The sequence below is a fragment of the Rhinolophus hipposideros genome (genome assembly GCF_964194185.1).
Source record: "Rhinolophus hipposideros genome assembly, chromosome: 10".
NCBI lineage: Eukaryota > Metazoa > Chordata > Mammalia > Chiroptera > Rhinolophidae > Rhinolophus > Rhinolophus hipposideros.
Window position 1 is genome coordinate 75,598,296 of NC_138056.1, and position 144,179 is coordinate 75,742,474.

Genomic DNA, 144,179 nt, shown 5'->3' on the forward strand with positions numbered 1-144,179 from the left:
TTAATTTTGTTTTACTTTTCGTATTGCTGTTATAACCACAAGTCACCATGAAGCAGTTTTAATCCCCATGGTATGCCAGAAACTAATTTTTGATAATGGCTGTCTTACTAGTTCATTGTACATGGTCATAACTCTGTGAAATGGTCTGATCTTAGAGTCAAGGAAAAATGCTTTAAGAGGACAAACAGAAGATGATACAACTCTTGGAATGGCTGGCAATTGCCAACAGCATCTGACCAGATGGAAAGATGCTCAAATGACTTTAAGGCCATCATGTCTCGACAGCAGTGCCGGAAACAGTTATCACTAGGAAAAATAATGGATGTGCAGTGTGATAAAGACCGTGGGTCAAAGGATTAGGCTTCTCAGTCCGTTACATATAACATGATCACCAGTCACATTGTTTTTTAAAAGATTTTTTTGGTAAGAGCTTTATTGACATATAATTCACATACCATGTAATTCACCAGTTTAAGATGTATAAGTAAATGATTCTTCATTTTTTTGTATACTCAGTCTAGTGCAACCATTACCACAATCTGTTTTAAAACATTTTTGTTGCCTCGAAATGAAATCCCCATACTCTTTAGCTATCATTCCCAACACCCCTCCCCACTCCACACCACCCGAGTCCTAAACAACCTTTAGGAGACACAATCTTTTTTGTGTCTCCATATTTGTCTATTATACCAGACATTTCATTAAGTGGAATCATATAATAAGCAGTCTTTTTTGACTAGTTTCTTTCATTTAGTATAATGCTTTTAAAGTAGTACCATCATTTTAATAGAAGTGTCCCCATTATGTAATAAATACTAACTCATTGTACAAAATTCAAAACAAAAAGATGAGGGGGAAATTACCATTAGACCCATCACCTGAAAACAACTATTTTAATATTTAGTATGTTTCCTCCTAGTAGTAATACAACCATGTTATAAAAAGAAAAAAATAGCAATGAAGTAGAAAATGAAAGCCTCCTTTTACCCTCCTCACTTCCATTTTCCTCCAAGAGAAAAATCACTGTTCATATATATATATATATATATATATATATATATATATATATATATTCCCTCATGTCTTCTTCCTGTGTATTTATACATATAATATATATATAATGAAGGAAGAACCACATAAATGAGATCAGTTTATAATATTCTGTAACGTGCTTTTTGGACTAATAGGGCCTTGGAAATCTCTTCCATATTGATATATAATGATTTTCTTTTGACAGCTTTATAAAGTACTGTCATATAGAGGTAAATATCATTTATTTAGCCATTTTTAATAATAAACATTCAGATTGTTTCCAATTTTTTGCTACTATACAATGTTACAATGAACATTAGTGAACATATTTTTGGACAAATGTGTAAGTAATTTTGTATGATGGATTCCTAGGTCAAAGGATATTACACATTTTTCAGTAGTTATCACCAAATTTCCTTTAAAAGGAGTAAGTCAATAATATTCACAAAGAGTTTATAAGAACATTTGTTTCTCTCAGATCCTCATTAATACTAAAAGCAAAATTTTGACATGTCAACAAATGATGGACAAAAATATTCTTATTTTAATTTGCAATTTTTCTGAGGCTGAGCAACTTTCACAAATTTACTGATCATTGGTATTTTGAATTGTCTACATCTTTTTCCAATTTTCAATTGGATCATTAGAATTTTTCTTACTGATTTTTTTAGTAACACTTTCTATAGTATAGACAGAAGTGCTTTGTTTCATATGTTGAAATTATTTTCTTCTAGCCAGTTATAGCTTGTTTATGTTATCTTTTATTGTAAAGTTTTCCTTTTCCTTCCTGTCTTTTAGGATTTGTGTCTTGATTGGGGTCTTCTTCCCTAGCCAAAAATTATAAAATACGCTCTTATGTTTTCTTTTTATATTTAACCTTTTATATGTCAGAACATATTTGTACATCGTAAGACATAGGGATGTTTTTATGAATAAATAAACCATTGTTTCAATGTCATTTCTTCCTTTCTCCACATATTTGAATTGCCATCTTTATCACACAAGATTTGCATATCTATATCTTAGCTCTGTCTCTACCTATACAGAATCTGTTTCCAGAGTTCAGTTCCATTGATTATTAGTCTATTGATGTTATGCTAATACCACACTTTCCTTTACTGAAGTTTTAAAATATGGTGTCACAAGGACTAACCCAGTTGCTATAAGTCCCTCCCATGCCCACCAGCACCCAGACTGTGGTCTCTATATACTATTTCACACTAAAAGGAACCAGGGCTCTTTGGTAAAATGTCTGATTCTTGGTCTGAGGCAAGAAATGAAAAATTGAACCTGGACGTCTTATCACACCAGAAAGTAAGGAAGTTATCAAAGAACACTACAGACATACCAGAAGTAAACCTGAAGAGGCCAAAACTGGGACTACATGAGCATCAAAATGAATAAGTGAAGAAAAATAACATTAGATATATTTAAAACTATGAGTTCAAAATGATAGTAAGAAAAACTCATTGTATAATGAAAGGAGCTACTCATACTTCTAGTCCATGATTCCCAGACCCATGTATTTCAGGCTATAGGGGAAACTGTAGTATACAACCACCTCTGATTCAAAGCGTATACCATATTTTATAAGACAGAACCCCACCCTTTCAGATCTGTCTCCTAAATCGTTCTGTAACTGAGTCTTCAGTAAGCTGTTTTACCTTTCAGTTAGGCCAGCTGCTTCTGGGTGAGGAGGTATGTGGTCAGACCACATAATTGCATTAGCATGAGCCCACTACTGTACTTTCTTTGCTATGAAAGTGAGTTTCTTAATCGGACACAATGCTGTGAGGGATGCCATCACCTGGATAAGGCATCCTACAAGTTCAAGGATAGTAGTGCAGACAAAAGCATTGCAGGCAGTGAAGGTAAAATCATATCCAGAATACGCTGACTTTTGGTCCAAGCAGCAGGGCCACTTGCACAACAATCTGGACCCCTGCCTTTTTTGGAAACCTGGTATATGGGTCAGCACAGTATCACCTGTTGTGGACTAAGTTGTCTTCAGAACCCAAGAGGTCTACCATTCACTCTTCCTTCTTCATGGTAAGAGTAGTAAGATACAATAATTTGTTCTTTACTTTAGATAGAATATCTCAGCATGTATCTGATCACTTGACCCTTAAAAAAATCTACACTTGTGGCAGGTTCCTGAATCTTTATAGGGTCTATTTCCCACCTCTGAGGCACATGTGTGTTACAAAGGCTTCTAGCATAATAGCCAGTCATTTATCATGAATGATGTCATTTATCAATGAAACGATGTTAAAATAGTCCAGATCTCCTTGGACTATAGTATATATGACAAAGGACAGGAGAGTTAACAGAGCCCTATGGCAAAACTATAAATTTTTACTGTTGTCCATGACATGTACAAACTGTTTGTGATCCTCTTTCTGATGTAGATAGGAAAGAATGTATTCACAAAATCAAAAAACATATGCCATGTGCCTAGGACCATGTTAATCTTCTCCAGCAAAGAGCATATCTGGGACAATGCTACAAGTGGTATTTTTAATGCTGCAGTTGGTTGAGTTTGGTAGTCTATTGTCATTCCCCAAAGTCTGTCTGGAAGTTTCAAGGACAAGAGTGGTGAATTAAATGGAGGCGTGATGAGAATTGCCAACCCTGAATTCTAAAATCTTTGAGTAGCCTTAATTTCCACCATCTCCCTCAGGGTATAACATTTATTCCCTTGTCCAGGGCAGATGTGTTCGTTCTGAGCCTACAACTTGTCCTTCCCCACTGTGCTAGCTTTTACCCCACAGGCTAATGACCCAATGCAGTGTTGTACCAGGTATGGGTTTCCCAGGCTTAGCAGGTTCAGGGGGAATCTAGAGATTCAAGATCTTTTAGGTTATCAGACTAAATGTCCTCACTCTATATGTCAGTTCCCATTCTTTCTCAATTAGGACCCTGACCTTGGCATAGAAGACCTGTCTTGTAGTGAGTTTAACTCTCTTTGGAGCTTGGCTACTCTGATGATTAAGTTTTGGCCCTGGTCCTTGGCTTTCTCTACCCTCCCACTGTAGGAGATGAAAACCTCTTTGGAGGCTATCAGGGAGACCGCCTGGATTTCATACTTCGTTTCTAACTGGTAATTAATGCTCTCAGGTTTTTGTTATCTTTTTCTTGTGCTTAGTGATAACCACCCAATATCATTGTCTTTAGATGTACTATAGTTCCCTCCTCCCCACATAGTTAGTTTACAATCTTCAAATGCCTTATGTAGCTCACCAGCTAATGCATTCCCTTCCACCACGTATCAAAAAATTCACCCCTGGAGAAAGTTTTAGCAATCTGTGATCTGTCCTTATCATACTAGTAAGAAGGGATGCATTTCCAAAATTTCATTTTATAACTGCTCCTTTACTGAAACCCTCCTGGTAACAACTGTCACAGGATGGATTTTCCAGGAAGCTAACTCTGCGACAGAGTTTGGCTGAGATGGCCAGGCCTTTATTCCTTTCTGTTGATAAAAGTTTTTGGAGATGGGACTTCCAGAAGAAGTGTGGCATTAGGTGAGGTGGCTCTCAGCTGCAGACACAATCCCTGAAGCAACCGACAGCTGAATGTAGACTGCAGACAGCAGAGATGGCATAAGTCATTCATACAAGCGGACTCAGCATGGGTATGTCATTGCCCACCAGGTATACACCTGTTTCAGGTATACACCATAGTTATTCAACATAGTTATTCAACATTTATATACCTAAAGAAGTGATCACCATGATAAGTCCAGCAACCATCTGACACCATACTACACTAAGAGAATATTATTAACTATATTCCCTATACTGTACATTACATCCTCATGACTTATTTGTTTTAAACCTGGAAATTTGAACTTCTTATTCCCCTTTACCTTTCCCCCTCCCTTTCTTAATCTTTCAATTACAGTTGACATTCATTATTATTTTATATTAATTTCAACTATACAGCATAGTGGTTACACATTTATATAATTTAGGAAGTGCTCCTCCTGAATAGTCTAGTACCCACCTGGAACTATAGTTATCACCATATTATTGACTATATTCCTTATGCCTTGCTTTAAATCCCCATGACTATTTTGTAAATACCAATTTGTACTTCTGAATCCCTTCACCTTTTGGACTCTGCCCCCCAACTATCAGATACCCCTCCCATCTATCACCCCAATAAATATAGAATCCATCTGACACCACACATAGTTATTCAATATTATTGACTATATTCCTTATGCTATACCTTACATCCCCATGACTATTGTGTAACAACCAATTTGTACTTCTTAATCCCTTCCTCTTTTACACCTACCACAACCCCCATCCCATCTGACAATCATCAAAATATTCTCTGTATCTATGAGTGTGTCTCTGTTTTGTTTGTTTGTTTTGCTCTTCAGATTCCACATATAAGTGAAATCACATTGCATCTGTCCTTCTCTGTCTGACATACTCCACTCAGCACAGTACCCGCCAGGTCCATTCATGCCACCCCAGATGGAGAGAACCCACTCCCTTCCATGGCCGAGCAATATTCCATTGTATATATGTACCACCCCCTCTTTATTTATTCATCCATGGATGGACACCCAGGCTGCCTCCACATCTTAGCCATTGTGACAATGCTGCAGTGAACATATGGATGCACAGGTCCCCTCAAAATAGCGTTTTGGGTTTCTTCAGATAAATACCCAGAAGTGGGATAACTGGGTCCTTTTTCGTCTCTTCTTATAGCTTTTGTTTTAAAGTCTGTTTTGTCTGGCTAAGTATTTCTACCCCACTTTTTTTTTTTCAATTCCATTTTCATGAAATATCTTTTTTTATCCCTTTACTTTCAGTCTGTATGTGTCTTTTGATCTGGTGTGTCCCTTGTAGACAGCATATGTAAGGGTCTTGTTTTCTTATCTATTCAGCCATACTGTGTCTTTTGATTGGAGCATTTAATCCATTTACATTGAAAGTAATTGTTGATAGATATGTAGTTATTATCATTTTATTATTCACATTTTTGACCTTTTTTCCAACTTAAAGGCATCCCTCTAACATTCCTTGTATCCTGGTTTGGTGATAATGAACTCCTTTAGATGATTCTTGTCTGGGAAGCCCTTTATCTGTCCTTCAATTTTAAATGATAGCTTTGCTGTGTAGAGTAGTCTTAGTTGTAGGTCCTTGCTTTTCATCACTTTGAATATTATGGGAGCTCCCTTTTAGGTAACTAACTGCTTTTCTCTTGCTGCTTTTAAGATTCTTTCTTTGTCTTTAACCTTTGGCATTTTAATTATATGTATTTTCAAGTGGGCCTCTTTGGATTCATCTTATTTGGGACTCTCAGTGCTTCCTGGGCTTGTATGTCTATTTTCTTTGCCAGGTTAAGGAAGTTCTCCATCCTATTTCTTCAAATAGGTTTTCAATTTCTTGTTCTCTCTATTCTTTTTCATAAGGTACCCTTATGTTGTGAATGTTTGTACACTTCGTGTTGTCTCAGACACCCCTAAACTATCCTCCTTTTTTTGATTTTTTTTTTCCTTTTGCTGTTCTGACTGGCTGGTTTCTACAACCTTATCTTCTAAATCAGTGATTTGATCAGTGGCTGCCTTCATGTCCAGAATCGATTCAAAACATTTACTTTTCATGGTCATTTTGACTTTGGGGAAGAGCCAGAATTCACACAGTGACTTATTCGGTGAATAAGGTGGATAAGGACACACCATAATGTTTTTATTTGACAGAAATTGCCATACCAGAAGTGATGTGTGACACAGAGCCTTTTTGTTGTGATAAAAAAATATATATCTATGGTGGATGCTGCTCTTGAGTGTCATCCAACAGAAAGGCAGGGATCTTCAGTATGGAAAATGGCGTGTCAAACCTTAGTAACAGTGTGTGACAAGTTTCAACTTGCTTGGTGCACTCAGTCAGGTGTGAGCTAAGGTTGAGAAAAAGTGTGTTTTAAAGTGTACCGGAAATCATCCTCCATCATGACAATGCTCCGTGTCACACATCGCTTCTGGTACAGCAATTTCTGTTAAGTAAAAACATTACGGTGTGTCCTCATCCACCTTATTCACCGGATCTGGCACCATGTGACTTCTGGCTTCTCCCCAAAGTCAAAATGACTCAGGATATTGAAGCCATGACAGCACAACTAAAGACACTCACAAAAGAGGACTTCAAGAACTGCTTCAGAATGTGGCAAGAATGACAGAATAAGTGTGTTTGAAGCAGGGGAGAGTATTTTGAAGGGGGATTGATGGCAATGTGTCTTTTGCTGTAATAAATTTTTTAAAGTTTAAATATTCACCGTATTTTTTGATCATACCTCATATTGTTCATTTCAGTTACTGTATTCTTCATTTCTAACTGGTTATTTTTTATGTTTTATATCTCCATTTTTACATTTCCAATCATTTTCTTGAAGTTCTCCCTGAGGTCATTGAGATCCTTATAACCAATGTTTGGAACTCTGCTTCTGGTAGATCGCTTGTCTCCATTTCGTTTCATTCTATTTCTGGAGCTTTGTTCTGTTCTTTTATTTGGGACATGTCTCTGTGTCTCCCCCATTTTGGCTGCCTCCCTGTGTTTGTTTCTCTGGTCTAGGTAAGGGTGTTATGCTTCTTGGTCTTAATAGCATGTCCTTGTGTAGTAGGTGTCCTGGGGGGCCCAGTGGCACAATCTACCTGGTCACCAGAGCCGAGTGCTCCAGTTGTGTCCTTTGTGTGGGTTTTGTGTGCCCTCCTGTTGTAGCTGAGCCTTAGTTGCTATTTGCACTCAGTGGGAGGGATTGACCCATGGGCTAATTGGTTGTGAGGACTGGCTGTGACAATAGTAAAAGAGCTGTTGTGCAAGGGCTGACCCTATGGAACAGGATCTGCTTTAGCAGGGCTCTTGTGCCTGCCAAGTCTGCCCTTTGGGTGTGTCATCCTTGGAGGCAGCTGGATGGTGCTACAGCCATGTCTGAAGTTGGCTACCAGGAGTGCCAGCACTGGGAACCTTCTTAGAGGGTCCCTACCACAGGTCAAGTTCAGCCACAGCCTGTGCCCTGCCCAGAGCCACCTAGCATGAGCCACAAAGCAATCCATAGATGGCCTCCTCCTGTGCCATGCTTGTAGGTCCCTCTAGGGGCCAGGCCATGAACTGAGGCTGGCTGCCACTAGTGACAAGCTTAGGGCAGTTCAATAAACTATATGGGGCATGCCAAACTTGTTTGGGATTTGTGAACCTTTGAGAGATTTTAGGAAAGTTCACAGCATGAACCAAAACAGGCCATTTGTATAGAAAAGCCACTGGAAGCATCTTGGGTGGGCCCACATGTTGGGTAGGGTGGGGCTTCGGGGAATCACCAGGGAGGGGAAAATGAATGGTGTTAGCTAGATTGATGGAAACTCAGATATGGTGCCTGCCAGGTGTGGAGAGGGCTCAACAAAGAAGCAATGGATTCTGCCAGCACTTCTGTCTGGGAGAAGCTGCCCCACCAGTCCTTGCTCTGAAGCCAGATAATTCAGTTCCTCCCTGTATGTCCCTGATGCCTTTGAAGCTGATGTCCCAGCATTGGAGCTCAGAGCAAGTGAGTCTGTCAGTGAGTAAGTCCATGTGCGGACCCTTTAAGGAAAACACCTGGGATTCTAGCTGCCCTTCGTGTCACCCAGCTACAATCGCTGCTGGTTTTCACTGCCAGACATTATGGGTAATTCTCTTCCTAGTATTGGAACCCTGGAAGGGGAACCTGGTATGGGGCTGGGACCTCTGTATCTGAGGTATCCCTCCTGAATTTTCAGTCACAAACAGGTATGGAACTAGCCCATACCACGTCTCAACTCCTCCTACCAGCCTCAGGTGGCTCCTTCTGCATGTCCTTAATTGTAGGACTTCTGTTCACCTGGACTTTGGCTAGACTCAGTGATGGTTATTCTGTAGTTTAGTTGTAATTTTGATGTGGTCATGAGAGGAGGCAAGCACAGATGACTCTGCCATCTTGACCAGAAATCTATAGTCATGATTTTTAAATGAGCTGTTACCTTTTAGCGATACATACTAAAATGTTTTTGGATGAAATGATAGGCTTTCTTAGATTTGCTTCAAAGTAACAGGTTGGAAGCAAGTTAGAGTGTACATGGGACAAGAGTAACTATGAGTTGTTAGTATGGATAGAAAACAAGATAATGTCCCACTCCCCAAAGATGTCCATGTCTAATCTCTAGAATACATCATGTTACATTGCAAAAAGGATTTTGCAGGTGTAATTAAATTAAGCATCTTCAGATGGTAAGACTATCCTGGATTATCCCCAGAAATCATGAGTCCTAATAAGAGGGAAGCAAGTAAAAAAAAAAAAAAAAAAAGTCCAAAAAAGGAGAAGACCATGTGAGAGTGGAAGCAGAAGGAAGCCAAATCAAAGAATGAAGATGGCATGTTGCTGGCTTGGAAGATGGAGAAAGGAGCCACCAGCCAAGGAATGCATGCAGCCACTAGAAGATGGAATAGGTAAGGAACATTATTTCCCAAAACCTTCAAAAGAAATGCAGCTTTGCCAACACTCTGATTTTAGACTTCTAATTCCAGTACTGTAAGAGAATAAATTTGTATTGTTTAAGCCACTAAATTTATGGTAATTTATTACAGCAGCAATAGAAATTTAATACAGTAGACATATGAGAATTTCATTGTACTATGTTTTCTACTTTTGTGAAATTTTCTATAATAAAACTTTTTTTTTAAAAGAAAACCAGAATTGAAAAAAATACATAGTTGGGCAAGTCCTCGTTTTGCTTTCTTTTAAAATTATTTTTTGCTGCTCTTCCACATTTTATCTCCCAAACACACTTTTATTTGGCTTGTCAAGTTTCTGTAAAAAAATCACATATTTTATCAGAATTTTATTGAACATACATACAAATTAATTTGGGGAAATCATATCAAAGATAAATGTAATAGGATGTCCCTGCTAGTCTGTGCTGATTCTTGTGTTTGTCTAGTGGGTAGATTCCAGCCTATAGTCACGTCTATAGTCCCTCCTTGCAGGAGTTGAAGAAGGACTGTGTTTCTCCAGCTGCCCCATCTATCATTTAGTAGGCAAGTTCTATTCAGAGAGAAGAGAGAAAAAATGACACTCAGATTAAGTGTCACTTTCAGGACGCATTCTCCAGGATAGCTGTATTACTATAATATAAATATTCTGAGCCTTGTTTGTTCCCTTATGTTTGTTCCTAATTGGCTCATAGTCATCCTATCTAATTATATTCTCTGAAATTACCAATACATCATTGATAGCCAACTAAATGATGGACCTGAATGGAACTGAAGAATACAAAGAGAATTGATCCTGAGTATTTTGAGGCATGCCCTGGAAACTAACAAAACAAAACAAAACAAGTGAAGGGGAAAAAGTAGAGGCTGGTGGAAGAAGCGGCAAAATTTAAGTATTAATATTGATGTGACTCATTGTCTACATTTGTGAAGCCTGGGGATAGTTTAATTTTATACGCAGTAAGTAATTCACTAGGCAAAAATATAGCAGAACATATCTTTTGTGCTGCAACTACTAGATTGCTTTGGTACAGCAAAAATACTCTGACAATTTACTTCAGATTTAATCAATTAAGAAATTGAGTTTCATCTAAAAATACCCTAAATTCTATTACTAAAATATTATTTTCATAGTCCATCCTTATCTTGTAAACTGTCTAAACTGAGAGAACTTAAAAATAAATTAGATAAGGTTTTTATATGATAGTGGCTTGAATAAAAAGTATTAAAAATTTAAGGGGGGCCGGATGGCTCAGTTGGTCAGAGCGCGAGCTCTTAACAACAGGGTTGCGGGTTCAATTCCCACATGGGATGGTGGGCTGCGCCCCCTGCAACTAAGATTGAAAACTGCGTCTGGACTTGGAGCTGAGCTGCAACTAGATTGAAGGACAATGACTTGGAGCTGCTGGGTTCTGGAGAAACACACTGTTCCCCAATATTCCCCAATTTTTTTAAAAAAGTATTATAGAATTTAAGGTAAAATTTTAATCAGATTAAGTCTCCAAGTGGTAGCATGAATAAAAATGTTATAATTGGCCAACAACTGCTGGTTTTTGGTTTCTTCTACTTAACTTATTAGGCAAGATAAAGTTATTTGTTTTCTCTGGTATTGGGAAAGTGAATAAGTATTTGTGTAATTATAGATAATGAATCAAGTAACAAGTATTGAGAGAGAGAGAGAGAGAGAGAGAGAGAGAGAGAGAGAGAGAGAGAGAGAGAGAGAGAGAGAGAGAGAGAGAGAGAGAGAGAGAGAGAGAGAGAGAGAGAGAGAGAGAGAGACTGTGTGTGTGTTTCTTTCCAGGTCTTTGAAATCCTCCTTAACCCAAACAAGTCAACGCGATCTCGAATGGCAGCTCCTACCACTGTAGTTAACTGTTGCACCACTGGGCGGAGCTAGTGAGATAGAGTTTTGACCGCCCTATCCCAGCGGCTGCATTCCCAGCAGTGGTCACTTAGAGGGTACCAGAATGCAAGGCTAAGGAGCCTCGAGTTAAACCTCTGACTCTTCTCTCCATGGAGGAAAGTTACTAGGTGCTGGCGAATCCATTTGGCAAGTAAGGGAGAAAGGGAGTGCTTGACTTGGGCCTTGGCGCAAACAGGTCCAGAGGATGTGCAAACAGGTGCAGCAAAGGTCAGAAAACTTGGCACCATCTCAGGTTTAACTACTACTCTCCTATATGTAGAGAATTATGGGACAATGTGAGAGTAAGGCACTAGAGATCCACACCTGTGGACTAAGGGTGAAGAGGAACTAGAGCCTGAGTCTTCTGTGAGGCAGCCTCGGAGGATACAAGTATCAGGTCCAGAAGTGAAGGTTCTGCCTTACAGGACAAGCGAACTATTACTTGAGCTTTTTGTCTATTGCTTTGATGCTTTTCTCTGAAACTATCCTTCACACGAGGGTATTAAATCACAAATCGGAGGACTTGGATCCAGTCCCAGTTCTGTCAATTGACCCCAAGCAAATTCATAGGCTGCAAGTTGGTCAACCCAACAAATTGGTTAAAGTATCTATTTGTTCCAGAAATCATATACCTAATCACTGTTTTTTCAAGAATTGATGATTCTAGAGCCTCACAGTGTTGTTTTGCAATATTTTAAAATCTTTAGACACTTTTCCTATTTTTCAGGGGCGTATTTTGCATTATAGACTTACAGGTAATATAATAAGTCCCATATTTGTTAATCCATCCTTGTCTAGAAAACATAATTGAGGTGTAACCTTCAGGCATTGTTTAACAATTGGTAAGAATAATAGTGAATAAGTGAACAGGTGTCTATTAACCTGTTGTTTTTGACAAGACTAGTCCCAAACTAGTTATTAAACATCATTCCCCAGAATTCTCTGTGTTGCAGATAAGCCTATGTCTCTCCCTGGGTTTCCTGCCTCCTCCTATAAGGGTCAAGGGAATTCCCAAGAACTCTGTGCATTTGAAGGGGGTAGGAACGCCCCTCCCCAGCTTCTACACTTTCAACTGCAGCAGAGAAGAGGAAATCCTAGAGGTCTGTGAGTTTCTGGCAAGATCCCCACCCCTACCTAGTCATGACACACCCCCACTATCTACCCTTCCACCATTAAAACCAATATCATTATTCCTTTAGCTTTATGTCAGTCTCTGCAAGAAGCCCCTATACCTAGGTCACCCCTCATCTGGGTACACTTCATCACTTACCCCTTTCTGATTTCATTTCCCCTTGATCTCTGGACAAGCAGTGAAATCCTCCGTATCCTCAAACTCTTCTCTTAATGGTTCCTTTACTTCCTTATTCTAAGTGGAACTTGATTCTTTCCTGAAGTCACTGCTTTTCCTGCATCTCTCTCTTGAGATGGCTAATGTACCAGTGGGCCTGGAGGTCATGTGATGGTCTTCTTTGTTCCCCACTGCCACTTCTAAATCATCCTTCTCTCCTCTTCCCTAGAAGCACTCAGCTTGGAGTCTGGTGTCAATGGACCATACATCTATTAACTCTCCTTGCCATAATCATGTACTGACCCCCCCCCCCAGGTCATACTCCCTCATTCCTTAATTAATTTAGATACCGACTCACTATCATTCTCTCCAACATGACTCCTGTTATAATTCTTAGTGATTTCAATATTCACACAGAAGATTTTTAATACCCTGGTGTTTTAGTAAGGTTTCTCCTGAAAGTAGATCCTGAAACATGGACTTGGGTTACAAATGGTTTAGTTGGGAGATAACCCAGTAAGCAGGAACCAGGGAGCAAGAAGAATAAGATAAGGAAGGAGGAAAGTCCTCTGTAAAGGTGTGGCATTAAGGTCACTACCATGAACGAAAGAAACTTGAGCCCACTGAGACCTCTGTGAAGCATCCTGAGTGCCCCACAAAATTGTTTGCATGAGGCCCAGAGACTGAGGCACTTATTCACTGGCTTCTGACCTACTAGTTAAGCGTTGTTCTCAAGAGCTTTACCTTCCCCATACTTTGCTGTACTTTCCTGTGAACATAGCAGGCTGCTGGGCCTTCAGAGAAGACCTTGAGGTGAAAGAAGAAAGGAGAGGTGCCCTTTTCGGGTGGAAAGCTGTCAGGGGAGTCTGAAATGTCCATCACAGCTGCTACTGAAATCAGAAGTAGGCCAAGGGGATGTGACTAGGATACTATCTGGAATGCCTGGCGTCTCAGTTCCCTGGCCTTGTCTTTCCCTGTGATCCTGTTCTCCACCCTACCTCACTACTTAGCCCTTGTCATTACCAGTAATTGCAACCGATAATAGCCTAAGCTCAATGTCACCCTCCAGCCACCTGCTCCTATCTTCCCAACTTACTCCCTCTGGTATCTTCATTCCAATAGTCCTTCATCTCTCACCCATACAGTACTTTAATCCTACTATATTTTCAGTTTTTCACCCTCCAGATTCAATTTTAACTCCATAGTCAATCATCATACTCTTACATATCTGCTCAACTCACTGCAACATCCTCTGTCAACAAAACCCTAGCCTGAATTAGAGCCTAGTTTGTATCAATTCAGTGCCTGCACCTGAGTGTCTGAATGTGGCTTTAGAACGAAACAGGTCCTGCTACTCAAGAGCAGTGAGACCTGAGGCGTCTTACTTAACCCTGCTGTCTTAGTTTCCTTAGCTATGCCAAGTAGTCTCAACTAAAATTCAGGGCCACTACTCGCAATTGGGTCCTTGGGACTGCCGAGGAATCAGAATGCATTTCCTCTATCTCTTCACTCTCCCTTCTATATTCTTTACTCATTTCTTCTTAAACTTCAGAATATCTGTTGTTTAAGACATTTGTAAGAAAATGATTATGTATATAAATGATTATGTAATGACTCGTATGTATAAATTGGTCTGTGAGAGTTTCACTCTGGACGTGGTCCCATGGAAGTCTTAAGATGGTTCTGTTCAGTTTCATAGTTGCTAGTGGGGTTTTCACTTCCTTGTCCAGGGCCCCACTTTCTAGAAGGGAGAGTGGAGCATAGACGTGTTTTGGACCATGGAGGGGGGCGGTTATTCAAACAGTAGATTCATGGGCTGAGCGCAGACTTAAAGCACAGGTGACTGTCTTACAGGCAATATAGAGAAAGCTGCCTCCGAGATACACATCTCTCAAGAAAGACAACTAACACACCTCTCAGCTCAGGCAATGTGTGGCATTTCCTGGCACAGCAAAGAAGGATCTTCTGGTTTAGGAATAAGGATAGAAATTGACATAGGGATATGGTTAGATTCCGGTTAGGGTTAGGCTTAGGATTGGCTCCCATGGGTCTTCCTGGGTAGTCTTTTGAGACAGACTCTTTTTCTCCATGTGGTATACAGAGATCTGGGAGACCCCAACAATCATTCTCCTCCCTCTCTTGGGGCTGTTTCTGTCCTTCCTCTTCCACTCCAAAATCTTGTAAACCCTTGGTGCCCCATCTAGTTTTTCACCAGTTCTCTAATCAATATATAGTATATTGATTAAACTTTATATACTATCTTTACATGTAAAAAAGCTTTTTGTTTTTTTGCTTTGCTTTTTACAAATCAAAAGCTTTGTTTTATAGCTGTTGTATTTAAAATAGACTTCCAGAACCTATTGTGGAAGTAATAATCCCAAACATCCTGGACGCAAAGGATGCATTAGGGCCTGCTGGTAATTGTTTGCATTTCTACAAGAAAGTGTGAAAAAAATAAGCACAAACATACTTTTCAGTAATTTATATCATACAGCTGAGTGAAAATAAAGATGTGTGGGAGTCCTGCCTTCAATTTGTAAAAATGCAACAAGTGTGAAGTGGAATAAAGTGAAGAACAATGAAATTGAAGTATGCCTGTAGTGGGTACTCAAACAAGTATTAAATACTTAATTGGATTCTTTAAGTAGGGTCATTGATTAATTGATTTATTCAATTATTACATCATACTGTCATCGGACTTTTTTTAGAGTACATACAACTGATTATAATTTAATCAAGAGTCTTGCATTTTAAATTAAGCAGTAGAGTTGGACTACAGTTGAAGATAACCCAGTTTCACAGGAAAAGGGAACCATGATTATATAAAGTTTATTCTGGACTAGGCCTTTTTCTCTGACCCAGTTGCGTGACTTTGGCAGGATAACCTCTCTGAGCCTCACTTTCCTCATCTGTAGAACAAAGATGACCTCTATGGTAAGAGTCATCCCTGTGTTAACATTATGCATAGTGGCTCTGAATCCTTGTCCTACCATTTACTACCAATACGTATCCTACCAATACGTTTAATAGTGTATTGCTCTCTACTAAGTCATTTGTAAAATGGAGACACCCAGATGGCATGATTGTTATGTTGATTTCGTGAAGTATTACACAAGCTTTCCAAATTACCGTTCTGCTTCTATTCACTACACAGCAGTGAGAGTTAAAATGGGAGTTTGATCATGCCATTCCTGTGTTCAAAAGCCTGCAATGATTCCCTATCTCACTCAGGTAAAAGCCAGTCTTTATGGTGGTCTACAAGGCCCTATATAATCTTCTGATCTCCTTATTCTGTGTCCTGAACACGCCAACCTTCTCACTGTTTCTCAGACACTCTTGGCAACCTACTCTGTGTTCTTCCCCTGTCTGGGATACTCTTCTCCCACAAATGACCTGGCCTCTTCCTTACCTCTTTCAAGTCTTTGCTCAAATGCCATCTTCTCAGTGAGGACTACTTGAATCACTGTATTTAAAATTTCCAACTTCATTCCTCCCTTCCGTTTCATTTTGCTACATAGCTCTTATTTATTTCCAACATATTATGAACGCTAGTAAAAATGTATAATACAATACCAAGTGTATTGCAGGTTGCACATATCAATTATATTCTCTTCCTTTGGCCAGTCCCTTGTGATCTGAAGGGAGAATGCTTGGGGGCTTGTGGTTTAGGATCTTCTAGGACAACGTCTTCAGGAAATCCAAGGTTAATGTTCATTGCCCAAACAACGCCTTCAGGAAATCCAAGGTTAATGTTCATTGCCCAAACAATCTTTTATAGATTATTTTAGTGCGAGACACTCTTGAATAGAAATATTAATAGTTAAGGCCCTTTCTGCCATGTAAGATCTCTGCAACTTAAAAGAGGGCCGTCATCCAACCATGCTGGCATTCTGACCTCAGACTTCCAGCCCTCCATAACAGAGAAATCAGTTTCTGTTGTCCATTAAAAAAACAATTCATAGTTAACATTTCATTCATTCACGTATTCATTCAACACATATTTATGGGGCGGTTTCTATGGCCAGTTCTTATGGAAGACAGCTGTTTCCAGCATTTCATTCGGGGTAAGATACCTCCCGTAACACCCAAGGCGCGGGATTTGGGGCGGGGAATAAAGGGAGATGCCGGGTCTCGCCAGCAGAGGGCGGGATCCCACCCTCCGCGGCCTCGCGGCCCGCCGAGGCTTCCAGGCTCCCACGCTCGCTCCCGAGCGCGCCCCCGCCCGCCGCGTCACGTGACGCGGCTGGGGAACCTGAGCTGCCGGGCCTAAGCCGAGCTAAATTCGTTGCCGGTGGCCGCTGCGGGTGCAACCACAAAGGCTAATCCGAAGGAGTGGGGAGGGTCGTGGAGTCGATGCTTCCTCTTCCAATTCAGGTCGGCTCCCGTTACCTTCTCACCATTCACCGTCGCCGTCTCCCTGAGCGTTTGCATGAGCTCTTTCGTGCGGGGAAGCTCCGGTGACCATGTAGGGGGAGAGAGTGAGGAAGCCTGGGACGAAGTCCGCGCCGCCTGCACGCCGCCCGGCGCCCTCCACACCCCCGGTGCGGGCCGGTGGGCCCGTCGGCCCTGGGGGGACAACTCCGGCCTCCGGCGGTGGCCTGGCCCGGGGCGCCGCGAAATCTCGCTACGTCTCGCGAGAACCGAAGTTGAAGGAACATGGCGACGTCTCATCTGTTAAAGGTAAGACCCTCAGGCTAGCTTGGCTTTTACTTGGCGACCGCTGGCTTCAGCTCTTGGGGAAAGGCTCCGATCGGGTTTAGGGGCGAATTGTAGGAGTGTGCAGGGGTTGTCTGCAGGAAGGGAGGCCGGGGGAGCTGCCGCCCGGGCCCGGAACGCGGGTCCCTGGCCTGGGGGTCGAGAGGCTCTGCGTGTCCCTCGGGCCGGCTGACCGGCGTGCGGAAGGCCCCGCCGGGGGCTGGCGGGTAGCGATGCTTCCGGTGGACCCGCTCTGGCCTCGGACGGGAGGTGAACGGTGGTGCTCTGCCGTGACCGGTCGGGCGGTTAGTACGCTTCGCGTCTCGGTTTGTGCCGAAGCGAGAGTCTAAGACGTCTAAAAGGAAAAGCCGAGAAAACGCTGCCCGACGTCGGCGTCAGTGACTGCCCCACCGCCTTCGTTTCTGCTCTGATTCTCTGTGCACGGAATTCTAAGTCCGACCGCACGCCCTGCCGCCCCCTCCGCCGCCCGCCTCCCGTCCTGCACGCGGTGCTTTCCCTCCTGCCCTCCCGTTCCGGAGTTCATGTTTTACCCTTTTCTCCTTAGGAAACCGCTCCTCAGCCCCACCACAGCACACAGCCAGATGACTACGGTACTGAGGAAGTGCTGCCATCGCTTTAGGGCTTAGGACAGTTACCTTGTCAAAGAAAACGGTCAGTTAGTTTTATATCTTTGGGATAGCAAGGGAGCTCGAGAGTCCGAGGAGCAGATTCTCTGCTGTCAATTGAGACGTTTGGAGGAAAATGAGGAAAGGCACTCATCTGTTTATTCTGTGCTCGTGTGTCGAGCAGGAACGTTTTGCCTTAAAAGTATTTACTGAGTTGCTCTGATGGGCTCAGGGAGCATAAATACAAAGGATGAAGTTACCCCCCTGGAACCGCACATCCAGGCGGTGAGGATGGATAGTGGAAAATAATTGCATAGAAAGTATGTTAAAATATACCGGAACCTCACTCATGCCTTTTTTTTAGACTACTGATGTTAGCTGCCTGATAGATGGGACTGCCCTATAAAATGTAGAACTATTTTAACTCACTTAGGAGGCAATCATAGATCTTCGTGTAATTGGGGGAGGGGCCCAGAACTAGGCTGAATTCCGGCCACTCAGAAGCTGTGTGACTTCCGGCGAGTTTCTTAGTCGCTGCCGAGGTTTCCTCATCAATGAAATGGAACTATTAATAGAACCTGTTTCCTAGGAGCGTTTTGAAGATTTGAGTTACTGCATATAAAATGCTTACAACCGTGACTGGGACTTAATTAGTACACAATACACCTAAATTACTAGAATCACTACTCTCGTTTCTCTAAGAAAACTAAATGGTGGGAATTGAGTAACGCCTCCTACTCGACTCTTCTTTTGTAACATTATTGCAAATTTTAATATATTAGTTCAGAAAGAAAACTTGTTTAATTTCTGAAGACTCCTATTAATGTGTCTGCATGATTACATAAGCAATAGCGTATGCTATTCATTGAAATCATGTAAAAAATAATTGGGTTCCTGATTCTTTGAATTTTTGACTTGATTACGTGCATATATAGCAGTCTTTCCGCACTCCCCCCCCCCCCATTATCTCAGAAAAGAGCCTTTTCATTCTACCCCATACAAAGCTTTGCAAAGGATTGTTTGGAGGAGATACAAGTCTGAAGTTATATCAGTCAACTCTACTAAATGGTTACTTAGTAGAGATTATGAATCTATATCTACAGCACACATCTATAGAATAAAAAAGCTGCCTGAATATATAGAAAATGGACACTTAGTGTTTAGGTTAAAAGGATAACAAGAATTCAGAAGTTCTGTAATTCAAACAACTTTCATAAATAAAAGGAAGGTGGCAGTGCTTTGAAAAAACTGATAAATTAGTCATTCTAGTGAACATGAAAACAGATGCCAAAGATGCACTGGGAAAATTTCAATAAAATTGTTTTATGAAATGTTGAACGGGGGAAAAAGAATTTTAAAATATTATTTTATATCAATTTTAAATATGTACAACTAAGGGAATATAATGGACAATATAAATACACGTTTAATTCTTTTATCTATATCACCAAAAGTTTACATATTTAAATTGGCCAGGAATCTTTTCTTCTCTCCTTATTGGGGGGAAAGGGGACTGCCCTAAATTCTTATATCTAGAATTAACTAATTAAAAACTGGGAAGTTTGTCTTGGGGAAATGTAATGTGACCTTGCCAGGGTAGAGCCATAACATAAGTCATAGGGTCATTTATATTCAAGGCTAGTGCTACGTTGAACAGAGACAGGGCTGGCTAGGAAGTGGCCAGGTTAGCCTCATTTCCTTTCTTGACAGAATTCATAGACTGGTTCCTTAGAAAAATGCCTGAGATATTGTGTAATTAGATTTCACCACAGCATGTTTGACAGAATTATCATGTCCTATGGCCAAAATGGAGATATGTGGGCGAGGTGAGAATACAATTAGAATTTGATTCATTATCAGTTAAACAACTGTACCTGAAGGGAGGTCTTTACTGTCCTGCTGAAAGAAAATGTCCTCTACCTGTTTAGCAGTAACTTGGATTAGGTTAAGTTCCTTGAATTTGTGGATGACAGAGTTCAGAGGAATGTGTCATGAAAGATAACAAGAAGCTAATATGAAAGCCAGTATGTTATGAAAGATAACAAGATTCAAAACTTTGATGTGGAACTTATAAGTCAGAACCCAATGTAATAAAAACCACCTACTTTTTTATTTTGGAATTTGTAATAATTGTATTCTCCATTTAAAGCAAGTGGACTATTGCTGGATTTTGGGAATCTTTTGGATATACAAAGATTAGTGTTGTACATTTTGACAAATACAATTATCAGTTGCTTGGGGGATTTAGATCTCCAAAAACTGTTTAGTAGTACTACTTTAACTTTTTGTTTTAACATATAGTTCCACTTGTTTCTTTACTTTTGCAGTTATCATCTAAGCCCTCAGTGCTCATTTTCTTTATTTCCAACTGAATATTCTTTTCCAAATAACAATTGTTTAAATTTTATTTTTCTGAGCATTACCCCCGTTTAATTCTTAGCACATTATTTTTTCCAGCTGTTTGGAGTGTCCTTAACTTCCTGGGTCAATACCACAAATTTTTCTAGTTTCCCCTATGTTCTCCTCTTTTCCAAGGCACCTGTTTTATTGCCCCTTTCCACTTGTTCTGCCTTCATTCACCACCAGGTCTTGGCAGCATGCCTCCTGTTATTTTTATTTCAGTCTCCTTTATGCTCACTTCGGTGGGGATAAACGTTCATGTAACTCCTCATATAAACTTGTGCTCTGCTTTGGCCTCAAACTTTTGCCCTTTTCTCTCTTTCCATTCATAATCACAGTTCTTAGAAAAGCAGTACCCACTTGTTGCCTTTATAATTCTTTACCTTTTTTAACTTACTGTGACTTTGTTCTCCCCCCACACACAGTATTGAAGCTGTTAGTCTTAAGAGCTCTGGCAATTTCCTGATTGCCAAATGAGATTATTCTCTGATACACTTATCCTCCCTTCTGATATTGTTGATTACTACCTCTACTTCCCTTTTGGTTTATGACATTCTCTCCTTGGTCTCATATCTCACAAATCACCTGTATATTTCATTGACCTCCCTTCTCTCCTTCCCAGTATAATTATTTCTCAGGATTTAATTTTCAGCCCTTTTCTTTGTACTTTTTTTTTTCTGGGACAGTCGTGATTCCCATGATTTCACTATTTTTATCTCTTAACTGTGATCTGAGCTCTAGACCAAAACAGTGCTAACCATATCACTTTCTTGCTGAGATACCTTTGATGGTTCAAATTCTTTGAGATCCTTCCAAGCTGGGTCTTCTCCCTAATAACACATTTATATTCATATTCCCTCCCACCCCGGACCTCTCTCTACCTGGCTGGTTATTTGTTGGTTCACTAGCATACCAGAGTCTTCAAGACTCTTTATATGTTTGCTATTTCTTCTGTCAGGAACGCCCCCTCCCCTGTTAAAATCTTATGTATTCTCCTTTCTTCTGAGTGCTCTTATTTGGAATTAATTGTTGCGTACTCTGCACGCACAACCGTAGCATTGCATCAGTCTCTTCTAGCACTTTCCTGTTGCCTTGTGTGTTAGTTACAGTATCTGTCTACATAGTTAACTCCTTTTCTGGATTGTAAGCCCCATTAGTGCTGGGATTTCATTAATCTCTTGATGCCTTAACTCTCTAGTGTGGTGATCACTCATGGTACGTGCTCCGGAAATGAGTGATGATTAGTTGGAAAGAGAAGTATGGTGCAGTACCTGTGTACTGGAGATGCTCAGTAAGTGAGTTTTGATTGGTTAAAAGAAGGACTTTCTGGTTTTATTTATTAATTTTTAATTATAGGTGTAGAGAGAGGGAGCAAGAAGGGGGTAGAGGTATAAAACCAATCCAGAAGAAAATCCACACTTTAAACTGAAATATGAAGAAGCTCACTGCTTTCTTTGGTGAAAACATTTCTATTCCTTGAGTGGAAAGAAAATAGAAATACAAAGGAGTGATTTAGAGTGTGTGTAGAATTTATTCGTTATTAAAATAGTTGTATTGGGCACAGGTGCAAGATATCGTGAAGAATACCAAACTGTGAAAAACAATGTCCAGCCTGTTTAGGAATTTACCGTAGACTGAAGGAGATTAAAAAGTACTGATGATTTGCTCTACGGCAAGAACTTCAGGAGTGTTACCACATCCTGTGTGGTCCCTCACAGACGAGGAGATCAGGGAAAGTTTAATGGAGAAGGCATTGGAGCTGGATTTTGAAGAATGGGAAGACTTTTTGCAGGTGGAGATTAGCAGAAAATTTGTGAGGAATGGAGACTAGATGAGTATGGCTGAAGTGTGAGGACTGCATGCTTTGTTGCCTTGTGTATGAATGGTGCTCCTTGGCATGTGCACCATAGGAGCCCAGAATATGGGCAACAGTAGGAGACAGCACTACAAAGGAAAGTCAGGGTCAGATTGTAAAAGGTCTTCAGTGCTGAACAAAGAAGTTTGAAATAAAGTTCCATAGATGATGAATATTTGAAAAATATGCGAGCAGATATATTGTTAAGCCTTCAGTGTTTTCTTGGCTCACACATAAAACCTGTTATCATTACCACACATCTGTTTTGTGTGTATTCAAACTGATTTGTGGGGTGGCCACGAATGAGGGGCTTTTGTGTAATGTAACTGTGTTCATTGAAACCGTAACAGGGGTCACCAAGTCTGGAAAGTAAATTCATTCAACAAGTATTTAGCATTCTCTAATTCCAACTAGATAATGGTGATCTAGGCAAATTTCTGCCCTTAATGTAACTTACATTTTTGTGGGGGAGAGAAGCAATGAACGTATATGTAAATACCGCATTTCGCGAAAAATAAGATCTAGCCAAACCATCAGCTCTAATGCATCTTTTGGAGCAAAAATTAATATAAGACCTTGTATTATAGTACCCGGTCTTACATTAAAGTAATACTGGGTCTTATAGTGATTTTTGTTCCCAAAGATGCATCAGAACTGATGATCTGGCTAGGTCTTATTCTTGGGAAAACATGGTAAAGATGTACTATAAGGTCAGTTTGTGATAAATGTTATGAAGAAAAATAATCAGGGCTAAAGATAGTGAGTGATAGGTGTTATTTTTGATAGGATGATCAGGGAAGGCCTCTAAGGAGATGACATTTGAGGCGAGACCTGAATGAAGCAAGGAAAAAAGCCATGTGCCTAGTTAGGAGAAGCGTTTCAGGTGGAGGGAACAGAACAGCCAGTGCAAAGGCATAGAGTCAGGAACATGCTTGGCACGGAATATGGATGTGATACCAAGATTTGAATGTTGCCAATGTAGTTAAGACACACAATTGGATAATTCTTTCTAATGTTTATTTAAACATAAATGAGAGACTCATTTATTTAGAACCTTACTTGCCAATTTTCACTGGGTGGAAGGAACTTGCCCTTTTGACTGGGCATCTAAAAGGGCTGTGATACTTAGGGCTGCCTTCCCTCACTCCCTGTCCTGTCCTAGAGACATAGCTACATTTGACACTCACAATCTAGGGAGAAAACAAATTCAGGGGTATGTACGTTGACCGTGGGTAGGGGTGAGAGTGGGAATAATGGATTAAATCACTTCCTATAAAACTGTGATAAATATAAATGTGAGAATTTTTCATGGTCTGTGAAAATATATGAGTGAATAGTTACCATAATCTGGAGGTGATGTATGTTAATTAAAGCTACTAACAGGAAGTGACAGTTAAAGATAAACGTAGAAGAGGAGAATTTTAGACTGCAGGAGGGTATCAAAAGGACACTAGGCATCTATCTGGTGGACAAAGAAAGGTGGAGCAGAGGTAGATAAAGACAGGCGTTTCTTATTAGATATTTTGCTAGGGTCCTGGTGAACCCAGCGTGTCACAGAAAGTCATCTGTCTCTTTCCTCCGTGTAGTAGGTAGACTAAATTGGTGCTTGATAGGCTCTGTAACAAGTAAACAAGTTACAGCTCAAGTTAAAACATCGGTCATAATACATGGAGCACATACAGGTAATACCAGGATATTTGAGCTGTATAACTGGGGTTTGTTCATTCCACAAATATGTGAACATCTGCTCTGTGCTGGGTACTATTCTAAGTGTCAGTGGTACAGTAGTGAGTATGACAGACAAGGTCCCTCGTCTTTGGAGCTTATATTCTAATGTATAAATACTGATACCAAAGAAATAAGTAACAACACATTGGGTCGTTTTTGTAATAATGAGGGCTATGATGAAAACAGTGTCATCAAGAGTATTCAGAAGATGGGGCACTATTTTACTTACTTACAATGGAAAATTATTTTTAAATAATTGCTTTCAACTATGTTTTTGGTTTTGGTTTTTTTATTTCATAGAAAGTATTTATCATCAGAACAGTATGGTTTCCTATGTTTAAGATCTATTTAAACAACTATGTTTTGTTGAATTTTCCTTCCCTGGCACTTAATGACATTTCAGCCAGATCCCCAAACTTTCTGGTCTTCTTAAAAAGTACTGTTTAGTCTGAATTAAAATTTCAGTCTCATAGCAAATCAAAGCAACTCTTCCACCAGCTCAAGACTTTGGCTCTGGATATGCAGAGAAGAAAGGGCGAAGAGCATTTTTCTTAGATTGGTTTGGGAAGGCCTCTCCGAGGTGACACTGATGCTGAGACCTGAGTGAGCTGCATTTTAAGCAAAGGTCTTGAGGTGCAGTGGTGAGCCTGGCATATGAGAGAAACAGCCTTTAAAATGGTGGTGTGGCTGGAACATAGTGAGAGTTGCCAGTATTTAAATATATACTGTAGTTTGTGGTTCTTTTGGTTAATGGCGATTGCAAGTGTGGTTTTAAAATCACATAACTGGGAGCACTGGTGGTTCATAGACAATATGGGAACCCACACATTCAAATAGCTAACCTCATAATTTATATGAGAGACCTAAAATATACAAATTGGACTCTTTCGGTAAATCATTCAGATGCCATCAGTGGATGTAATCCATAATCAATAGATCAGGAACTTCAAAGAGGGAACAAATACCAATCTTAAAACAACTAAAATCTTTGTGTTGTTGTCATGTTATGGGCATAAAAGCATACAAGTGATAAAGAATAATTGTCATCAGTTGTATGGATGTTATTATTTCTTGTCCTGCCTTTAACTTGGCCTTTTACCTTAACTCTTCTTACACTGTTGTCATCGTGAAGAAGATATAGCAAGATGTACTGCAATAATAACTACATCCTTTATTTTCTCTTAAATGCAACATTTGACATCATTGTAAAAGTAATGCTACTCCTACTATTTGATGGGTTGTGTTTTGTCCCATATGTTATATAGGGATTTCTGGAGATTTTCAGGTGAACCAATAAGTCAGTATTTGTATTCTTGCTGCAAAGTAAGTGAGTCATTTTAAAATGATTCTGTTACTTTTAAAAGATTTCGCAAGCCAGTTGACTTTTCTTTTTTTGTTTACTTTTATGTGTTTATTTAAATATTCTTATTTTTTAACGTGATACCGAATTTTATATTTGCACAAAAGCAATTATCTGTCTACTCTTTTTCTTGGGATTAATACGGAATTATTGTAGATGAACTCATTGCTTGAACAAACACTCATGAATTTCTTTTTTTTTTAATGTATTGGGGTGAAAATGGTTAGTAAAATTACATATGTTTCAAGTGTGCATTTCTTTAATACATCATCTATATATCACATTGTGTGTTCACCACCCAGAGTCAGTTCTTCTTCTATCACCATATATTTGACCCTGTTTTACCATCCCTCCTCCCCTTGTCCTCTAGTAACCACTAACCTATTGTCTATGTCTATGGGTTTTTGTTTTTTTGTCTTGTTCCTTTGTTGCTTTCAGTTTCACATCCCACGTAGGAGTGAAGTCATATGGTTCTCAACTTTTTCTGCCTTATTTCGTTTAGCATAACAATCTCAAAATCCATTCATGTTGTCGCAATGGCTGTATTTTATCTTTTCTTACCGCCAAATAGTATTCCATTGTGTATATGTACCACAACTTCTTTATCCATTCATCAATCGCAGGACATTTTGGTTGTTTCCATGTCTTGGCCAACATAAATAATGCTGAATATTGGAGTACATATATCTTACATATCTCTTTATGGATAAACGTTTTCAGATTTTGGGGTACATATCCAAGAGAGGGATTGCTAGGTCATATGGTAATTCTATTCTGCATTTTTTGAGGAATCTCCATATTGTTTTCCATAGCGGTTATACCAATGTACATTCCCTGCAACAGTGTATGAGGGTTCCTTTTCTTTCCATAGCCTCTCCAATATTTGTTATTATTTGTCCTGTTGATGATAGACACTCTGTCCTGTTTCCCCCAAAATAAGACCTAGCCGGACCATCAGCTCTAATGCATCTTTTGGAACAAAAATTAATATAAGACCCGGTCTTATTTTACTATAAGACCGAGTCTTTAATATAACATAATATAATATAGTATAGTATAATATAATATAATATAATATAATATAATATAATATAATAATATACTACTGGATCTTATATTAATTTTTGCTCCAAAAGACGCATTAGATCTGATGGTCCATCTAGGTCTTGTTTTGGGGGAACCACGGTAACAGGTGTGAGGTGATACTGCATTGTGGTTTTGATTTGCATTTCCCTAATAGCTAGTGAAGTTGAGCATTTTTTCATATATCTGTTGGCCATTTGTATGTCTTGGGAGAAATGTCTGTTCATGTCCTTCGCCCATTTTTTTTTTTTTAATTTTTTTTTTTTCATAAATTTATTTATTTATTAGTTTCAGGTGTACAAAACAAGGTAATACTTAGACGTTCATCATCCATATCCCTCACACTGTGAACCCCCCCCCCCGCCCATTTTTTAAGTGGATTATTTAAAACACTCTTGAATTTCAGTGAGAATTGTGCAGATTTTTTTAAGTGATAATATATTCTAGAAAGATCTATAGCATCTTACAATACTGGCCTGTAACACCTCTCCCCACTCCAAACACATTACAAAAAGTTAAACTTTTTCTGTAATTTACTTTCTTCCTTATGTGTGTTTGTTTTTCTTTGAAATAACCACCATGGCTGTAGATAAGACACTGTGAGACTTTACTGTCAATCTGTTTTAGAACTGATTCTTCCTTTAGGGAATACTTTTCCCAAAAAGCCGAATGTATTTTATTTGGGCCTGGGCAACTGACATGTTATATTAATTAATATGAGATCTGATGTTTTTAATACTAATTAGAGCAGGAAAAGGGAGCTGAAACTTTGTTCACCAGTGTCTCTGTCATCTTTTGTTTTCTATCTCTATCTCTATCTCTGTTTTAATTCTATCTCTAATTGTTTTGAGAAACTTGACACTGATTTTTCCCTCCTCAGTTCTGTGGGGGAGACATTAAGTAGAAAGCAATTTAGTAGTAAATAAACTTTTATTTTATTTAAAATACAGAAAGAAAGAAAGGACACAGGGAAAAAGAAATGAAGGCCAAGAGTTATAACTTCAACATTTGCTTTTATCCGACAATACGTCCAAAATTGCTCATATCCTCTCCTACACCATCCAACTCGAATGCATTCCTCCACATGCATTTATTCTATGGTCAGTGATTCCACCAGCCATTCTCAAGTCAGAAATCTGAGAGCCATGTTGTATTACCAAATAAGCAGAACAAGCACATGTTTAGTATACCCTATCCCCCACAGAAAAACACGGAAAAAAATGTGTGTGGGGGTTATTTTTGATTTTTTTTTAAGAAAATTTTTGGACATTTAATATATATTTTAGAATTTAGTATCCTTTCTATTTTGAATTATACTGGGGAGGTTTGGGCATGGGAGGGACTATATACTTAGTCATTTGAAGAGCTTAGGGCCTTAATCCTGCTTCAGTTGAGTCATTTTCAATAGTCTTTCTCTCATTTCCACATCTAATTATCACCAAATCCTGTTATTGTAGGAGAAGTAGAAGCAGTAGTAGTTTTAATATTGTGATAATGATAGCGAGCATCTATATAATGTCTACTTATGTCAACCACTTTTCTGAACATTGTACATATATATCTTTATATCAGCCCTTTCAAATAACTTATTAAATCCATTTTACATAGATGAAACTGGAGCAAAAAGAGTGTAAATAACTTAAGGTCACATATTTGGTAAGTGGCTAAGTCATAATTTTAATTTTATAAAGTCAGCTTCATGAACATCTTACCGTTAGCACCTTTCTGTTTCATTGCCTCAGTTTAGGGTTTAATCATTTATTGCTCATACGAACTATTGCAGTAGCTTCCTGTCAGATTCCCTTTCAATGAATGTTTCTTCAATGAATTTACAGATGATCTTTCCAGAAATTAAATATTATCATGTCAGTGTCCAATGGCTACCACTCTCTCCTCCATCTAAAGAATTATTTAATGTGTTATAATCTGTTACTATCATTTATTTTGCTTAGATTGACTACTTTCTGGCACAAAAATGTATTCCAGGATCATCCCTGCCCCAACCTTAAGATTAGCATTTTTTTCTAAGGATCCTTTTTGTGGTATTGAGGCTTTTTGTTGCATGTGGTATTGAGAAATCAAGATCTGGATGCTAGGTATGCTAATTGTTACTGGGGTGTCACTCCTTTCAGGCCCTCTCTGTGGACTGAACTAAAACACGCGCGCGCACACACACACACACAAACACACACCTGTACTATACGAGGTCTGACAATCAAGTTTGCGAACTCATCCTAGAAAAAGGGCTACATACCTAATTGCTGAATATCACAACGGTCACCTTCAAAGTACTCCCCTATGCACCAACTATGCACCAACACCTGTGCCTAGTCCACCCTTCAAATCGATTTTGGAACTCTTTCTGGAATGGCCATCAGAACTGTCATTGTATTACCCTTGATGTCCTAAATGTCACCAAAATGTCTTCCTTTAAATATTTCCTTTATTTTTGGGTAAAGAAAGAAGTCATTGGGGGCCAGATCAGGTGAGTAGGGAGGGTGTTCCAATACAGTTATTTGTTTACTGGCTAAAAACTCCCTCACAGACAGTGCCCTGTGAGCTGGTGCATTGTCGTGATGCAAGAGCCATGGATTGTTGGGGAAAAGTTCAGGTTGTCGAACTTTTCACGCAGCCTTTTCAGCACTTCCAAATCGTAAACTTGGTTAACTGTTTGTCCAGTTGGTACAAATTCATAATGAATAATCCCTCTGATATCAAGAAAAGGTTAGCAACATCGTGGCAACAAGTTTTCAAACTTAATTGTCAGACCTCGTACTTATTTCTATATCTATATTATCAAAATTCATGAGTTCACCCCAGTCCCTCCAATTCCAATAAATTCAATTTAATCCTTTTCCCTTTACGTGGATGTAACTTCCTTCTCTGACAGTGAGAAATCTGGCTTTTGAACTGAATTATTTGGGGAGGGAAGAAGGATGCTATTATAACATCGTTAATATGTATGGATGTAAAACTAGCTATAAATTTCTTAAGTTTAGAATTCTTTAGCAATTAAAAACAACAGATTTACCAATTATAATAAACACAACACTAAAAACTCAAGATTTAAATGAATAACACTAGCATGACAATTTTTAAAGTAAACTATTGAGTTATGATCTATGTACAGAAATGCATATAAATCATTAGTGTACAACTGGATGCAGTTTTCATAAAGTAAACATACCCGTATAATCAGCACCCAGATCTCGAATAGTAACAGTACCCCTGAAAGCCCCTCTCTTGCCCTGTCCTAGTCTCTAACTTTCAGTCCCCTCCCCAAGGTAATCACTGTTCTGACTTCTTATAATTGTAGATGTGTTTTGCCTGTTCATAAACACAGTATGTACTCTTGTGTCTGACTTCATTGCTCAACATTATGAGGATCATTTCTGTTGTTGCATGTTAAATTTTTGTTGCTGTATTATATTTCGTTGTTATGACTGTTCCACAATTTACCCATCCTATTGTTGATGGACATTGGAGTGTTTCCAGTTTTTCATTGAGAATAAAGATGCTGTATACTTTCTTTTACAATTCTTTTTGTAGACATATGTATGCAGCTCTATTGGAAGTACACCTAGGAGTGAAGTTGCTGGGTTATATAGTACACATATGTTTGTCGTTCATAGATACTGCTTCCGTATTTACCGAAAAATGAGACAAGCCGGACTAGCAGCTCTGATGTGTCTTTTGGAGCAAAAATTACTATAAGACCCGGTATTATTACATTATGTTATGTTACGTTACGTTACGTTACGTTACGTTACGTTACGTTATTATAGACCCTGTCTTATAGTAAAATAAGACTGGTCTTATATTAATTTTTGCTCCAAAAGACACATTAGAGCTGATGGTCCGGCTAGGTCTTATTTTCGGGGAAACACGGTAAATAGTTTTCTGAAATCATTGTACCATTTTACAGTCTCATCAGCATGATGAGAGTCCGGGTTTCTCTAAAGTCTCTTCAACACTTGATATTGTCATTCTTTTCTATTTTAGCCTTTTTGGTGGTGTGTAGTGATATTTCATTGTGGTTTTAATATGTATTTCCCTAACAATTAATGATAGGTACCTTTTCAAAAGGTTTTTGGCTGTTTAGATGTCTTTATGAAGGGTTTATTCAAATGGCTTGACAGTTTTTAAATTAGATTATCTTTCTTAATGATTGTTAGGAATCTTTACATATTCTGGATAAGAGCCTCTAATATGTCTTTTAGAAATATCTTCTTCCACGTGTGATTTGCTTTTTTTCACTCCTTTAATTGTTTTTTTTTAAGAAACTAAAGTTCTTAATTTTAACATAGTACAATTTGTCTTGTTTTCCTTTATGGTTAGTGCTTGGTTATACATAAGGTCATACAAATAGTCCAGACTCTACTTGTATTGATATCTTATTTAATTTTATAAAACAAAAACAAAATTGAACATTTATTTTTTATAGTTTTGAACCTCAAGAATACATCCTGGGACTCTTTAGGAGTCTATGAACCACAATTTATGAAACACTATACTAGAATGAATTCCTTGAAGATCTTTCATTTATGTGTCCAACAACTGGCATAATTCTTCTTGAACTGTAGGCACTTACATATTTGTTGAATGAATAACTGTAACAAGTGAATGAAGAAGCACCCTAAAATAAACTCTTAGCAGTACTGTTATTTTTGCTTCTTTTTTTTCTTAAAATCAGTTTGTGTGTCTAAAATGCAAGCATTTTCAGAATTTCTTTAGTGTTTTTTTTTTCCTTTATAAAAGGGAAATGTATTCTGATATTTTTTATTTCAGTGAAAAAAAGTATTTAACTTTTGGGAAAATAGTGTCCTCACCCTCCCCCAGCATGTTTAAAGAGACATATGTCTTTCATGTAGTGATGCTTCTACCTTATGGCTTCTAGATAATTGCCACGAATTTTTTATAATAATAGATTTTTGCAATTTACAGACCTGATGAAATTAAGCCAAAGCCTGGATCTGGCCCATAGGTTAAAAGTTCCTTAATTTCTCATCCAGGAAAAATCCAGGGAGTAGTTAAGAATGTATCTCCAACAGAACTGAATTGTTTGGATTTGAATCCCTGCACTGCTACTTATTGCCTGTAACGTTAGGGAAATAACCTAACCTAATCTCAGGTTACAGTGTATAGTTTTTTCTCTATAAAATGATAATAACCACCTAACACATAGGAATTATAAAGATTAAATAAATTAATGCACTTGTACCTGATAGATAGTCAGCAATTAGATAATATAAAGTAAAAGGATCAATGTGATGGCGTTATCTGTACTGAAGATTATACTGAAGTTAAATAATAAAGGGTATAAATAACTGAACTCAATTTTATTTACAGATATCAGATATTTGAACTATGCATGGAAATGTAAAGAAAACTATTTGAAGATAAACAAAAGGAAATGCTCTTTTCTACCACAGACACCACATGTACAAAATTGATTGGACTCTATAACCCAAAATTAGCCAAATGCTATATATTTACAGTGAAAGAAATAGAAAATCTTGCAATAAATAAACAGTAAAAATACAATGAGAAATTATTTAAAATTCCTCCCTTCCACAACTTCAATTTCAAGCATCCTACTCTGATTATCCTGTCCTGTCTTTCTAACTCACTCTAGTGCTCTCACTCCAATAATCTAACTCTGCTATGGCCTGCAGCTCATTGATTCTACCACTGTGTTATTTAATGTCTTAGATCTGTGAGTTTTTACTTTTCATCAAATTAGGAAACATTAGCTTTGTATTTCTTCAAATATTTCCCCCACCCCAAGACTCAAGTTATGTGTAGGTAGGGTCGATTGATGTTGTCCCACAGCTCACTGATACTTCTTAAAAACGTCTTTTGTTTCTGTGATGTTCATGCTTTCCTCTGTATTCTTCGTTGTGGGGGGGATATTTACAATAACTGGTTTAACATCTTTGTCTACTAAAACTGGCTGTCATTTCTGGGTCAGTTTCTATTGATGGGTTTTTTTCTTGATGGGTTATATTTTTCTGCTTCTTTGCCGGCTTGGTAATTTTTTTTTGATTGGATGCCAGACATGGTAAGTTTTATATTTTGGGGACTGGAATTTTCAAATTTTCTTTAAATAATTTTGGGTTTGGCTGTGACACTTAAGTTGCTTGGAATTCATGTGATCTTTTTGAAGCTTGCTTTTAAGTTCCATTAAAGTGGGACTGGAGCAACATTCAGGGTAGGGCTACTTTGATAGGGTAGTGATACTTTGTATCACTATAGATACAGTACCTTTCTGAGGACTCAGCCTACGCCTGGCACATTAAGGAACATTTCCACTCTGGCTGATGGGAATACAAACTATTGCTAGCCCTGTATGGACTCTGGTGATTGTTCTGTCTACTCTTTTCTAATGGTTCTTTCCCGTCTCTGACAGTTTTCTCACACACTTGTCTAGGTCAATATGCAGTCAAAGGCTCGAGGGGACCCCTCTCCATATCTCCAGAGCTCCCTCTCTGTGCAGCTCACTTTTTTCTGATATTCTTATGCCACAAATTTTCATTGCTTTGGCCTCCCCAACCTCCGAAATCTTTCTTCTAAACTTAGTGAAAGCACCAGCCTATTTCAGTTTCCCCTGCTTGTGCTGAGGCCTGGAAACTCTCTAGGCAGTATGCTTGGACATATGTAGGGCTCACCTCATTTGTTTTCCTTTTCTCAGGAAGCACTGCCCTGTACTGTCCTTTGGCTTTCTAATTATTTAGGCAGTTGGGGAAGTCTGGCCCCTGTTATTCCATCATGGTTGGAAGAAGGAGTCTCTGTCTCTCATCATCCTGATGTCCTTTCTCTCTTCCTTACCCAGCATAATTCTCTGTTCAATCATTATAATTACTCTCTTGAATACACTGTGACTTCCTCGCTCCTTTTTTGTTTCACTAAGGAAAACCACAGCCCTGGTTAAATCTATCTCTTCACCTTTCAGTGCCAACACCTGTATAGTGGAATGTTGCGGAAGAAGATGGTACACTTACGCTATTTTTGCTTTAAATTTATGACCACAAACTATTATAGAGCGCAGTCACACTACACTTACATAGTCACTCTTCCACTTTCTTAGATGTCTGTTTCACATCTTTTTTCTCAAAATTCCAGCATCTCCTCACCTATCTTCCAGGGCATTTTCCTTGTTTCCACATCGCTGAGAAATTGAAACAGTAAAACATGAACTTCTCAGCATGGTACCACATCTGTGCCCCTACCAGCGTCTGCATGTACATGTCTGCCTTCCCCTCTTACCTACAGCCAGTTTCCTCACCAGTGCATTACACCCCATGCCCTGCTGCCTACCAAGGGCGAGTTAAATTCTGCGGCAGTTTCTGCCTTTTTCTCCTACATCCTCAGCATTATGTCCTGGCACAATTCTATCAGTATACAAACTTATGGATCTTAAAAACAAAACAAAACATTGACTCCCTCTCACCTTACCAGTTATGATGCCATTTCTGTGCTCCCTTTTACAGCAAAAATTGTCAAGAATTGTCTGTACTTTCTCTTTTTCCCCTTTCTTTTTCTCTTAATTCTTCTACAATCTGGCTTTTGTCCTGACCATCCTACAAAAACTGCTGTTGACAAAGTCTGAGGGACGTCCACGTTGCTATTTCAATGGTCGTCTTAACGTGTTCTCTGAGGAGCATTTGCTAAAGTTGATCAACCCCCTCTTTCTTGATATGCTTTTATTCACTTGGTTTCCAGAATGCTGTACTCTTGATTTTCTTACCACCTCTCTGGTTGCTTTTTCTGTCTTCTTTTCTAGTTCTTGCTCTTCTCCCCACTTCTTTATGTTGGATACCTAAAGACTCAGGCCTGGGTCTTCTTGTCTGTTTATATTCACTCCCTTAGTGATCACATCCAGTAACAAATTTTAAACCCTTCTGTACTCTGATGACTTTCAAATTGTTATTTCCTGGTCATACCTTTCTTTTAAATTCTAGATTTGCTTATCTAATTGCCTATTCAACACCTTCAAATGGCTGTTTAATAGATGTTCCAAATGTAACATGTCTGAGACAAATTCCTGAGCTTTCCTTCTTAACCCTGTTACATCTGTAGTTTTTGGACTTGTCAAATCACAAAACTAAAACAATTTAGTAATGAGTTTGATGTTCTCTATTCAGGGGAAAATAATCCATGGATTGGGGGCGTACAGTGCCTAAGAAGCAGTGGAGCATTCTTCATGATGGATTTTGAGCCAGAGCGAGTTTTGTAGAATGTTAGAGGAGACGATGCGGAAATAGCACTAGGAATGGCTAGGAGGTCAGGGGTTTCCTTGTAAGGGAAGCAGGCCCTGTGTTTTTAGTTAAGGTTAACTAGCTAACGCTGCGTCGGAGGATTGTGATTAGTGTTAGGTGTCCTGGACAGTGAGGCGTTTCCCGTATGTGGAGCCTCACTTCAGTTTAGGTTTGGACTGTGGGCTGGCCACTGGGGTAGCCTCCATTTTGTGGGTCCCAGTATACGAATGAACTTTATCAGACAAAAGCCTTAGAGTCGTGCTTTATTCCTTTCTCTCATTTGAGATGCACACTGTCAGGAAATCCTGTTAGTGCCACCTTTAAAACATAAAATCTTACAGCTACTCACTAACCCCATTGCCAAGTCAGTATCATCTCTCGCCTGCTTCCTAACCCTGTACCCAGCTTTAACCCTGGCGCCTGGTAATGCATTCTCAACACAGCATTCAGGGAGATTTTAAAATGGAAATCAGATCATGTCTCTTGTTTAAAAATTTTTAATGGTTCCCCATCTCACTTATATTGAAGTTGAAGTCTTTACAGTGGCCTTCAGGGCCCTACAAGATGCAACCCTCTGTTGTTTTCCGACCACCTCTGCTTTTCCTCTGTCCTTACTTGGCTCTACCTTGACTACATCAAACATCCTTCTGTTATGTCTAGATTAGGGTCTTTGCAACGGCCGCTTCCTCTGCCTGGAAGACTTTTTCCCCCACATATCTTCACAGCCAACTCTCCATTGGCTTCCCCATGGCCCATTTGTCTGTTTGAGAAGAGTGCCTGTGAAGGAATTAGTTGTGCCTTAAGTTGTGAATGATAGAGGGACGAGGGTATGGCAAATGTTGAGATTCTCTTGGTCAAAAAGAGCCAGTGGGTGAAATAATCCTAGACTTACTAGCACTTGGTGAGTTCTGAGTAAGAATGTCATTGCTATTCTGAGTAATAATGAAAGAATTAAAGTAGAAGAGACTTTGTAGCACATTAACAAAGATGAGGCAGCTTTAAGTCAGCCATTGGAAAAATTCATAAATCCTAGTTCATAATTTGAAGGTACCTTCACCTATTAATAAGGTATTCTGTTTTGTGGATAGATTTGGTATCCTGCTGCTTAGTTATGGTTTAATGATGTGCTCTTCAGTTTTAACAGAATAGGTCAAAGAACTGCTTGAGTTACTGATTTTCGAGTCTATTATAAAAGCTCAATAGAAAACGTGTAATTATTAAATTCCTCCTTTGAGTACTGGGAGAAATGTTTCTGTAGTTAATCTCATATGTTATCGTCAAACAGTAGAACCAAAATGTGTTTCCTATTGTTCTGTCATACCTGATAGATTTCAGAGCCTAACCAGTATTTATCTCAAATACCTGTTTAGTCCTCTGTACTTTTTCAATTTTTAATTGAAGGATTTATACTGCATTTAATTTTATAAATTGCCGAAATTGCTTATGGAAGTAGACTTATTTGACCTTATAAAGTACCCTCTTATTAAGAGGGAATTATGATTCTCTGTGTCATAGTCAAGAAAAGATTTGTATGTTCTTTCTATGGTTCTTTCATATTTGTTTGTTTATACACCCTTTCCTCAGGGTAAATGAAGAAATGAGGGTTACAGGAAAATAATAACAATACAAAAAAGTTAGAACACAAAGTATATAGGATCAGAAATCTGACTGAATTTTTCATTAGCCAAAACTAAGGAGAGCAAAGTTACCTACATAATTCACTTACGTCCATAAGGTAAAAATAAACTGGTTGTTCAAGGGAGAAGCATGCTAATCCTGGTACTAAATTTTGAGTGAAAATCTTCTGCGAGTCCTAGTAATAAGAATACTACTGTGTGATAAAAATAGGTACCTCGGGCAAGACAGTACATAACTTTTAGGATCAGCTGTGTTTGTACATGTAAGAAGCATCATTTGCTCTCACAAGAGTTAATGTTGTTCAGTGGTTCTTAACCTTTCTTGGGTCATAACTTTTTAACGTAATTTTATCATGAATTTACTAAACATGTAAATTCTAAACTCAACCTCAAGAGATTCTGATCCAGCAGGTCTGAGGTAGATTTTAAAAATCTGTATGTGTAAACACCATTCTAGATAATTCTGATGTAGGTTCTTGTCAGACCATATGTTTAGAAACTGCTTCTGGGTTATAATTTCAGGGAGTTTGCAGATTCCGGGCAGCCAGTACATGAACGTTATCTGATACAGGGGGGCAACTTGCTCAACAACAATCGTATAGTAAAAACAGTAATGAGTTTCCAAGGAGTGTATGGTGCTGGTATTTTAGAAAACTAATGATTTTGTTGAAATTTATTGGCAAAAGCAAGTCACATGGCCATACTTAATTTGAAAAGGAACAGTACAAATGATAAACATATGGGGTCTCGCTTTTCTCTTTTTATTATAGTAATGTAATGAATTGATTTTTTTTTTTGGTAATATTGAACAACTTTCACATTCCTGGGATAAACCATGCATGATTATGAGGTATCATTCTGTTGATATGCCACTTGTTTAATTTTCTCATATTTATTTAAGATTTTTACATCTATGTTCCCAAGTTAGATTGGTCTAGAGTTTCCATTTCTGGTTGTCTTCTCACCAGTTTGGTATCAGGCTTTTGTTAGCATTATAAAATGAGATGGGTATCTTTCTATGTTGTTTTTTTTTTTGTCTTAGTTTTCAGAGTTTATATAGATTTTTAGTATTCTTTTTTGGGGAGATTAGGACAACTATAAAATTAGAGGGCACAGTCTCCACACATAAGACCACCCTCATTTCTGACAACAGCTGCATGTTTGGGGGCTCCCAAAACCAGCCTGAGTTTCCATAATTCATCAGAAAGACTTACAGATCTTAGTGAAAGCTGTTCTACTTGGGGTAACGGTTTATTACAGGGAAAGGAGACAAATTAAGATTAGCCAAAGGAAGAGACATATAGGGCAGAGTCCAGGAGCTTTTCAAACACTTCCCTTGGCCTCTTCTGTATAGTCAGGTCACATTTCACTCCTTGCCCCAATGTGTGGCAGAGCATATGGAGTACTGCCAGCTAGAGCAGCTCACCCAGCCTTTGGCGTCCAGAATTTTTATTGGGGCTTTGTCATGTAGGCATGATTGATTGATTGTTCACATGGGTAATCTCAGTCTCCAGGTTGGTTGACCCAAAACTCCCATCCTAAGTCACACTTGGTATTTCTAGATTGGCCAGCCCTCACTGTAAGACTAGATGTATATGGCAGCCCCCTCCGTAAATTACCTTGTTAGATTATCCAGTATGACCCAATGTTCCCCAGCAAATAATGATGCAGCATTCCAAGGGCCCAGACATTACCTGCTAGGAGCGAAGGGCAAAAGCCAGACCTCTTTGGGCAAGACCAAATTCTTTATACACTTTTGTACAGTTAATTTTCTTTTCTCTGTTTCTCTGCCTCTGATTCCTTGATACCAGCTTAAGTTTATAGGGATTTCATTATGGAAAACTGATTCTTTTAAATTTATCTATCTCTTAAAAGATAAAAATAACGGACAGTTTTGATTTAATTGCATTTAAATTAAACTACTGTTTATCCTTCTTTTTATTAAAGAATAAAGGTTCTCTTCAGTTTGAAGACAAATGGGATTTCATGCGTCCAATTGTTTTGAAGCTTTTACGCCAGGAATCTGTTACAAAACAGCAGTGGTTTGATCTGTTTTCGTAAGTAATCTATTAATTATAACTTTTTGCTAATATAAAGGAAATTTTGGTGATGTTCTTCTATATCCAAATGGAATGTTTACTCTAGATTGGTCTGTTTACCTGTTTAAAATTATTGCTAGTTGTATTGGGGGTCCCCAAGACCACCCCTTGGTTCAGTGATTTGCTAGGAGGACTCTCAGGACTGAACATGTCATACTCACGGCTATGATTTATTACAGCAAAATGATACAAAGCAAAATCAGCAAAGGGAAAAAGGTACATGGGGATACAGTCTGAAGAAAAACAGGCACAAGCTGCCAAGAGCACTCTCCCAGTGGAGTCACACAGGACACGCTTAATTTTCCCAGCACCAGGATTGACAGCGTATGTGTTATGTTGTCTACAAGGGAAGCTCATTGGAGACTCAGTACCCTGGGTTTTTACTGGGGGCTGGTTACATAGGCAGCCTCTGCCTGGCATGTACCAAAATTCCAGACCCTCAGAAAAAGAGCAGGTATTCAGTGTAAACTCTATTGTTTATACAAAGAGTTTAGGCACAGTGAGCCATTCTTATCATTTCAGGAAAGTTTTATGTCAGTGAAGGAAACTGTGGACCATTGAAGTTCTCAGATGCCAGCCAAGGCCAAGAAGCCTTTCCTAAGGAATACAGTCTCACTTCTGCTATGTTAACTGTTGGCCTTTGGTCAAATGTCTTTACAGAAAAACTATTATCAGTAGGGCTCCACACAGGAAGGCAAGAAGACCAACCTGTAATACTGATCTCAGTTATACCTTTTAGAGGCCCTGGGTTTACCGTATTTTGCCGTGTATAATGCGCACTGTTTTGTCCAAATTTGTGAGGGAAAAACAAGGATGTACATTATACATGGGTAGCACTAATCCTTATCTATATAAATTTTTAAAATTCTTTTATTTATACTTATGAGTTAAAAGTGTCACTCTAGAAATCAGTAACGATTTCCATATGCAAAATAATACCCTGGAATATGATTATCAGTTTTGTTGAACTTATGATGAACTTACAACGATGAAGAGTTCCTGGCCTTCTATGACATATAACTATCGCAAATTTGTTACCGGTATGTAAAATTTCTTGTACCTTGTATCTGTTCTTGTGTTTTGTAATGATTTTTTACATAAAATTTCTTGTACCATAATATGTTAAAAAAAATGAATGATTCCCTTATAATACAAAAAGCAAGTACCTAAATGTAAACAAATAAAAATGTGAATTATAAAATTAAAATGAATTATTTTTTTCCCTGAAAGTTTGGGCCAAAAACATGGGTGTGCATTATACACAGGAGTGCATTATACATCGCCAAGTATGGTAGCTAATTAATAAATCCCGTCAACCATGGGGTTTATCTTAGAAAACTAGATGGCTTTCTCCTTCAGTTACTACCTGGACCTTTTTTTACATGCCTTGAGGTGTCAGTTCAGGCAAAGTACAACTCTGGCCCATAAGTTTAAGCATACGTGAGGGCTTTGTTGAAGCAGTGTCATGATAGTCAAGGTCCCCACGTAAAGAAGCATAATTTCAGAGGGTACATGTGGTACCCCTGTGAACAACAAGTTTACAGTTTTTAGGGTATCCCTCAAATGAGACATACATGAGTCAGATAGTGTAGGTTAACAAGGCCCCCAGTGCTCTCCTCCCCTGGGGCTTTACGCTCTAGCGTTCCCAGTCCAGTCCAGTTATTTCAGTTTGTGCCTTGATTTCAGACGGACTGTCTGGAGGCAGGTAGTTCCACATGGTTTCATTTATCTGTGACACCAGTTCATTTGCCTTGCTAGTGTGGATGACATTTAGAGGTGTTCTGTGTGGAAAGTATAGGAATTGGGGCTGCTTCCTGCTCTCTCAGAGCACTGGTAGGTGGGATTGGAAGCTCGGCAGTCAGTTTAAATTCAGAGCACTCACAGCAGCATGGAAAGCCAACGCCAGCAGATTTTCTTCAGGAAAAGGGGAAGCTTTCAAGAATAGTTCTGAAAAACAAATATCATTAATGTCGTCCTCTTCTAGTGCTGAGTTTTGTTTTTTCTTTTATAAAATTAGTATGTCCAATTCAGTGATGAAAACTATTCATTTTTTGCCAATTACCCAGATCTGCAAGAGGAACAAAAGCATTTTTACAGAAAGACATTTTTGTACAACCTAAGTAGAAAGACATGTTGTGTTTAGGAATTGGTCTAGATGAAATCTCAAATTTTAAAATATTTTCAGAATCGGTTTATGTCACCTCCCACCTCTTTCAACCAGCTCTTTATCTAGTGAGCAACCTAGAAAAGATCCGTTCTTTTCTGAAGACAACTGTGTTTAATAACCAAGTTTCCTTACTAAGGTGTGTGTACAGGAGGGGTCACATGAAGGTGAGGGAAATAGAATCAGGCTATTAATACATTGTTGAAAAAAAGCTAAACATAAGTCAGTAGCAGTGAGACGTCCATGAGGCGGGATCTAGAGTCCAGTCTATAAGGAGTGAGCAGAGTGCCCTTTCCCAGCCTGCAGCTTTTGGCAGTAACCACAAATTAGGGATGTACTTAACCTCTGTATGAGAACCAATCAGCAGCTTGATTTCAGATGGCCCCATTAGAGATTAAGCCCTTTTCTGTGGGTATCTGATAGGTAAGTGATTCTGATGGGCCAACCAGAATGCATGATGTTTCCAGTTTATGGCTGCACAGAGGGTGTCTTAAATCTTCAGCAGCCCTGGAGTGAGTCCTGTTCATTGAGCATACGCCTGCTTTCACTTCAGTACAGCTTGCAGTGCGGTTTAAACAGCCCAATATCAGACAGTATAGGTTTCAGCTTAGAGTCACATCCAGTGAGAAAGGATCTGTGAATTCAGGTTTCCAAAAAGGCTAGTGACTTTTTTTCTTAAGCATCAACAAAGCCAAAATGAGGCAAAAGAGGCAGTCATATTCCAAGTCCAAGTGACGAGCAAGACTTTTTTAAGCTCATTTTATTTTATCTTGTCAATCTTAGAGTCTAAATCGATCTACTTAAAAATTTGCACATCAGGCTGGAAGATCATCAGCCTCTAAGGGTCAGGCATCTGCTTTCAAAAGAGCTCAGTAGCAACTAAAAAACTGTTAAAACTCTAAAAGTTTATAGCTTTCTAGATATTTTCTTAGTTTTCATCCTGTCTCCCTTTTCTCAGAAATACCAATAGGTAAAAATAATGGTAAATAACATCCATTACAGAGATTTTTCTGTTTCCAATATTTAAACAGTTTCAATTCCAGTCCCCTCACCAGTAGTGAAAAGCAAGGAAGTTGTGTCTTACTAACTTTTTATTTTGCACCTTTTCCTGATTGATATGATCCCTCTAGCATTTATGAAAGTGCAAGCTTGTATTTTATATCTTTATTATATATCCAGATGCAACAGCCACAAAATACAAAGCCATCTTTTAAACCTCTCCTGCGCCTTTTTTCTGTTACAAATGTATTCAAACGCCAGCAGTAAAAGCCAGCATTTGTAATAACATTGTAGCTCTGGGAGATCCTGCCTGGTGTGCAAGGGGTCTGGGGAGGTTGATGCCAGGGAGCTGTTAGGCCGCATGACCAGCCCGAGTGGTTTCCCTCTCCCTTGGTTTATCTAAAGCTTTCTCCAGTCCTGGGATCTCATTTAACTCTTATTTTATTTCCTCATGCTTGGAGGAAAGAGCAACACAAACATTTAACATTTTTGGTCCACCTAAAGCTTACCTTTGGGAACTTTCGGGCCTTTTCCTCCTCCTACTTGGAGGCGAGAACGAAAACCAAAGGTGTCACCCAGACAGTGCTTTTTCTCATATCACTTTAGTCAGCATGGCCAAAACAGCCAGGGAATTGAGTGAGCCAACTCTTCTGGGGTTAGATCTATCATTTTAAAATTTCATAGGTAGCCCTCGCAGTAGATACCAACTCAGCTGCTGTTTCATAGCCATGCATGCCGCAAAGGTTTGTCATCCTACCCCTTCATTTTCCCTTTTCCCAAAAAATACTTTCACCTGCTCCAATGAATCAGTTCTAGTGAATCGCACCTCAGACACCAACCATATAAGCAGCCTCAAGACCACCCCAGGTTCAGTGATTGCTGGGAAGACTCACAGGACTCAGCATATAGTTTATTCATGGCTATGATTTAATACAGGGGAGGATATAAAACAAAATGCCACAAAAGTGTATGTGGCAAAGTCCAGGGGAAACCAGGTACAAGTTTTCAAGCATCCTCTCCCAGTGGAGTTACACAAGGTACATTTTATTCCTCCAGTAATTAATTGTGACAACATGTGTGAAATGCTGTCTGCCGAGGAAACTCATTAAAGACTCAATGCTTTTACTGGGGACAGGTCACACACGCAGCCTCTGCCTGACATGAACCAAAATTCCAGACTCCTAAACAAAAAGCAAGTGTTCTACATAAATCACATTTTTTACATAGATAGTGTAGGTACAGTGAGCCATTCTTATCAGGAAATGGTGAGAACTCTCCCAAAATCCCAGTTCCCAGAGGCCAGCCAAGGACCAGCCTTACAACCTTGTCTTCCTAAGGAGAGCTGTCTCGGTCCTGTTATAATGTGTGTGTGTGTGTGTGTGTGTGTGTGTGTGTGTGTGTGTACTGGTGAAATAAATACTGTATCAATGAGTTGTAGGTGTGTGACTGAATAATCTATACATGTTAAGCTGCTGTGTTCATTTTTTCTCTTTATCACATAAGAAAATAGTCTAGTGTAGAACATTGCATAATATTAATTAACTTATATCCATGATTCTGTCTTTTGAGAAATTGGAGTTTAATACAGCTGAGACCTTTTAAAATGTCATAGCATTCATGTATCCATGTATTTTTCTAAAATTATTTGATTAAACTTTTATGAATAATATGTTGATTGTGGTAGGGGTTTTTGTTTTATTTTTGCTAATTTGTGTTGGTAGTGATTTATCATCTAGAATAATGCTTGTTCTCTGTGCATCCTGACTGGGAACAGGAGCATAGTGTAATGGTGTTCCTTGCTTAAAAGTATGTTTCTAGCAGAAATAGTTAATAACCTTGTACTTGCTACAGTAAGTGGCCTCAACATACCATTTTTTAAAATCCTTGTTCTCCTTGGAGGTTACCCGAGGTTGCTCAATATGTAGTCTTTATAGGTTAAAGGATGCCATCACCAAAATTGCAAAACATACATTAATTGAAACCTTTCTAAATTGTAGCTTATTTAACCATATTAGTAACATTCAGGTTACATATAGCCAAATCTGAAGTACTAAAATAATTCATTGCTATTAAACTATATTGACTATATGCTCCCCTTTTCTCACAATCTATGTCATGATTTCTTAGTAAGAGTGCTGTTGGCATTTGGATGGTTCTACAAGGTTGTCCTGTATATTGTGGGATGTTTATCATCTCTGTCCTTCACCCTCATAAAGTCTAGTGGACACTCCCTGTGTGCTCCCCTTCCCTAACCTCATTATTGGAAATGAAACAAACAAACAAAAAGCCCTCATATGTTTCTAAATGTCCTGACAGGGCAGTACCTCCCTCAGTTGAGAACTGCTGCTTTAGATATATGTTGTTTGGTTTGACTCTGATGTGTGAAATTGAAACCAAAATAAGTAATTGATTATTTTCAACTTGTGAAACCTTATTTTTAAGAAAATTCCTCTTTACTATAAATAATTTTTTTAAAGATTTTTTTGTTGTTCCTGAGTTGGTTTTTATAATACCACTTTCTCCTGGTTTTTCTCCTCTTTCGTCTGCCTCATCTCATTCACCTTAGCTGTCATCCTTACGTGCCACTTCAATGTTGGTTTCCTCCAGAGTTCCAATATTTTCTTTTCTTTTGCTTGTATTCTTATCTCCATATAAGCAATTCAGATCATTTTTCTGAGTTGAACTTCCAGACCTTACGTGGCCTTTTGGTCATTCATAGTCTCAAGCCAAAAAACCTGACAGCTACTGGGAACTTCCTGTGTTTTTTTACTTTTTCATATTGAGTTTATTACTGGGTTTCATAGATGTTTATTACATATCTCTTGTACTTCTTTCCATTCCAGCTGCCTTTTTTCCACTGTCTCATCTGAATGATTACAGTAGTCCCCCGTCTCCCTGCTTTCTTTGTCATATCTCTGTATATTAGTTATCTATTCCAGCAAAACAAATTTCACTAAAATGTGTCAGCTTAAAACAGCAAACATTTATTATCTTACAGTTTCTGAGGGTCCAGAATCTGGCAACAGTTTAATTGGGTGGTTTGGGCTCAGGGTCTCTCATGAGACCTTGACAATAAATTTGGGCTCAGGGTCTCTCATGAGACCTTGACAATAAATTTGGGCTCAGGGTCTCTCATGAGACCTTGACAATAAATTTTTTGTCAAGCTCTACAAAAAATATAGGCCTACATTGAACTAGAGCTGAATGACCTTCCAGGTTCACTAACATGAGTGTTGGTAGGTCTCAGTTCTTCACTAGCCACTCAGTTTCTCACTATGTGGCCATTTACAGTGTAGCAGCTTGTTTTCCCCAGAGCGAGAGACAGTGCTCCCAAGGTAGAAGTCATGATGTTTTATAACATAATTTTGGAAGTGACAAACCATCACTTCTGTGATATGCTATTGATCATACAGACAAATGTTTATATACTGTAGGAGGAAACTATACACAGGTATGAACACCAGGAGCCTGGCATCACTGGAGGCCATCTTAGAGACTGTACCTCCAACTTAGATGCAAGGTTTAGAAAAATACCCCCCCCCCAAAAAGAAAAAAAATGTAGTTTATATCATTAGAGAGGTATAAAAAGAAAGATTACTTTGGAAAATGAAATAGGCAAAATAAAGGTCTTTGAAATAAAAAATAAAAGAGCTAAAAAATTAAAAAAGGCCAAGTCAGCAATTTGAAAAATGAAACCAAAGACTTCTCCCTGAATGTAGAGCAAAGGCAAAGGACAGAAAATTAAATAAAAATTAAGAAAAATGGAAGCTAGATCTAGAATTAGATTAACTTCTACTTAAAAAGAGTGCCAGAAGGAGAGAAACAATAGAGGAGAGGATATAGTCTGAAAGTATAAGAATAAAATTTCCCAGGACTGAACACTCTTATCCCTTCCCAGCCATCCCTACAAGTTTTCATATTGGAAGTGCTGAACGTCATGCGTAGACATACCCTTAAGGAATTTCAGAATTCCGAGGATAAAGAAAATAATTCTAACTTTTGAAGAGAAAAAAGTTATCTTTCAAACAAAACAGACTGTCCCCACTCTTTTTATCAGTCAAATGATATGCAGGAGATTAATGGAACATATTCTTTAAATATTTGAAGGCAAATTATTTTGAACCTAGTATTCTGTCCCTACTCAAGTTTTTAATTAAGTTTATGGCAAAATGGACATATTTTCAGCAGGTAAGTAGATAGAGGATTTAAGGATCTGCAGAAATGAAACAGGTACCCTTTCCTCTACCGTTAACAATATCAGCCATTAAACAAATTGAACTTTATTAAACTAACAGAAAGAGGTGCTCTTGACCATAAAATGAATATAAATAGAAAAAAGCAGACTCCATCCAAAAGTACAAAAAAGTACAAATCAAAACATTTTAGCTGATAAAAACTGTCCCAGAGAAACCAACTGTGAAGCAGAAGAATACAAACACAACTCTCCAAACTGAATTTAGTGTCCTCATACAACCATTTGGGGTTATAAAAATAAATCTGGAATCCAAGATTCAAAAGCGAACAAGATAAAAAAGTCGGAGGAAATGAAATGAAAACTGAACTCAAAAAACAAATAGAAAAAGACAATCATGTCAGAAATCAGTAATCTGAGTAGATGAAGAAAAGACAGAAAGATAAATAATCTTTCCAAAATAAAATAGGAAAATAAGATTATTCTTTAATCTGATAAAGGTCATCTGTAAATATGCTATCAGCAAGCATCCCAATATTGATAGGTTGGAAGTACTTATTTAAAATTGGGAGTAAGACAAAGTACCTATTTGTACACTTCGTTTCAATTTCCTCTAGGTTTAGAAATTTGTTGCCATAGAATTTTAAGTAGTATGCTTATCTTGTATATGTGGTTAAATCTAATTTTTTTATCCTTAATCCTACGTATTTTTCTTTTACTTGGCTCTTAAGGAATTGATCTGTTTTATAGGTCTTTTCACGTAACCAAGTTATAAAAATATCTTTGATGTGATACATCATATCAAAACTTGTATCCACCTAAGCAGTGCTTAAGTGGTAAAGAGTTTATAGCCTAGAATACATGTTATTGGGAAAAAAGGCTAAAAGTCAGTGAGCTAATTTTTCATTTCAAAAAATGAGAAAAACAGTAAATTAAAGAAAGTAGAAGGACAGAAAGCCAAAAGCCAAAATTAATGAAGTATAAAGTAATTGTACAGTAGAGGAAAAAATGCAAAAATTCTTTGGAAAGAATATTCCATTTATGCTCATTATAAAATTTATGATTTGCTTCTTTATTGTCCTTTTTCTGGTTTCTTTGATTTATTTAGTTCTTTTTCTGGTTTAGTCCTTTTATTGAATTCTTATTTCTTTTATTTTTTATAATTTAAAATAAAAGCACTCAGGCCGGCCCGGTGGCTCAGGCAGTTAGAGCTCCGTGCTCCTAACTCCAAAGGCTGCTGGTTCGATTCCCACATGGGCCAGTGGGCTCTCAACCACAAGGCTGCCAGTTCGATTCCTCGAGTCCCTCAAGGGATGGTGGGCAGCACCCCCTGCAACTAAGATTGAACACGGCACCTTGAGCTGAGCTGCCGCTGAGCTCCCAGATGGCTCAGTTGGTTAGAGTGCGTCCTCTCAACCACAAGGTTGCCGGTTCGAGTCCCGCAAGGGATGGTGGGCTGCGCCCCCTGCAACTAGCAACGGCAACTGGACCTGGAGCTGAGCTGCACCTTCCACAACTAAGACTGAAAGGACAACAACTTGAAGCTCAAAGGTACCCTTCCACAACTAGGATTGAAAGGACAACAACTTGACTTGGGGAAAAAAAAAAAGTCCTTGAAGTACACACTGTTCCCCAATAAAGTCCTGTTCCCTTTCCCCAATAAAATCTTTAAAAATAAATAAACAAATAAAAGCATTCAAGGCTATACATTTTTTTGTTTTCTTAATTTTTTTTAAAATTGGGGAATATTGGGGAGCAGTGTGTTTTTCCAGGACCCATCAGCTCCAAGTCAAGTTGTTGCTTTTCACTCTAGCTGTGGAAGGCGCATCTCACTGGCCCACGTAGAAATCGAACCTGCAATGTTGGTGTTACGAGCACTGCTCTCTAACCAACGGAGCCAACCAGCCGACCCATACAGTTTTTTCTTAATATTGCTTTTATTATCATAGGTTCTGTGGTATGAAGTGTTTTCCTTTTTATTGCTTTCTTGATTATTGTAAATTTGTTGTTGTTATTTTTCTTTAATCCATGTATTATCTAGGAATTTAATTTCTAAATGGTGAAGTTTTTGTCAATTACCTATTTATGTATTAAGATCAGAGAAACAACCTATAAAAATATCTTTTAAAAATTTTGTACGTATGCATGTGCTCTTAGGAAAAAATGATTTTTTGAGAGTTGCAAGAATCTGTAATAAACCATATCTGTTAATTGTTGTTGTTTTTTCAATTCTTCTATGTCCTTAATTTTTTTCTTCTAAATTGTCAAGTGTTGGGAGATTTTGTGATAGACACTATTGATTAGCTAAGACCTACTCATTCTCAGTTCCTCTGCCTTGTGTGTCTTCCATTATAGAGGCTGGATAATTTAATATTCACTTCTGTGGCCTCCCTTACTGCTAGGGTGGCCATGTGACACAATTCTGGCAAACGGGTCTACAGGAGGGTTTCTAAAAAAGTTTTCGCTCTCCAGATGAGTTAAACTAGTGTGCCTGGCACTATCTTCTCCTTCTCCCTATAACAGTCACAGGCATAAGAGGCTAACATGCTAAGATGACAGAGTGGAGAGAGAAAGATCCTGGTGAGTCTCTGAACAAACACCAGCAATTGCTACCTCTAGACTTTTATATAAGAAAAAATTACCTATTATCATTATTATATAAACCACTGTTAATTGAGTTTAATGCTCTTTTCAGCTGAGTGAATCCTAACTGATATAAGGATGTCTTAAAGTATTCTAATGCATTTGTATCAAGATCTTGCATATCTAATTATTTTTGCTTTACATTTTGAGGTATATATTTTCTGGTGTATATAGACTGATGAGATATCTTCATAAATAATGAATGCATTTTATCATTGCATACATAATGTTTCTTCTCTCCAGTTCTTTTAACCATAAATTCCTCTTTGGATGATATTAATATTGTCATCCTGGTTTGTGTTTGCCTGGTAATTTTAAAAATACGTGGTAGTTAAAAAAATTTTTTTTGGTAAAACATACATAAAAATTACCATTTTAGCCATTTTAAAGTACATGATTCAGTGGCATTGGTGTGCAAACATCAACACTGTCCAATTTTAGAACTTTATCGCAAACAGAAGTTCTATATCCAAGAGTAATTCCCTGTCCCCCCACCCCCAGTGCTTGGTATTCTCCATTCTACTTTTTGTCTTATAAACTTGCCTGTTATATGAGGTACCTCATGTAATTGTAATCTTATAATTATATAATATTTGTCATTTTGACGGGCATACTGTCTTCTAATAGGATAATTTATTCAACTTAGATTTAATGTTATAACTGATACTCTTTTTACTTCTATAAATTTATCACATTATTAGATGCTATTTTTTTCCTCATTTTTCTTTTTCCTTATTTTTGTTAATTTGAAGTTCACTTCCATTAATGGTTACTTTTCTATTTCTCACTCTCAGTCAAAGGCGTTATGGTATTACTATTAAGTAAAAGCAAAATACCTACGTATTTTTTTACAGCAAGCTCACACTATTTCCCTTTTACTTCCATTCTATCCAAGGAAGTTAAAACCTTTGGGATACTTCTTACTTCATGTGTCTTGTTCCATCCCTTCTCTCTTAAAATCTTTGAACATTGTCATTCTTCCACTCCCCAACTCCCTGATTTTTCTAACATAGTTAGGTATTTAAAAGCATTTCCCCTACAGCATGTCTTTTTTTTTTTTTTTAAAGCATCTTGGTTATATGTTCCAAGAGAATGTGTTCTTACCCATTCAGACTTAATTTCATATATTTATTGTTCACTGTTGCTCTTTCCCTTTATGTGAAGTGCCATTTGATACAACAGATAAAGTGCATGAACTAGAACTGTATGCAGCTATAAGTGGGTAAAAAAAATCATTTGGAAAAAATTACTATTTGGTAAAATATCTATAAAGTTCAGAAATCTTTATAGTCTGTTATAAAACTTGAAAAAATAACAAATTCAGCCTTGGTTACTTCTGGGATGGAAGAGAATAAGATTAGGGAGTGGAGCATAGTGGCCTTTAAGGGTATTATCATAATACATTCCTCAAGATGTGTATGAAAGTTGACCGGGAGATGCCACGTGTTCTGTTGTATGAGTAGTATTGTGTTTTGAATAAGAAAGTGTATTGAGGACATTCATCCCTGATATAGCAACACCTGGGAATACCTGCAGGTTGAGAAAAGGGAGCTAGAGAAGACGTACTAATAAATTAATACCAAGTTTGATTTTTTTGGAGCTTCCCAACCCCACATCTTTCACCACACCATTCCCTGTTGCCTTATGAGATGCAAGTCACGTTTGAGCCCTTCTGACGTATCCCAGCAGTGGTTTGAACGTGGCAGGGATACTAAGGTAGTCCTATTTCGGGGAGACCTGTATCTCCTCTGATGAGTGACTTTTGCTCCGAAACTCTCCAACAGCTTTATCAAACTTGATTAGAACTATACTGCAGTCTAAGACTCTTGCTACCCAACCTTCCTTTCCACTCTTCCCTCCAGGGCTCAGACCAGCATTGTAGGCTCATCACCGCACAGCTTCCTGCAGCTCACTTCCCATTTTTCCTCAGAAGCATTTCCCTCAGTTAATTTCTTACACATCTGCTTCTCAGAAAACCTAAACTAACACACGAGTCAAAATATGTAAAGTGCCTGGCACATAGTAAGCAGTTAATTCATGTTAGTTTTTGTTACAATAAACTAAGTAAGATATGATGGTGATTTTGATATGGTCGTGATGATAGTAGGAAATGTCCTAATTGGAGAGACACATTTAGGTGATGGATACAATAGGACTGTGATTGAACACGGGGCTAATAACGGGGTTAGTCTGCCCAGTTCCTTGCTTATCACTCCCCACTTCACCTGCTAACCACATGATTTGTTTATGATTCAGTGCAAACCCCATAGTGATCCACAGTTCTTTATTCATATTGTTAACATCTACATAAATATTTCCCCCTCTCTCTTACATCTTTTCCTGGTAAATTCCTACCTGTTCTTTGAGATTAAGCTCAGGAATCAACTCTTCCAGGGAAACTTCCCTTTTCCTGTCTTCCTCTCATTTCTACCTTCACCTTCTCCTTGGGTTCCAATATCATCTTGTGTTTATATGCCTCGTAGTAGTTGTCTATATTGTTATAACCAATCTATTTTTATATCAGTTTCTTCTTTTAGACTCTAGATTCCTTTAGTCATGAGGTGAGATTGCAGAGGTATTATAGGGGTCAGTTAACCATTTGGTACTTTATTCAAAGAGCAATGGAAAACTATTGGAGGTTTTTAAATACAGTACAAGTAATATGATGTAATTTTTGAGTTTTACAAAGATCACTTTGGCTACTGTTTGTTGGGTGGATTGGAGGACTACAAGAATAAATTTGGGGAGGTGGTTTGGTGTGGGCTTTGGAGTCCAATTGCCTGGATCCACTATATACTAAGCTATGTAATCTTGGAATGTTATATAACCTTTCTTTGCCTCAGTTTCCACACCTGTAAAATGGAGATAAATATAGTACTCCTTCAGAGTTGCTGTGAAGGTTAAATGAGTTAAAACATTTAGAATAGAATCTGGCACATAGTAAGCAGTCAGATGTTACCTATTTATTATTTAACAAATATCTATGTGCTTACTGCATCGTAGGCACTGGCCCAAGGTACCACTATTAAACTGAATTTCACAAATGATAACAGCAAGTTCAAAGTAATACGCAGACATATTAATGATGTTCCTAAGAATCTGAATATATATTGAACTACTTGGCCTTTGTTATGAGTTTTGGAGATGTTTTATTTAGATTTCTTTGATATTTTTTATAACGGGCTCCATTAGGTGCTAAATAAATCACTGTGGAAATTCTTTGAATAAAAAAATCGTTAATATAAGACTCCTTTTGTTATGTTTCTCTGTTCTCTTCATACAAGTTGGTAATTAAGAAATTAACTCTGAATATTAATATTAAATATATTTCCATAATGAATGACTTTTGGATAAAATATGTCAGCCTTGTAAGTTCAGAGCTTTTGTATACCAGTTTCTGAGGGCTTTTGTTTGTATTTTATTTTTTTTAATAAAGGAGACAGTCGTAATTGATGTTTAAATGTAATAAATGTATGGGGGAAGCTAGGATAGTCTCCATAATGGGATTTAAATTACTAATTTTTTTAAAAAAGAATAGTTTATATATATTGTGTTAAAGACTTAAAAAGATTTATACTTGTTTTTACACAAAAAAAACATTAATAGTAGTTCACTTTGGGGAGTGGGATTAAGAGACAGGAGTATATTTTTATAAATAAAAATGTTTTATGCACTAAGTAGCTGACATTTAAAGAAAACAATGACAAAGAAAATATAGACACAAATATACTGAGGGTGCCAAAAAAAAGTATACAAGTAGGCACTTTGGTCAGTGTTGCTCGAGCAGTAGTTCACCATAATCAGAAGCATCTGGATGCTCATGGTAACCACTTTGAGCACCTCTTGTAATTGCAGAAGTCACATGGGACTTGTATTCATCTTTTGTTATCAGTATATATTGAGTGTTACAATTTTAATAGTTTTTTTTCCTTTCTTCAAATCTGTATACTTTTTTTTTTGGCACCCTCTGTATTTATGAGGCAACTTACAAAAAGAATGTTTGGTTCATATGAGTGGATTCAGGTACCCTTAGCTTGTTCTAGCAAGGTGCATGGAAACAACTTAACATGAGTTTTGTCTTTGTTCTTTTCCAGTGTTAATATTTGTTTACCTGCTTCATTTTCACAGGGATGTGCATGCAGTCTGTCTCTGGGATGATAAAGGCCCAGCAAAAATTCATCAGGCTTTAAAAGAAGATATTCTTGAGTTTATTAAGCAAGCACAGGCAGTAAGTTCTTTATATTAAGATTTATTTAAGACTTTACTCAAAGAATTTTTTTTAATTTTGATTGTAGGACTTCTGAAGTAATTTTAAATATCACATTGACTCTTGACATATTTGTTAAATAAATTTTTTAATGAAGTGATTGTTATTTGTTGTTCCCCTCCCCCAGAGTACATTATTATCCTCAATTAAAAGGTGCTATAAAAAATTCAGTTTTTTGTATGTTCTTAGACTACCATAATTTTTGGCCATATGTCAGTCCACATAAATGTATTTTTTCCTCACAACTAATACCTCTTCTTAAGATAATAGTAATTTTCTTCAATTCCAGATACTTCTTTAACAGTGTAATCTTTTCTTTTTTTTAAATTAAAATTTATTGGGGTGGCAATTGTTAGTAAAGTTACATAGGTTTCAGGTGTACAATTCTGTAATACATCATCTATATATCACATTGTGTGTTCACCACCCGGAGTCGGTTCTCCTTCGATCACCATGTATTTGATCCCTTTTTACGCTCATCTACCCCCTTACCCTCTGGTAACCACGAAACTATTGTCTGTGTCTACAATAGATGATTGGATAAAGAAAATGTGGTATATATACACAATGGAATACTATTCTGCCACAAGAAAAGATGAAATAGTGCCATTTGCTACAACATGGATGGATCTTGAGATTATTATGCTAAGCGAAATAAATCAGACAGAAGTCGAGTACCATATAATTTCACTGATGTATGGTATATAAAACTGAAAACAACAAAGAAACAAGACAAACAAATGAAGAAACAAAAACTCAAAGACAGTGTAATCTTTGGACTGTCCTTTGCATTGCTGCTGCTGAATTGAAATTTAGTGTTCTTGAGTTGATAATATTTATAAGTATTTAATATTATTGAAATGAAGACAAAGCTCATGTAGGCATTAGATCAATTATTCAAGAACTTGTTTGTTTTGTCTCTATTAACAACGTTTTTTGGGGGAAAATTAATGTAAAGATGAAGTGTTATTTTGAATCAATTCTGGCATCACTAATACATCCCTTAGAAGAAGGGCCCAAGGACATGATTATTTAACTTTCTAAAGAATGAAGTTTGAAAACTGGAGAGCTAGAATTTATTATTCTTTAGTTGAATTTTTGTGTTAGTGTCTCTTGTACAACTTTAGTGAAAGTTATCTGTTAGGAACTTTGTTAAAAACTAGTTGCTTAGCATTTGGAAATTGAAAATGAGTTTTCTCCATGACTTAAAGGAAGATACTGAAATTAAGTATATGATTGGTATGTATTTAATTCTGCTAGTGTGCAGCCACTACCATGATGCAATATGATGTCATATTAGGGATTATTTATGCAATGAAGTGCTTTATTGATAACACCATTAATTCTGCAGTCTTAATCATTTTTAAAAATTACAGCTTTAGAGGAAATTATATTTTAATGAAAATAAATCATTTTTTCAGATCTGCCTAGAAAAATTAAATGTTTCAGTGTCAAAATTTAATCAAAACTATGTTTTTCCAAAGCTGATTTAGAAATGCAATTTCCACTTGCATTGGAAAGCATATCAGTTTATCCGTTCGTGACTTTTGGTGAAGATAAATTATTTCAAATTGATAGAGCTTTATTCTTCAGTTTCTAGAAATGGGCTCATAAAGAATCATCTTAGATATTGTTAACAAATGTTTAAAAATGTACTTCACACTAATATGTTAGTGTGAAGAAAATATGTTAAGGGTTTCACTGGTAACGTGACCCAGTAAAGTTTGGAATGTAGACCTCGGTAAAAACCTGAGGATGGGATTTAGTGCCACTAATTCAGAGCAGTTAAATTGTAGAATAGCAGTGCCAGAGACAGGTGTATAATCTTAAAAGATTTTTGAACTTTTGAGAAAATCTAGCTTTATGAGTTATTTTACTAGTCAATTTACTAGACCAATTGAGCTCACCGTGTTAGAAAGGGCCAAATCTCCCAAACAGGAAAGACAATATGCATTGAAATGTTTATTATAGTATTTTTTAAAATAACAAAAAAGGGAAGTAAAAATAAAGATACAATGCTTGGGAAGTTATTAGGATATTGATTTTTTTTTTTTTAGATTAACATAACTTATTTGCTCATAATTTTGTGGTTTCGCACTTTGGGACCAGCTCACTTGATTTCACCTAAGTTTACTAATGTGGCAGCAGTGAACTGCAAGGACTGGATGGTCCAAGAAAGCTTTTCTCACATACTTGGTGTTTGGTGCTGGCTTCCATCTGGGCCTCTCTCCCCTCATGTGGTTCCTTATGTTCAAGGAAACCAGTCTTTGAGGTGATAGTGGATCTACAAGACCTTTTCAGGTCTTGGCTCAGAAGTGTCACAGTGTCACATCGGCTGCATTCTGTTGGTCAGAGCAAGTCATAGGACTAGCCCAAACTTCAGTGGGGGAGAGACAGGCTCCATCATATGGAAAAAAAAAAAAGAGATATAATTCATATACCAGAAAATTCACCCTCTTAAAATATACAATTTGGTGGGGTTTGGGATATTCATAAAGCTGTACAACCATCACCCACTAATTCTAGAACATTTTCATCGACCCAGATAGAAACTGTATAATCACTAATTAGCACAATCACTAGATTCGCACAATCACTAATCTCCTTTCTGTCCATATGAATTTGTTTATTCTGGACATTTCATATAGATAGAATCATACAATCATATAATGTGATTGGCATCTTTCACTTACGATAGTGTTTTCAAGGGTCATCTGTGTTGTACCATTTGTCAGTATTTCATTTCTTTTTATGGCTGAATAATCCATTCCACGGCTATGCCACATTTTGTTCATCTGTTCATCACTGATGGACATTTGGGTTGTTACCTCTTTTTGTGTCTTGAATAGTGCTGCTATAAACATTTGTGTACAAGTTTTGTTTTTGTTGGGGTTTTTTGAGGTGTAATTGACATAATATTAGTTTGAAGTATACAACATAATGATTCAATATTTGTATTATTGCAAAATCATCACAACAATAAGTCTAGTTAACATACATCACATAGGTACAAAAATTTTTTTCTCGTGATGAGATTTTAAGACTTTGTTAGTAACTTTCAAATATGCAATATAGTATTAACTACAGTCACCATTCTGTACATTACATCCCCATGACTTATTTATTTTGTAACTGGAAGTTTGTACCTTTTGATCCCCTTCCTTCATTTTGCCCCCTCCCTCTGGTCTGGCAACCACCAGTGTGTTCTCTGTATCTATGAGCTTGTTTTGTGTGGTTTTTTTTCTTTTAGATTCTACATATAAGTGAGGTCATATGGTATTTGTCTTTCTCTGTATTATTTATTTCACTTTGCATAATCCCCTCAAGGTCCATCCATGTTGTTCCAAATGGCATTTTATGGACATTTTTTATGACTAAATAATATTCCATTGTGTATATATATACCACATTTTCTTTATTCCTCCATTGATGGACATTTAGGTTGTTTCCATATTCTTGGCTATTGTAAATAATATTGCAGTGAACATGGGGGTACATATAGTCATCCCTCGGTATATATGGGGGGATTCCAGGACTGTTCTGCACCCGCCTTCCCACCCCCAGATACCAAAATCCACAGATTCTCAAGTCTCTTAGTTGGCCCTTTGTATCTTTGGGCTGCATCTGCAGATTCAGCTAATCGCAGATGCAGAACCCATGAATATGGAGGGCAGATTGTATATTTTTTTGAATTAGTGTTTTTGTTTTCTTTGGATAGATACCTATAAGTAGAATTGCTGGGTCATATGGTAGTTCTATTTATCATTTTTTGAGGAACCTCCATGTTGTTTTCCATAGTGGTTGCACCAATTTACATTCCCACCAACAGTGCAAAAGTTCCCTTTTCTCCACATCCTTGCTAATATTTATTATTTCTTGTCTTTTTAATAATAGACATGCTAATAGGTTTGAGATTTGAGTTTATTATGGTTTGGCTTTGTACTTCCCTGATGATTAGTGATACTGGACATCTTTTCATGTACCTGTTGGTCATCTGTATGTCTTCTTTGGAGAAAGGTCCGTGTAGATACTCTGCCCATTTTTTAATTGTTTCTTTTTGTTTGTTTGTTTTTGCTATTGAGTTGTATGCATTATTTATATATTTGGATATTAACCCCTTATCAGATATGATTTGCAAATATTTTCTCTTGTTAGTAGGTTGCCTTTTCATTTTGTTGATGGTTTCCTTTGGTGTGCTGAAGATTTTTAGTTTGGTGGTCTACTTGTTTGTTTTTGGTGTCAAGTCCAAAAAAATCACTGCCGACCCTGATATCAAGTAGCTTAAGACCTATATTTTCTTCTAGGAGTTTTATGGTTTCAGGTCTTAAATTTAAGTCTTTTATTTCAATTTAATTTTTGTATATGGTGTAAGACAGTGGTCGAGTTTCATTCTTTTGTATGTGGCTGTCCAATTTTCCCAACACCATTTATTGAAGAGACTGTCCTTTTCCTATTGTCCTTTCCCTATCTTGGCTTTTCTATCATAAATAAATTGACCATATATGTGTGGGTTTGTTTCTGGGCTCCATTCTGTTCCATTGATCTGTGTGTTTTTATGCCAGTGCCATACTGTTTTGATTACTATAGCTTTGTAATACTGTGAAATCAGGAAGCCTAATGCCTCCAGCTTTGTTCTTTTTCAAGATTTCTTTGGCTATTCGGGGTCTTTTGTAGTTCCTTACAAATTTTAGAATTGTTTGTTCTATTTCTTTGAAAAATGTCATTTTGATAGGGATTGCTCTGGGTGTATGGACAGTTTAACAATTTTAATTCTTCCAACCCATGAGCACAGAATATCTTTTCATTTTTTTGTCTTCTTCATTTTCTTTCATCAATGTCTTAGTTTTCAGTGTAGGTCTTTCACCTCCCTGATAGTTAATTAATTCTTTTGATGCAGTTTCTTTTTCTGAAAGTTTAGTAGTGTATAGAAACACAACAGATTTTTGTGTTTTGATTGTGTATCCTGCAGCTTTACTTAATTTGTTTCTTAGTTCTGACAGTTTTTTGTAGAGTTTCTCTCTAAGGTTTTCTATGTATATCTTGTCATCTGCAAATAGTGACAGTTTTACATCTTTCTTTCCAATTTGGATACCTTGTATTTCTTTTTTTCTCCCTATTGGTTGGTTAGGACTTCCAGTATTGTGTTGAGTAGGTGTGGTAAGAGTGGTCCTCCTTGTCTTGTTCCTGACCTTAGAGTAAAGGCTTTCAGCTTTTCACTGTTGATGTTATCTGAGGGTTTGTCACATATGGCTTTTATTATGTTGAACTACATTCCTGCTATACCCACTTTGTTGAGAGTTTTTATCATATAAGGATGTTGAATTTTGTCAAATGCTTTTTCAGCATCTATCAAGATGATCATATGATTTTTATCCTTCATTTTGTTAATGTGGTGCATCACATTGATTTGCCAAAGTACCGTTCTTGCGGTATTGGAATAAATGCCACTTCACCATGGTGTATTATCCTTTTAATGTGCTGTAGAATTTGTTTTGCTAATACTTGGTTCAGGAATATTGCATGCACATTTACCAGGGATATTGACCTGTAATTTTCTTTTCTTGTGGCTTCCTTATCTGATTTTGGAATCAGGGTAATGCTGGCCTCATAAAATTAATAAGGAAGTGTTTCCTCCTTTTCTATTTTTTAGAAGACTTTAAGGATTGTTACTAATTCTTTAAATGCTTGATAAAATTCACCAGTGAAGCTATCTGGTCCTGGACTTTTGTTTGTTGAAATTTTTGATTACTGATTCAGCCTCCTTACTAGTAATTGGTCTGTTTAGATTTTCTATTTCTTTATTATTCAGTCTTGGTAGAGTATGTGTTTTTAGAAATTTATTTATTTATTCTAGGTTATCAAATTTATTGGCACATAATGTTCATAGTAGTTTCCTATGATTCTTTGTATATCTGTGGTATCAATTAAAATGTTTCCTCTTTAATTTCTGATTTTATTTGTTTGAGTCCTCATTCTGTTATTCTTGGTGAGTATGCACAAGTTTTTGTGAACATTTTTTGTATACAGATATTTATAACAGCATTATACACAATAGCCAAAAGGTGAAAACAACTCAAATGTCTGTCAAGTGGACAAACAGATAAACAAAATATGGTATATCCATAATATGAAATAGTATGCAGCCATAAAATGGAACAAAATACTGATGTATACTATAACAGGCAAATATATAGCCACAGAAAGTAAATTAGTGGTTGCTTAGTAGGTGGGGAAAAGAGGAGTTGGAGGGGAGGAAAAGAAGGTGATAGTTAACAGATGCAGGGTTTCTATTAATTGAGATATAACTGACAACATTTTATTAGTTTTAGGTGTACAACAATGGTTTGATATGTGTATGTATTGTGAAATAATCACAATAAGTCTATGTGAACATATTTTAATTTCTTTTGGGTATAATACAGTTTTTACAGTAAATAAAATATTTAAAGTTTATAGCATGAATATGTTTTAGTATTCTTTTAAAAGCATCTGTATTTATTTCAAACTGGTACAATTCTTTTTTTCAGCGAGTACTGAGCCATCAAGATGATACAGCTTTGCTGAAAGCGTATATTGTTGAATGGCGAAAATTCTTTACACAATGTGATATTTTACCGAAGCCTTTTTGTCAACTAGAGATTACTTTAATGGGTAAACAGGGCAGCAATAAAAAATCAAATGTAGAAGACAGTATTGTTCGTAAGGTATGTCAGTTTTCCCATTTTTTCCTAATATTTTTCAGAAAGCTGGTGATTTAAAAACTTTTGAAAGTAATTTAGATTTTAAATGGGTTTTTCTACTTCACATATAAATTTCTTTTCAGCTCTTGCTGGATTTTATTGAGTAATAATTAATTTTCTTTCATCCATTTTTAGCTTCAATTCTTTCATCTCTTTATGTGGTTTTAATCTGTAGATCTGTGTCTTCAAACATTACTTTCTTTGTTTTTCCTTTTTACTTTCTCCTTTTTCTATTTTTTATCTTCAATATTTTATTTCTGTATTCTTTCTTTGTACTTTTACCTTCCTATAAACTAATTACTTTTATTGTGTTTCAAAAATCTCTCATTTTATTAGGTTAACTTCTGGTATCTTTGTGTTTAATTTGTGTCTAAACTACTGTCATCTTGATAGTTTTTTGCTTGATTCTAATTATTAAAATTCAGTATGTACTGTGTTTATTTTCATATTTTGCATAGTTTCTAGTTTAAAGCTCTTCGCTCAGTAACAACTCATGATTTAATGGAAAAAGCTCAGGTCTGAAATTAGAGTCCAAGGTTTCCCTTTCAACTCTTCATCAATAATGACCTAACTTCTCTGTCCTCATTTATCATATATTTTCCTACTTGTGAGAATCAAATTGAACCACAGATTTGAAAACGAAAAAATGCCATTTGAACTTGAAACAACTCATTACTTGCTGTTATGGTTTTAGCAACAAACTCAGACATTCAGATATTCAAATAGTGACCTGGGCATTATTGCCCCAGCCTTAAAATTTGTACTAATGCTGACAGGTTACTGTACATTTAGATACCCAATGGTTCTTCAGTGGTAGAAATAATTGCAATGTGAGAAATTACCTCACCCCCCAAAAGAAAAACGTCTGGGTGCTTTTTAAGTTGCAGTTCCATGATTTTATCCTCTCTTGTTTTTCTGTTATTCCTTTAATTTTTACCACCCTTTAATTTTTACCACTACCTGTTGATTGGGGTAATCAGCATCATTTAATGATTAAGAGTATACCGGAGATGCCAAAAAAAATGTATACAACTGGACACCGGTCAGTGTTGCTCAAGCAGTAGTTCACCGTAATCAGAAGTGTCTGGACGCTGATGGGAACCATTTTGAGCACCTCTTGTAATTACAGAAGTCAAACACGACTTCTTTCGTTATCGGTATATATGTTGAGTATTACAATTTTAATAGAGTTTTCCCTTCCTTAAAATGTGTATACATTTTTTTGGCACCCTCTGTAGCTTCTTGGACTACAGTAGTTGGATGCAAGTTCCAGTATTGCCACGTATGAGCTGTGTGAGTTTGGAAAAGTTAGCTTTCCTGTCTGTGCCCCAGCTTCCACATATCTAAAAGGGAGATAATAGTACCTATATCTAGGTTGTAAGGATTAAATGAGTTATATGTGAAAAGTACTTAGGGCAGTGCTAGGAACACGGTGAATGTTACATAACTGTTCTACTTGTTATTATTGATGCTGCTGCTATTGTTACTAATGTATTTCCTGTAGCTGACCAAGTTACTTAGAGTGGTAATACATACTCGTGAATATGTATATACATTATCATTTCATCATTTAAATGGAAAATATCTGTAAGATGGATTTATATACATATTTTTAAGATCCAGTATCAAATAGATTATTTGTTATGTCATATAACAAATAGACAAACAAAAAGACATATTTGTTATGTCTTTGCACAAACATAAGTGCACGTGAGCATTCCAGACACATTCCACTAGTTTTGAAATTGAACCTTTGAATTATAGAGGAGGTAACATTTTCCATGTACTACCATATTTAATTTTTACAACAACCACTTGAAATTTGTACTATCATTTTCATTAGTTTCTGTAAATAAGTAACAGAGCTGGAATTTAAATTGTTATGTTTGATTTTGAAACACATGTTCTTCACAATTGTTTACCACATTTAAATATACTGCTTCCCTGAAGTATTCAAGTGAATGTAGGCCTAAGAAATTGATTTCATTTTTCAGTGTTTGTACTTAACATTTTTTGTTGTATATGTGGTACTTGGTATACTAATATTTGAAATTATTGCATATTTTGTTCTTTTTTCCTAGCTCATGCTTGATACATGGAATGAATCGATCTTTTCAAATATAAAAAATAGACTCCAAGATAGTGCAATGAAGCTGGTACATGCTGAAAGATTAGGAGAAGCTTTTGATTCTCAGCTGGTCATTGGAGTAAGAGAATCCTATGGTATGTTCTGAACTTACATGGTCATAATTTTCTTTTCATGCAAATTCTAAGACAGTAGAATAGTACTATCAAAGTTTATTAGCATATAGTCACATCAATTTGTAGATGCTTTTAAGAGTACATAAAAGGTACGAATTCTGCTTTAAGAAAACTACAAAAATTCATATTCATGTGGTTAATATTTTCTCCATCTCATTTCTTGGCTGGTGAATCTTTTTAGCAATTTCAATTAGAGAAATGTAAATTTGAATCCATAGCTTATGAAAGGTAACTGGTTTTGTTCTTACATTTTTAGGACAGAAGTTAATTACATGTGTACATTTCTTTCTCTGAACTTTTCCGTTTCTGATGACCTTCTCATTTGTTTATTCAATCAGATGTTATTTCCTCTAACTAGAATATTCTTCTTCCTCCCTTTTTATCTTCTAACTCATCCTCATCCTCTGTTTCCTTTGGAGGCCATCCCTAATTCTCAGACGAGGTTAGGTCCTCTCATAGTGCTTTGTAGTTCCTGTGCCTCCCTGTCATAATACTTTAGTGTAATTAACTGTGTTGTTGACACTGTGTCTTTACTGAATATGGAATGCCTGGCACAAAATCGATGTCGATAAGAATTTTTATATTCATGAACCTTTAGTTATCTTTGACTTGCTTTCTCAATTGCCTTCATGTTTCTTTAGGTATCAAGTCTAGATTTTCATTAGCCATGTCCCTGGAATATATTTTTATTTCAACTGCCACCAGATTAGACTTCTTTAAACTCTATTTCTGAATTTTGAAACAGTCTTCTTATAGTGATCATATTGCTATCATTTCACCCACATACTGTTCACAAGATTAATTTTCAGCTACTATTTTATGGGCACTTTTCTTATCCATTTAGTGGTACACCATGCTAAATTCTGATTACTTAGCCTGAGATTTGAGGCACTCCACAACCATTCCTAATTTACCATCTTACCTTATCTTCTATTAACTTTATAATCCACTCAGACAACCTAATCCTTATATCTTGACTTGGCCTTGTGCTTTTCTACTAAATATTTACTTGCTTTACTAATCTGTGTAAACCCTGGTTTATTCCTTAAGGCTCATTTCAAATTCCATTTCTTAGGTGAATGGTTTCTTGATGTAGTTAAAAGTCAGCATCTTTCTTACTCAAAATTAAAATAGTCCACATAATCTATACTGTTTGTCACTTTAATGCTTTGTACTGTTATCTTACATTTTTTATAGAGGAGATTTTTTGTCTTAGATGTTTCTTTGTTTTCTTGAGCATTGTCACAAACCCTTGCACATAATTGACTCCTCAGTATCTGTTATTTCATTTATTGTCCTCAAAATACTGATTTGAATCATAATTAGAGTAAAATTTTATTTTCTGTTTTTCAGTTAACCTTTGTTCTAATCCTGAGGATAAGCTTCAAATTTATAGGGACAATTTTGAGAAGGCATACTTGGATTCAACAGAGAGATTTTATAGAACACAGGCACCCTCGTATTTACAACAAAATGGTGTACAGAATTATATGAAATATGTAAGTCAGAACTTAGTATATGTGATAATTTGAGCTATTCTCTTGATGTTCTTAAAATGATTGCTATTTTGCTTCTGGACAGGCAGATGCTAAATTAAAAGAAGAAGAAAAACGAGCACTACGTTATTTAGAAACAAGACGAGAATGTAACTCTGTCGAAGCAGTAAGTAATTTTTTAATTGTTTATTTTATGGGATTATTTGACATACAGTAGCCCAGGGGTGGCAAATAAATATATAATGCAAGTAACTTTATTCATCTTTTCTCATGTCTGACCAACATTACTAATTGATTATAGTACTCTTTCCCAGTGAACCAAAGCACAGTTTTCAAAGGCATCTTACTCAGAAATCATTGTATTACAGACCTGACGTGGAAGATAAAATCTATTTGCCATCCCTGCTCTAGGCATTACTATATTTATTATTCTTAATTCCTAATCAGTCTCCTTTTCTTATGTGTTCTGCATATCTAAAGTAAACAATTTCAGTGACTTTCCTATGGCAAGAAAACTATACTCCCTAGAGATAGTTGGTTCTCACTATTCACAGTGATTGTGTTCTATAAAGTGGCTGTGAACACTGAATTAGTGAGTACCGACCATTACTATTAGAGGATATTTCTTCTCACGGGAGGATGTTTTCAAAGTTCATCTTGTTGTGAGATCAAATACTATTTGATAGGACAACATCAGTCTGTATATTATTTTATTTGTTTTATATTATTAAGTTCTTTGTTAAAAAACACAAACTGATCAGAGGTAGTAGCCATGCAACAGTAGCCCGGGTTTTTTCTTTTACATGGAAAATAACCTGTGTGCTTTAGTAAGGAAAACGTAGCAATAATTTTTCCTCTGGTTCCCTTCAGTCTTTGGAGCCTAGGACGTAAATTTAGATTTACATTTAAAGAAGTAACATTTCAGTTCACCTACAACAAAGTAATTTTCTTTTTTGTTGTTTTATGTTTCTTTTCTTTTTTTCACTTTTCTTTTGCATCTTCCATCTTGAATGTGGTAGTCATGTTTATTCTTTTTGTTCAGGAGTCAGGTTGGGTTGGGCCTTTTTTCCCCATGTTTTTGTTTTGCTTTGTGTTGCTTTTCATAATGTGCAGTACATTTCCTCTTTCAAAGATTAATATAACTTTGATATTGGCCAGAAAAGGGGGCTAATTTAGTGGTTGTTGATAGAAGTTCTCTGTAGAAATTTAAAGCCAGGTTTGCGCTCCTTTCAGTAGCAGTGGGGGCAGTTGAATGTTAAACAAGTGTGCCATGCTCAGTTATCCCTCAGAAAGATTAATCTAGTGACAGTGTGAAAGTTTAATTGGAGTGGGGAAGAGCTGGAAATAGGAAGTAGGAGATTTTTGCAGTGATTCAAGCACATATTAGGAGTACCAAGAAGGATTACAATAATGGGAATGCAAAGGATAGGGTAGAGAGAGAAAGACTTCCAGAGGTAGAACAGTGTCTCATATGGATGGCGGTAGATATTGGAGAGAATTGAGTCGATAATGTTTCTGAGTTTTCGGCTTGGGAGAATTGTACTGCTACAGAGAGATCAAGTATATAAGCTGAGTGATTTTAGAATTTAAAAATAAGTTTTTGTTTTGTTATTTTTCAACAAGTATGTAATTCTGAGAATTATCACAAAGTGAACATACTCATGAAATCATCAGAAAAAAAGAATTAACAGCAATTCAGAAACCTTCTATCATAACCCCCCACAAGGATAATTAAACATCTTTTTCTTCAAAGCTTGTCACTTTCCTACCTTAACAAAGATTAATATTAATCAGTGACTCCTGTATAGTTTATACATCAGAAGAGACATCAAGCAACAAAACTGTAGAATTAATTATGACACTGGGAATTTAAGGCTTAATGCAGATGCATTTCTATATTATACACCTTACTGAGCTAAGGCCATTATATACATAATATTTATTATACATTTGTAATACACAGTTTTTGTTTCCAAAAAGAATCAGGCGTTAAAATGAAGTATGTTGTAATGGAAAGAACGGTAAACAAAAAAAAATCACCAAATTCTGGGTTCTAATTTAATATGAATAAAATGTAAACACTATTATTTGAATACTTAGTAAGAAACAAATCACTTTCCAAACTAAAACTGTTCAAAACAGATTTACTGTCCTAAATTCTCTTAGGGGAATTATAAGCCATTGAAACGTGCTATGCTGTATCTTTTTGTTTTTATTAAATGTATTGGGGTGACAATGGTTAGTAAAATTACACAGGTTTCAAGTGTACAGTTGTATAGTACATCATCTATCACAACTATCTTAATGCTTTAGTCTGTACTTATCTGTTACTTACCTTACCTATTTAGTCTGTACTTACCTATTAATAAGGCTATACTTATTAATGGAGGAAAATTACATATCAGTTCATAGGGAGCTATATAATAACACACACCTGAATTTAAGATTAAAATATGTACGTTTTTGGCACTTGAATTTTCCTCTGAAAATTAACAAATTATTATGGTTTATCAATTACCGTCTTTGAATTTAGTTAGTATGAGTCAGTCTTAATCTTAAACCTGGTTGGTGTTCAGTATATGCAGGAGAACGAGTTTCTGGACCTTTAATAGAGCATATCTCACCTAGGTAGTACCCAGTTGTGAGGCGAGGCCTTATAAAGGTCAGATGTACATTTCAAGTAATGTTCATATAGTGCTTAGCAGCTTACTGAAAACTTTAGTTGTCTATAAGAGTTTTATTTCATTCTTTAGGGTATTCCAAGCATCTGATTATATCATTTGCAAATGATGATGCTTCTTCCTCTCTAATGTTAACATCTCCTCTTTCCTTCAATGGACTAAATCCACCTATACGTAAATGGTTAATTTTAGAAAAATGTTAACATTGGGGATCCTTGTTGTCTTCCAGTCTTTGATGGGAATGCTTCTAAATTTTCACCATTAAGCATGGTGCTGTTTTTTGGCCTGATGATTGCATTTTATTGTGTTAAGAGAGTATTCACTTATTCTTCCTTTATTAAAGAGTATTATCAGGCCTGTGTTTCTACTTTTAATTACAGGAGAGCAACTTAGCCCCACTCAGATCCAGTCATATACACAATTCTAATAAGCTTGGTTGCCATTGGCGGGCCTGTAGCAGAGAGCAGCACTATATTAGTAAAACCAAGTAAGAGGTTTCAGAGCTATGCTGCCGAAGAGGCAATATTGACAGCAAAAAGTGATACATAACAGTAAGAAAAGAGTGAGGAAAAAACTTGAAACCAAAATAACTTTTTTCTATGGCTGTTAGTATTTTAGGTAATAGTCCAACATACCTTGGTAATCCCTCAGGGCAATTAGGATTTATTATGCACCTAAAATCTGTTAGGCCTTGTGGATGTTGGGGATAGGGGGACAGATCTGGTCCCTGTCTTCAGAGCGACACTGGAATAAAATGCATTGTTCGTATAACAGAGCAATGGAATAGAGAGGGAATCGATGATGGCAAGCCTTCATCTCGTCACAGTAATTAGGGCACTGATAGGAAGGCAGTGTATTACAGTGGTTAGGGCATACTATTGGAACTAGATGGGGATTTGAATTCCATTGTCGTCATTTTACCAGCTATTGGCCCTTTGGCAAGTTAGTCAACCTCTATAATCCTTGTTTTCTCCACTGTAAAATGGGATAATACCCACTTATGTTGTCAGAGTTTAACGAAATACTATATAGAAAACATTTAAGTACTGTGCATGGCATGATCGTTTTACTGTTAGGGCTCTGGTTTGGAGAAAGTTGCTTACTGATTCTAAGACAGGTAGGAACTAATTTGCTGCCTCTACAAAACATTGATAAAACTGAATTAGAACCTGGTCTCAGGTCATAAATTATTAACTTTAAAGTACGTACTTGTTAACCTTTAATATTCAGTATTAAGGGTGGTATCCAAAATGTCAAGGTGAATTGGCCTGACTCTTCATTGTTCCGTGTAAAGAGTCACTTGTGTAACTAATTTAGAAATGAAACAAGTATCACTGGTTATAATGGTTAAACAAGCAAACAACAACAACAACAAAACTAAACCAAGCTGGAAAGGCCAAGAGAAATGAATTTTTGAAATAACCTACCACACATGGAATGAATTAATTCTTGAATACATTACAGATGTGCATACATGGTTAACGAGCTAGCTGATAATGATAAAGTAGAATCTGAAAAAGGAGAAATCTAGGATAATTTTTAGTTCAACTTCTATTTTATAGCTGAGACAAAGCACATTATTACTTACACAGAATTAAACAATTAACGAAACCAGAACTGTTCTTGTTGCTTTTTACTAAACTTCAGTGATGTAGAACTAATTGTTCAAGTTGAATATAAATAAAAGTAGACTACTCCATCACTTAGCCTCCCTATCCCACCTTTCATCTTCATAGACCTATGCATTCATTCATGCAACAGATACTGAGTGCCCACTGTGTTTTATGTCAGGCATCATCTTTGAAGAGTTTTGCTATAGAGGAAGGTAAAACATCAAGCACATTGATAGTTAAAGTGTTTCACCTTGCAGACCTCTGGGGAGAGATTGCTATGGATTGATTTAGACGTTGTGCTCATCTCAGGCAAAATACAGCATATGGCAAAAAGTTTTTTTCTTCACGGAAGCTAGCAAAAGGAGACAGAAAGGGAATACAAGGTGAGACAGATGGTTTATCACTATCCTTTCCATTCAAGATGTATTTTTCAAATAACAAGAAGATATTTAGAGTTGACTGTATGTAGTACTTTGGTAAATGATGGGGAAGAAATACAAAACAGGAATAAGGTGGTCTCTGCCCTCAAAGAATTGACCCTCTCATTAAGACGACTCATTTGAAGTGAGAGAACTCTTATCAAGCAATCTCCCTTTCTTCTTTTTACTTACATAAAATCATTGTCTAAAGGATTTGTCAACACACAGGGATCTATATCAGTTATTATTTTTTTGAAAAAATACAAACTGTTATGAAAGTTTTCAAGTATTTACAAAAGTAGAGAAAATAGTATAATGAGCCCAACCCACCATACCTGCCCCCAAATTTAACAATGACCATCATTTTGTCATACTAGCTTGGTTGTTCCCTTTTTCTTTTCTTCCTCCCTCCTTCCTTTCCTTCTTTTCTTTTTTCCCTAACATTTTAAAAGAAATGACATCATGCATTTATACCCTAAATCTTTCTATATTATAACATTTTTAAGGCCTGTTTCTATTTCATCATATATATATATATATATATATATATATATATATAATATTATATACCTAATCAATCTGCTAATGTTGGGCATTTTAATTATTATTCATTATTATTATAGTTTATTTCTTATAAATTATACTTCCTGGAACATCCTTATATGCTTATATCTTTTTAACATTTTTGTGCATACATCTTACTCACTCACATGTGGCATTCCCTTGGAATGGAATTTCCTGCAAGTGAGATTGCTGAAGCAAAGGGTATGCACCTTTTGCAAATTGCTACATAACACCAAACTGATTTTCAGAAATGTGGTAGTAATTCTTACTCCCATCGGCAGTGTCCCTGTTTAATCTTTGTTGAGCTGCGTTTTGTCAGTCTATTAATTTGGCCAATCTACTAGTATAATAGAGTTTTAAAGACTTTTTTTTAATGGTTATGCATAAATTATAAATGAGGCTGGGCATCTTTATTCTTAATTTGGACTATTTGTATTTCTTCTTTTGTGTGTTCAGGTTAATCTTTTGTAAACACTTTCATTATTTTACTTCTTTATTGAAAAACCATAGTATCATTATTTCCCATCTCTGATTTTTAAAGACCCTCATGCTTTGGTCCTATCCTATTTTTCTTACTTAATACTGCCCTATAAGAGTCATTCTACTTCAATAAAGAGTATTTTCTCATTCTATTGATTTTTTTTCTCAGATTTATTTCTGAGTAACGTTTTACCTTTCTTGCTGTTTTATTTACTAGTTTTCTTTTATTCTGCCTATTACAATCCTGCAGATTCCTCATAGCCCGCTGTGCAACAGAATTGTCTCACATTCTCTAGCTGTCATCAGTTTCCTCTTGATATCCCACTGTACCTATTTATTGTTTCTGCCACTTGATTTAATAGCATATTACAGACTGCTTTGTTGTGTTTGTTATTTATCAAGCACCAACCATGAATGGTTGCTTGAATACATAGCTATGGACAGAACAGTCTCTGTCCTTATGAAGTTTATAATGTGGATTTATTTCCACTTCTTTGCTTTATTGGTCAGTTTGAACTTTTTTTTTTAATTTTACTGGGGTATATTGGGGAACAGTGTGTTTCTCCAGGGCCTATCAGCTCCAAGTCGTTGTCCTTCAATCTAGTTGTGGAGGGCGCAGCTCAGCTCCAAGTCCAGTCGCAGCTTTCAATCTTCAGTTGCAGGGAGCGCAGCCCACCATCCCATGTGGGAATTGAACCTGCAACCTTGTTGTTGGGAGCTCACACTCTAATGAACTGAGCCATCTGGCCGCCCCTCTGGAAGCTGAGCAGCAGCTCGTTGTCTTCAGTCTAGTTGTGGAGGGCTAAGCTAACTGGCCCATGTGGAAATCGAACAGGCAACCAAACAGGGCTCCCGCTCTAACCAACTGAGCCATCCGGCTACCATGAACTTCTTTTCATATACGTCTGTTATATATAAAATATGCACACATTTTTAGGTATACAATTATATGGTTCCAACTGGATTGTAATAAAATCATTGATGGTATAAACCTGTTTTATACTTCTCTATTCCTTACAACACTTAACTCAGTTCTGAGCATGTAGCCATTACTAAGTATAATCTTGCTCTGTTAATGTAGTAATGAAAGTTGTAGGCTGTGGAGTCATATTACCAGGCCTCATATTACAGCTCAAGACCTTATGAAGTAACTGTACAACATTTGCAAGTTACTTAGCCTCTCTAAGCTTGTTTTCTCCTATGTTAAATATCTGCTTCATAAGGTTTTCATGTGGGTTAAATGACAGAATGTGTGTAAAGCATTTAGCACAATGCTTGGTACAGAGTAAGTGCTCATTAAAAGATAACTGTTATTATAATGAGTTGTTAATGCTCTCAAGCTAGAAACTGTTTCAACAACCTTTTATGTCCCTAACTCCTTTCATCTAAGCAATTAGACCAAATTCTGAAGTTTACTTCAATTGTCTTGTTATATTAGCCTCTCCTTTTAATCTCATTGTAACCTGCAATAAGAAATACATTTTATGTTGTGGCTTAGTATATGCTATGTTTGTTTTCACATACTTGAAACAAAAGTTTTATGAAATAATATTGTTATTACTTGTGATGCACTCTGATTTTCGTTGTTGTTCTATGTTATTTTAAAAAGCTTATACAGCCATTAAAACTGATTTCACAACCATTTGAAAAACACTGGTCTAGATTTTTGGAATCTGCAAAATTTGGACTACTACTGAACTGGTTATGTTCAAATATAAATTATCGATGAAATATAAAACAGAGATGAAGTGACAGGGTCTTTGAGCTTATTTCAATTGAACTTTCTCTTTCTTCTCTATTAGCGCTACTTAAATTTACCTATTGTCTGGTTTTGCTGATGAAGGTGGGAGTGTTTAGTTGTGCACATTCCACGTATAGAATGGTATAGAATGAGATTACTCAAAAATTGGGGCAGAGCTTCGCACTTTGGCAGGGCAGAAACTTCTCAACCACTTCGTATGCTTCATGTGTGTATTGTTTTTCTTAGGACAGAAATTGACATACGTCGATTTTAAAGTCATTAGCATTTCTGAAGAGGTCCATGAAAAAAATCTTTTCAGTATGTAAAACTTTTAATAATTTTGAAAGTAGAAAAAAATAGTGTAATGAATCTCCATTACTTAAATTCAGCTGTGGTAATTATCAACATTATGTCCATTCCAAGAGGAATTTTTAACAAAACTTGTAAGGTACACATAATTCCCTTTCTTAATATAGATGATCTGTTTCTCAGAAGAGATGTATCACCTTTAGTGTACCTTGCTTTAGTCCTCACAGTTCATTCATTTTATTTGTAAATAACAATGTGACACAAGGGAGCAGGGGTGGGATAGAGTGGATTTTCCTGAGGGCCAGGGATTTTCCTGAGGGCCAGGAAGAACACTGGCCATCTTACCTGGAACACTTCAACAGTCTCATTGCCAGTGCCCCCACTATGACTCAGTACCATCTACCTTGCTGCCATTAGACCGATCTTTTAAAAATGTTTCGGAGGAAGTAGAAGCTCATCACATGTATTCTCTGTTTAAAGCCTTTGATTCTTCCTTCCCTACCCCATTCATAATCTGGCTCTAGCCTACCTTTGTAGCTTTCTCTTCTACTATCTGTCTCTTCCTTACCCCATTCAGTGTCTCGTTATTCCTAGAATACTCAATTTATTTGAAGGACTTGCACTTATTTTTCCAGATCCAACTTAAGTTTCATCTTGTGGGTGACAACTTTTTAACTACCCTGAAAGAAGTACATAATTCCTTTGATTATTTGTGTGTGTGTGTGTGTGTGTGTGTGTGTGTTGCCACTTAACTGAGTTGTATTTATTAGTTTATGTTTGCCTCCCTCCTCCCCCTTAGACAGTGATCTCTTCCAAAGCAGGGCTTACATTTTATTCTTCTCAGTCTCCTAACCACTTCTTTGGTGCGCATACATAGTAGGCATCTAATGATGTTTTATTGAATGAATGTATGAATAATTTCAGAATTTTAGGCTCTAATTTAAACACAGGTTCTCTCCAGAAGAGTTTGTCAAAGTTTATTTTTTTATTTTGTTTTATATATGTGTCATTTTTTTCCTCTCCCCTCCTTTGGGGACTTTTATTAAAACTTCTAAAGAGAATCTAAGTTCTACAGCCTTTTCATTGGGGGAAATACACTTTGGTAAACTAGTGTAGAATCTCTTCAATATTCCTGTAGTAAAGGTAAGTAAAATCTACTTTTAGTATACTTAACTTGTTTCTGTTCTTGAAAAATATAGTTTTATGCAGCTATAAAGCAAAATGGAGTGGAATAAATTTGTGCTTATTTGTGCTTTTAATAGCCTTGACCAGTTTTTCATATATTTCAGCTCATGGAATGCTGTGTAAATGCCCTGGTGACGTCCTTTAAAGAGACAATCTTAGCAGAGTGCCAAGGCATGATCAAGAGAAATGAAACTGAAAGTAGGTAAAACATCACTTAAAGTTCTCATAAGCTTTAAGAGGGTATCTTTGAAGCAGATCGCTTTTAATAAATTGCTGTTAGATCATTCTTTTATACATAGGTGCATTTGTTACAGTAAACTGTGCTTAAAGAAAATGATAAAATATTCAACACAGTTAGAAGCACTGTAAACAAGATCATAAACTTCTATTTTAAGTAATTCATCCCACTTAGGTATCAAATGTGTGCATGCATGTGTATTTGTGAATTTCAGTTTGTTCTCCGAAGGAGGATTCTGCTTTTACAGGCTAATTTAAATGGTAAACTTATGGTATCGGATAGAACTAGGTATCTGACTTTTGTGTGGAACCTCACAGCAAATAGTTTTAGAAAACAATAAAACACTCCATGTTCATCTTCATCCCTCTCCCCCAAAATATTTTACAATTTAACATTTTGAAAGTGATTTATCTATAACTTAAATGTTTTCTTAATAAAGATGTATTTGGGTGGCTAATAAGTACATTGCAACCCACACTGTAAATTACTCATATCCCTAACTACCTGAAGATAAACCACTTTTAACATTTTGATGTATTACTATCCAGGTTTCATTTTGTACAATTGCAAGGTCCTGTTTAATCTTTAGTTGCATATAAAGTATGTATTTTAATTCACTTAAGTTCATACACTTTTTACAAGTAATTTTGTAGTAACAAGCAAGCTGTTCATTGGCATAAATGAAATACTTGAATTTCTATATGCCAGGCTAAGTAGAGTTATATATGATCCATGTTGGACTACCTTCAAAAGGATTTATTTAGTAGTAACCATTTCTGTGAGGTAAGATTTTTGTGAAGGTCAGTTAAATGGTATAACATGAGAAAGTGCTTTTTGAGCAGTGAAAAATTCTTTGTGAATACAGTTTTATATTATCTCTAATATACTTTTTTAAAATAATCATTACTCTCAAAATCTGATGACATGATTGTTTTGCCCCATAATGATGTGGCCTTGTGTTGTAATATAAATATTGCGTCTACTTCATGAAATGTACTAATATTTTAATAAATTTTTGTACTTCTTAGAATAAAAAAATATTCCATTGCATTCAAGGTCAAATGATTCATGTTTTAAAAAAGAGTTGAGTTTTGCAGTGTATGATCACTTGTAATTAAGAGTTTCTTTTAAAAATACTTTTTGTTGGATTGAGAAGGTGGCTCAGGAAGTGATAGTACTTATAACAACTCCTGAACTAATTGTACCCACAAAATACTATCAACTTCCACCTAATATTTCTCCAAAGTCTTTCTATCATAGGCATTCTAGACTCATGATACAAATCAATGAGAAAATTTGTTCTGATGGATGAAATGATTGCATGAGTGTGTTCTATCCTTTCAGAATTACACTTAATGTTTTCATTGATGGACAAAGTTCCTAATGGGATAGAGCCAATGCTGAAAGACTTGGAAGAACATATCATTAGTGCTGGCCTGGCAGATATGGTAGCAGCTGCTGAAACAATTACTACAGTAAGTTTTCCACAATGGCAATGATAGATGTATAACAATGGAGGTTTGGGTATTTCAAATAGTAATGATGACAAAACAGTGATGTTGGAATACCTTTTAATTTTAAAGAAAAAATTTTTTGGAAAATTCCCCAAATTTTAAAGCTATAGTGTTTTGCTAAAATTATGTTTATGTTTTCTCACTTTTTAATATTCTTTTATTTTTAAAAACTCAAATATAAAACATTTTATTTTTAGGACTCTGAGAAATATGTTGAGCAGTTACTTACACTATTTAATAGATTTAGTAAACTCGTCAAAGAAGCGTTTCAAGATGATCCACGATTTCTTACTGCAAGAGATAAGGTAGATATTCCTATATATTAACACTACTGTTATAATTTACTTTTAATAGGAAATTTGCATCATTATGTTATTAAATTACAAACCAAAAAACCTAGCAATTCTGATTTTTCATCAATGGAGGACAGCCATATTTTTTATATTTGGTTTGTTATGTTTTTGTAAGCATTGGGTAGGCTTGTGAACTATAATTTAGCCAGAAAGTTGCTCTATTCCTCATTTTTCCCAGAACGTTTTTCTGTTTTCTCATATTACTGATTATTGAATTCCTATTCATCTTTCCTTTATGACCCAGCTCAAAGTACCTATCTCCTAGAACTTCCTTAGTACCATTCCTCTCCCCACTTTCTAGCCCAAGCAGAGTTGAGTCCTCTGTCCTCCCCTAGGACTTCTGTGAGAGTTCTGTTACACTTATCCTTGCTTCCCACACCCTTTTCTCCCATCCTCACTAGTAGGGGATAATGATAATGAAAGACAGTGTTGTCCTTAGACTTGTATCTTTTTAAATATCATAATCCCATTACTAGAAATTACCATTAGTGGTTTTCTCCCTTCAACTACTTTTCTTTACTTTCCCAAGTTAGTTTCTTTTTTCTATGACTCTAAAAAGACTATCAGCTTCTTCCAGTAGGTTTTTTTTCCTCACTGTTTTTCTGTTTTTAGATAGCTAGATAGACAGACAGACAGTAGGAAAGGGGTTAAAGGAGGTAATGAGGTGATTTGAAATATTAAATTGAATAGCCTGCAAAGGCTTCATTGAGGTGACAATCGAATCAAGATTGAAGGTGATTAGGAATAAGTCCCGTGGCTATCTGAGGGGAGAGTGTTCCAGCCAGAGGGGGCAGCAGATGCAATGGCTCTAAGGCAGGAATATACTTACCATGTTCCAGGAACAAAGGAAGAGGCCCTGTAGCCAGAGTGGATTGAGTAAGGGGGAAAATTGTAAGAAATGAAGTCAAAGGGGTGACAGGAAGCCAGGTCATGTGAGACTCCATAAGCCATGGCAGAGAGTTTGGTGTTTACTCTGAGTAGCGTGGAAAGTCATTGAAAGGTTTTGAACAGAACGGCCAGACCTGACTTACATTTTGACAGCATAACCTGGCTGCTGGGAAAAGAATAGATTGAAGGGGGCAAGAGAAGAAGCAAGACTATCAGTTAACATACTTAGCAATTCAATTAAGTAATGATGGAAGCTTGGCCCAGTACACTAATAGATAGAGGTAGTCAAAAGTAGTTGAATGCTGATTGCATTATAAAAATAGACTATACAGGATTTGGTAATGGATCAGATGTGGAATGTGTTCGAGACCAGTTAAGGATAACACTCAGATCTTTGTTCTGATCAATTTAGAAGCATGTGCTTGCTGAGATGGGATAGAAGCACGTTTAAAGAAGAGAGACTTTTTGCAGAGACCCTGGGAACTCAGTTGTAGACAAGTTAACTTTGAAATGTTTACTGAGCATCTGTGTAGCAAAGTCAAGTCTGGAGTTTAAAGGAAGAAATTGTCCTAAAAAAATAAATTTGGGAGCTTCAGCATATAGATGGTATTTAAAGCACTGGCACTGACTATGATCACCAAGGTAATGAGTGAGGATAGAAAAGAGAAGAGATCCAAGCACTGGCCTGGGGCATTCTAAATTTTGTTATCAGGATGATGAGGAACAATCTTTCAGGAGGGGAGAGGAGAATGAGTGGCATGACCAGGAAAGTATGGTGGAAGGGGGAAAAGCACTTTCAGGAAGAGGGCATGCTGTGCTGTTTTACAGTGCTGCTGATAAGTCACATAAGACGGGGATTCGTCACTGTCTTCAGCAACATGGAGGTTGGGAGTGACTTTGACAAAAACGATTAGGCAGAGTAGTGGTGTGAAAGCCCGGTAAAAATGGTTTCCAATAAGAAATGGCAGTAGAGAAATGGGAGAGAGTAAGGTAGTTCCTCCAGGAGTTTAACTTAGAGACAGAGAGAGAAATGGGGCAGTAGCTGAAGATGGCCAAAGACAGGAGAGAATTTTTAAGATTTAAAGAATAATATGTTTGTATGCTGAGGCTACAGGAACAATGGAGAGGGAAAAAGTTGGTGATGCAAGAGGAATAAACAGGAATTCTGATTATTAAAGTTTTTTCAGTGAAATAGGAAAGTACATTATCAGCTGAGACTGTACATGGAGGAGGAAATATTGCAGGTTTGAAGAAAACAGAGATAGTATAAAAATGTTTTCTAGGATAATGTGTGGATGAGAGAAAATGGTATGACTGTCAGGCAGCATTAAGACCCCACTTAAGAATAATGATAATCATACATGATAGAGTATGCTAAAATTAATGACTTGAAAAATTCTATTTAATGTCAAATATACCATTAAAAATAAAAACTCATTTATATTTTTATGTATTTTTGGAATTGTAACAATTTATTTAATTATTTTAAATATCAAAAAGAATGTTCATATTTTATTTTAAATTATTATTTGCAGGCATATAAAGCAGTTGTTAATGATGCTACCATATTTAAACTTGAATTACCTTTGAAGCAGAAAGGGTAAGTTTTTTAAAAAGGATACATTTAGAATCTTAAATTTTTTGGAGTGTTATTGGATATGCAAAGGTGTCCTATTTTCCTAATCCTATTAGTTTTGTTTTCTTGTTTTTTGTTTTACTTTTATGATTTTTGCAGCCTTTGATTATTAAAAACTCTGTCTTGATTTTAAAATTTATATTATCGCCATTTATAACCAAAACAAATGTTGACTTTATTTTCTTAACTAGAAAAAAAATTTTTTCCTTAATCTTTTACAATCTCTCATTGTTTTTTCCACTTCGTTTGTCACTGAAGTTATTACCTGTAATGCATAGAATAGACTCAATTTACCATAAGGATACGAAATGGAAATCAATTTTAATGTAAACTTTTATTTACCATTTTAAAAAATGGATCTCTCATTAGTAGGATGAATTTATCTGTACTAATACATATAGAAAAATCTGAAAATCAAGATTTAATGAAATAGTAAATCTGAGCTAGTAATGCTTCACAGTAGTGCTAAGTAGTACTAAGTAGCACTAAAGGTTAATTGGAAAAATATTTGGATGTAATTTCTAGCTGAGAATTGTTTCATATAAAACAAATTTTATATATAATGCTGAAATATTTGAAAGAAGCATTTTTTAAGGAAAAGTTCACAGTTTTTAAATTTTATTTTAATTATTTTTAGTTGTTTTTTTAAAGCTATGTAAGTTATTGGAGTGATATTACAGTGGAAGACAAGTGGATCATACAGTATTTACTTTTTGACATACTTTAGAAGGGCATTTATTGTGCTCTCTATAAATTGCAAACTATATGAAACGTAACACTGCATCTTAGAGATCTCTTCATATTAATACATAGAGGTTTTCCTCATTCTCCACTGCCCCAATATTAATGAAAATTTTCAGACTTACAGCAAAGTTACTCTATTGCTTTATCAAGTATGTATATCTATATAGATCCATCAGTCAACTTTTTAAATACTGTATTTTGCCGTGTATAATGCACACTTTTTTTGCCCAAATTTGTAAAGGAAAAATAAGGATGCTCATTATACATGGGTAGTACTAACTCGGTATCTATATAAATGTTTTTGATTCTTTTATTTATGCTTATGAGTTAAAAGTGTGACTCTGGAAATCAATAATGATATCCGTGTATTATATATAAAATAATACCTTGGCATACGATAATCGGTTTTGTTGAACTTGCGGTGACAAAGAGTTGTTGGCCTTCTATGATGTGTAAGTATCGTGAATTTGTTACCAGTACATAAAATTTTTTTGTACCTTGTATCTGTTCTTCTGTTTTATAATTATTTGTTACATAAAATTTCTAGTACCATAATATGTTAAAAAATAAATGTGAAATTTCCTTTATAATACAAAAAACTAAGTACCTAAATATCAACAAATAAAATTTGAATTAAAAAATTAAAACGAAAGATTTTTTTTCCCTTGAAAGTTTGGGCCAAAAACGTGGGTGCACATTATACAGGGGAGCACATTATACACAGCAAACTACGGTACATTTCAAAAGAAGTTTCAGGCATAAATAACGTTTACTCCCTAAATAGTTCAGCATGCAATCATAAATTGAATTCGGTGTTTATGTTTTGAAATAAAATTTTCCTATAGTCATATACATAAAACTTACATCTACAGTTTTATGAGATTTCACAAATGCCTACACCTCTCTTAAGATATATACGGTATCTTCATCATCCTTGGGTTACCTCATGCCCATTCTCAGTCAGTCCCACCTCCACTTCCACCTCCTTCCAGAGGCAGCTGTTATTCTGATTATTTCAACACAGATTAGTTTTGCTTGATCTAGGACTTCATATAAATGGAATTATGGAATATGTCCTTTTTTGTGCAAAGCTTTCAGTTCAGCATTGTGGTCTTAAGCTTCATGTTTTTGCATATCACAGTGGTTTATTTTCCAAAGTGGTGTACTGTTCTGCACTCCCACCAACAAAGTATGAAAGGACCTCATTCTTGCCCATGTTTAGTATTGTCATTTTAATGTTAGTCGTTCTGGATATAAGTAGTGATACCTCATTGTATGTAGTTTTAATTCTCATTTTCCTCGTGACTGTTCATGTTCATCACTTTTTCATGTATTTTTCGCATTCTTGTATCTTCTTTTATAAAGTATTCAAATCTTTGGCCTGTTTTTTGTTTTTTTTTTTACCATTGGGTTCTTTTTATTAGTGAACTATTAAGAGCCCTTACATATTCTGTCTACTGGTCCTTTGTAAGATGCTTTTCTTTTCTGTTTTTTGCTTCCTGTGTTTTATCTAGAAAATCTTCATCTACCTCTGCTCTTAGGTCATGAAGATGATCTTTTGTTTTCTTCTAGAAACTTTATAAATTTGCATTTCACATTTAAGTCTAATATTCGTCTTAATGTTTGTGTATAGTGTAAGTTATGGTGTAAATTTTGGTTGTTTGTTGATTTGTTTGTTTTCCATATGAATAGCAAGTGGTTTTATCACCGTTTGTTGGAACTACTTTCCATTCCCTACTGAATGGGTGTTGACTTTTATTGAATGCTTTTTCTGTGTTGAAATGATTGTAAGTTTTCCTTATTCTCTTGATTTGGTGAAATACATTGTTTGTTTGCTTGCTTGTTTGTTTTAAACATTTAACCCAGTTTGAATTCCTGGGATAAACTCTGCTTGGTCATGATGTATTGTTCTTTCTATATATTCCTAAATTCAATTCACTAATGTTTTCTTAAATTATTTTTCATTTATGTTCATGAAGGAATTATCTCTTCCTTTCTGGTCTTTGTACTTTGTACAGTTTTCATCTTTGTGATGTTTTTGACATTTTCTGGTATCAGGATTATGCTACTGTCATAATAAGGATTGAGAGCTATTCCCTCTTTTGTGTGTTCTAAAAGAATTAGTGTGATTGGTATTAACTTCTTCCTTACATGATTGATAGAATTCATAAGTAAAACCATCTGGGCCTGGAGTTTTCTTTTTCTTTCTTTTTTTTAATTAAAGTTTATTGGGGTGACAATTGTTAGTAAAGTTACATAGATTTCAGGTGTACAATTCTGTATTACATCATCTGTAAATCCCATTGTGTGTTCACCACCTAGAGTCAGTTCTCCTTCCGTCACTATATATTTGATCCTCTTTACCCTCATCTACCACCCCCCTCCGCCCTTACCCTCTGGTAACCACTATTGTCTGTGTCTATGAATTTTTGTTTCTCATTTGTTTGTCTTGTTCTTTTGTTGTTTTTGGTTCATATACCACATGTCAGTGAAATTATAGGGTTCTCTGCTTTTTCTGTCTTATTTCGCTTAGCATTATAATCTCAAGATCCATCCAAGTTGTCACAAATGGTCCAATTTCATCTTTTCTTACCACCGAATAGTATTCCATTGTGTATATATACCACAACTTTTTTATCCATTCATCTATAGAAGGACATTTTAAAAATAAAGCTGCAACGAACATTGGAGCACACATGTCTTTATGGATAAATGTTTTCAGATTTTTTGGGTAGATACCCAGGAGAGGGATTGCTGGGTCATGTGGTAATTCTATTCGTAATTTTTTGAGGAACCTCCACACTGCCTTCCAGAACGGCTGCACCAGTCTGCATTCCCACCAACAGTGTATGAGGGCTCCTTTTTCTCCACAGCCTCTCCAACACTTGTTACTGTTTGTCTTGTTGATGATAGTCATTCTAACTGGGGTGAGGTGATATCTCATTGTGATTTTTATTTGCATTTCTTTGATGATTAGTGATGTTGAGCATTTTTTCATATGTCTATTTGTCATTTGTATGTCCTCTTTGGAGAAATGTCTCTTCAGGTCCTCTGCCCATTTTTCAATTGTGTTGTTTCTTTTTTTGTCATTGAGTTTCATGAGTTCCTTGTATATTTTGGATATTAACCCCTTATCAGAGGCACTGTTTGCAAAAATCTTCTCCCATTCAGTTGGTTGCCTCTTTATTTTGTGCATGGTTTCTTTTGCTGTGCAGAAGCTTTTAAGTTTGATATCGTCCCATTCATTTAATTTAGCTCTTACTTCCCTTGCCTTTGGAGTCAAATTCATAAAACGCTCTTTGAACCCAAGGCCCATTAGTTTAGTACCTATGTTTTCTTCTATGCATTTTATTTTTTCAGGTCTTATGCTTAAGTCTTTGATCCATTTTGAATTAATTTTGGTGCATGGTGACAGCAGTCCAGTTTCATTCTTTTGCACGTGGCTTTGCAATTCTCCCAGCACCATTTATTGAAGAGGCTGTTTTTTTTCCATTGTGTTTTTTGTTTCTTTGTCAAAAATTATCTGTCCATATTTATGTGGTTTTATTTCTGGGTTCTCAATTCTATTCCATTGGTCTATGTGTCTGTTTTTCTGCCAATACCATGCTTTTTTGATTATTGTTGCCCTGTAGTACAAGCTAAAGTCAGGGAGTGTGATACCTCCAGTATTGTTCTGTTTTCTTAAGATTGCTTTGGCTATTCGGGGTCTTTTGTGGTTCCAAACAAATCTGATGATTTTTTTGTTCTATTTCTTTAAAAAATGCTATTGAGATTTTGATGGGGATTGCATTAAATCTGTATATTTGCTTTGGGTAATTAACTATGTTGATTTTTCCAATCCATGAGCACGGAATGTGTTTCCATTTCTTTGTGTCTTCTTCAATTTCTGTTAAAAATGTCTTGTAGTTTTCAGCACATAGGCCTTCACATTCTTGGTTAAGTTTATTCCTAGGTATTTTATTCTTTTTGCTGCAGTTGCAAAAGGAATTGTGTGGTTTTTTTTTTTACTTCTTTTTCTGAGATTTCATTGTTAGTATATAGGAATGCAATGGACTTTTGTACATTGATTTTGTAGCTGGTAATTTTATTGTATTCGTTGATAGTTTCTAATAGCTTTTTGGTGGAGTCTTTATATAGCATCATGTTATCTGCAAAGAGTGACAATTTAACTTCTTCATTCCCAATTTGGATGCCTTTTATGTCTTTCTCTTGCCCAATTGCTCTGGTGAGTACTTCCAACACTATGTTGAAAAGCAGAAGTGATAGAGGACAGCCCTGTCGTGTTCCTGAACATAGAGCAAAGGGCTTAAGTTTTTCACCATTAATTATGATATTAGCTGAGCACCGGTTTGTCATATGTGGCCTTTATTATGTTAAGGTATTTTCTTTCTATACCTATTTTATTAAGTGTTTTAATAATAAATGGATGTTGTATCTTGTCGAATGCTTTTTCTGCATCAATCGATATAATCATGTGACTTTTGTCCTTTATTTTGTTTATGTGATGTTATCACATTGATGGATTTGCGTATGTCGAACCATCCTTGTGCCCCTGGGATGAAACCCAATTGGTCGTGATGAATAATCTTTTCAGTGCATCGTTGTATTCGATTTGCTAGAATTTTGTTTAGGATTTTTGCATCTGTATTCATCAGAGATACTGGTCTGTAGTTCTCTTTTTTTGTGTTGTCCTTACCAGGTTTTGGTATCAGGGAAATGTTGGCCTCATTAAATGAGTTAGGGAGTACTGTCTCTTCTTCAATTTTATGGAAGAGTTTGAGCAGGATTGGTATTAGATCCTCTTTGAAGGTTTGGTAGAATTCACTGGTGAAGCCATCTGGTCCAGGACTTTTGATTTTGGGAAGGTTTTGGATGACTGATTCAGTTTCGTTACTGGTGATCGGTCTGTTTAGATTTTCCAGTTTTTCATGGTTCAGCCTAGGAAGACTATATGTTTCTAAGAACTTGTCCATTTCTTCTAGGTTATCAAATTTGGTGGCATATAGTCCTTCATAGTATTCTTCGGTGATCCTTTGTATTTCTGTGGTGTCTGTGATAACTTCCCCTTTTCATTTCTGATTTTGTTTATTAGTATCTTCTCTCTTTTTATCTTAGTGAGCCTAGTGAAGGGTTTGTCAATTTTGTTTATCTTTCCAAAGAACCAGCTCTTTGTTACATTAATTTTTTCTATTGTCTTTTTGTTTTCTATTTCATTTAGTTCTGCTCTGATTTTTATTATTTCCTTTCTTCTCCTGACCTTGGGTTTCATTTGTTCTTCTTTTTCTAGTTGTTTAAGGTGTGACGTGAGGTTATTTATTTCAGATTTTTCTTGTTTCTTGAGATAGGCCTGTAATGATACAAATTTCCCTCTTCAAACTGCTTTCGCTGCATCCTAAAAATTTTGGTAGGATGTATTTTCATTCTCATTTGTTTCTATGTATCTTTTGATCTCTCCTCTAATTTCTTCTTGGACCCGGTCGTTCTTTAAAAGTATGTTGTTTAATCTTCGTTTATTTGTGTTTTTTCTGCTTTCTTTTTGCAGTTGATATCCAATTTCAAAGCCTTGTGATCAGAAAATATGCTTAGTATGATTTCAATCTTCTTAAATGTGCTGAGGTTAGTTTTATGTCCCAATATATGGACTATCCTTGAGAATGTTCTAGGTACACTAGAAAAAAATGTATAGTCTGATGTTTTAGGATGAAATGCTCTATAAATGTCAATTATGTCCATTTCATCTAATGTGTCATTTAGGGCTGCTATTTCATTATTTATTTTCTGTTTGGATGATCTGATCTATCCATAGCTGTCAATGATGTATTTAGGTCCCCTAGTATAATTGTGTTTTGGTCAATTTCTCCCTTTAGTTATGTTAGTAGTTGCTTGGTATATTTCAGTGCTCCCTAACTGGGGGCATAAATATTAATGACTGTTATGTCTTCTTGTTGCATAGTCCGCTTTACCATTATGAAATGTCCATCTTTGTCCTTTGTTACCTTTTACACCCTGAAGTCTATTTCATCTGATATCAGTATGACTACACCTGATTTTCTCTGGATACCATTTGCTTGGAGTGTCAATTTCCACGCTTTCACTTTGAGTCTATGGTTGTATTTGTACCTGAAATGCGTCTCTTTGAGACAGCATATAGCTGGGTTTAGTTTTTTGATCCAATCTGCTACTCTGTGCCATTTTATTGGTGAGTTCAGTCCAGTTAAATTTAGGGTGATTATTGATATGTGAGGATTTCCTATCATTTTATGTTTAGTTTTCTGGTAAGACTGTGTCTCCATTGGTTTTTTGCCTTTTTGCTGTTTATTATTTTTGTGTGATCGTATTCTATGATGTTTCCCTCTCTTTCTTTTATTACAGTATATATTTCAGTTCTGGATTTTTTTTGAGTGGTTACCCTTAAGTTTATGTAAAAGAAAGTTTGATATTTAGAGTATTCCATTTTCTTCAGCATGCCTACTTTCTCCATTCCCATATTCTGTTTCAGGCCTGTACTCTTCCCCCTTTTCATTTTTTGGTTGCCACAAATTGTCCCTGTTGATGGTGGTCGAATAGTCTCCTTTAGTACTTCTTGTAGTGCAGGTCGTGTATTAGAAAATTCCCTCAGCTTCTGTATGTCTAGAAAGGTCTTTATTCCTCATTCATATCTAAAGGATATCTTTGCTGGGTATATTATTCTTGGCTCATAATTTCTCTGTTTCAATATTTTGAATATTTGGTTTCACTCCCTCCTGGCTTGCAGAGTTTCTGCTGAGAAATCTGATGATAATCTAATGGGCTTTCCTCTGTAGGTTACCGTGTTCTTTTCCCTGGTTGCCTTGAGGATTCTTTCTTTGTCATTGATTTTAGACAGCTTCAATACAATGTGCCTTGGAGAAGGCCTGTTGGGGTTGAGGTAATTAGGTGTTCTATTTGCTTCTTCCATTCAAGGATCCAGTTTTTCCACAAGTTTGGGAAGTTCTTATCAACTGTTTTTTTTAATATATTCTCTGTTCCCTTCTCTCTTTCTTCTCCTTCTGGTATGCCCATTATTCTTATATTGCTTTTTCTGATGAAGTCAGAAAATTCTTGTAGAGTTCTTTCATTTCTTTTAAGTCTCAAGTCTCTTTCTTCTTCCATCCATGTAATTTCCAGGTTTCTGTCTTCGATGTCACTGATTCTTTCCTCTATCTTGTCAACTCTACTACCTAAGCTGGCTATTTCATTATTAATTTCTTCTATTGATTTCTTAAACTCCAGAAATTCTATTTGGTTATTGTTTAAAATTTCAATCTCTGTTTTTAAAATGTTCATGTTGTTTTTTTATTGTGTTTCTGAGTTAAGCTGCCTTTCAGTGTTTTCTTGCATCTTGTTGAGTTTTTTCAGAACTGCAATCTTGAATTCTCTGTCATTTAAGCCACACATTTCCATAGCTTTAAGTTCATTTTCTGGAGTCTTTTCACTTTCTTTCTGAGCTGTCTTGTTGCCTTGGCTATTCATGGCAATTAATGATTTATTGTTTCTCTTCGTAGACATCTACAGGAGTGGGTTCTCCAACAGGTTGATAGGAAGAGGTCTTTCTTTTGTTTTCCAGTGCGTGTTGGTAGAATGTTTTATTTTCTCTCCGACTGCAGCCTTTTTTTTTTCTCTCACACTGTAGTGTTATGTTTTCTCTGCACTATTCCAGCTTTTCACACAATGGGGGTATTCCCTGGAAGGCAGGCTTCTCCTCTGTTAACAGTTCGCCTGGGTCATAGGGCCTCTCTGTGAGGATGTAGAGAGCCTTTGAAGTTCCAAATATCTTCCTGCACCAGATTCAGAGCCCATGTGTTTCAGCAGTTCTGTTTACTTCTGCAGGGATCTGCCCAGATAGGTGGGGACAGGGGCAGGGTGAGTTGTGAGAATTGGCCCAGAGCAATGGCCACAACCACCACCATAGCTGGTCCTGCTTCCACAGGTCCCTCCCCTTTGTTGGAGCTAGTTGGGCTGCGAATCTGTGTCTGCGGTCCACAGTTCTCAGAACTGCAAATATTCTGTTTTTTTGATCTGATGACTGCTACTATTCGGATTCTAGCACTGGGCAGCTGGGGGTGGGGCGAGCTCTGGGAGAGTAGGGAGGGGGCAGCAAGTCTCAGTCCCTAAGGCTTCCATTCTTTGCTACAGTGAGGGCTTAAACCACTGTTTTCAGCCTTCTTCCACCAGTCTTTGCTCCGAGGTCTCTGCCCTGATTGTTGGGTTCAGCCATGTTGTATGCTGTCTTGTCAGCCCTGTGGGCAAGAAACATAGCCCTAGCAGTCTGAGTTTCTCTCATTCCTGCAGCTGCGGTAGTTCCAGGACGCAGCAAGCTCGGAGCACTGAGCTAGGTCTGCGTCCTGTGCCTGCGCCACTCCATCTCCACACTTCTCCCTTCCCTCCTCCGCTCCTTGAGCAATTTGCCCACCTTTAGGTGAATTCAGTAGTAAGACTCTTCGTCTCTCCTGTCTGCTGTGCAGGGAGTGCTTTGTGGAGTTAATAGTTTTTCAATTTGTTGTAAATTCCAGTGGAGATTTCCAGAGGCTCACCTCACGCCACCATTTTGATAACATCTCTGGAGTTTTCTTTATGGGAAGATTTTGATCACAAGTTTAATTTCTTTAATCGATACAGGGCTCTTCAGATTTTTTATTTAATCTAGTTTTAGTTTTGATAAGTTATGTTTTTCAAGGTAGTTGTTCATTTCCTCTAAGTTGTTAGATTTATGTACAGATAGTTGTAAGTACCATTCCTTATTACTCTCTTCTCTTTGGAAATTAAAGAGAAATTAAAACATTTTTTTCTAGAACCATTTGATAGTAAGTCGTTCTCATTCCAAGTACATTAGTATGTTTTCTACAAATATCATCACAATATAACTATCAAAATCAGGAAATTGATTTTGATGCATACTACCATCTATTATTCCTCAAACCCTTTTAAATTTCATTGATTTACTATATACTGTTTTCTTATATAGGGAAAGGATCCAGTACAGAACCGTGGTACATTTATTTAGTCATTATATTTCTTTGGTTCTCTTTAGTCTGGAACCATCTGTCAGACTGTCTTTGATTTGCAAGACCTTGACGCTTTTGAAGTTTGCAGGCCAGTTATTTTGTAGAATGTCCCTTTTTGAATTTGAGTTAATCTGATGTTTCCTTATAATTAGAATCAGCTTTGTATCTTTGTCAGAAGTGAAGCTTTGTTCTTGTCATTGAACTTTATCTGAGGGTACACGGTTTTCATTTATCTCATTACTGATCTTGTGTGTAGTTTGATCACTTGATTAAGTTGGTATCTGTCAGACTTCCCACTGCAAATTTATTCTTTTTCTCTTTATAATTATTTTGTGACTGTTAGTTTAAAACTATGTAAAGATCTCATTATTCATCAGATTTTCAGTTTATATGTTGATTTATCATATCAGTTTGGACTCATGGTTTTCTGATTTAACATTGGTTATAATTTACTGTCATTCTTTGTTTTGGTTTTGAAATGATCCTAGATTTCACTAGTGAGAGCTGATTTCATATCCTTTTAACAGTACACTCTTCCTTTCCTTTTGGCACATGGAATTCCAGACTCATTTGGTACATTCCCTTGCCTAGTCTTGGAATCAGCCATTCTTTCACAAAGTCCCAGTTCCTTTTAGTAGGTAATGATATTTAGTGGACAAGATCTGGTGCTAGGTATATTCATTGCTATTGGGATATCACTGCTTCTAGGCCCTCTCAGTGGACGAATTTGAAGATACACATACACATTTATAACTACAGTGCGTAGCCGTTTCCTTGTGGATGCATTCCTCACCCTGCTGAGGCTCTTACTCCCCAAGCAGAATCATCCCCTGCACGATTGCCTTCTTAATCCTGTTGAAACCGTAGTGCTTGCCCCTTACATGGACAGCCAGCCTTCTTACCTATTTGGTCTCTCATACGCCATACCTGGCCACTCCATGTCAACACACCCTTTAAGCTGTTTGGGCTTTGACACTGATGCTAAGCCTTTCTAGACGATGTCTAATTTACCCAGCCTACGCTCTGATACCCCACATAAGCACCCTATGTGGATGGCTCTTCACTCTGCTTGGGCTTTCATGTCCTTGGTTAAATTTATTCCTAGGTATGTTTTTCTTTGGGATGCTGTTATTTTCTTGGAATTATTTTCTTATTTTCTTTTGGATTGTTCAGTGGTGGTGTATAAAAACACAACTAATCCTTGTGTGTTCATCTTGTACCCTGCCACTTTGCTAAAATTCATTCATAAGCTCTAGTAGCTTTTTTGTGAATTCTTTCATACCTTGTATGAGCAAGATTATGACATCTGCAAATAGAGATACTTCCTCCTTTCTAATTTAGCTGCCTTTTATTTCTTTTTCTTGCCTAATTGCTCAACTAGAACTTCTGAACAGCAGTGGGGAATGTGGACAGCCTTGTATTGTTCCTGAATTTAGGGAGAACACTCTCAGTCTTTCACCACTGAGTGTGTTCGCAGTGGGTTTTTTTGTGCCTTCACTTTTCTTAATAGTAGCTTGGCATTCTGCCTGGCAGATTTAGCATAGTTTATTTAATTGATCCTTTATTGCCACACTAGGTAGTTTCTGTTATTTTGCTATTACTAATACTGCCCTAGAGAATAATATTGTATATTTGCCATTTTATATGGGTGAAAGTATCTCTACAGTCTAGATTCCCAGAAATGGGGATTGCTGGATTTCTCTTTACTTTGATTCTAAGGTTACCATGTCCTACCTTTAGCTCCAGATTAAAGTAGAAATTTTCTATGGAATAAAAGGAGTATTACTAGCTGATTCAAGCATCAGAACATGGATGTTGTGGTTCTTGGAAGTGGTGGAGGTAATGTTTTAGAGAAATAAAACTGATAGTAGTGTACAGTTATTTGGGAGACTTACTTCTGAGGAGGAATGAAAAAAGTTTTCCATTGAGAACAACCAACGTTTTCGTTGAGGACAACCAGAAAAATCAGGTAAATTTAGAAAACAGTAATTTTAATATTAGCAAAGAGCTACAGAAGCAAGTAGGACAAGATTTGAAACTTCTGGAAGTGAGAGAGAACCTTTCAGAGTTAGCTGAGGTTTGGAGTTGTGTTTTCCTGAAAAGAGCAGCTAAGAATTAGGTTTGTCTAAGGCTGAGGAATACTGCTGAGTGACAGTAGAGCTTTTGGTAGTCACACATGACTGGAATGACAAAACCCAATAGTGCCATAATTGAAAGCCCAGGAGAGACATTCCTTAGATTCAGTGGCTAACCAGACAGAAGTAGATTGATTGAACCAACTCCATTCTTAATTGGATTAGAGTTATCAGCCTCTTTCAGAGCAGAACAAAGGATGAACCCACTCTTAATGAGAGATTCTTTTCTATGCAGTGCCCAGTATTCAGTCCTGATAATTCAGACATTGCTAGTCCTGTGAAGGCAGAGAAACTTCTCATCAACTAAGAGAAAAATCATTTTAGAAGCAGATTCTCAGATGATCCCAATATTGGAGTTAACAGATAAGTTCTTTAAAATAATTAAGACTAGTCGCTTAACTACAGCAATAGACCACTCACATCCACTGGAATGGCTAAAATTAAAAAGATGTTAGCAAGTGTTGGTAAGGATTTGGAGAGATTGGAATCACATATAGTTGGTGTGCAGCTATTTTGGAAACAGTTTGATAGTTCCTCAAGAAGTTCAACATAGAGTTACCATACAACCCAGCAGTTCCACTCTTGGATGTATACCCAAGAGAAATGAAAACATACATCCACTCAAAAACTTGTACGTGAATGTTTATAGCAGCATTATTCTTAGTAGCCAAAAAAATGGAAATAATCCAAATATTCATTATCTGATGAATGAATAAACAAAATATAGTATGTATATCCCTGCAACAAATACTATTCAGCCTTAAAAAGGAATGAAATTCTGATATATGCTACAGTATGAATAAAACCTTGAGACTATTACGTTAAATACAATAAGCTAGACACAAAAAGACAAATTTTGTATGATGCCACTTATATGAGGTATCCAGAATAGTCAAATTCATTGATAGAAAAAAGTAGAATAGATGATACCAGGGAATGGGTGGGGGTGGGGGTGGGGGAGCGCGTAGAAGTTATCGTTTAATGGATATAGGGTTTCTGTTTGGGATAATGAAAAAGTTCTGGACATAGATAGTGGTGATATTTGCAGAATATTGTGAATGTACTTAATGCCACTAAATTATACACTTAAAATGGTTAAAATGCTTAATATATTTACTACAGTAAAAAGATATTTTTAGAAAGAAATGAACTAATGAAAATGTTTTAAATTTTATTATGATGATGGTTGCACAACCTTATAAATGAGTATACTCAAAAGTCATTGAGTTGCACATTTTAAATGGATGGTATGTGAATAATGCCATCGCAATAATAATCTTAAATAACAAGTATTAATATTAATGGACAAACAGGTGAAAATTGTTACCCGAGTAAAGGTGAAATAGCTATAACATGGAATTGGGTCATAGAAAACAGAAAGGAAGGCATAAGCAATAACTGAAGATTTAGTTGTTGACCAAAATTTTCCAAAATTGATTAAGATACCAACTCTTAGATTCAGGCATCTCTCTGAATCCCAAGCAGGGTAAACACAAAGCATTCCTGGGTACATCATAATAAAACAGCTACAAACTGAAAACAACGAAAAAACCTAAAACAGCCAGAGATGGGTAAAATTACACACTGCCTTCAAAGAAACAACAAAAAGCCTGACAGCTGTCTTCCCAACAGGTTGAATTGGAGAAAGGGAGATAGACCACTGCAGTTCTGACAGTAGTTCACCCAGGAGCTAGGCATTGGCAGTGCGAATAAATTGGAAGAGATGGATAGATTCTTGTGAAGTAAGTTAGTGGTTCAGACTGGCATGTGTCTACCTGAAGAGACACAGAAAGACTTGCCTAGAATATGCCAGTGTGAATACTTTTAAGGAAATAATTTCTCTCTAAATCCTCAAGTTCCACGTCTACTCTTTTCTAAAATTGAGCCCTCTGGTGGAAGGATTGCCATTTCTCATGTCCACTTCTTTCTACAATTACTCTTCCTCATCTTGCTAATAAAGGCATACCTCTCTTGAGATATGTTGCCTCAGAATATTTTTAAAAGCCTCCAAATTGCATAAGAAAGGAATATTTTGAAACATTGGTATTGATGTACAAAAAAATGTAATTCTAATGACTAGGTATCAGATTCTTTTGCAAGTCAGATCGTTTCCAATTCTTTGCCTTCAATATAATTGATGACTAGTTTGATGGCATTATTAAACATAACTTTTTGTTAGATTATCATGTATTTTTTCAGGAAATAACTCAGGAGGTACTCAAGGAAATGGGTAACATAAGAAAAACTTCCTCCAGTTTTATCTACTTACCTGAGTAAGATATTTCAGGGCAAAGACATAAATTTAGAAAAATAAAAAGTAGAAATAAAATTGATTGTGATTTATAATTGGAAGGGAAAAAGTTTCATCCACTCATTAAGAGTTTCACATACAGTAAAATTTTACATATTGACATGTTTTTTATGTTGTTTTGGTAAGTTTTATGCTTAAAATAATTTGGATAACTCAACTCTGGTAAAATAACCCTTGAATTTTATATACACAACAATTTTTAAATGTTGAATGTACGTATAAATATGTTAAAGAAGTAGGATAAAGGAGAAATACAAGACTTTCAAGCATAAAGATACCATACATTGGTTGTAGATTATTGTTTATTAACTGAAAGATAACAAGTTCTTCGTTGTTTAAGAAACATTTGTTTACAGTTTTTCAAAATGGGTGATGGTCATTATCACATCACTATAGAATTTAGGTTACATTGGAAACATTTCAAAGACTAAAGACACAGTTTTAACATAATAATGAAAAGTTTTAATTATTAATATATAAATATGCATGGATTTGCACAGTTTTCAAAAGTATTTTAGCAAGTGTCTGAATAAAATCTTTTAAAGATCATTGGCATGGCCACCACTAGAATGAGGCAAGGAGACACTTCGGGTACAAAATATAACGAAGTCTCACCCTCAGGGTCCTACAAGCATGCTCACGAGAATCTGAGTGTGTGCTTCCTTAAATCATGCACCCTAGGTGTCTTCTTGTTCATCCTAATCCCAACTCTGATCACATAAGAAATTTATGAAAAATTGGCTGTATAAAAAAAGTTTGCAAATATCAATCATTTTTCATTAACTGTTTTTGTTTTTTAGGGTGGGACTAAAAACTCAGCCTGAATCAAAATGCCCTGAGCTGCTTGCCAATTACTGTGACATGTTGCTAAGAAAAACACCATTAAGCAAAAAACTAACCTCTGAAGAGATTGAAGCAAAACTTAAAGAAGTGGTACAGAAATCTTTTTTCTTAATTTCAAAAGATTTAATTACCTTACTTTGAATTCGTGTTTTGCTCATAAGACTCTCTGTGATAGTATCAAGTTTTTAAAAATGTGTAATTAATATGAAATTTTACAGTGCAAGGTCTCTATAAGGCAGTTATTTTTCTTCCTGGAAAAAAACATTTTTTAAATCTTTTATGTATGTAAGTGTGATTTTCCAGGATTCATCAGCTCCAAGTCAAGTAGTTGTTTCAATCTAGTTGTGGAGGGCACAGCTCAGAGTGGGCTCATGTGGGGATCGAACCAGCAAACGTGGTGTTAAGAGCGCCACGCTCTAACCAACTGAGCTAACTGGCCATCTCCCACTGAAAATTTTTATTCTATCGCTTCCAGAAAGGGAAACAGCATTTAATTCTTCCACTTGATCAATTCTTTTGGGTAATTAAGTTCTAGCACCTATTAAAGGACAAAAAAAAAAAGTGAGGGCGGGAGGGCAGGGAGTATGGTGCTGATGGTGTTTGGAATGATTGTTGAAAGACTGGGAGTTTTTTACTTCTGTTTTTTTGAGTCTAAACTATATAACCAGGTATGAGTGAGAGTAGATAAAGAATTAGTTGCTTTCATTTTTGTTTGTCTTCTGGTTGTTAGTGTAATGTCATATAAGTCTAGGAATACAAAGAGGAAAATAATAAAGATATAGAGAAAGTATAGACTAAAAGGTCTAGAAGATTACTGTCAGAAAAAGGTGAAGAAAATATGTAGAAGAGAAAGTTGGGAGGAACCATTGCTTTTCATGTAAAATTTTATCACGTTTTATATAAAATTTGAAAACTTGATGTTTCTAGGAATAAGAACTTGATGTTTCTAGGAACTCTAAGGAGTTATTTGGTTATAGTTTTGAAATTTGCTAACTTTAGAAGTAAAAAATAGTGTTATCAGGACTGGTTACTTTTCAGAGATGGGCAATTTAGTAGGGCAATTTATATGTTTATATAAATTTCTGAATTTTGACAATTGGGAGACATAGAGAGGTGTAAATGAGAGGTGTCTAAACATATATGTAAATTGACAGTAACATTTTCTGTACAGCTCTTGGTACTCAAATACGTACAAAACAAAGATGTTTTTATGAGATATCACAAAGCTCACTTGACACGACGTCTTATATTGGACATCTCTGCTGATAGTGAAATTGAAGAGAATATGGTTGAGTGGCTAAGAGTAAGTACATTTTTTTAATATTTGGTTTTCTTAATATGGTTCATATATAACCTTAAGTAATACATTTTGGTGATATCTTTAATGTCAAAGAAATAGGGAACATTTTATAAGCATATAGCATCTATTATATAAAATAAAATGATATCTAATAAAGTATATTTTCTTAATAAAGGCTTTTAGTGAAGTACCTTTGCTCTCATTAGAACTGACCTTATTAAATAGGTTACAGGAAAAATAATTTCATTTTTAAACTGTTTTCTGTACTAAATGATGTTTTCTGTATTATAGAGATGTTTGTAAATAAATATTTCTACGTAGCAAAAAGAACCAACAGGTAAAGTTGATGGCTTATTTAGGGTGATCATTGCTAATTGTGACTAAATTCCCAAAATTCCCATATGTTGTCTGTTCCTTTCCGTTTGTTTTAATGGAATTTAAGTTACATTAAAATGTCTTTCATTTATATTTGTATTTCAAATTACAGATGTTTCTTTGTACTGTGGGATGGTAAAAATTACTTTGCAGACTGAAACCATGCAGATTGATCTTAATATTAACAATCAGTGGGGACAATAGTTTTGTGACTGATTTCAGAAATTTTTGTCAAAATATTAAACAGTCTTTCTGTTATAACTATATAGGAAAAAGAAAAAAACTAGTAAAATTGGTATGTATTTAGTACACTAATTTAAAACATAAACTTTCAGAGTTAAAATATTTTATTTCCCTGTAAAAGATAAGAGTAGTTAGGGAAATGTTTGCAATTCATATTTCTGATAGTGCATCTGGAATATATAAAGAATTCTTACAACTCAATTAAAAATGGGCAAAGGATTAGAATAGACATTTCTTCCCAGAGGATAACAAATGGCCAACAAGTATATGCAAAGATGCTGAACATCATTGATCATTAAGGAGAGGCAAATCAAAGCCAAAATGAGGTACCACTTTACTTCCACTAAGATAGCTAGAATAAAAAAGACACACTAATAAATGTTGACAAGGAAGTGGAGAAATTGGAATTTTCATGCATTGCTGGTGAGAGTATAAAATGGTGGAACCACACTGAAAAACTCTATGTAGTTCCTCAACAAGTTAAACATAGAGTTGACCCAGGAGTTGTACTCCTAGGTAATTCCACTCAAGAGAAATGAATATGACCACGCAAAAACTTACACAATGAATGTTTATAGCAGCATTATTCATAATAGCCAGAAAGTGGAAAAGCCCCAAAATGTCAGTCAGCTGATGAAAGGATAAAATGTTGTCTATCAATACAATGGACTATTATTTGGCAATAAAAAGAAATAAAGTCCTGATATATGCTACAACAAGGATGAACTTTGAAAACATTATGCTGACAACCTAGTCACACAAAAAAACACATAACGTATGATTCCACCTATACAAAATGTCCAAAATAGCCAATTCTGTAGATACAGAAAGTAAATTAGTGGTTCCCAAGGAGCTAGGGGAGGGGATAAGGGAAGTGACTGCTGATAAGTATAAAGATTCTTTTTGGGGTGATATATGTGTCCGACAGTGACGGTTGCATAATTCCATAAATACTGTACAAAGATCCACTTAATTGTACACTTTAAAAGGGTGAGTTTTGTGGTAGATGAATTCTATCTCAATAACACTATTAAAATGAAGAATACATTGACTAGCACTTGCCTTCTTGTCATGTAATTTGCAATACAGAGCGAGCATCTTTTGTATGCCTTGGAGAATTGTCATACTCTCTATAAGTTTGGATCAGCTTTCAACCCTTGGTCTTTTGGTCTTTCAATGTCATGAAAGTTTTTGCTGGTGTCTCTTTCTCTGGGGCATCTTATCTTTTTTTGTCACTTACCTTTTTTCTCATTTATGTTGATAATTTACCTTCACTAAATTGCTATGCCTCTGCATAGAGTCTTCACCGTTGGTAGTATCAACATTACAACCACAGTCAGCTCTGTTCTATTTTAACTTCGAGGATTATTTTTATTGGTATAAGTTTATCATTTTTGTTGGCCATTTTTGTTAATGTCATATGGATTTATCACTGGAAGACAAGGATGCAATAAAACTATATGCTTTGTCGTCTGCGTAAACTGAATCAACAGAAGACTAACAGATTTTTGAAAGAAGTATTGTGATTGATCATTGATATGTGTTTTGTCATTTGTATAGTGATTTGTAGATTGAGGAGCTAGAGATGAAGTTTGTACTTTACGCATTACTGACATTTAACATATAGTGGTACTGAAAGTTGAACTGTGTTGTGAGTGAATTGACTGGTGCTATTTATCTATTCTGTGGTAACTGAAATTCATGCATATTTCAATCATGCAAGGAAACCAGGCTTGCTTGTATTACCCTATTGGTATTAAGAGTGAAATTTAATAGATGTTAGACTACAAACATTGTAATAAATAAAAGAGAGAGGAAGAATTTTGTATTAAGCATCTAAGATGTAGTTTTCCTTTAAAATTTTTACTAATAGTATATCAGATTTTATATTATTTATTACATCTCTGTTTTTGGTTTTCATAGGAAGTTGGTATGCCAGCAGATTATGTAAACAAGCTTGCTAGAATGTTTCAGGACATAAAAGTATCTGAAGATTTGAATCAAGCTTTTAAGGAAATGCACAAAAATAATAAATTGGCTTTACCAGGTATTATTTTATAATTTATGTATATAATACATATGTATATATTTAAACTTTAAAAAAGAGTATCTTTGTTTTCCAATAAATTAAAAATAAATCTTGGCAGTAATACATACAAAGATGTTACAAAGACCACATTCCTTGAAGACATCTTGCAGAACAGTTTAGATTTGCTAATTCTTATTATGGAAACAAAAGGACACTTTTTAACAAAAACTTTAGTCATATTTATTTTTCACCAAAAGCTTACCCTGTGTGTATGTATGTTTATTTATTTTGAATTTTATCCAGTGTTAACATTATTTACTTTTTTTCTAATATTCTTGCCTACAGCTGATTCAGTTAATATAAAAATTTTGAATGCTGGAGCCTGGTCAAGAAGTTCTGAGAAAGTCTTTGTCTCACTTCCTACTGAACTAGAGGATTTGATACCTGAAGTAGAAGAATTCTACAAAAAAAATCATAGTGGTAGAAAATTGCATTGGCATCATCTCATGTCAAATGGAATTGTAAGTAGATTGTGTTAGTTCAGCTATTGGTTTGGCTGAAAGTAGCAGAACTCCAGATAAGAGCCACTTAAACAAGATAGATCTTTGCTTCTCTCACATGTAAAAGTTTGAGCAGGTACAATAGCCTTGGACCTTGAACTTGTTAGGGACATAGGCTTCTGGTTATAGCATCATTCTTCAGGCATTGCCCTTGTTTGCAGAATCCAATATGACCCCCACTATGTCTGTCTTCCAATACAAAAGAAAGATGAGGGTATATTTCCTTTAAGGGCAGCTTCTGGGAGTTTCCTTCAACATTTCCACTTATATCTCATTGGCCAGAATTTAGTCACATGGCTAAATTTTGCTCCAGGAATCGCTGGGAGATGAGTCATTATTCTGGGCAATCATTAAGGTCTGCTAAAAATGTTATTACCATGTAAGAAAGAATGAATGGATATTGGAAGACAACCACCAGTCTTTGCCATATATAATCTCATGTAAGAGATAATGATGGTAGATAGATGATCATCATTATGAAGAGATTCTTATTGTTTTTTAATTATTTTATCTATTATAGATAACATTTAAGAATGAAGTAGGTCAGTATGATTTGGAGGTAACAACGTTTCAGCTGGCTGTGTTGTTTGCATGGAACCAAAGACCCAGAGAGAAAATCAGCTTTGAAAATCTAAAACTTGCAACTGAACTCCCTGATGCTGAGCTAAGAAGGACTTTATGGGTTTGTTTTATGTGTTTTGTTTTTTAAATTGTATCCTCTCACATAACAGGAAATCGTGTTGGCTTGCTTATAATTGATTTATGAATTCATAACACACTCAAATGACTTTTAACTAAGAAAAATACACTAATGAGGTATTTATGGAAAAAAAGAAATTGAAAACAAGCAAGTTACTAGATGGAGAAAGACCAAAAAAAAGTGGGGTGAAATTGCATTGGTTACCTGTGAGGAGTGTGATGAAAGATTTCATAATGAGAATGTGTTCAAAGATTTTAAGATGACCAAAAATCTAAGACAACTGTGGTCGTTTGAAGTCTTGTAAAATGTCCTCATTAGCCTCCTCGTTCATACCTACATTCTCAGAATAAATGATTACCTAGAGAGAAACAACTGGTACATAACTGACAGGTGGTGTTTGTTGTGGGTCATATGTGATCAGTCCCTCTAGTTTCTTGTCTTATATTGTAAAGAGAACATTTATAGCTTCCTCATAGCCAACTCTTTTCTCCTCATTCCCTCCTTATTGAGCATTTACTTTGTTATATTCGTGGAGGTACCGAATAAAAGTTTGAATTCTGAATTCGTGCTTATAATCCTTTCTCACCTATATCGTTCATGTTGATCTTTGTATTTAGTGCTGTTTATAGATGCTAATTGTTTCCTCTTTATTCTTCATAGTCTTTAGTAGCTTTCCCAAAGCTCAAACGGCAAGTTTTATTGTACGAACCTCAAGTCAACTCACCCAAAGACTTCACAGAAGGTACCCTCTTCTCAGTGAACCAGGAGTTCAGTTTAATGTAAGTTTTATGTTGGTTGATCTAAAATAAAACTACCTTGTTTGAATTTTAGTGCTTCATTTTTAGCAAAATAATTATTTTCCTTAACGTGATATTTAAAACACATCCATATACTGTCATCACTCTGGATTGATGCCATTTAGTTGTTTATTAAACATATTAATGAACTGGAGATGTTTACTTCTTTACATATTTTTCATGAAATATTTTGGTGTCTGACATTCTATGTTGCTTTCATCTTTTAAGTAAACCATCCTATTGCATTTTAAAGCAGTGTTATCCACACAAAGCATTTTTTGTCCTTAAGATCTAGTTATCTAGTTAGAAGATAATGCTGAATTACAACCTGTATATCTTCAATTATCTAATCAATTTCATGGCAGTATAAATTATATTGTTTGTTATTACAGGGAGTATAGTCACCCATATTTTATTAACAGAACCTTTTTGTGTTTTAGGAAAATCGTAGGGTTCATTTTAAATAAAGCTATATGTTGGTCATTTGTTACTTTTCCTTTAAACCGTTCTGGATATTAATTTTTAGAATATTTCTCTTATCTCAGACATTGTTTCTATAATATGTTTAAAAGGCCTTTCACTAAAATATTTGATTAAATGTTTTTTCTAGAAAAAATGCAAAAGTTCAGAAAAGGGGTAAAATCAACTTGATTGGACGCTTGCAGCTCACTACAGAAAGAATGAGAGAAGAAGAGAATGAAGGAATAGTTCAATTAAGAATACTAAGAACCCAGGTTTGTAATGTTAAGACAGAATGTCTAAATTTTGAAAAAATTTGACTTTTTGTTGATTTTTTTTTTTTTTTAATCTTCAAACCTTTTTTGAATTTAAAAGCATGTGGGTTATCAGACATTTTGTAAGGAAGATCTAATTTTCATTTTACTGGATTTTAAAAATTGTATTGGCAGCATTCTCTCAGCTGCTGAAAGAGATGCTGTCCGCGTGGCTTGGCGGACTCTGGTAAGGTCTGTTGGCTGGGCAAGGCCTGGGTTCTAGGTTATGTCTTCTTTTGACGACACCTGAATAAACGTAACTCAGCAACAAATTACAATTCTAGGACTGACATATTTTAAATTTTATTTGAGACTTGTCATTCCATTGTAATGTGAAATTGTGGAACTTTTTAAAACCATTTTAAAGCTAGAATTATGATACCTTCTGAACACGATAAAGAATACCTATTGTAAGCTAATATATGACAGTTTAACTTTAGACACAGTCTTACTAAAATGAAGTTTTCCCACTTTTACTATTTTTATTTAATATCATTTGAAACTACTGGCCAATGCAATGAAATACGAAACACATAAGAGGAAAAGACTAAACTTTTTATTATTTATAGATCATATGATGAAGGAGCAGAGAAAATATGAATACATAAAAATTGCTTTTCTAATTAGGAATATAGAAAGCTTAAAACTTAAGAGGAAAATAACAGAGAGAAGAAAGCATAGAATTCAAATTATAGTTTTCAGTGAGTTTTGATAAATGCATATACCTATGTGACCAGATCAATTAAGATACAGAACATACCTGTCACGCCAGTAATTTCCCCGTGCCTGCCATCCAGCCAATCTGCCTACTTCCAACCTATCTGATTCCTATCACCACTGATTAGTTTTGCCTGTTCTCCTCTTCCTATAAATGGAATCAGACACTGTATGTTCTCTTGGTATCTGGCTTCTTTTGCTCAGCATTCTTTAATGATGAGGCCGAATAACTTAATGAGTGAATTTTTCTCTTATTACTATCAAGTTGACTGAATTTCATTTAAAAATTCAACTAGAATTGTTTTTGGAATTTCACAGATTGATTCTGTTTTATCAGAAGGAATAAATAGTCAAAGTGGTTGAAAACCTTCAAAAATACAAATAAGGTGGTGGTGGTGGCAGAACTTGCCTCAACGAATATTAAAATTTATTAAAATACCTACAAAAAGACGATGTGACAAGCAGATCGAAGAAAATAACTCAGAATTAAACCTTATATCTAAGTTTAGACAAACTTTACAATAAGGGAAATCATTTCCACGGCCCATGGAAAGGGAATGGATTATTCAATAAGAAGTTTTGGGAAATTTTACTGTTGTGGGGGAAATCAGGATATATTCCTAATTTATGGCTACACCAAGGCAAATTTCAGTTGGGTTAGAGTTGTATAAATCCCAGATGTATAATGGGATGGCAAGTATAGTTATACTGTAAGGTGTGCAGAGAAAATGGGGTTTTTTGTTTTGTATTAAACTGATCCATAGTTATGCCCAATCCAGTAATCCAAGCTGTCCCTTTAGGTAATGCTGAGACTTGCTTATTTCTCCCTTATCCCCCTCCACCCATCCCCATTCTTGGCTGTTTTCACAGATGGCTTCTGGATGGGTTGAGGGTGAGAGGAATTCATTTAACCTCCTAGTGGCAGTAAAGGGATCATCATATTTACACAATGGTGACAGTGTCCTGGGTTCTTGCTCTTGGCAGCAATGGAGTGCTTTATCTGTCACCTATCGGATTTGGACTTTCTGTTGCTATCTCCTGCTGATGTGTGTAGCAGATGAACACATAGTTTATTCTTTTTCCAGTTGGTAAGGACCACATAGTCTCTTCCCTACTCTGACTGCCTGTCCTCTGCTCTTACTGGGCTCTTGAGCTCTCTGAGACTATGCCACCTCTTCTGTGTGGCGCCCTTGCCCTACATGGAACACTGGCATTATCATCTGCTGCTGCAGGATCACCCTTTCCTGCCACTAAAGGACCCATGGCAGGTCCATTAGCTCTAAACTCTGTTATGTGGGAACCGAAAGATTCAGGAGTGCTAATTGTTTCTGTCACATTCCACTCTTCAAGTGACCTCCAGTATGTTAAATAGGGACAGAGCTAGAGCCCCTGCGCTTTGTTTTTTCCTCTTGACTTCTTTAACACAACCTGTGATCTTAACCTCTAGCAAATCTAGAAGAGGAGAAATTGGGACATTTACAATGGTTCCTCTCCTCCTCCCTGGTTTCTGTAATCTTCAAACGCCTGAAGGGACAGTCTTTCCCTGTTCTTTCTATTTGCACTTTTGACATAACCCTCTGTGATCAAGATCTTGGCATCTGGATATATTGAGAATGGGAGGTATTCCCCTGACCTCCTTGTGACAGTGAAGGAATCCTTGTGTCTAGACAGGGGAAGTTGAATTATGCTGACTCAGTAGCACCTGCCTTCCAAGCCTTAATGCTTTGCTACAAAATTCCGTTTTGAATGTTAAAAGTAATTATTACCTCATTTTCTGTTTTCACATTTCCTTTATAAATAAGTCCAATCTCCAGCAAGGCAGATGGATGCCTTTCGTTGGCTAAGAAGAAAGCTTGTACTGCAAAAGGCAAAAAAAAAAGAATATAAAATAATTTTCTAATTATTACTATTACAAGCTTAATAGTAATTAATTAAGAAACCAACAAGGAAAATATTGATAAAATTGACTTAGACGAAAAAATGCTTACTCCTGAAGAAAGTTAAAACATTTCATTGAATCAGTACACACTGAAGATAATATTTATAACAAATACAATTTATCTGGTAAATATATAGAGAGTAGTAATTACTGATTTTTAAAGCAGGCATTATCAGCCTCCTACACAAATAACTGAATACAAGGGGGAAGTATGCGTAAGGGGTTTGTTGTATCTTAATTGGTTTTTAACACAATACCAGTTTATGTACATATGGTGTTCACAGGTAAGATAAAATTTTTAAATTTATCACATGGTATGGAAAAAGGATGGTATGGAAAAGGAATGAAAGGAATTAGCCAAAACATTACAGCACAGATGTTATAATTTTGCTTCTCCTCATTTTTTAAATCTTTATAAATCTCTATAATCAGGTTTTCTTTTATAGTGAGAAAAAAACTATCTGTTTAGTAAAAGATACTAGTCTCAAGATTAATTTCCTGATGATGGCTGATAATTTTGGATGGATATAAGATAGAGGATGAAATGCATAAAAGTCACTTTTTGTTTTGTTTTACTTAAAATAATATAGTAATGCTTTTTCATTTTTCTTTTTTCTTTTAGGAAGCTATCATACAAATAATGAAGATGAGAAAGAAAATTAGTAATGCTCAGCTGCAGACTGAATTAGTAGAAATTTTGAAAAACATGTTCTTGCCACAAAAGAAAATGATTAAAGAGCAAATAGAATGGCTAATAGAGCACAAATACATCAGAAGAGATGAATCTGATATCAACACTTTCATATATATGGCATAATTTTGAATATCATGAACAATATTAAGAACCCAAATTTTGGAGTGCTTGGGCAGTAAGTTGTAACAGTTTGTGCTGGAGGAAGGTTTATTTGGACTTTGATTACATAACTATTAAAATCTCTGCCTTACCTAACAAAACAACTATATTTTACCAATCACATTAGTTGGCATGACGGCATTATACCTTCATGTTGCAAACTCTTTGACGGCATGCTGTTTTGTGGAGAAACTTGCATTCATGAAGAGCCCTTTATGAACTTTTAAAAGTAAATTTGATTTATACCCACCAGAAGAAATACAGTTGGGAAGGGTGAAGGCGGGGTTCTTACTGCTTTTCTCTCTTTTTTTCCTCTCTTACAAAAATATACTTGCACAACGAAGGATCTTCACTGAATTTGTGCACTGAAAAGTGCTGTTATGTTTGTGCACTGAAAAATGCTGTTATGTTTTGTTTTAAAAATGCAATTAAAACTAGAAATAGCACTCTTGGTTTCTTTTGATCAAAGGAGTGAGCTGGTCTACACAAGATTGGGAGAGGGCAGGTTAGGTGAGGAGATAAGTATTTAGTAAGTATCAAATTATTTGTTCAAACACTGCTTCAGTATAACTGGATTTTAATGGTGACCTAAAAATGGTATTAAATTTTTCCAACTTAAAAATGTTGGCTTTCTTTAAGCAGGAAACTGCTGTTTTAGTTGTTGGTTGTTAAATGATAAGGAGTTTTTTATCTTATATGTCTGGAGAGCTTGTTTTGAAAAAGTGAAGCTTATATTAATTGTTGCTTCAATTGTTTAAGAAAATGTGTGGAGACAGGTCATTTTGATTGCAGTCAAAATAGCAAAGGAAACATATTAAGTATGTTAATAAACACACTTAATACCTAATATTTATTATGCTATACCCAAATTTATTAAAACAAGGCAGAAATCTCTTGCTCTCACATAATACAGTTATGTAACTGATCTCTTAATTTGTAGCATAGAAATATTTTGGTATTTTAAAGTCTCTTGATTAGAGATTTGTAGCCTCAGGTTTCTGGAAAGGAAGACATTCTGTTTTTAAAAGTAATAAGTATCAGTAACCTAGGAGGAAGAGAAAAACTACAATGTAAGACCTGAAAAGCATAAACAAAATTGTTGCAGTTTTAATACGAGCAGTAAGCTTGCCAAATATATGTACATACATATTTATATATTTTAAAAATAAACATTTTTAAAATGTTCAGAAGGCAACACTTACCTTGTTCCTTTAGTAGTCAGTCTAAAGTAGCAATTTCCTAGTTGCTGGTGACTGAATACCCTAAGTAGGGAAGATTTTAGGATTTAAGGACGTGACAACTTCAAAGAGAAAAACTTATTCCCCATTGGGAAAGAATGGCTCAACGTGGATTTTTATTCATTACGGTGCACATTTCAAATTTTCTTGCAAATTATTTTATATCTTGTTTGATATTAAGTAAAATTTTAAACATATGATTTTGAAGATAGTAGGAAATGCAGTGCTGGAGCATTGAAAGGCATACAGGATTAACATACAGTAATTCCAAGTAATCTGTCCCCAGTCTCAAGAGGTGCTGTGAGCTATCTGCTGAGAGAGAGGAAAGCGAATTTAAAACATACAAGGTTTTGCTGGTCATAGTCAAACGCCAGTTCTGAAACTCATAGGAAATTGGAATTTTCTTTCTAATTTAAAATCTTACACTTCAGCTCTAAGGTAGAATACGTCAATTATTAGACCGAGCATATTGTGAAGAATTAAACTCAATTAGTGCTCACCATTTTCTCTAATGCTAACAATGGATAAATTTTTTAAAATTTTATAATAATTGTCCTTATGTTTAACAGATAGTTTGGTATTGGCATATTTGCTTATCCAATACAAGAATGCCAAAAGTAAGAAACAATGGAAGGGAATATTACAGGCCATTTTTTAAAGTTTAAGACTTGTTTTAAACCATAATTGTTCTCAGAACTTTTTTGGAACTTCTAATCATTTGGGTCACTTAATTTAAGAATGAGAGCCATAATGTTTTGATTTATAAAGGCAGATTTAACAAAAAGTGAATAAATCCATAACAAAGTTTTCTATTAAATTTTATAAACTTTTTAATAGCTAAGTATGTCCTAATTGTATTTGGGGGGATAGAACAGCAGTAAATACTGTAGATTCAAAGTTTTCATCATTTTTTTCGTCATGGACACAAAAGTTTAACTACTTTTTGGTGTTTATGGAGTTGATAAGGTGCCTATACCATTATTGAATTTTCTTTAAATATGTTTTCACAGTAGATTTCCTAATTTAAATTGAAACAAAAAAAGTACCAGCAATTTGCTAAAGGCAGAATCACAATTAGTATCCTTTGTCAGATCCCGTTTCTATAATGTGCACTTAAAATTAGTGCTATCTGAGCAGGGTGGAAACCTGACATAGTTAAGGGGAAAAAAATACATACTTTTTTTTCATGAGTAGTGTGGCAGTATGACTCTTCAGAGATTAATTTAAGCTTCCAGCAATTATCTTCTAGTTTAAAGATGGAGCCATCTGGAAAATGTTAGCCTTTGTTGCCATCTCATCGACAGAGTAAAAAGACATGAAACACAATTAACAAAGTAAAACTGTAGAGCAACTTTAATGCTTATAGCGAAATAAATATTAGACCATTACTGTTAAAGTGATTTAATGAGGATCTTGAAATAAATTCTGAAGTCTTCCAATTTTTACATTTATTGGAAAGGTCCCTGCATTCTGTCAACCTACATAAGTCTCTTATTTTGTGCATAAATGTTAACATTTCCAAAAATGAAATGTTAGTTTTCTAAATTTTGGTTTTTATTAAAATGTAACACAAAATATGACTGGGGTAGTTTAAAAGTATTTTGCATTATTTGCAGTAGTTCATTAGCCCTTTGCTCAAAGGGCAAATTTTAAAAATTCAATTTGGGTGAAAGATTTGCTAGTTTTCCAGAAAGATTTGCTATCTTAAACTCAAGCTGGTTTTTCTATTTTCATGTAAATGACTGGATACTGTCTTATAAATTCTTCCAAGGTCATGTTTGTGAAATAAACATTACATGAGAGCTTTCCTGTCATCTACACATATATGTCGTCTGGAGTGCTGAACAAATTTGAGTTCTTAAGTTGTAATCTATCCTCATATGGTATATACGAATTTGAATGTGTGCCACTACATACTGAGATGATAATGCTGTACAGTTTTAAGTGGTAGCAGGTTCTGTATGCAGTCGGCTGAAATATTTTGATGAACTGCTTAATTTTTGGATTTTATTTTTTAAGTTGTATAATTTATTTTCTTGCAAAATAAAAATGTAATATAAAAGCTTTCACCTACCCAGAAAATGTTGATGTTCTATAAAATAGTTTCTAAGAGTTTAATTAAAATTTTTATGATAGGTATATTTATATATTTCATGGTGAAATAGTACATCTCAGCCAGCCTTAGGAATCAGAAATATGAAAATAACCACTTATTTCTTTTAGACTTCGAATTCTAGTTCAAAATGAAAGCTATCAGGAATGTAACTTTTCCATTGATGATAGCATATGGCTATCATGCCTGGAAGAGGTCAAAAATTTTAAACCTGGAGGTGATTAGTACATTCATTCATCAATTCAATAGGCCTTGTCATAACCAAAATTTAAATTTTATGTCAGATAATAATAAAAAAGATTATTTCGTGTTTTACACACGAAAACTTGTGAAATATTTAACTTTCAAAACTAGAGGTAGTTTAGTGATAAGGTTATGGAAACGGACCATGACGTTGTCACTTTTGGCTGCTAATAACAAAGTATAAAGACTGCGTGGCTTAAACAATGTCGTGGTCACTCGGGTCGTGAAAGGATTCACAAGTCAGAAAACATTTTGAGAAGACAAGCACGGGCAGAGGAATTGCCGGGGGCAGAGTCTAGAGTAGACAGCTGCACCACTGAGCAGGAGTGTTGGGGTTTTATATTTTTCTGTGCAAGATGTAGGGTGCGTGTTAGCTTGCAGAGGGTCGTCGTTGCCGTTGGTTCTTCTGGGAATTGTTCCGTTCCCATCTATGATGGATGTAAGGTGCTTGTCAGCTTGCAGGTACGGTGTTAGTCAGGTGTTCAGAGCCATGCGGCTCACTTTTAAGCTCGTTCTTGCTAACTCACAAGCTTGCCCCTGTTAAGTCTTTACCTGTCTCATCACAAGCTCATTCCTGTTAACTCTATACTCTGATTGGCAATGAAAAATCTTTGGGGATGGGACAAGTGCTTGTCTTCCGTAGCTACTTCAGAGCTGGGTAGGGGCCTAGAGCTGTCCCTACCTACGAGATGGCTGATCAAGGATGGTGTAGTGACTGAGCCTCAGAAAATCCAGGCAGTGTTATCTAGGGACTGCACCGAGCTGGGGGCCCCAGACTAGGTGTTGGAGCTCTAATCTACAGGGCTGAGTAGTTTCAGGGCTACAAGTGGGGATGGGCTGGAAGCCCTGCATGATGAGCACAATATGTAATTTAATGGACTTGGTTCTGGAAGAGACAAATTTAACCAGAAGGTTAAAGAGGCATGATCTGAATAGTAGTCACCTAAGAATAATAGGGAGGGGAACCAGTAAAGGTGAGAGAAGGCACCGTAACTAGGATCCCCAAGAGAAAAAAGGGGATCCCAGGTGGAGTGCAAGTAAAGAGGAAAACAAGCTCTTAAGAGAAAGGTCATAAAGAGCAGCTCCAGGAATCAGGTTAGGTATTAGTACTTATCAGTGTTGGGAGATTGACTTACTTCTGAAGAAGAGTTTAAGATCTTCAGTTGGTTCACAGAAACAGGTGCAACAGTCTTCCTTTCTGGGGGAGTCCTGTGGAGACTTAAACAGGTCCAGCCACTGACTGCAGCCCAACAACAGTTGGGATGCTCTGGAGAACTGTAGAAGGTCCCTACTATTTAGGAGTTCGTGTCTGTTAGGGACCCCTCTTTCCTAGTCTTTTAGTAATTCCTGGTCCCTTGGTTTTACAGGGCTATAAGAAGGAGAGGGGCCAGCCTGTGGGAGGTGCCGGTTCCCATATTTCCTGAGTGCCTGCTGAACTCCCAAGTTAACAGTATAGGAAATAATAGAACTGAGGTTGGAATCTAAAGAAATGGGCAGCAATTAGAGCCAAGGCTGAGAGGTCTCCTGACCAAACTTTCTCTCGAGTCCTGTTTAAAGTCTGATTGGATCGTTTTCCTCCAAGGTACAGGCTACAAGGTGTGATCACATAATATGGTGACTGTTTACATTTAAAAAATGTGTTACAGTAAAAGACATGTTGCCATTAATCCCCTCAAAGTACTCCCCCTTGCTTCGAACACAACCTCTCGATCCTTCCCACTTTCTGAATCATTTCTGAAAGTCCTCTTTCATGTGTGTCTTTAGTTGCGCTGTTGTGGCTGCCTCGATGTGCTGAGTTATTTTGACTTTGCGGAAGAGCCAGAAGTCGCATGATGCCAGATCCAGTGAAGAAGGTGGTGAGGACAGACCTGATGTTTTTACTTAACAGAAATTGCTGTATACCAGACGCGATGTATGACACATAGCGTAGTCATGATGAAGGATGATTTAGGGCGCACTTTAAAACACACCTTCTCTCAACCATAGCTCACACCTGACTGACTGTAGTAAACCAGTTGAAACTTGTCACACACTGTTACTGAGGTTCAGCTCGCCACTTCCCGTATTGTAGATCCCTGCCTTTCCAGTGGATGGCCCTCAGGAGCATCATTCACCGTATTTTGTGATCACAACAGTCACTGTAGTTTTTAATCACCCCTCGTATTAGCAAGAAATAGGCTGGGCTGAGCCGAAATTTAGGTGCTGTATTTACCCCTACAACCAAACAGGTTTCAGAGGAAATAGGTCCAGAGTGAGCGGTTAAGACAGACTAAGTGGCTCCCATATCAATCAGGAAATCAACAGGCTTACCTGCCACGTCAAGGATCACCCGCAGTTCCACTACTGTGACAATAACAGCCTCTTTCTTCTTGGGAGCCTCTGGAAGCCTCAGGCCCATCAGTCCATCACAGCCATCTGTGAGGAAGGAGTAGGTCCCCACTCCCTTCAGAGCAGGGGACAATCCCTCCTCCAAAGCCCTGTTAGTTTGCAGAGGGGGCACGACTGCTTTGCAGGATTAGGACCCTCCTTACTCCAGTGGTCCCGGCTTCCACATCCAAAGCAGGCTCCTTTACCTGTGTTCCTCTTCTGGGGTTGGCGGGTGGCCCTGTGGTGGCTTGGGCCTTGGGCTGTCTATAATGGCAGCCAAAAGTCTGGCCTGTTTCTGGCCTTGTTCCTTCTGGCCTCGCTTTTCCTCTCTCAACTGTTAAGGACATTTAAATAAAGTCACTAGCTTTCTTTTAGGATCTGAGCCCTTTTGTCAGGAATGCATCCCTGGGCCAGAACTATTATAATACCCTGCCAGATAGAAAAAAACCTCAAACCAAGCTTCCTTATTGGTCTATATCTGACACCAAGGAGGGCACATGAACAGTCCCCAAATACAGAAGTTTATATAAGTATTAGCAAAACTTAGCTCTTACAATTGGGGAGATTTAGTTTCTTTAATTAAGGATGTGATTAAGATAATATAAAACACAAATTATTCTGATAACACAATCTTTGCTATTTAGGGAAAAAAAACTTTTTAAATAGTAGCATAACAATGTCTAACAAACTTGTCTTACCACAGAGAGAAAACTATAATTTTGTACAAGCTTGCTTTTGATATTCAAATTTATTTACTTAATTCATAATCTTTAGAACCTGAATTTTTACTGATAACTAAAAGCAAGCAATTAGCATTTCCATTGGCAAATACAGGAACATATTTTGCAAACTTCAAAAGCATAGGCTTGGGTAATAAAATACAAGATATATTTATTAACACATCTTAATTGATCTTTTAACCTTCCTGTGACAAGAAGCCAGAAATAGATGAAACCAGACCCATCTAATAATTAATACTTCAGCATTTCATTATTTTGAAATCCCTAGATATTCAATAATTTTTATCACTTAACACAACTTAGCAAAACTGTAGTCTTAAGTTACCAATAGGGAAGGTGTGTCCAAGCGTCCAAATCATATTATCACTGAAAAGTTTCATCTAAAACCTTATTTTAGTTGCTTCTTCCTAGTTCTTAATTCTATGAGATTTTAAAGTTAATTAGTACCCAAGTTATTTTCTTGACAAATTTTGTAACAGAGATAACACAAATTTATTTTTGTAAACCCAGGTAAAATAAAAGATACCATATTTAATGTTAATAACCTTAAAAGATATGTCTATTTTTCCAGTTACCTCAGCCTCAGGCAGTAGTGGCTGTGTTTACACTTCTGGTTATCTGCAAGATCTTGAAAGTTACTGAGAGTTGGAAAAATCTGCCTTTTTGAAAGGAGAGAGGTCAAATTTTGTCCAATTCTTAAGAAGACAGCCGAGAAGAGAATCTTAGGGAATAGAGTGGCCACCTCCCATGACTGTGGGGAGAGTGGTTCATAATAGCTGGGTGGATATCAAGGGGCCTCCCCCTGAGTCTCCAAACTGATTTTGGTTTTGGATTTAGCCGGCACCTTAACACCCAAGAGAAAGAGCCCAGTAAGTAAAACTGACTGTTAAGCTAGTAGGGCGTCCCCTGCAGGACTAAGGTCAGGGTCATGGACCGGCCTGTGGAATTCCCGGTGCCCCACAGAGGTCCCCAGGTATATCCACTTACCCTACTGACGCCCTGGCGAGCCACTGGAGGTGTTACAGCAGCACTTTCCCCAGAAGATGGAAAAATATGAAGTGGAGGAGACAGGGAGAGAGAGACACACAACAGGGATAGAAAGTCCACACCGAGTTTGGCTGTGGGAGTCGCCCTTGGTGAAGAGGAAGGGCTTTAGAGTTCCTTGGAGAGTAGAACCCACCAGGAGATGTCATTCCCGAATAATTCACAGGGGATCCTCCAGAGACTCATGGAAATGAGAGGAGACAGAGAGAGAGAGAGAGAGTGAGAGAGAGAGAGAGAGAGAGAGAGAGAGAGAGAGAGAGAGAGAGAGAACTTACTAGCATGTGTGGGGTCGCTCTGGACGAGCTGCCAACACATTGGAGAGCGGGTGTCAGAGGGGATAGAGCCACCAGCAAGGAAGTCTGGTGGGGACAGGAGAAAGTGGCCCCGTATGGGCCACCAAAAATGTAGTGGTCGCTCACAGGCTGTGAAAATTCACAAGGCATGGAGAAATATAGGAGAAAGATCTATTAAAGTAAATCAGGAGGGAAGTCAGCTGGGCAGACTCTAGAGTACACAGCTGCGCCCAGACAGAGGGGTAGAAGTCAGAAAATTTACTTAAGAGAAGAAACATCCGCAGAGGAGATGCCAGGGGTGGAGTCTGGAGTAGAGAGCTGTGCCCATGAGAAGGAATGTTGGGTTTTGTGTTTTTCTATGCAGGATGTAGGGTTCCTGTCAGCTTGCAAGGGGTTGCTTTATGATTGGCTTCTTCTGGGAACCGTTCTGTTCCCACAGCTAGCCAGGGGATCCAGAGACAAGCAGTTAATTTGTAAGCTCACTCCTGTTAACTCACAAGTTCGCTCCTGTTAACTCTGTACCTCTCATCCCAAGCTCGTTTCTGTTCACTCTTTCATAACATATATATGTATATATATATATATGTATATATATATATATATATATATATATATATATATATATATATATATATATACATTGAAAGCAAAGTCAAAAGACAAATAGAAAAATGGGAAACATATTTACAATCCATATCATAATTAAAAGTCCAATTTCCCTAACATATTAAGAGCCCTTAGTATGAATAAGAAAAAGGACCCGCTGCATAGAAATATGGGCAAAGAACATAAACAGAAATATCCAAAGATACTCATTTCACTAACTCGTAATAAGAAATGCAAATCCCACTACAAGGGACATGGCAGGCCGCCCGTGACGAGGGCCCCAATGATCCCTGCCTCCTGGACTGTGGAATCCCTTCCCCTCACGTGTGGGCTGGACTCAGTGACTGGCTTTAGCCACGAGAAGCAAAGATGTCACTCCTCTGATTAGCTTACAACAGAATGATGAGTCTTGCTACCAGTAGCAGACTCAATTTTCTCCTCAGGCCAGCAAGCTGCCAGCTGAGGAAAGAACTGAGGATGGCCTGTGGGCAATAGCAGGAGACAACAGATGTCCTCAGTCCAAAACTGACAGGAGCCGAATCCTCACTTACACTGTGTGAGGGGCCTGGAAGGATGAGTATGGCCATGACTGACACCTCGAATGCAGCTTCATGGGAGACCCTGCAGCAGAAAACCCAGCTAACTGAGATCTTGGCCCACAGCAATCATACATAATGAGTGCTGTTTTAAGGGCACGGATTGACTCCCCGCGGAGGGGACTCATAGCCATACTGGGGATCTTCTGGTCCCCTCCTGGGCGTGGCTCTTGCCAGTTGACAAACACACAAGGGTCTCCTACAATGCAGTGGACAGACCCATACTATCAGGGCCAAGCAAGTTGGGAGCAAAGGGCCTGGCCATGGTTTGCGGGCCGGTCTTGTAGGCACGGAAAATCGTTTTGGGAAAGAGGACTGGCATGGGACATCCTGTGAGGAACAGGGAGGACAATCCAAACCTGGCCGTGACCCTGTGTGGGGTCTGGTGGTTGGAGCCTCCTCCAGGGAAGATATAGATGTCTCTCTGACTCAGGAGACAGGGAAACGAATGGTCTCTCCACCTGTGATGGCCTCGGAGGACTCCAGAGGCCAAGAAACATGACAAGGCCAATAATTGTGACCAGCGGTGGACCGGATAGGGCTGTCCAGCCTGCAGGAGTGGTGTGCCTTTGCTATTATCTCATCTTCTCCTTGACCTTCTCACCAGTTGACGGGTCTCCCCTGGACTGGCAGCTTTTAGGTCAATCCAGGAAGATAGATGAGATGGCCAGATGTCAGTGAGGGTGAGAAAAGAATGAAATGAATTAGTTGGGAGTTGTGGGGCTCATTTATTGCAGTTTGAAAGTTAATGAGGAAAAAACTCTGAAGGTTTATAGTGATAATAAAACCACCACTGTTACACATTATTGCAATTATTACCATTTTTTGTACTTAATTGTTTTTACTAAATAACTGAATAAAGTTTATCCACAAACAAGTGTCTGACTATGGAAGGTGACAAAGGAAGGGTTTCATTCCATGGCGTTTCCTACATCTTCCTGGGAGCCAGGAACCACTCGCTCCAGCAGGAGAGCACCTGAACCACAGCCTGCATGCAGCCATCAGCCCAGAGGGCCAGACCACAGTCTCTACAGCAATCAGCCCAGCGGCTCAGGACTCGGCCAATGACTGACAGCTTCCTCATGTTGAATCCCGTTTCCAACTTAGGACCACACAGAGGAAAGCCAGGTATGTCCCCCTAAGCAGTCAGGTAGGATGCCCATCTTCTAGAAAGCCTACCTCCAGCTTAGCCATGCCAATGACCTCTTATCACCGTGTGCCTTCCTTCGTCTACACCAGGGAGCTTTCTCACTCCTTTCCCTGCCTTTCAGTCTCTGCCAAAGGCAGGCGGTGGTGGCCTTTGCTATACAGGGCAAGCTCTCCAAGGGCTGTCTTCCTTTGGGAGGTCTTCCTCCATCTCCACAGAGGTTAACAGTGCAGGAAGCAAAGAAAGCACTCCAAATCATAGGCATGCCTGCGTTCACTCTTTTTCAAAACGTATTTATGTATATGTGTATTTATTCACTCATCACAGTTTTTTAAATGAGATATAATTCACATGCCATAAAATGACCACTCTTAAAGGGTTCAATTCAGTTACCTAGAGTCTATTCACAAAGTTGTGCAACCATCACCATTATCTAATTCAATAACATTTTTACCATCTCAAAAAGAAACCCCATATCCATTAAACAGTCACTTCTATTCCACCCTAGCCCCACCCCTGGCAAGTACCAATGTGCTTTCTGTGTCTATGGATTTACCTATTCTGAATATTTCATGGAAATACAGTCGTACAATATGTAGCCTTTATATCTGGCTTCTTACACTTAGATTCGTGGTTTCAAGGCTCACCTATGATTCATTGCTTTGTTTGATTTAAGAATTTTTCATTCTAAGCAATATACAAGATGTGGCAATTAAGTACACGAACTCATCCTATGAAAAGTGCTACATACCTCATTGCTGAATATCACTACTGTCATCTTCGAAGTACTCCCCTTGGGAAGCTATGCACCAACGCCAGCACCTAGTCCACCCTTCAAAGCAATTTTGGAACTTTCTGGAATGGCCATCAGAGCTATCCTTGTGTTACACTCGATGTCCTGAGTGTCGTCAAAGTGTCTTCCTTTAATATTTCCTTTATCTTCAGGTAAAGAAAGAAGTCATTGGGGGCCAGATCAGGTGAGTAGGGAGGGTGTTCCAATACAGTTATTTGTTTACTGGCTAAAAACTCCCTCACAGACAGTGCCGTGTGAGCTGGTGCATTGTCGTGATGCAAGAGCCATGAATTGGTGAAAAGTTCATGTCGTCTAAGTTTTCAAGAGCCTTTTCAGCACTTCCAAATAGTAAACTTGGTTACCTGTTGATACAAATTCATAATGAATAATCCCTCTGATATAAAAAAATAGTTAGCAACACCATTGCAACAATTTCGCAAACTTAATGGTCAGAAGTCATATATATCAGGTGCATGTGTGTGCACGTGTGTAGGTAGACACATACATAGCTGCGTAGACAGATGATAGATATGTAGGTAGATCTACATGTAGTTTTAAATGTAGACACTACACAGCATATAGAAATTGCCATTATAACATTTTAAGAATCCTGTTTCATGACATTAATTACTGTTGTCCTTCTGATCCCTAACTTGTCCCACCATCAGGCCCAGAAGGCAGCATCTCAGCCATCATCCCTGAGACCCCCATTCCCTGGAACACCATACACCACCGACCTTGAAGAGGACTCCATCCTTGGGCAACCCCAGCAGTGGCCAAAAAAGGAAGCACCTGTGGGGTGGGGGTGGGGGGCCGGGAGGGAGAGTGCAAAGGAGACACAAGGAGAGGGAGAAAAGGAGAGGTGAGTGGCAAAAGCCTACACCTCCAGGTACTCAACGGGTCCAGGCCTGTTTAGCTTCTGAGATTAGAAGTGACAGGGCCCTTTAGGGTTGTCTTGTGATCACAGCCCTTGGCAGCTGAGGCCGGTTACCCCAGAAGCCCTTGTGCACGGCCCTGCCACTCCAGGCTCCATTCACCAGCAGGCTGCGGAACAGTGGGTCCCCAGCTTCCTGTGGACAGGCTTTCCTGACCCATCGTCCAGTGCTCTGTGGGCCAAGCCACCAGGCTGCACCTTCTGAGTTCCCAGGAATTTGTGCACATTTGGGAGTGTGGCCAGTGGCATCTCTGCCCAAAACAGCTGGAAGTGCTGGGAGGAAAGTCAAGACTCCTGTATTTCAATGCTGCCCCAGCAATGCTCGTCTTCTCTTACTTAGTACGCACCGCTCCTTCCAGGCTTTCCCCAAACCCAGCCATGTTGCAGGCTGGGATTCCAAGGACAGAACTAACTATAGCAAGAGCTACAGAGTCTCACAGTGACCAGTCATTGCTGGACCGGGAACTCCCAGAGCCCAGCGAGACTGCGCTGGGGCTCAGCACCCAGGACCAGAATGAGTACAGCTGCCATCGTGGAATGTTTCTGGTGACTCATCTTCAAAGATGGCCATCCATTCCTTTTCTCCTTATACACACAGACACCACCACATCCCCCAGGCTTACACACACAGAAGATACATGCAAAATATATATGTATACATATGTGTATGTATGTGCACGTATACAGTTGAAAGACCACTGTAGTATGGACCCCTGTATTCACCACCCTACTCAGTAAATGGGATGTTGCCAGCAGCCCAGAAGCCACTGGTGTCCTTCCTGACAACAAGCCCTCTCCCCAGGATGACCGGTACCCTAACTTCTATGACAATCGTGTCCTACTGTCACATAGTGTAACTCCCAGGGGGGCACCTCTTAACTGAGGCATTGATTTTGCCTCTTTTATTGGATTCAGATGGATTATGTTGTGTGCCCTCCTTGGGGACTGGCTGCCTGGGCAACTCACCCTGGTCCTGGGAGCTGCCGGGGCTCATGCATTCCCATGGCTGTTTAGCATTGTGTGTGGGGGCCACGCTCATCCATTTCCTGTTAGACACAGGAGGCCCATTCCAGATCAGGGCTCCAGGACCACACGGCCCGCGCTGTGTCACATGTTTCCCTGGCCACGGGTGTTTGTACCTCAGAGCAGAACTCCTGAGTCAAGGATGTTCTGACTTCCTGGGCAAAGCCACCGTCTTTTGTAAAATGGAGCTCTGTTGTGTGGCAGGCCCTGTGCTGAGCTGAAGCTGGGTGGGGGCAGCAGTAATCAAAGCATGATTCAAAGAAATCTAAGGCCCAGCCTGGAGCGGGCTGTGGGGGAAGGGGAGGCTGCCCTGAGAGGGCTGAAGTGGGGAGACCTGGCTGAGTTTGTGGAGGGTGGTCAGAGATGCCCCTCTTGTTAGGGACAACTGCTGAGAGTGAACGCTGGCAGGCGGTGTTAACTGTGTGAAACACTCCAGGGAGGAGGAAGAGTGTGTGCAAAGACTCTGAGGCTGGAGAGGGTGTATCAGTCGCTCTGGCTACCAGATCAAAGTGCCACAGAGGGGCAGCTTAAACAACAGAAATGTGTTTTCTCACAGTTCTGGAGGCTGCACGTCAGTGAGCACGGGTGTCTCTTCCCCTTGTAAGGGAACTAGCCCTACAGGTTCAGGACCCCGTCCCTGTGACCTCATTTCACTGGAGCGCCTCTTCCCAGGCGCCATCTCCAAGTACAGCCACACTGCGGCTTAGGGCTTCGATACCTCAATTGGAGGAGACAAGCATTCGGTCTCCAACAGGACGAGAGGGGCATTTGAGAAACTGGAGCAAGTGTGGGGAGAGCGGTCAGGCAGTGTCTGGGTCACCTGTTGTGGGAGAAACCACCCTGACATTTAGTGCTCTAAAACAATGACCTTCATTTATTTACTCAAGATTTCAGTTTGGGCAGAGCCCAGGGGACTGCGCCTCTCTGCCCCATGTGACATCAGCTGAGGCCCTGTTCACAATGGCTGACACTGGGAGCTCAGCTCAGTGATGGCCAGGGGCCCAGGTCCGCCTTTATGGGACTGTGTGGGCTTCTTCCTCTCAGCGTGGTGGCTTGTTTAGAAGAAGAACAAATCAACAATTGCCAGTGATTTAAAGGTTAGGCCTCGGCTTAGTGGGAGTGTCATTCCTGCCATTGTAGATGTGACAGACCCAAGTACAGCTACCTAGGTGGGTTTTCTTTTTTTGTGTGTGTGAAAAAAATGATATATATTTAAGGTGTACAACATGCTATGTGAAATGATCACTATAGTCAAGCTAATTCACGTATCTATCTCCTGACATAGTATTTGTGTCTGTGTGTGTGTGTGTGTGATCTGAACTCTAGTCTCAGCAGATTTCCACTATATTCTACAGTGTTGTTAGCTAGAGTCACCACGTTGTATGTTAGATCTCTAGACTTATTCATCCTACATAAGTACTTGTACAGCCTCTTCCATGTGAAATGAAAGGTCCCAGCTGTCAGTTCTCACCTCACGTGCTCCTTCAAGTGCTGAGCTGGCGATTTATTGTCAGCTCAGTCTCTCCTGCAGCATTCACAGGAGGCCAGGGTCCCGAGAAAAGAGTACATGAGCTGAGCTTCAAGGGAGCGGTGCACAGGGCAGTGACGGATACATTCCGTTCCAAATGGACTGAGCTGTCTGCATTTTCTGCAAAAGACTGTTGGTGTGCAGGTGGGCTTTCCCTTTATGGAAGCAAGTGGAGCCCAAGGCCTAAAGGAAGTAGCTTTCCCAGGTGCGGTGCTGACGAAGGCTCTTGTAGGAGCTCCAGATGCTGGCCTGTGAATGGGGAACTGCCCATGTGGTCACATGAACATACCCTGCAATTGCTGAGCAAAGCAAGAGAAAGGGATGCCGGGCTTGGGGGAGGTTGGAGGGTGTGGTGGTGCCGGTGGAGGAAGGTCTCCTTCCTCCCTTCAGAGCAAATTGCTTTGGGGAGACACCGAAGGGCCACATAGCAGTTACCAAGTCTCAGGCTGCCACAGTACCCGGGGCGTGGAGCGGGCAGCCTTAGCCCCTGTCACATGGACACGACACATCACGTGGCTTCTCAGAGTATGCACAGCAGAATCTGGGGGTGCAGTCTGGCTCCACACTTCCTTCCCCAGTTATGTCCCTTCTCTGAGCCTCAGTCTTGCCCTCTAAAATGGGGACATCAGTTGAGACCTTAACGGGGTTAATCCCTTGAGGATTAATTTGGGTAACGTGAGTGGCCCAGCCTGTAGCCGGCCCTCAATAGACACCGCTTGAATCCGTTTGGATCGCCACTTTAGACTGGAGTCTTACAGTGTTATCTGGAAGTTCTTCCTTGAGGCTAGCCTAAATCCATGTTGTTGCAGTTCCAGGAAGCTCCATTTCCCAGCTGGAATAAATAATCAGAACTTTTTTGATAGCCAGTGACAGGAATCTAACGTGGTTTCAATAAGCAAACAATCAAAGCAGGAGGAAATAATTGATGTAACCAGGAATTCTAAAGGCTGAGGGCTTCAGATAAGACTTTACCTGGGTGGTCGATGATGCCAGCAGGAACCATCGCTCTCCTTACCTATTGGCTTTGCCTCCGTCCCTCTGTGCTGGTGTCATTCTCAGGCGGGTTTTCCCTTTGTGGAAGCAACATGGCTTCCAACACACACCGGATGACGTCATATTCCCTCAGGACCCCAACGGAAATTGAGCTTCACTGGTCCCAGGATCCCAACACGAAGGGCTGAACCCAAGGACCCGATTGGTCACATGCCCGGCTCTGAGCCAATCACTGTGGCTGTAGGGGATGGATGATGCTGATTGGTCAGATGACAGCCATGGGACCACCGTCTCCAAGGACACCTGTGAGCTGTTCCCTCTGTTTCTAGGGTGGGAGATACTGGGATGCCTGAGACGGCAGTGCTGAGTGTCCAGCGCTGTGTTCCTCTGGGCTTGATTTCCTGGGATATGCCTGTTCGTATCCTCTTTTCACAGCCCACTGTGTCCTGTTTACAAAACAATTCATGGCAGCGCCTCTTCCCTCCCCAAGGCTCCTTTCACCCAGACCAAAAAGGAGCGAGACCTCCAGTTGGAAGACAGGACTTGGGGTCCACTCCCAGCTTTGAGGCCTGCTTTTGGTATCCCATCACATCCTTCATTCAGTCCACCACCGTCGCTGAGCACCGACTGTGTGATGCTGTGAGTTTCAGGACTGGTAATTAGTCTGAGAGTGGCCATCACCTGGGAGTCTTCCAAAGAAAATGAGTTTCGTCTGAGCAAGCATCTGGAGGTAGATTCCAGTCCTACCCTGCCACTCATTGTGTGGCCCTGAGAGAATTCCTTCCCCTCTCGGGGCTTCTGCTCTATCACCTGCAAAACGAGGCACTAGGGAAAGTGAAATCCTGGAACCCCTCAGCTCTGACATACTGTGGTTGGGCCTTGAGCATGTCTCTCCAGCTGGAAGTCAGCCCAGGATCTGGCCTTTCTGTACGTGTGAGGACCCAGGCTCTAGGGTGCTGGGAGGTTTCCTGATGCCGCTACTGCTGCTACAGAAAATCTCTTTTGGGGTGTTTGTGAATCCCACACCCTCCAACCACTAAAAGTCAAGTCTGGGAATCTGAAAGGAAAGTGTAGAGAGGCCACATGGAGGGGAGGAGAGGATGATGTAGAGCTTCCTCTGAGCCCATTCATCCTCCACCTTCCTCTCCCTCCCCTCTTCCTCTTCCACCGACCCCCCTTTCTCTGTTGCAGCTGAAATTGCTCCTGACTCTCTGGAAGAGCAGAGACCCCTGATTTTGGTAAAGGAGGGAGGAACCCCTGTGAGGCCTTTTTTTTTCTTCTGCTTCAGGCCTGTTTCTCTTCACTCTTTGAACATTTCGGGACATGAATTGATTGTCCTGGTCCCTCTGTCACTCCTTCGTCAGTTCACTCAGCTGCTCATCACCTCATTAATCTATTTGTTCCCTCTTTTACTTCACTCATGCCTATTTTTCTAAAGCAAGAGGGAAGAGAAGCCCAAGAGGCATGGAGGACACCCAAGGACAAACAGAGACTAGAGCAGCTGGAGTCTGAAAAGCCTGGAGGCAGCAACTGTTAAGACCTGAGAAACTGAGTCAGCTGCATCCCGTCCACCCCGCCTGGGCTGCAGAGTTGCTCATCTTGTTCCTCTTTGCACATCACTAGACCCTCCTATCTTTTAAACCCATTGTTTTCTCTCCATTCCCACCGCTATGATCCTAGATTAAAGCACTCTTTGTTTTTCTTTTTTGGCCCTGGGAAACTGAAATGACTTCCTAATTTTTCTCCCGATGTCTAGTACTCTTTCCCATTTCCTGTCTGTTTTCACTACAGCCAGAGTGATTTTGATTTTTGAAGTGCTAGAAAATAATTATAGGATGTAAAGATTTCAGGACATTGCTGCCAAAGAAACCAATGTGTTTCCCCAAATCACCACATGCTTGGTGAAGTGCTGGTTCAGGTGCAGATGAAAGAGTCTAGGACACCCTCTTGGGTGTCTTTCTCTCCGAGCTCAGATGCCCTCAGAAGCTCTCATCAATGTCATCCTGGGCACACTGCCCCTGCCTGCTGTGCTTGCTGATGCTCCCGTGCTCTCAGTCCCTGCCTATGATAAATTTCTTCTTTAGTAAAATACACGCTTCACCAATTCATTTCCCATTGTTGTTGTAACGAATCACCACAAACTGATTCTCTTACAGTTCTGGAGGTCAGACGTCCTCTCATTGTGCCAGTGTCAAGGTGTCCTTCCCTTCGTAGAACTATACTTTCTATTACATGCAATAAAAATACGCTGCAGAATACAAGTTATGATATTTAAAAGGAAATATAAGTAAGTGTTTACACATTGTATAATTATGATGCTGCTAGTCTACAGTGAAAAATAAAATTGACATTTAAGATTTTGTCAGTTCTACTACGCTGAAAGGCTATAATTCTCAGAATGACTGGTTTATTTAAATTACTTTACAAAATTCTGAACCTTTGAAAATCTATTCTGCGGCATTTCAGGAGAGCAAAGCTAGATTTCTTTTCCTAATAGTCAGGTTTGCTGTTCAATATATTATAACAGAAGTAATTTTAAAGTAATTGTTTGAATTTCCAAATATATTTTTAAAATCTATAATGGCTTTTACAAGAATAAAAAGTCTGATGTACATACCTTTTAAAATTCCATTTCTTATCCTCTATTTTGAGATTAAATCAGTAACCCTTTTATTTTTTAAAGATTTTTATTAAAAATATAGCTAACATACCACATTATACCAGTTTCCGATGTACACTATGGCTGTTCAACATTTATATTCCTAGAAAAAGTGATCAACATAATTCCAGAAACCACCTGGCACCGTACTAGTTTACCTCAACATTATTGAGTATATTCCCTGTGCGGTATATTACATCCCCATGACTTACTTGTTTTATACCTGGAGATTCGATCTTCTTATCCCCCTTCACTTCCCTCCCACACAACTGTTTTAGTTTTCAATTACAGTTAACATTCAACATTATTTTGTATTAATTTCAGGTGTACAGCATAGTGGTTAGACATTTGTATAATTTAAGGAATAATCCCCCTGACTAGTCTATTACTCAATTCACACTAAACCTAGCTATTACCACATTATTGACTATATTTCCCCATGTTTTACTTTCCATTCCCTTGACTGTTTTGTAACTACCAATTCGTACTTCTTAATCACTTCATCTTTTCCACCCTGCGCCCCAAGCTCCTCCCATCACCCCTATAAGTCTGTACTCATCTGACACCATACACAGTTATTACAATATTATTGACTACATTCCTTGTGCTATACCCAACATCCTCATGACAACATTGTAACAACCAATTTGTACTTCTAATCCCTTCACCTTTTTCACCCATCCCCTCAACTCCTCTCCCATCTGGCAAACATTAAAATGTACTCTATCTATGAGTGGTCTCTGTTTTGTTTGTTTGTTTGTTTATTTTGTTCTTTAGATTCCACACATAAATGAAATTACATTGCATCTGTCTTTCTCTGTCTGACATACTCCACTCAGCACAGTACCCTCCATGTCCATCCATGCCACCACAGATGGCAAGAACCCATTCCCTTCCATGGCCGAGCAATATTTCATTGCATATAGTACCACTCCCTCTTTATCCATTCATCCATTGTTGGACACACAGCCTGCCCCCACATCTTGGCCATTGTAAACAATGCTGCAATAAACAAATGGATTCACATGTCCCCTTGAAGTAGCATTTTGGGTTTCTTCAGATAAATACCCAGAAGTGGGATTACTGGGTCCTTTTTTGTCTCTTGTTATAGCCTTTGTTTTAAAGTCTATTTTGGTTGATATAAGTATTGCTACCCCTGATTTTTTTCCCCATTTCCATGAAATAATTTTTTTCATCCGTTTACTGTCAGTCTGTGTGTGCTTTCAATCTGAAGTGAGTCTGTTGTTGGCAGCGTATGTAAAGGTTTTGTTTTCTTGTCCATTCAGCCACCCGATGTTTTTGATTGGAGCATTTAATCCATTTGCCTTGAATGTAATTGTTGATAGATATGTAGTTATTGTCATTTAATTAATTATCCTTTTTTTTGTTTCTTTTTTGTTGTTTTTTGTCTTAAAAAGTCCCTCTAACTAACATTCCTTGTAATACTGGTTTGGTGGTATGAACTCCTTTAGCTTTTTCTTGTCTGGGAAGCTCCTTATCTGTCCTTTGATTTAAAATGACAGCCTTGCTGCATAGAGAAATGTTGGCTGCAGACCCTTGCTTTTCATCACTTTGAATTTTTCCTGCCAATTTCTTCTGGCCTGCAAAGTTTCTGTTGAGAAATCAGCAGACAATCTTATGGGGGCTCCCTTATAAGTCACTAGTTCCCTTTCTCTTACTACTTTTAGGATACTCTTTGTACTTTGCTATTTTAATTTTAACGTGTTTTGGTGTGGGCCTGTTTGGGTTCATCTTGTTTTGGACTCTCTGCTCTTCCTGGGCTTGTATGTCTATTTCCTTCACCAGGTTAGGAAAGTTTTCAGTCATTATTTCTTCAAATAGGTTCTCAATCCCTTGCTTTGTCTTTCTTCTTCTGGTACCTCTATGATGCAAATGTTGATACACTTAATGTTGTTCCAGAGCTCTCTTAAACTATCCTCATTTTTTTATATTCGTTTTTTCTGTGGCTGTTCCAATTGGGTGTTTTCTGCTACTTTGTCTTCCAAATCGCTGATTTGATCCTCTCCTTCATCTGCTCTGCTGGTGAATTCTTTCTAGTGCTTCTCTAGTTCTTTTCTTATTTATTACATTCTTCACTTCTGACTGGTTCTTTTTTATGGTTTCCATGGCTTTTTTTATGCTTGCTATCTCATTGTTGAAGTTCTCACTAAGTTCCTTTAGCATCCTTATAACCGGTGTTTTGAACTCTGTATCTGGTGGGTTGCTTGCCTCCGTTTTGTTTAGTTCTTTTTCTGGAGTTTTCTCCTGTTCTTTCATTTGGGATGAATTTCTTTGTTTCCTCATTTTGGCTGCTTCTCTGTGTTTGTGTTAGGTAGATCTGCTATGTCTCCCAGTCTTGCCAGGTGGCCTTATGTAGTAGGTGCCGTGAGGGGCCCAGTGGCACAGTCTCTCTGGTCACCTACACTGGGTGTTCCTGGAGTGTCCCTTGTGTGGCTTATGTGTGCCCTCCTGTCATAGTAGAGTCTTGATTGCTATTGGCATGTCAGTGGGTTGGATGGACCCTCAGGTTGACTGGCTGTGGGGTTTGGCCACGTCCACAGCTCATGGGCTGCTGTTGGGGGGGTGCTTATCCCATGGAGCAGGATTCACTCCTGCAGGCTATAGTGTGTGTTGAAATTGCCCTTTGGGTTTGCTACTTGGGATAATTGGACAGTGCTCTGCTGTGGTCTGAAGGCAACCTCCAAATACGTTGGTTCTGGGGCCTCTTGGGAGGGGCTTTGGTTCAGGCTCAGGTCAGCCACTGCCTGTGACTGGCTGGGGAGTAGCTGGTAGGAGGTACAAACAGATCTGCAGTTGTTCACTGCTTGTGCTCAACCTGGAAGGGCATGGGGAGAGGCCAAGCTGCTAACCGAGGATGGCTGCCACCAATACCAGGCCTGGGGTAACCCCACAAAAAGCCAGGACCTAGAAGCCTACTGCTACCTGCCAGCTCCCGTAAGGTCCAGCCTCTGATAAAGCATCGTGTGATATGCAAATTGGGTGAGGCAGGGTCTTAGTGAGTCAGCAAGGTGGAGCAGCAGCGCTCACCAAGCCAATGAGGTCCAGATTTGGCCTGTGGGGGCAGTCTCAACACAGGAAAGATGGAGCCTTCCTGCTGGCTGCAAGTAGAGGAGAGCACCATACAGGAAAAATGGGGACTGTCCCTCTAGTTCTTGCCCTGAAGTTACACCACTAAGTCTCTTTCCATATGTCTTCAACGCACCCAGAGTCACTGTCCCTCCATCAGAGCCCAGGGTGAATGCATGCATAGGCCCTTTAAAAGGATGTCTAGCTTTCTCATAGCCTTCTATCCTACCCAGACGGTCAGAATCCTAACTGTTTTACACAGCCAGATGTTGTGGGCCTCCTCTTCCTGCCACCAGTGCTCCAGGCTGGGGAAGCTAGTGTGGGACTGGGGGTCCCTTGCTCTTCTATGGGGAACCTCTGTGGTCTAAGATAGCTCTCCCAATTTTCATCCGCTACACAGAGCTTTGGGACTAGCTCTTTTCACATCTCTGCCCCTCCTACCAGTCTCAACATGGTTTCTTCTTTACATCCTTAGTTATAAAATTTCTGTTCAGGAAGAGTTCAGATAGTTCTCCAGGTTGATAGTTCTACAATTCAGTTGTAATTTTGATGTGTTCATGGGATGAAGGAAGCACACTGTTTATCTGCTCCGTCATCTTGGATCTCTTGTCTTTGGAACTCTCTGCACTTCCTGGACATATATGTCTATTTCCTTTGCCACATCAGTGAAGTTTTCCATCATTATTTCTTCAAATAGGTTTTTAATTCCTTGCTCTTTTCTCTATCTGGTACTCCTATGATGTGAATGTTGGTACTCTGGATTCCAAAGGTCCCTTAAGCTATCTTTATTTTGTAAAATTCTTTTTTCACTTTGCTGTCTATGCTATCTTATCTTCTAAATTGCTGATTCCATCCTTTGCTTTACCTACTTTACTATTGATTCCCTTTAATGTATTCTTTATTTCAGTAACTGTATTCTTCATTTCTGACTGGTTCTTTTTTTACTAGTGTTTTTTCTATTTTTATGTTTTCTATCTCTTTGTTGAAGTTCTCCCTGAGATCACTGAGAATACTTAAAACCAGTGTTTTGAACTCTGCATCTGGTAGATTGCTTGTGCCCATTTTGTTTAGTTCTTCTTCTGGAGCTTTGTTCTGTATTTTTCATTTGGGGCATGTTTCTTTGTCTCCCCATTTGAGCTGCCTCCCTGTGTTTGTTTCTATGTATTAAGTAGAGCTGCTATGTCTCCTGTTCTTAGGAGAGTAGCCCTATATAGTAGGTGTCCTGTGGGGCCCAGTGGTGCAGTCTCCCTGCTCACCTGAGCTGGGTGCTGCAGGTGTGTCTCTTGTGTGGGCTGCGTGTGCGTGTGCCCTCCTGTTATACTTGAGCCTTGGTTGCTGTTTGCACATTAATGGGAGGGATTGACCCTCAGGCTAATTGGTTGTGAGGACTGGCCTTGACTACAGTGGATGTGCTGTTATGCATTGGCTTTAATGGGGCTTTGGTGCTTGCCCAGTCTGCCCTTTGGATGTGTCATCTGTGGAGGTGGCCTGGTGGTGTTCCTGAACAGTTCAAGGCTGGCCACTGGATATGTTGGCCCCGGGGCCCTGACACAAGCTAAATTCAGTCACAGGGGCTCAGTAAAGAAACAGTGGCTTCTTCCAGCACTTCTGTCCGGGACAAAGCTGTTCCTCCAGCACTCATCCTGAAGCCAAACAATTTAGTTTGTCCCCGTGTGTCCCTGGTGCCTTTCGAGATGCTGCCCTAGCTCTGGATCAGAGGGAGTGAGTCTGTCAGTCAATATGTCCATGTGTGGGCCCTTTAAGAGGATCGCCTGAGACCTTACCTGCCCTTCATCTCACTCAGCCACAATTTCCGCTGGTTTTCACAGTCAGAAATTGTGGTGACTTCTTTCTCCAACACTGGAACCCTGGGCTGGGGGTCCTGTTGTACGGCTGGGACCCCTTGATTCTTTGGGAGAATTTCCATAGCTGAGATATCCCTTCCAATTTTAACTGCCACACATGGGTGTGAGACCAGCCAGTTTTGCATCTACGCCCTTCTTCCGAGTCTCAATGTGGCTTCTGTGTATTTCCTTAGTTATAGGATTTCTGTTCAGCTAGACTTAGGTAGTTCTCAATTATGGTTGTATATAGTATATGTGTAATTTTGATATGGTTCTGAGAGGAGGAAAGCATAGTGTTTACCTATTCTGCCATCTTATCCAGAGTCAAGAAAAGGTTTTTAAATTCCTGCAAATGGGTTTTTGTTGTTAAAAATCTATCACTACATAGAGTGTCACCTATCAGTCTCAATCAAAATTAGAAGGTCAAAGGAATTGATACTTCAGTATGAACAGAAATAGGGTAATAAAGAAGCTTTGTATCCCAGCTCTCAGTCTTATGGGCATGAAGTATTTGTACAAGAACATAGCATTGCCTTTTCACTGAAGTTTGACTGTTCATAATGGAAATGATTAAAAAGAAGCCAGTATTGATGAAGCACTGTTCATTTAGTTATTCAGAGCAACTTTGAAGAGGTTTTCTTTAAGTAAAAAAAAATCTTTACAAAAACGAAAGTTTAAGTCCCATTCACATCTCCCTTTATCACAATGTCTAACAATATCTGCTAATATATAAATGATATATTATTTTCAGGCAAATATATTATTTTAAATAATTTGCTGCAAGATTAATTGCAATTTTTATCTCTTCTATTTGAAATTTTTCTTTACAGTTATATGATTAAGTAATCATGGCACATAATCTGATTTCTAAAAATTGTGATTTACATGGGTGTTCCTCAGAATTTGTTTACTTTGTAAATTAATGTATATCTAAATTTAAATGTCTTTAGCTCTAATTTCAAGTGATGAATATGTCCTATGTCCATAGCTGCTTTCTCTCTTCCTTCTCAAAGGTATTTCAACCATGGCAAGGCATGGTGTCCTGTGATCTATCCTTTCATCTACCCCACCATCTCTCTTTATTTTATTATTCCATCACTACTTTGCAAGGGTTTATTTATGACCTAAACAAGGTATAAAATCTGAGTGAAACATTTTATTTCTTCAGAAAACAAGTAACATGGATGGCTTCAGCTATAAAATGTGTAGCAATGGGGAAGGGAGCAGTACCTTTGGGTAAAGGAGGTGGACACTTTGCCTGGAACCAGCCTTTCTGCAAACTTTCTAGCTTTATATTTGGGCTCCCTCAGGAGTTTCTTCATACGCGGATGTGTGAACAGACCCATCCACAGCAGAGGGCGCCTCAGCATAACACAATAGCTCAGGCTCACTGAGCAACTCTGTGATTATTTGATTTGTGCTGAATTCTTACACATCTGGTGATATTGTTCAACAAACATCTGGTAAGTGTTATTATGTGCCAGGCACAAATGGTCTTTAGGCACTTCAGATGCAAAGATGAATTTGGCTCAGTTTCTGTTCTCAAGAAACATGAAATCAAGTAAGGGAGAGAATATGTGTCAACTAGAAGTAACGACAGCTAACATTTATTTACCATTTACTATGTTTCACCCATCATGCTAAGAGATTTGCCTTGAAAATCTCATTTATTCTTCATAATATTTCTTCAAGTTAGGAACTGTTATTATGGTTGGCATCGCATTGTGAGAAGTACCATATTTGAGCAATGACAGTGCTTGAGAGGAAATAAGAAAAACTTAAGTCTACCTAAGGGAGTTAGGGCAAGAAATAAGAAAGTGACGTTATCTATTTACTTCTTTGTGTTTTCCTCAACTGTGAGCTGTTTGAGTGTAAACTCTGTATTGCTCAGTTTGGAAACTTTAATGCCTATTTTTAATAAATACCTCCTGAATGAAAGAATGATGTTTGAGCTTGATCTTGAATGATGCGTAGATTTTCACAAGATAGGAAAGAGCTTTCTAGATGGAAGGTGTAGCATGACAAAGGCAGTGAAACATGATTGTGAGATACTCATGGAATGTGATAGGATTTGGGGTGAAGGAATATCAGAGTACAAGGTGGGGAGTGGGAGGAGAAGCTTGAAAGCAAGACAAGGGAGTGGGAGGAGAAGCTTGAAAGTTGGCTATTGCTGAGAAACAAATCTTGCTAAATGGAGTGGCTTAAACAATGAGTATTTATTATTGCTTATGAGTGCACAGGCCACTTAGGAAAATCTGCTGATCTGGGTCAGAGTTGGTTGATATCAGCTGGGCTCGGTGGTAAATATGCAGTGATCTGATGGGTAGGGTGGAGGCTGTCTTGCCTTGGAAGGCCTCATCTATGCATGTGGTGGTTGGCTAAATGTTGGCCAGGTGGATAGAGGTGATTGGGCCATGTATCTCCCATCATTTAGTAGCCTAGCCTGGGTTTGTTCATGAAGCAGTGGCAACATTTCAAGAAAATGAGTAGAAGAAGGCAAGGCCTCTTGAAACCTAAGCTTGGCATTGGTACTCTGTTATTTCTGCCACATTCTATTGACCAAAGAAAAATCACAAGGCCAGCCTAAATTCAAAGGGTGGGGAATTAGACTCCACCCCTTGATGGGAAGGGCTGCAAATTTAAATTGCAAAGGATGGGGAAACGGGTGAAATTGAGACATGTTTGCACTCAGTCTGTTGCAACTGAGGTCAGATACCAAACTTTTATCACCATCTGGATACTGACTTTATTTTGTAAGAATGGGAAGCTCCCAAAGGCATGGCAGAGATTTGAGTTTTAGAAAAATACCTCTGGTAGTGGTATACAAAGTTTGGAGGGAGGAGAGATTAAAGGCAAGTCTAATGCAACACTATCAAATGATATGAGTTTAAAGAGAACCTAATGTTAACTCCCTGTCGTCTGCCAAGTTTGATCAAGACAACCTCTATTATTCTCTGCCCCCATCAATTCATTTTGCATAGAGAGTTAAGGATTTGAATTTAAATGTGTGGGCCTATAAATTACCTTAGGTGGCCTCTAAATTTCTTCCCTGTGTTAAATTTCTTTCATTCTAAGAAGAGCTTTGTCAATGGTTGTTTCAAATGGCTTGAGGATGAAATACTGTGTAAAAGTTATTTTCTTAAATAAAAGAAATAATTGTTGTGGGAGCAAGGTTTTGAGCAAGAGAAACATGTGATCATAGATACCACTGGGAAGTTAAATTTTACAAGGAAGAGTAGGATAGCTTGATGGGGGAAGGTTATGATGGGGACAATTTGGAGCCCGTAAAATAGTTCATATATGAATCCATCAGTTCTCAATTAGACAGGAGGCTGGGGGTGGGCTCTGGGAGCAGGTAGGGAGGAATGGATCTAGGCAGTGTTTCTATGAAGATTGGAACGTGGAGCCTGACTGGATGTGAGGGTGGGAAAAGGGAGGGTAAGACTTGAAGGTAATTTCATTGATTAATGTCAATCTTCAACCTGATTCGTTATATCTCCAAGATCATATTTTATAAAAGTTAATTTTATTGCTTTAAGTAATACCTAGATATTGTGGAAAATACTACATTTGTTCTTGTATTCATCCATTGAACAAATACTTAAGGAGTTCCTCCTATGTGCCAGCACTGTTCTAGGCACTATGGATGTGGTAGAAAACAAAACAAAACAAAACAATACAAAACAAAACAGAAATCCCTGTCCTCATAGAACTTACAAGAGAAAAAGAAGAAAGAGTGAGGAAAATCGCCCAGATCTTCTCTGTTCTCTCTCTCTCTCTCTCTCTCTCTCTCTCTCTCTCTCTCTCTCTCTCTCTCTCACACACACACACACACACACACACACACACACACCTCCCTCTCCCTCTTTCTCTTTCTCCTTCCCTCTTTGTGTGTACGAGATCTGACAATTAAGATCGGGAACTTGTTGCAACGATGTTGCTAACCTTTTTTGATATCAGAGGGATTATTCATTATGCTTTTGTACCAACTGGACAAACAGTTAACCAAGTTTAGTATTTAGGAGTGCTGAAAAAGCTGCGTGAAAAAGTTAGATGACCTGAACTTTTTGCCAACAATTCATGGCTCTTACATCCGACAATGCACCAGCTCACACGGCACTGTCTGTGAGGCAGTTTTTAGCCAGTAAACAAATAACTGTGTTGGAACACCCTCCCTACTCACTGATCTGGCCCCCAATAACTTCTTTCTTTACCTGAAGATAAAGGAAATATTGAAAGGAAGACATTTTGATGACATTCAGGACAGTAAGGGTAATATGATGACAGCTCTGATGGCCATTACAGAAAAAGAGTTCCAAAATTGCTTTGAACGGTGGACTAGACATTGGCATGCGTGCATAGTTTCCCAATGGGAGGTGACCTCTCCTTCGAAGGTGACCGTAGTGATATTCAGCAATGAGGTATGTAGCACTTTTTCTAGGATGAGTTCAAGAATTTAATTGTCAGACCTCATATGACTCAGTTGTTCATTTATATGAGCCAATAAATCTTCTCCTACCCCCACAATTCCAGTTTGGTCCCCCAGAATGTGTTACCTGGACTTTACTATCAATTTCCCAATAATTTTGCTGTCCTCCTTTTGACCCCTCAAGTTCACCCTCAAGTCCCAGCTCTTTAACAAAGCCTTCAAGGCCATCGTTATCCCATGACCCCTGCTCTCTGACAACGGAGCTGCTTGCAGTGCTCTGCCCAGACTGTGTTCATGTCACCTTGGTGCCTTCGTTCATGTTGTGGTCTCTCCCGTACTGCCCAGGACTTAGTGCCAACCCCCGAACTCACGTCCTTGGAGTAGAACAGACTGTTTATGTGTCTGTCTCCGGATGAGACTTGCAGGCAAGGAGCATGTCTTGTTCTTCTTTGTATCCTGGCACCAAGCACAATATATATAGCAGGTTGTCAGTTAATACTTGCTGATTGAGGGGATGAATGAATGCACTGTTCTCTAGCCCTCTGACTGCACAAGAAAGGAAAATGAACATTTCTTCGAGGGGTATTCCAGCTGTTTAACAGGACCGTAAGCAGCATGGAGTCTGCAGCATGGAGCTGCTAAGTGGGAGGAAATGAAAAGGGTATATTCAGGGTTGAGCAGTGAGATGGAAACGAATATGGTCAGTTGTGCTGGAAGTATCACTCCTTGCAGCAGTGATAATAACAAGACATAAATATTCATGGTGCTATTATTCAGAGACTTATGAAGTGTTGCCAGAGGATGTGCTGGCTGGAATTTTTGCTTCAGTGCCTAAAATGATTACTGATTAAAATAAATTAATGAAAAAAAACCCAACAAACTAGTGGTCTCTGAGCGCCAATTACATGATGAGAAACTCTTAAGGTGAAGTAAAAAGAGGGTCCTGGCCAACACCAGCCCAGGGGGCTGCTAGCTGAGAAGACGTTTATCGGGAATATTCTTAGGGTTTGCTCTCACTCCTAGTGGCAGCCTGGACAGGTGCCAAAGAACATGCATAAATTTAGATTCCTGAGCCTATTCTTTCTTTCTCACAGAATGTTATTTTACTATTTAAATAATAACATTTATTATTTTCTATGTTATAGATACTATGCATACTCATGGAAGAAAATCTGGAAGACATAGATATGTACAAAATAAAAATAATACCACCCAAAGGTAACCATTTTGGTATATTTTCTTTCAGTTTCTTTTTTGAAAAATACAGAATTGAAGTACTGAACTGGTGGGATACAGCATAGGATTGTGCAATAGGGACCTGAATTGTCTCTCATGTCATTTCTTGTAAGGGTTCTAATCCCATTCATGAGGGTTCTACCCACATGACCTAATCACATCCTAAAGGCCCCACCTCCTGGTGACCATCGGATTGAAGGTTAGCATTTCAACATATGAATTTTGCAGGGACACAAACATCCACTGCTTAGCAGCTTTCTATCTTCTCCATGCTAACTCCTGTTTCTACCTCTGGGTGGATGACAACAGAACATGCTAGAAATGAGCATAGGGTCCAGACAAAATACAGACAAAATAAGTTGAAGGAAAACAAAGAGAATGTTTGATTTGCTTCTAAACCATTAAGAGCTGAGATTAAAGCTTGTCAGGTTTCAGTGGACAGTGACCAGATCAATACCCCCTAGAGCACTGCTTCTCACACTTTAATGTGCACATGAACCATCCAGGGAGAGTGTTAAGGTGACGAGTCTCCCTCAGTAGGTCTGGGAAGGAGCTGTGATGATTCATTTCTAATAAGGTCATGTCAGTGGTCCAAACAGCAGACTCTGGGAAGCAGGGTCGTAGATTTAGACTGTGAGGTCCATGACAAAGGCCACTGCCTTCTTTCCAATTCTGTGTTAAGATTTGGCATGATGCCTGGCACACAAATAAGTTCTCAATAACTATTTGCTGAATTGAATTGATGGGGGACTGTGGCTACAAGGACACATTTTCTGTTAGAGTTAGCTCATAGCCAAACACCGAAAGGATAAAAACAATCATGTTTAAACGTGTTTATCTATTACTCTGGAGTTTCCTAAATGCTTTAACCAATGATTGTTTATTGGATTCTTACTCTGACAAAAATCCTCTGAAGAGATGTCATCATTATTTTTCCATTATGGATGGAAAAACAGTCAGAGAAGGTAAGTCTCTGGCCTAAGGAATGCTAGCAGCATGTACACTGGAACACAAGTCTTCTGACAGCTAGCTTTACCCTGCTGTATTCAGCAGAAAGTCATGACTTGACCGAAAGTGGATTACGTAAATCTTAATATCACACAGCTTGAGATTGTTGATGTCCGTATTCTTCTGTATTTGCTACATACTTTGCACAGAAGAGCTGGTACATCTAAAATGTAAGTGTGTGGGTGTGATATGAGGTGATCTATCAAAAACCAACTCACAAGCTTTCTCTGGACTGCTGAAACAAACCAGCTGTGCCTGAAGTTTCATCTCTCTACCAGCAGATGGAGTTACATCCAAGCTCAGCTTGCCTAGGACCAGAGATTTCCTTCCCCAAGCCAACATCCCACAAACCTGAAGGTCTGCTGGGGCCAGGCAGCGGATTCTCCCAGATGCCTCCCAACCAGCAGGCAGCCAGATCCAGACGGCCTGGCTACAAAGTGGTCCTATCAGATCATCACCCCTCTGCTATGTCTTCCTTCATTACCCTAGAAGAGGGGAGAACAGCGTAGGGCAGGGACTCTACCTGATCGCAGACCTACAACATGTCCAGCACGGCATGCAGGCCCTGGCATGCCTGGGAACGATGGGAAGCACCCACCTGCTTTTCTCTTGCTGATCCTTGCTTTAGAAATGTCCCTGATATTGGCTATTCCAAACCCATGCTTTGTGATGCTGAGGATTTCATCCGGGCCCTTGTATGGTAGGCGGCAATCCTGAAGAGACCCACTTTAACTGACCTTGCATAACAATGGGGGTTTAATTATGGTTTTACAAGTTTAACCTCAGCTTTCTCTTCTCTTTGCCCTGCTTTCCTAGTTGCCATAAACTTTTCTTCTGTGGCCTCTTTCCTAAAGCAGACCACAGTGCTAGGTACATAACAGATACAATAATAGGAAGGTACCAAGTCAACATTTTAGTTTTCATAACACTTCCCTGCCCCCTCTCCTAACCACCTGTCTGGGGTTTCCGTGAAGCTTTCAAGGTTGTTAACAGATGACGTCATACCTGTTCATGTGTCTGTGAATAGTAGCATTCTGGAGGCTCAGTCAGGTCAGTGGGGCACAAGAACCTCAGTACCGAAAGCAATGTTTCATTTATGAAGAGTTCACATGTCCAAAGTCCTACATGCTTCTCTTTCCACCGAAATGCCTTATAGCTTCTTCTCTGAGCATAAGTCAGAGCAGGCTCTGTGAGCCCATCTCCTGAGGTTTCCCATAAGTCAGCAGGAAGGAGGAATGCAGGTTTCCAGTGCTTTTGGGGGAGGCAAGGATCAGGAGAAAGAGCTCAGAATCTGTCAGAATTGTTTGTGTAGCAAGGAAGCTACTGTGACCAAAACTGTGGGAAGTCTTGAAGGACAGTATGGTAGCATTTGTGGTCTGCAGGTATGAATTCACCCTACAGAAAACTGAGCAAAAATGTTCACTTAGGCGTTCAATGCATATGTATGTTTATAATCTACCAGTCCCTTGGGTAGCAGAGAATAATTCCAATGAGATAGGCAGCATAGTGATTAAAAGTCTGGCCTTAAAACCCTGGGTTCAAGGTCTAGCTAGCTCTGCCATTTACTTTTGGGGGGTACCTTTGAACAACCTTAACCATTTTGCCCACACCCCAAACCCCACCTCTGGCAACCACCAATCTGTTTTCTGTATCTATAAATTAGTTTTTTCAGGTTCCACATATAAGTGACATCATACGGTATTTGTCTTTCTCTGTCTTATTTCACTTAACATAATACCCTCTACGTCCATCCATGTTGTTGCAAATGGCAGGGTTTCCTTCTTTTTATGGCTGAATAATAGTCCATTATATATATCACATTTTCTTTATTCATTCATCCAATGATGGACATGTAGGTTGTTTCTATGTCTTGGCTACTTTAAATAATATTGCAATGAACATGGGGATGCAGCTATCTTTTTGAGTTAGTGTTTTCATTTTCCTTGAATAAATACCCAGAAGTGGAATTGTTGGATCATCAGGTAATTCTGTTATTCACTTATTGAGGATCCTCTGTACAGTTTTCCTTAGTGGCTGCACCAACTTGCATTTTTATTAATAGTGCATGAGGGTTCCCTTTTCTCCACATCCTTTCCAGCATTTATTATTTCTTGTCTTTTTGATAATAGCCATTCTAACAGGTGTGAGGTGGTATCTCATTGTGGTTTGTGATTTTCTTTCTCTTGACACCTTTAGTAATGTATTTAAATTCTCTAATTCTGTTTGTCTAGAATAAAGCAAGCAAACAAGCTCACTTTGCAGATTATTGAAGAGATGAAATAAAGCACTAGCACGCTCCTGGCACGTGGCATCAGAACTCACTAAATCTTAGCTCTTGAAATGGAATCCATACCAGAACCTCTTTCATCTTCTAGGGCTTGATGTTATACTTGCTTCTGCTTTTCATTCATTTCATTTCTAGATTAGAGCGGTTGTTTCTGATAAGCTCCCTAAAGAGTTACAGGCATTGCTTAGATAGAGCACACGACTCAGAAGGTTACTAGATGTGGCTCTGGGCCCAGCTGACTTTCCTTTTCTCCTCTGTTCCATCTCCCATCCCCTGACTCATTCCTAGTCAGTTTGGATACGGCTCCATATGTATATGTATTGAGATAATTTGTAGCCATGGTGTTTGATTGCCAGGTTTTATTTCCCCATTGCCGACTTGCTATAAGCCCAGCTGACCCTCCAGGTCAACCAATCCCCACCCCAATGGGTCTTTAAGATTTTGGGTAGTATTCTGGGTTTCAAAATGTCTATGTTCTTATGATGTTTCTCCTGCAGAGGTTAGAGACTGAAGAAACTGGGTTATGTTTGTGCACTGAATTGTGGGTGGACGATCGCTACTTATGTCTGTCTCTTGGTCTCTCTTAATCACCTAACATCTCAGTGTCCTCAAACTGTCCCAGTTGACCCTATTGTCCTACAGAAATCATTAACAACATCCTCTTCTCTTCTCAAAAAAGTGTCCTGGTTTGGAGGATACAGTGTAAGGTTATCTTATCATTTGGGATTGGTATATACTTAAGCTTCTTTTCAAATAGAAAAGATGGTGGGTTACCAGGCAAAAGGTATTATTTTTTACTACAAGGACTGTGAGAAAGAAAATCAAATTGAGGTCACCAATTTTCAGGAATGGTGCTTCAAAGAGTATTATTTCAGTAGTGTGTACTGGAATGTGTTTTTATCATAGCAGGAGGGTTTTGGAAAACTTGGAAGATACTTGCTATATCATTTATATTTTAAGCAGTCAACCCTTGTTCAATGAAATAAGTATAAGGAGGCTAGGTCCAATCCGGTGGCTCAGGCGGTTGGAGCTCCATGCTCCTAACTCCAAAGGCTGCCGGTTCGATTCCCACATGGGCCAGTGGGCTCTCAACCACAATGTTGCCAGTTCAACTCCTTGAGTCCCACAAGGGATGCTGGGCAGCACCCCCTGCAACTAAGATTGAACATGGCACCTTGAGCTGAGTTGCCGCTGAGCTCCTCGATGGCCCAGTTGGTTGGAGCGCGTCCTCTCAACCACAAGGTTGCCAGTTCAACTCCTGCAAGGGATGGTGGGCTGCGACCCCTGCAACTAACTGGACCTGGAGCTGAGCTGCGCCCTCCACAACTAAGACTGAAAGGACAACTTGAAGCTGAACGGCATCCTCCACAACTAAGATTGATAGGGCAACAACTTGACTTGGAAAAAAAGTCCTGGAAGTACACACTGTTCCCCAATAAAGTCCTATTCCCCTTCCCCCAATAAAATCTTTTAAAAAATAGTATAAGGAGGCTAAGAATGCTCAACACACACATCACACATTTTTAATGCTTTTAAAACCTTCTGCTCTTCTTTTTCTCATCTCACTTCATGTTATCGGGTAGAATGCATCTTCCACAAAGAGGTGTGAATAAGAAATCTAATAATACTCCAAACTAGAAGGAACTGGCAGCGTTTTTCATCCTAAAATTGTGCAGCCATGTTAAGACACAACAGAGAGAAATCATTCAAGGAGCTGGGAGGCAAAATTCCCATCAACTATCTCTACCTGAACAGAAGAGACATCAGCTGGTATAAATGCCACATACTATCAAGTTATGTCAGTGACACAGGACCACAGTGGATAGAAATGGACAATGCACACATATGTGGGTGACAAAGCCTGTACTACATATGGAATAATGCCTTCATTTATAGTAGACACAGCTGTGGTCGAAATTCAGGGCTCCCAAGACAGGCCATTTACCTGGTTCACAAGTTCTCACCTACTCTGGAGGAGCGTATACTCTTGTTGTTCGTTGCGGTGCACGCCATGCATTAACCAAACTGCTTCCCTTCCCATTCTGAGAAAGGCCACGGGGCTCTAATAGATGCAGTGCAGAATGCTGCCACCAGGAACAACAGGTGGCTTAATGTTTCCTTTATCAGTTGTCTAGCAGTAGATAAACCAGGCTTTATAGGAAGCTACAAAGATAAAGGTGGATCTTATTCATTCATTAAAACACCACGAGGCCTCAAGATCAGTTAAATAAAGAAGCTTCTCAGACATGACACACTCTAATTTATTCCGGGTTACTCTGAACGATGGCGTGATTTATATTCAGCTCCAGGTTGTCTGTCTTTGACATTCTACCCACTCACATATTTGCATATTCAGAAGCTGTACGAGCACAAAAATATTAGAATGAAATCCACTATACGTTACAGTAGAATGACATGTAATTTATTCATACAACTGACAGTTAGGCAATACTCAAAATTCATTTAAATAAGCAAGGGATTACACAAATGCTTAATAATACTAAAATTGATCGAAGGTATAAAATACCATGGGTATAAAATGCCATGGTAAATACTATTCAACAGACTACAATCATAATTCCAAACTAATTTATGGTTTTTAAAATGATTTTTTAGCAGTTTTGGAATGATTTGTTCTCCTTCCCCTTCCAAGCAGTTTATTTCTTCTACTGATACAAAGCTGTTATTTTCAAGAAATATTGCAGAATGACATAGATTAGGTTCCTCTCTTGGAACACATTTTCTTGCAAATTTGTTTTTTAATATTGCCTCTTGACAGAGAAAACAAACCAGTCAGCATTCAGTTCCCCAAGCAAAGATGCTTGGATCAGGACAGTGCCAGGGTAGAACTCTGAGTTCTGCAAGAGGCAGGCAGTGAAAAACCTGTTACAGCTATTGAAGTGTGCATACTTCTTTTCTGAGTCTCCAAGCATCATAAACATATTTAGGCATCTAAGCCCGTGAAATTATGGAAATAAAGTAATTCGATATCCAGATGACTATGACAGAATTGCAACCGGGGGTGAGTTACAATATAATTCTGTGGTACTTCAAACGAAAACAGCACCTACCTCAGTTTGCTTCTTGGAAGCCTTGTTACATTTTTGTGAAGCACAGCTATGTTTTCAGGAATAGTTTGGCTTGTCATGTGTCTGTCTGTCTTTATTATTCTAAAGTTTTATACTTTATTGGAATGAGGCCCAAGCATGCTTCCACAGAACAAGATTTAGCTAAATCACTTACATACAAAATACAGCTAGAGAAATACAATTCATCAATGCTGAGTTATGAGAGAGGAAAACAATCCAAAAAAATAGAAAACTCTCTCCACACCTGGGTGTCAAGGCAAGATGTAACACTGAATAATGCCACAATATGAGCAGTCACTGGATGACAGATACTCCAGAAATAGTGGTATCTGGGGATCTGGTAATTATGACCAACAGATGAAAATACTGTACCAAAAGGCATGCATACAACCACTGTGTGCATTCAGTGTGCGAGCTGGGACCTAAGCGGAGTCTAACACAACAATGAGGCAGTGTTCCACGTATCCATTAAAATCAGTGTAGGTGACTAGATGTTGACTAAACCTTCCGAGGCAGCAAAGTGGGGGCACAACACCATTTCTGGGTTCTGCAGCTGCTTTATGATCCTCTTGCGGAATTTCTCCCTCACACGGTTAAATTCCATTATGTCCATGGGGTCCTCTTCAATCCAAAACTTATGAAACTCGTGCATCAAATAGCCTGTTAGTGATAAGACAGTGATAAGAATGCAGGAGGAAAAAAAACCCTGAATCACATTGAAAATCACGCTGAATGTTGAAAGAGATGTCAGACGAAATAACAACAAAGACCAGATCAGAATATTTAAACGAAAGTTTTTCACAGCAAATACTACTGTTAAAAATTATTCTTTAAAACCAGTGCAGTAGAAGCTACTAATCTGCAAGATTTTTGCAACTGGTCCTGGAATTATTCTCACTCTTCTTAAGCAGGAATACAAATCAATCCTGCCATCTCGGGAATATCTGAATCACATGTGAACATATTCTGAAAGGCCGACAGCCACCACTTCATCCTCGTCCTCCTGATTAAATTTACATAATGTTCGAATTTTTCAGGACTACTCCACTCGGACTTTTTTCTCTTGATATTTGATTTGTGTAAAGTTGTAGATTACCCTGACAAATCAAACAAATGTGTCATGACAATCTATTAAGAGACAATAAAAATGGTAAATCAACTCTAAATTCAGACTGGTCATTAAACTACATGAAATTGTTAATAAGACTTCCTTGCTCTGAAGCATAATTTCATATTCAAATACTTCTGTGCCTCACAAATGCTACCTATGAATGATCTGGATTGGGAAAACTTTCAGAATAAATGTTAAATATTTGATATGAGAATCTATCCATTATGTTGTTTCCCCACTGTGCCCCCTTCTCCGCCACATTTAAAATGGATTTGTGAACAACTTTTTAAAAAGACAATAATAGATCTTTGTATGTAGTAAAGCTATTGCAAGCTCAAATGTCTCTACAGATATTAGAAATGATGTATTTGAGGAAATAATCCTAGTTAAAAAAAAAAAAAGAAAACCAAACATCACTCAGGCTTTTCTGTCTTAACATTAGAAGACAGTAGAAAGTGGGAGGAAGGAAGGATTCTGGAGCCAGAAACCTAGTTTGAAGCTTACTCTTTCACCTCCTGGGGAAGGAGTGAGCAGTAGAGATGACAGGGGTCATGGGAAGAGAATTTTGGAACAAACATACTCAATTCTAATGGTAAAAAAAAAATCAATAGCTTTTGTTTTTCTGGTAACTAGCTACTTATGGAAAACATTTAACATAGTTCCATGAACAGATATTTTAAAATCCTTATTCATATCTCACTATAATACAAAATTAGAAGAGATCTTTGCTTCCACCCCCAAGACACATGCAAGATGTTGGTTACTTTGACAGACTCACCTGCGGACTCATTCATTACATTATTAAGTATGTTTGTACATCTTTAAGTATGTGGTCTCTCTACAACTATAGGAGGAAGAGAGGTAAGGAGAGAATTTATTTTACTTTTTTGGGGGGTTGATTGTTCCATTTCTTTTAGGATTGGACTGTTTTGGGGACCTCCACACACATTAACACATTGTGTTAATGTGTGTTAATGCAAGTTAACATATGACTGCTTTTAACATCTCTGATAGGGACTCATAGCAACCCTCACCCAAATGCCTCTGGGCCACCCAAGCCAGGGTCCTCTATCACTGTCAGGGGAACCTGTCCACATCAGAGAAGCCCCAGATCAGAGGTATCAGTGACCCCAGGAGTCATCCCATCCATCTTTGTTCCACCTGATGCTTGGATTCCCTGAGTCAACATCTGCTGGTGATAACACCGACCTGTTCCATGAATGAAGAACCCAATCTTAAAAGGTTCTTCCTGGGCCGGCTTAGTGGCTCAGGCTGTTGGAGCTCCATGCTCCTAACTCTGAAGGCTGCCGGTTTGATTCCCACATGGGTCAGTGGGCTCTCAACCTCAAGGTTGCCGGTTCAACCCCCTCAAAGGATGGTGGGCTGTGCCCCTTGCAACTAACAACAGCAACTGGACCTGGAGCTGAGCTGCGCCCTCCACAACTAAGATTGAAAGGACAACTTGACTTGGAAAAAGTCCTGGAAGTAGACAGTGTTCCCCAATAAAGTCCTGTTCCTCTTCCCCAATAAAAATCTTAAAAAAAAAAAAAAAGGTTCTTTCTCACACTAAGCCAAAATATGTTACCTTGTATTTCTTGGAACAAATTCAGTGCTTCTCCAATTCAGGTATTTGAAGTGCCCTTTATGTCCCGAGCATATCTGCATATCTCTTTTCCAGGTTAAGCAACCCTATTTCTTCTCACCATTTCTCACATGACATGACTTAGAGTCTGTTTATCATCATCCTGGTTGTTTCAGTACACACCAACAGAAAGGCAAGACAAAGTAGTCAACAAGACAAATAGTATCAAGTGTTGGTGGGAATGCAGATTGGTGTAGCCGCTATGGAAGGCAGTGTGGAGGTTCCTCAAAAAATTAAGAATAGAATTACCATATGACCCAGCAATCTCTCTTCTGGATATTTACTCAAAAAATCTGAAAACATTTATCCATAAAGACATGTGTGCTCCAGTGTTCATTGCAGCTTTATTTACAGTAGCCAAGACAAGGAAATAACGAAAGAGTCCTTGGATAAAGAAGTTATGGTATATATACACAATGGAACACTATTCTGTCATAAGAAAAGATGAAATAGTACCATTTGCGACAATATGGATGCATCTTGAGATTATTATGCTGAATGAAAAAAGTCAGATAGAAAAAAGTCGAGAACCATATCATTTCACTAATATGTGGTATGTAAAACTGAAAACAACAAAAGAGCACGACAAACAAATGATGAAACAAAAACTGATAGACACAGACAATAGTTTAGTGGTTACCAGAGGGGAAGAGGGTGGTAGATGAGGGTTTGGGATCCAATGTATGGTGATGGAAGGAGAACTGACTCTGGGTGGTGAACACACAATGTGATATATAAATGATGTATTATAGAATTGCACATCTGAAATCTATGTAACTTTACTAACAGTTGTCACCCGATAAACTTTCATTTAAAAAAAAAGATAATGAAAGGTGATAGAGTGGTTGATACTAGTATAATGTAGAAACATTCTCAACATCATTAGGATCTCTGTTTTTGCTATTAGTTTCATTATGATAAAAATAACATTGTCCCAAATAATTTTAATGTAATCCTGCCTTTATTATCAATTTTAAATTAAATGTATCTCAGAAATTGCTGTGAATATGCAAAAGATCACAAAGTATTTTCCTTTAAGTAAGTGCAAAATGGAATGCAACACTGAATTATTCTAAACTTTATCCAAACTTGGGAGTATCATACTTGGCTAGGCACATACACAAAATGGAAAGTTTGGTGATTATCATCTTCCATTTTAATGGCCATTTCAGTGGGCAATTCTCAGAAAATATGACAATTGTAAACTTGTGGTACCTAGTTTCAATAGTCTCAAAATATGTGAAGTAAAAATTTGATGAATCCTGAAACAAATGGGAAATACTTAACGTAACTCTTTCAGTAATTTATGTCAAATAAAAAACAAGATTAACAAGCATAGGGATTTGAATAACATAATTAAGTTTAAGCTAAATATAATGTATAGAACATTCCACCAAACAATTTAGCAATACTCATTCTTTTTACACAGAGAGTACCCTTTCAGATATTGAATACATACTAGTCAAAAAGCTAATTATAATGTTTCAAACTATTGTTACACTTTAGATGAATCTGTGATGATTAATTTTATGTGTCAGCTTGACTGGGTTGAGGGATGCCCAAAGAGCTGGAAAACATTGTGTTTGGTTTATCTGTAAGAGTGTTTCCTGAAGAGACTGGCATTTGATTTTGTATACTGAGTAAAAAGATTGCTCTCCTCAGTGCAAGTGGGCATCAGCTAATCTGCTGGGGGCCTAAAGAGACTAAAACGCAGAGAAAGGGCAAATTTACTTTCTGCTTGATCTGGAACATCCATCTACTGCTGCCCTTGGACATCAGCTTCCCTAGTTCTCAGGCCTTTGGACTCAGACTGAGCCTTATACCGTCTTCTACTGAGTTCTCACCCTTCAGGGACTTTGCTGAGCCTCCACCTGGCAGACAGCAGATAGGGACTGCTCAGCCTCCATAATTCTGGAAAAATCCCTCATGGAAAAATCTCTTTCAATATATCTTTATTTATCCTATTGGTTCTGTTTCTGTGGAGAACTCTGACCAATACAAAACCTAAGGGCAGAATGAGAGCCTCTATCTCCTGCTACCCTGTCTTGTTTTTGGAAAGATCTCTGTGCAGAGGGTTTGTTTTGGTCAACTTGAGCCAATCCAATATGGTGAAGAAGGCAGAGGCATATGAACAGATAGAGGGAGCATCTAATTGACACACTCCCTCAGATTTTGGGTGACCAGTAGACCTGTCATGGGGTCCTACATAATTATACAAGGGACCCCACAACAAGGCAGGAACTGATATGAATATTTTGAAAGCTCTTAAAATATGTAGCTAAATTTCTTTTCAGATGACTTTTACCAATGTATGATCACATCGACAAAGTCCTTTTATTCTTAACATCTAAAGATCTGTGTATAACGTGATTACTTGTGTAATGAAGTGTCTTCTGGAGACTGAAAAATTAAAATTTAAAAACTTACAAACATTTTCTACTTTCTGTATAAAAAAATTGAATTTGTCTTTAGAACATGGTATTCCTTCATTCTAAGGGGTAATAATGTGGCCAGTAGGTGGCCTGGATGCTAAGTTGAGAGCTAACAGATCTTTCAACAAGGTCCCAAATGATGCCACAGCAGACGATGTGTGTGGGTAGGTCAGGGACCTGGTTCTTAGGGAAGAGCCTCAGAGAGCTGCTGCCAATGAGACCTGAAGGGAAGTGGAATCACAAAGGGACGATAGGCCAACTCTCCCCAAGAGGGAGAGCTGAAACAGTTAACATAAATTTACCGCTCAACTTCAACCATATTTGATCTCAGACCATGTTTGTCCAAGCATCTTATAGGTCTATTGTTACAAAGAGCACACATTGGTAAATACTGCATCATAGGATATGCAAACTGGAACCTCCAGAAATGTGAAGAGCATAGTTTATTTGTGATAAAGTAAAATTAGAAGGGACTATTCAAACCCAAAGAACAAAAGATAATTTATATGTGTGCTTTATACATTAATCATGACCTATTTACAAAATGGAAGTTCCGTATTTTAGGTACAGGGAAGAGGATGGCTGAATTGATCTGATATTGATGATGTGCTGGATGAAAGTGATAGAAATAGAAGGGGGAGAAAGGGTGTGATGGCAAAGTAGTTAAAATAAAGTACCCAGAGGTCAAGGCTAGATTGGGAAGTGAAGCTGGTGGAGGGGGGAGGGCCCCAGGGCAGGTTGCCCCAAGGTATCCCATAATGCCATATTGATTATTTTGTATTTAAGTTACTTAAGTAATTGCCCATCCAAGAAGTAAACTCTGACCTCCATATTCCCCTAAAAGCAAGAGATGAATCTCCCTTACCATAGGTGCCCTCCTGCTCCTGAGGGCTGAGAGACAATTATCACAAGAGTTAAAAGAATTCAGAGTGGAAACCTTGTATAAACAAGCTTAGTAACACCTTTACTAATTTGCCACCCAAACCCAAACTGTGTTCAGATTCTTATTATCGAATACCCAAAACTTGCTTAGATTCCTTTCTAATGAGCACTAACTTTCTTTGTCCTGTCAATGTCTCACAAATTTATTGTTTCTTTGTCTAAAAAGTATAAAATGGTGCCTGGTTTGATCGTTTCTTTCAGCTTCATTTTATGATCTGAACATCATATTGTGATTCTCTCGTAAACACATATTAAATTGGTTTTTCTCCTGTTAATTTAGTCTTGTGTCAATTTTAATCTTATTGAGACCAACCGTAAGAATTAAAGAAGTGTGAAAAGGGAAGAATTCCCTGCCTCCCCGAAAAGGGTTGCAAACTTGCTTCAAAAAGAAGAACTGAGGAATTAGAGATCTCTGTGATGGTAATGAAGAGGAGTAGAACAAAAGTGGGGTTGGGAAGGTAGAGGGATAGAAACTGGGGTTGGTGAGAGAAACTGGTACAAAGATTCTGGAAGTGATGACATTTAAGGTCCACAAATATGGAAGTTCTTAAT

General features: G+C 37.8%; 1 protein-coding gene across 3 annotated transcripts; it reads left to right on the top strand.

The window, feature by feature from the left end:
* Window positions 1-16,938: 16,938 nt before the first annotated feature.
* CUL5 (cullin 5) lies at window positions 16,939-105,503 on the top strand. Of its 3 annotated transcripts, XM_081063543.1 has the most exons (20): window positions 16,957-17,416; window positions 17,997-18,103; window positions 38,326-38,435; window positions 52,604-52,703; window positions 59,270-59,446; window positions 61,564-61,705; window positions 63,098-63,243; window positions 63,326-63,406; window positions 72,337-72,430; window positions 73,815-73,945; window positions 74,182-74,289; window positions 76,761-76,825; window positions 91,875-92,007; window positions 93,089-93,220; window positions 95,759-95,882; window positions 96,210-96,385; window positions 96,945-97,106; window positions 97,785-97,903; window positions 98,532-98,655; window positions 101,973-105,503. In XM_081063543.1, exons 3-20 carry the CDS (start codon window positions 38,365-38,367, stop codon window positions 102,165-102,167), a joined length of 2,280 nt encoding a protein of 759 aa, XP_080919669.1. In that variant the 5' UTR covers window positions 16,957-17,416; window positions 17,997-18,103; window positions 38,326-38,364; the 3' UTR covers window positions 102,168-105,503. The 3 variants fall into 3 exon arrangements, with proteins under 3 accessions (XP_080919668.1, XP_080919669.1, XP_080919670.1); XM_081063542.1 differs by lacking the exon at window positions 17,997-18,103 and having other exon boundaries at window positions 16,939-17,416; XM_081063544.1 differs by lacking the exons at window positions 17,997-18,103; window positions 38,326-38,435 and having other exon boundaries at window positions 16,969-17,416.
* The last annotated feature ends 38,676 nt before the right edge of the window (window positions 105,504-144,179 follow it).

Excerpts from the sequence above, each read along its gene's own strand:
- CUL5 (XM_081063542.1), top strand. The coding sequence starts at position 17,393 with ATGGCGACGTCTCATCTGTTAAAG. Across the intron at positions 74,290-76,760 it reads TTCTTACTGCAAGAGATAAG|GCATATAAAGCAGTTGTTAA; the intron begins GTAGATATTCCT and ends TATTATTTGCAG. Across the intron at positions 98,656-101,972 it reads TAAGAATACTAAGAACCCAG|GAAGCTATCATACAAATAAT; the intron begins GTTTGTAATGTT and ends TTTTTCTTTTAG.